General features: G+C 37.9%; 1 protein-coding gene across 1 annotated transcript; it reads right to left on the bottom strand.

The window, feature by feature from the left end:
* Positions 1-17,194: 17,194 nt before the first annotated feature.
* wmd (serine-threonine kinase receptor-associated protein wmd) lies at positions 17,195-76,173 on the bottom strand. Its single transcript, XM_067149142.2, has 6 exons — positions 75,972-76,173; positions 75,315-75,454; positions 64,576-64,851; positions 37,904-38,016; positions 22,041-22,177; positions 17,195-19,016 (listed from the first exon to the last, which is right to left on the bottom strand). The coding sequence occupies exons 1-6, from the start codon at positions 76,084-76,086 to the stop codon at positions 18,814-18,816; spliced, it is 984 nt and encodes a 327-aa protein (XP_067005243.1). The 5' UTR covers positions 76,087-76,173; the 3' UTR covers positions 17,195-18,813.
* Between the last annotated feature and the right edge of the window lie 68,006 nt (positions 76,174-144,179).

Below are 144,179 nucleotides of genomic sequence, written 5' to 3' on the forward strand. Positions count from 1 at the left end.
CAAAACCAATTACTTCTTTTCGAATCGACTAGGATACCATATAATCCTGAATACCACCAGCCACCGAATAAGACCTGTACCCTAAATTTTGAGATGGCAAAATACGAAAGAAAAAAAAGTTCGAAAACTTACTTACCTATTCCATTTTCTTCAAATATACCACTAATATAAATTCAGACAGCTTACAATTAAAATCATCACAAAAATCGTAAATAAAATCCGTCCAATACTCGGATCATTCACAATTCACCGTCGTCATCTGAGGTTTCACCACAGAAACTTTCGTTGCTGGCATCTTTCCATGAATAGTCGTCCTCACTACCATCCACTGAATAAAATTCAACATTTCTTAAAGCTTTTGGACACTAGATTGTTGGGAATGCGCGCCCAAGCGTTCTTGATCCAGCTGCATATTAGTCCTACTTCAGGCCACTTCATTCGTCTGGTTGGTGTGAATGCGTGATCACCATCAGACATCCATTCGGTGTAGAAGTGTTTCATTGCAGTTTTGAAAAGCCAGTTAACGCACACATCCAACGGCTGTAGAATAGAAGTGAATCATCCGGGAATTATCGCAAGATCAGTTTTTCCTTTCCTCATCATATCTTTTGCGGCATCAGTTGTATGTCCTCGGTAACTTTCCAACACAAACATGTTTCATTTTTGTAACAAAGCTCCCGAGCGACACTCCTAAACGCACTTCACCCAGTCCTCAACTAACGTACTGTCCATCCAGCCGGACTCGCGTGTTCTAACAATAACACCGGACGGCAAGTTTCCTTTTCAGAACCACATATAGTTGTGCCCATCCGCTAATACGCACAACATTATACCGTGCATCGTTGCTTTCCGTTACCGCCTGTTCTGATGGTTACACTTTTAGAACCCTTCATATCCACTGTATTTTCCAACGGCATTTCACAATTGACAGGTGTCTGGTCAGTATTCCCAATTTGCGACAGCAAATAAGAATTTTGCTTCCTCAAATGAATAATATGACGCTGAAAGGCCGTTAATGTTTCTTCATACGCCCCAGGGAGACAAGAAATAGACGTACCTCTCCAAATGCACAATCCCTTTTTCCGATAAAAGTCTTGGATCCATCCGCCGCTTGCAGTATAACCCTGTGTTTTGAGTTCTTTTGAGATCTCCAGTGTTTTCAATTGACCTATTTCACTCGAAACCCAATATCCTAACTCACGTTTCTCTATCACAAATTTGTGGAGTCGTTCAATTTCCGGAAACACTGCACTCCGCCCGTGGAGTGCAGAAGTTTTCCTCCTTCCACCAATCACGAATACACGATTCATCAATATTGAACTTTCTGCCAACGGCACGATTTCCGTGTTTTTCAGCTTCGCGTACAACTATACGTTTCTCACGCACAGTAAATGACCGCAGACGCCGTTTTGAATCCATCGCTTACTACTGAGACAGAACTTTCGCGGGACAGATACAGAACTCAAATGTGAGCGAGGTAGACTTCCGTAACCAACAGTCTCGACTCTCTCAAAATATGATATCCCACGAGATCATATTCGCGCACCCAGCATGCCAGCAACACTTGTGAAACAAATGACGATTGAGCATCTGCAGCAGTGGCTTTAATATTTACGGCATATTTGCCCATATTCTTTGATTTACCGTATTTCATTACCTTACATTTCATGCTTACATGCCACTGTAACCGTATTGAGAAAAAATCTATCTTGTTTTATAGAACGCAACTAAAACGCAATAAGACCTGAATGCCCGTTTACATGTGGTATATGGAGTACGGTAACCGTATTCAAATCTATTTCAATACTCCATGTAAATGTAGTAAAATATTTACGAGAATGAACAGTTTGAATAAGACTCACACCCAAGATTTAGAACCAATATTTTGGGGAAAAAAGTGCAGGTGGTATTCGGGATTATACGGTAATTAGAACTGAAACGCGCTAAATATACCAGATGCTTACTTCACATTCAATATAAATGCCTACCCACCCCCATGGCACTACTGCCCTTGAAGGGCCTTGGCCTACCAAGCGACTGCTGCCCAGCCCGAAGGCCTGCAGATTGCGAGGTGTCGTGTGTTGAACACGACGAATCCTCTCTGTCGTTATTCTCGGCTTCCTAGTCTGGGGCCGCTATCTCACCGTCAGATAGCTCCTCAATTCTAATCACGTAGGCTGAGTGGACCTCGAACCAGCCCTCAGGTCCAGGTAAAAATCCCTGAACTGGCCGGGAATTGAACCCAGGGCCTCCGGGTAAGAGGCAGGCATGCTACCTCTAAACCACCGGGCCGGCATAAATGCCAACAGTATTGCTAATGTCTTCAAAAAACACAACACCATGATTTCTTTTTGAACTAATAATAGAAACCTTTTATTATTATCTAACTCCCAACTCCTTAAATAAAACCAGTGTCTTTTCTAAGTCAGGTGTATACCATTTTAAATGCAACAACTGCAACTCTTCTGACAAAGATCAAACTGGTCGTAACTTCAAAATTAGATACTGTACTTTGAACACGTTAATGCAACAAAATAAAACAGATTTTCGGCAGTGGAGCAACATATACATGACACAAAAAATATTTTCACTACAATAGACCAGGAAATCTAAATTCTCAGCACTCTAAATAAAGGCCCTCTCATAGACATCACTGAAAACTGTTTTACACACCTTGACCAGTTTTTCAATCCAAACCTTAACCTGAATGTTATTTCTGAGAAGCGTAACGCCCTTTTCAATTTTCTCATCTCCATTTTAAATAACCTCAAGTCAATAAGTAACCGAACAATCTTTCACAATTTACACAATACTCTCTCATACTACTTGCCCCTTCTGCAATGCCTGAAAGATTCTCCTTTGATATTCCCTGGCCCCCCCACTTTTCCTGCCCCTAATAAATGCTCATTATTCCCAACCTTCATTTTTCGTCTCCCATACACTTATCAATCACCATGGCAAGCTGATCAAGTTGAGCCTCACATTGTTATTCATTTAAATTTTCTTCCCATTTTTAAATATTTTAATTTGGTTCTATTAATTTTTAATGATTTAAATCTTGTTATATATCCACTTTGAATTATTGAAATTAAATCTTACACTGTATTCTTAAGACTTCAATTACATCGCTTTCCACTCTTCGGCCAATAATACAAATGCCTACAAGTCCTTGCCTAGCAACAACTATACATAACTGCATATCACAATTTCAATTTTATAACGAGCTATCCTTCAACTTTTCATCTTAGAACAAGTCCTTTACCTCGTTAATGACCTTAATACATCATCTACATACGTCTTCATATGTAAATGCAGCACAAGACCTGCTTATGAACTTCAACTGGAATTGTTTCGGCACGAAATAGTGTTGATCTTTTTACTCTTGACTGTGATCATTGTGTTATGAACATCAACTGGAATTGCTTCAACACAACGTAGTGTTAATTATTCTACGTACTCTTTCTGACCGTGATCATTGTGTTATGAGTTTTTAGAACTTCATGATTTAATTTTTGTACTGCTTTGCTAATTGGCTGATGATGACACTTCAAATGTGTTGAAACCGGCCCCAAATAAACAGGTTGTAACTTCTATTTGGTTCAACTCAATAACTGAGTATTGAAAAGGTGGATCCTTCCTTCAATTTAATATTGTATACTTCTCTATTCAATATGGAACAATCATGAAATTTTTAACTTTAAATTTTTAACTCTAAATATACCTCTCACATCTATGCACATAACAAAGAGAGAGCCGAACGCATGCACTGGAGAACAGCAGAGCAAGGAGTAGAGCCTACTTCACGGCCGACTTGATGAGTCGTTCTAAGAGAGGAGAGTATATCTATGCAGCTGGCCGTGATTTCACAATGCTCGCGGGAAACAAAAGGAAGTGACGACCAAATAACCGCCAAATATGTTTACTTGCCAAATTACATTGAAACGAGGAGGGTTGAGGGATTGAACATATTTTACTTCCTTATTTTTCATAAAAATTAATTTTTATCGTAATGATGTTGCTTCGTAATCTATAATTTTCATTTCCGTATTGACAATTGCACAATTAAAAATAGGAGAGGATTTCCACCAATCAATACTTATTTATTGTATATATTAAATTACAGGACCGGTTTCGACCTCATATTCAAGGTCATCTTCAGCTGAACCATACATACATATTTATATAATGAAGCTTTGATTAAGATTGTGGTGTTGAAGGAATGCCATATGATGATGATGTACATTTAGTTACATACAAATGGGGCACGTCTTAGCGTGAACTGGCGTATATGTCATTCTGTACAATATGTATGTCTAAAATGTTGAAGGTCTTAAAACTAGTGTATAAAACACGTCTTTTCCTAAACTAACTATATATACGTACAAGATAAAAACAATATATAAAAACACTTCATGCATATGAACATTCGTTCTTGCTTGGTGGTCAATACATCGACTAACTTCCGTATTTAAGTCTTATTCACAGTTGTGCACTTCAGCTGCTATTCTTAGAGTTTGTAAAATTGCATGGATAAAAGTTTTGTCTTCCTGTGCGTATGTGAGATAAAACACTTTCAATTTAAAATAGGTGCCAAATGTATGGATGAAATTCAAGTAAAATATGTTCAGCTCTGCTGTGTGTGTTGCCCTTTTATTAGAACCAATTCATGTTGTCTTTTTGGCATCCGTAAATTTGGATGACATTGGTTTCAAAGTAGTGGCTCCTTTCCCATTTGTAGCTGTGCAATGATGTTATGTTTATCTGTGGAAGATAAGATTAAGTTATAAGTGATATTGTGTGGAGGAATGTCTAAGGGTTATGTGTGTGAATTGGAATATGTACTTACTGTTGTTGGTGTAGCTGAGTTGTGTTTGACGTGCGAGCTTGTAATGTACTACTTCGTGTTCTTCTTGGGCTTATACTAGCTGCTGTGAGGGGAAGGGAAGGAGGGGTAGGGAGAGTTGTTGTTGTGGGGGTAGGGATGGAGCTGGGTGTGTTGTTTGGTGTTTTTCTGTTGCTTGTTGCGTTCTGTTTATCGATTAACTTAAGGTAAGGGTTTTTTAGGGCGGGGATAACTGTATTGAAGATGATGTTAGTTTTTTCTGTGATTTCATTTATGTTGTAATTTGGATTGGTATACTGATCTAAAGTGATGTAAAATTCTTCTGTTATGTTGAGCAGGGGGCCTTTGGGGTTTATGTTTAGGATTTGCATATCGTTATCGATGTTTGTGAAACTGTGTTTATAGTCTGCGACATGTTGTCCTATTGAGGAAAAATGATTGTGTTTCACTGCGTTTATGTGTTCGTTATATCGGGTTAGGAAGTTTCTACCGGTACGTCCGATATAGCTGGTCTCGCAGTTATTACATTTGATGCGGTATACCCCTGAGTGGTTGTATTTGTTGTTGCTGTTGATTGTCCTGACATTGTGTATGATGTTGGTACTATTGTGTGTAGTTCTGAATGCTATTCTTAGGTTATGTTTTTTAAAAATATTAGTTATGGGGTATATGTGTACATTATTGAAAGTGAATAGTGCATAGTCTTTCTTGGGTTCGTTTGCTTTTGTTAGTTTGGTTTTGGGTTGGGATTTTATTTTATGAATGATTTTGTTAACCATGTCTTTCTTGAATCCATTGTTTTTAGCTATGTCATGAATTAATTGTAATTCTTTGTTTAGATCTTCTTTTGTTAACGGTATATTGAATGCTCTGTGTATCATGCTATAGTAGGCTGCTCTTTTGTGTATGTTGGGGTGAACGGAATCTATTTTAATTGTATTTGAGGTATGCGTGGGTTTTCTGTATATTCTGTAAGAAAGGTGGTCATCATGTCTAGTTGTCGTTATGTCCAGGTAGTTCAGTTTGTGATTGTTTTCGGATTCCATGGTAAATTTTATATGGGAATCTATTGTATTGAGTTTATCTAATATATCAGTTTCATTTGTGGACCTATTGTCGAGGATAATAAAGATATCATCAACAAATCTACACCAAAAAAATATATGGTCTATTTTGTTGATGAATGTGTGCTCTAAATAGTCTATGTAAATTTCGGCAATTATACCAGAAGCGGGAGATCCCATTGGTAAACCCTGTTGCTGATAGATAGTATCATGGAATTTAAAGTAGTTGTTACTAATGGCAAAATTAAGTAATTTAATGAACTCTTCTATTTCCAAAGTGCTTAGATTGCTATGACTTTTTAGGTTAGATTCAATGATTTCTATTGTTCGTTTTGTGGGAATGTTTGGGTACATGTTTATTATGTCAAATGATGCGAGTTTGTGATATGGTTCAATCTTTAATCCTTTTGTCCTATTACAAAATTCTATTGAGTTCCGTACTGTTTTATTAGCTAAGAATACGTAGTGCTTTTTGAGAAATCGTTGAATAAATTGCGAAAGTTTATAGGTTGGGCTTGCTCTGTAGTTAATAATAGGTCTCATTGGAATATGGTCTTTGTGTATTTTGGGATAAGCTTTAGCAGTAGGTATTTGAGGATTCATTGCTATAAGTTTAGAGGATTCTACTTCTGTTAAAAGAAAGTGTGTATTTTTTAATAAGGTTTTGAGGTTCCTTTGTATGTTATTGGTCGGGTCTTTACGTTTGATGAGGAAAGTATTATCTTGAAAACATTCTTTGGTTTTCAATATGTATTGGTCTTTGTCGATAATAACTGTGGTATTGCCCTTATCGGCTTTCGTTATTAGTAGATTATTCTGTTTTATCTTGTCTTTGAGTTTGTTTATGTGTACTTTATTGGTTGATTTATTATTTTGGGAGTTACTGTGAATTTTGTCAATATATTGTGGGAGCCTTTTTTTAATATCATATCTGACTTCGTCTCGTAGCTCATGTGGGATTTTCTGTATGGCGTTTTCTATTTCGGTGATAGTAGTTGTAATGTTCTGGAAAGTTGATGTGTTACCCCAATTGTGCTTGGGTCCCTTGCTCAAGATAACAGTTTCCATTTCGTTAAAAGACGTATTTGTGAGATTTTTTACGGGTGGGTGGAATTTGTGTTCAGTGATTTCATTGGGAAAGGTAGGAGAGTTCGTGTTCGGAGTTTCGGTTTTTGGGTTTGGTTTGGATGGTTGTTTAAGTGCTTCTAACTTCTTATTTAGTGTATTCTGTTTTTTGGTGGCTAAGTTCCTGATTTTTTCTGTCGTGATCTGCTGAAAATTATCCCAATAGCTATGTGGTAACTCGTTAGATGCCTTTAAATGTATTCGGTATAGTTCGTTGTTAAGATGTTGTTTTTTACGGTATAAAAACTTTATTTCTTCTTTCAGCCAGATTTTGTTTGTTCTTTTTTGCGTATTATGAGTTTGTTTGGTGTGCCTGTGTTTATTGTTATATTTTCTCAGGAATTTAGGTGTTAGGTCATTTTTTAGACATTCCTTCAGAAAAACAATGCTCTTAATCGCATTCGTTAGTTTGATCTTTAAGTTTCGAAATCTATATGCGCTCCATTTTGCCTGGTTGGCTACGATATCGTAATCTATAATTTTCATTTCCGTATTGACAATTGCACAATTAAAAATAGGAGAGGATTTCCACCAATCAATACTTATTTATTGTATATATTAAATTACAGGACCGGTTTCGACCTCATATTCAAGGTCATCTTCAGCTGAACCATACATACATATTTATATAATGAAGCTTTGATTAAGATTGTGGTGTTGAAGGAATGCCATATGATGATGATGTACATTTAGTTACATACAAATGGGGCACGTCTTAGCGTGAACTGGCGTATATGTCATTCTGTACAATATTGCAACTGTATGTCTAAAATGTTGAAGGTCTTAAAACTAGTGTATAAAACACGTCTTTTCCTAAACTAACTATATATACGTACAAGATAAAAACAATATATAAAAACACTTCATGCATATGAACATTCGTTCTTGCTTGGTGGTCAATACATCGACTAACTTCCGTATTTAAGTCTTATTCACAGTTGTGCACTTCAGCTGCTATTCTTAGAGTTTGTAAAATTGCATGGATAAAAGTTTTGTCTTCCTGTGCGTATGTGAGATAAAACACTTTCAATTTAAAATAGGTGCCAAATGTATGGATGAAATTCAAGTAAAATATGTTCAGCTCTGCTGTGTGTGTTGCCCTTTTATTAGAACCAATTCATGTTGTCTTTTTGGCATCCGTAAATTTGGATGACATTGGTTTCAAAGTAGTGGCTCCTTTCCCATTTGTAGCTGTGCAATGATGTTATGTTTATCTGTGGAAGATAAGATTAAGTTATAAGTGATATTGTGTGGAGGAATGTCTAAGGGTTATGTGTGTGAATTGGAATATGTACTTACTGTTGTTGGTGTAGCTGAGTTGTGTTTGACGTGCGAGCTTGTAATGTACTACTTCGTGTTCTTCTTGGGCTTATACTAGCTGCTGTGAGGGGAAGGGAAGGAGGGGTAGGGAGAGTTGTTGTTGTGGGGGTAGGGATGGAGCTGGGTGTGTTGTTTGGTGTTTTTCTGTTGCTTGTTGCGTTCTGTTTATCGATTAACTTAAGGTAAGGGTTTTTTAGGGCGGGGATAACTGTATTGAAGATGATGTTAGTTTTTTCTGTGATTTCATTTATGTTGTAATTTGGATTGGTATACTGATCTAAAGTGATGTAAAATTCTTCTGTTATGTTGAGCAGGGGGCCTTTGGGGTTTATGTTTAGGATTTGCATATCGTTATCGATGTTTGTGAAACTGTGTTTATAGTCTGCGACATGTTGTCCTATTGAGGAAAAATGATTGTGTTTCACTGCGTTTATGTGTTCGTTATATCGGGTTAGGAAGTTTCTACCGGTACGTCCGATATAGCTGGTCTCGCAGTTATTACATTTGATGCGGTATACCCCTGAGTGGTTGTATTTGTTGTTGCTGTTGATTGTCCTGACATTGTGTATGATGTTGGTACTATTGTGTGTAGTTCTGAATGCTATTCTTAGGTTATGTTTTTTAAAAATATTAGTTATGGGGTATATGTGTACATTATTGAAAGTGAATAGTGCATAGTCTTTCTTGGGTTCGTTTGCTTTTGTTAGTTTGGTTTTGGGTTGGGATTTTATTTTATGAATGATTTTGTTAACCATGTCTTTCTTGAATCCATTGTTTTTAGCTATGTCATGAATTAATTGTAATTCTTTGTTTAGATCTTCTTTTGTTAACGGTATATTGAATGCTCTGTGTATCATGCTATAGTAGGCTGCTCTTTTGTGTATGTTGGGGTGAACGGAATCTATTTTAATTGTATTTGAGGTATGCGTGGGTTTTCTGTATATTCTGTAAGAAAGGTGGTCATCATGTCTAGTTGTCGTTATGTCCAGGTAGTTCAGTTTGTGATTGTTTTCGGATTCCATGGTAAATTTTATATGGGAATCTATTGTATTGAGTTTATCTAATATATCAGTTTCATTTGTGGACCTATTGTCGAGGATAATAAAGATATCATCAACAAATCTACACCAAAAAAATATATGGTCTATTTTGTTGATGAATGTGTGCTCTAAATAGTCTATGTAAATTTCGGCAATTATACCAGAAGCGGGAGATCCCATTGGTAAACCCTGTTGCTGATAGATAGTATCATGGAATTTAAAGTAGTTGTTACTAATGGCAAAATTAAGTAATTTAATGAACTCTTCTATTTCCAAAGTGCTTAGATTGCTATGACTTTTTAGGTTAGATTCAATGATTTCTATTGTTCGTTTTGTGGGAATGTTTGGGTACATGTTTATTATGTCAAATGATGCGAGTTTGTGATATGGTTCAATCTTTAATCCTTTTGTCCTATTACAAAATTCTATTGAGTTCCGTACTGTTTTATTAGCTAAGAATACGTAGTGCTTTTTGAGAAATCGTTGAATAAATTGCGAAAGTTTATAGGTTGGGCTTGCTCTGTAGTTAATAATAGGTCTCATTGGAATATGGTCTTTGTGTATTTTGGGATAAGCTTTAGCAGTAGGTATTTGAGGATTCATTGCTATAAGTTTAGAGGATTCTACTTCTGTTAAAAGAAAGTGTGTATTTTTTAATAAGGTTTTGAGGTTCCTTTGTATGTTATTGGTCGGGTCTTTACGTTTGATGAGGAAAGTATTATCTTGAAAACATTCTTTGGTTTTCAATATGTATTGGTCTTTGTCGATAATAACTGTGGTATTGCCCTTATCGGCTTTCGTTATTAGTAGATTATTCTGTTTTATCTTGTCTTTGAGTTTGTTTATGTGTACTTTATTGGTTGATTTATTATTTTGGGAGTTACTGTGAATTTTGTCAATATATTGTGGGAGCCTTTTTTAATATCATATCTGACTTCGTCTCGTAGCTCATGTGGGATTTTCTGTATGGCGTTTTCTATTTCGGTGATAGTAGTTGTAATGTTCTGGAAAGTTGATGTGTTACCCCAATTGTGCTTGGGTCCCTTGCTCAAGATAACAGTTTCCATTTCGTTAAAAGACGTATTTGTGAGATTTTTTTACGGGTGGGTGGAATTTGTGTTCAGTGATTTCATTGGGAAAGGTAGGAGAGTTCGTGTTCGGAGTTTCGGTTTTTGGGTTTGGTTTGGATGGTTGTTTAAGTGCTTCTAACTTCTTATTTAGTGTATTCTGTTTTTTGGTGGCTAAGTTCCTGATTTTTTCTGTCGTGATCTGCTGAAAATTATCCCAATAGCTATGTGGTAACTCGTTAGATGCCTTTAAATGTATTCGGTATAGTTCGTTGTTAAGATGTTGTTTTTTACGGTATAAAAACTTTATTTCTTCTTTCAGCCAGATTTTGTTTGTTCTTTTTTGCGTATTATGAGTTTGTTTGGTGTGCCTGTGTTTATTGTTATATTTTCTCAGGAATTTAGGTGTTAGGTCATTTTTTAGACATTCCTTCAGAAAAACAATGCTCTTAATCGCATTCGTTAGTTTGATCTTTAAGTTTCGAAATCTATATGCGCTCCATTTTGCCTGGTTGGCTACGATATCGTAATCTATAATTTTCATTTCCGTATTGACAATTGCACAATTAAAAATAGGAGAGGATTTCCACCAATCAATACTTATTTATTGTATATATTAAATTACAGGACCGGTTTCGACCTCATATTCAAGGTCATCTTCAGCTGAACCATACATACATATTTATATAATGAAGCTTTGATTAAGATTGTGGTGTTGAAGGAATGCCATATGATGATGATGTACATTTAGTTACATACAAATGGGGCACGTCTTAGCGTGAACTGGCGTATATGTCATTCTGTACAATATTGCAACTGTATGTCTAAAATGTTGAAGGTCTTAAACACGAACTCTCCTACCTTTCCCAATGAAATCACTGAACACAAATTCCACCCACCCGTAAAAAATCTCACAAATACGTCTTTTAACGAAATGGAAACTGTTATCTTGAGCAAGGGACCCAAGCACAATTGGGGTAACACATCAACTTTCCAGAACATTACAACTACTATCACCGAAATAGAAAACGCCATACAGAAAATCCCACATGAGCTACGAGACGAAGTCAGATATGATATTAAAAAAAGGCTCCCACAATATATTGACAAAATTCACAGTAACTCCCAAAATAATAAATCAACCAATAAAGTACACATAAACAAACTCAAAGACAAGATAAAACAGAATAATCTACTAATAACGAAAGCCGATAAGGGCAATACCACAGTTATTATCGACAAAGACCAATACATATTGAAAACCAAAGAATGTTTTCAAGATAATACTTTCCTCATCAAACGTAAAGACCCGACCAATAACATACAAAGGAACCTCAAAACCTTATTAAAAAATACACACTTTCTTTTAACAGAAGTAGAATCCTCTAAACTTATAGCAATGAATCCTCAAATACCTACTGCTAAAGCTTATCCCAAAATACACAAAGACCATATTCCAATGAGACCTATTATTAACTACAGAGCAAGCCCAACCTATAAACTTTCGCAATTTATTCAACGATTTCTCAAAAAGCACTACGTATTCTTAGCTAATAAAACAGTACGGAACTCAATAGAATTTTGTAATAGGACAAAAGGATTAAAGATTGAACCATATCACAAACTCGCATCATTTGACATAATAAACATGTACCCAAACATTCCCACAAAACGAACAATAGAAATCATTGAATCTAACCTAAAAAGTCATAGCAATCTAAGCACTTTGGAAATAGAAGAGTTCATTAAATTACTTAATTTTGCCATTAGTAACAACTACTTTAAATTCCATGATACTATCTATCAGCAACAGGGTTTACCAATGGGATCTCCCGCTTCTGGTATAATTGCCGAAATTTACATAGACTATTTAGAGCACACATTCATCAACAAAATAGACCATATATTTTTTTGGTGTAGATTTGTTGATGATATCTTTATTATCCTCGACAATAGGTCCACAAATGAAACTGATATATTAGATAAACTCAATACAATAGATTCCCATATAAAATTTACCATGGAATCCGAAAACAATCACAAACTGAACTACCTGGACATAACGACAACTAGACATGATGACCACCTTTCTTACAGAATATACAGAAAACCCACGCATACCTCAAATACAATTAAAATAGATTCCGTTCACCCCAACATACACAAAAGAGCAGCCTACTATAGCATGATACACAGAGCATTCAATATACCGTTAACAAAAGAAGATCTAAACAAAGAATTACAATTAATTCATGACATAGCTAAAAACAATGGATTCAAGAAAGACATGGTTAACAAAATCATTCATAAAATAAAATCCCAACCCAAAACCAAACTAACAAAAGCAAACGAACCCAAGAAAGACTATGCACTATTCACTTTCAATAATGTACACATATACCCCATAACTAATATTTTTAAAAAACATAACCTAAGAATAGCATTCAGAACTACACACAATAGTACCAACATCATACACAATGTCAGGACAATCAACAGCAACAACAAATACAACCACTCAGGGGTATACCGCATCAAATGTAATAACTGCGAGACCAGCTATATCGGACGTACCGGTAGAAACTTCCTAACCCGATATAACGAACACATAAACGCAGTGAAACACAATCATTTTTCCTCAATAGGACAACATGTCGCAGACTATAAACACAGTTTCACAAACATCGATAACGATATGCAAATCCTAAACATAAACCCCAAAGGCCCCCTGCTCAACATAACAGAAGAATTTTACATCACTTTAGATCAGTATACCAATCCAAATTACAACATAAATGAAATCACAGAAAAAACTAACATCATCTTCAATACAGTTATCCCCGCCCTAAAAAACCCTTACCTTAAGTTAATCGATAAACAGAACGCAACAAGCAACAGAAAAACACCAAACAACACACCCAGCTCCATCCCTACCCCCACAACAACAACTCTCCCTACCCCTCCTTCCCTTCCCCTCACAGCAGCTAGTATAAGCCCAAGAAGAACACGAAGTAGTACATTACAAGCTCGCACGTCAAACACAACTCAGCTACACCAACAACAGTAAGTACATATTCCAATTCACACACATAACCCTTAGACATTCCTCCACACAATATCACTTATAACTTAATCTTATCTTCCACAGATAAACATAACATCATTGCACAGCTACAAATGGGAAAGGAGCCACTACTTTGAAACCAATGTCATCCAAATTTACGGATGCCAAAAAGACAACATGAATTGGTTCTAATAAAAGGGCAACACACACAGCAGAGCTGAACATATTTTACTTGAATTTCATCCATACATTTGGCACCTATTTTAAATTGAAAGTGTTTTATCTCACATACGCACAGGAAGACAAAACTTTTATCCATGCAATTTTACAAACTCTAAGAATAGCAGCTGAAGTGCACAACTGTGAATAAGACTTAAATACGGAAGTTAGTCGATGTATTGACCACCAAGCAAGAACGAATGTTCATATGCATGAAGTGTTTTTATATATTGTTTTTATCTTGTACGTATATATAGTTAGTTTAGGAAAAGACGTGTTTTATACACTAGTTTTAAGACCTTCAACATTTTAGACATACATATTGTACAGAATGACATATACGCCAGTTCACGCTAAGACGTGCCCCATTTGTATGTAACTAAATGTACATCATCATCATATGGCATTCCTTCAACACCACAATCTTAATCAAAGCTTCATTATATAAATATGTATGTATGGTTCAGCTGAAGATGACCTTGAATATGAGGTCGAAACCGGTCCTGTAATTTAATATATACAATAAATAAGTATTGATTGGTGGAAATCCTCTCCTATTTTTAAATGATGTTGCTTTTCCGTAATAATTTCCCCTTTGACAGTAATGCCGTAATCGCAAAGTAAAATCGGTGATCATTACGGACAATCCGTAATAGTTGGCACCTCGGATATGTCAATTTTTTGTCAACTTCTGCAATACCTTTGGGCTGATTAGAAATTTCATCTATAACATCACAATTACTACTTTCAAGAAGCCCATTATGAACTTCAAGAACCATGCTTGCGAACCTTAGATAAATGTCTGACGTGCGTCACTCATTTGCCTACGTGTAACCTCATACTATTTCATGTAACTACTGTATCTGTATCTATTATTGTTGTTAAGGAACTCTTTGTCCTTGGGCAACCTGCAGCTGTTGCAGGAAGATTGTATAATAAAAAACAAGCCAAGAAACAATCAACCACAAGTAGTTTTTAATTCCCTTAATACAGTAGAACCTCAATCATTGGAAATCGGTTAATTCAAAATCGCGCCTTATTCGAAGAAGCTCTCATTCCCGGAAACATGAGGTATGGTTAAATTGTTTAATTCGAAATACGGATGATTCGTAATTCAAAGAACAATGTTGGTCCCATTACCGAAATTCAGACTTTTAATTTAAAACTGCCTTTAAGTTTTTTTTTTTAAAGTAGTATTTTACAGAGTAATTTAAATTCAATATTCATCCGCGTCGTGATAGAACGCGTCTTCCAAAATGTACAGGGTTAGCTAACCACACTTTCACTCACTCTGGTGTGTCTACAGTGTGTTTCATATTTGCTAAGTTCAAGTGAAATTTTCAGTCTTTTGTATTCAGCGTTTTAAGGAACGCCATATCATCACGTAGCAGTGTGCGAAGAAGCAGAATCCACAAACATTGGCAACGCCATATAATCAATTCGTACGCACCGAACAATATTGTCAATGTTGATGAAACTGCATATATATATTTTTTTTAGATGCCATGCCCAAACAGACTTAAGGTTTTCAACAAGATAAGCACCAGCCGGGAAATCCTACAAGGGTGGGGGACATTGTAACTGTGTTGAATAGTAATGCACACAGAAGCAAGAGACTTCCTCCCCTTGTCATAGGAAAGTTCGATGTTTTAAGGGCGTCTGGCACTTTCTGTGCAAGTACAAGGCATCTAAAAAAGCATTTGCACAGGGGACCCAGCAACATTTGTCTTAGTCATTGAATCGCGTGGATTTTTTTTAAGTTGCGTGAGGTTATGTTTGCCAATGATTTATCCAAGTGCATAATATATGAATAGGACTAATGTCAATGCACTTTGGATACTTTTCGGAAATAGTTTTATCCATGGCCACGATGTTTTAAGGGCATCGGGTACTTTCCGTGCAAGTACAGGGCATCTAAAATGCATACAGTACAGTAGTCCCATGAATACAGCACGTGCACAGGGGAGCCAGCATAGATTTATCCTCATATTTGAAACATGTTTATTTTTTTCTTTCTTTCGTTGTGTGAGGTTATATTTGTCAGTAAGTTATCAAAGTGCATTATTTGAATACTGTAAATGCACCTTGTTGGATATATTTTGGAAATAGATTTTTGCCATGGCATTTGAAAGATCTGAACTGTGAATCAAGGTCAATTGCATTCAGTAATGGGTCTTAGAATATTTTGTGATGCACCAAGGGTTAGCATTTCTGAATTAGGAGTTGGCGGTTAATTCAAAATCACGTAATTCGAAGTCCGTATTTTGCGCCACAGTGGCTTCGAATTAACAAGGTTTTACTGTATAATAAAATCAAGCCAGATACGTAAGCACCGAACATGATGGCAAAATTTCTTTTTTTATCTTCCATTGAAATTTGGTCACTGGTATACTGTTTGTAGTCAGTTTCTGGAAATCTTGTACAGCGTAAATTGGGCCTCCATCGACTTTTAAAAGTTATGTTGAACTCAAGAATAAGGTTTCAAATGTATCGATTCTCAATAGTTCTCAAATGCATTATATTCAATTCTCCCATCACTAATCATAATCAAATTGGAAAGAGGAAAAATATCATCAAAACTCCAGAACTTTTGGTTATTTGTGTTTTTGAGCTCAGCACGCTCATTGCACAAGTCATTACAAGTGGGAAATGATACAAACTTTTAAAATGTAATGTTGTGCAAATAAAACAACTCCAGTTTTAATAAGATTTTAACACCCAAACGTGAACGTAAAATTCCCTGTCTTATATTAGTACCAAAACAGTAATAGGCAATACCAAGACCCCCTCATGACTATGTATGAAAGTGCAACATATGTTCTGGTCTCTATAACATAACCATATACGTTAATATTAAAATACAAAATTTGTGTTAAGGAACAATTTCAATTTCAGCTCGAAAGCCGAGTGATTATACAGTGCCCTAAGAGCAAAACCTTTATTCGGCGATACAACGGGAAAAGGAAAAAAAACATCTAACACTAGACATAATGTAGATGTTTTACAAGTGCAAACATTTGACAAAACACACAAAAGAAGAGCTGTCAAAATGCACTTTGTCTTCTTCCAATTGTTGTGGCCACTCTCTGCTTTATGATTTCCAAGGATTTCCTAAACAATACCACTCAAATGCGATGCTAAGATGGTCCCTTATGCAGGTTCACCACTGATAGCTTTTCCAGTAGAGTACTGACTTTAATTATCGCAATGACGGGACGTTGACTCCAACATCCATAGATATATATACCATAGCCATCGTTTCGTGAGATACGGTTTCTGAAATACGCTTGATCATGGATTTAGCATTGATGGACTGAAATTTCTGGAGGGTTAAACCACAAAATCCTTTCAAGGAACAGTCCAATTAGGTCTAGTGGGAGTAAGGAGAATGGTACTAATACCTGAAAAGGAATCATTAAATATTTTGTAACATGATACACAGAAACAAATAGTTTTCTTCTGGAATATATATATTTTATAAGTAAAAACATTAAATAGCTGTAGAATTAGTAACAAATATTGTAATAAATATAGAGCCATACAGCTAACAATAAATAAGAAGTCTTATAGCTACACATTTTGGATTTGCAATGCTAAAATAAGTCAGCTTACAATAATTAAGCTGAACAAAATTGAGATTATAAACAATATTACTGAAAAGAAAATTGTGTCAAGTAACAAAAATTAAAATTAGTCAAATCAGATGAGTATCTCCAGACAAAAGTCCAGTAAAGATTGAGAAGTTTCATGTAAAAACAGAAAAAAAAAAAAACAAGTACAACAGTTGTTTCATTTTAATGCTCCAGTTCTTAAAAAATTTCAGAACTGAACACCTCCACATATTCAAAGATGAGCTTACAAAAGGTAACCATTTCAAGTTAGTAATGCTTAAAAAGACAATAAAAACCTGTAAGACGAATAAAGAAGAAAGCTTTAGTGGAATATCCAAAGAAATTGATAAAACTAACAATGTCATGGCTATAACTGTTGTAGGTTAAAAAACAGAGTTAATGGTAATTGAACATCAAACATTTTAATACAAATTTAAAAAAAAGTCATTATAACTTAATTTAAGCATATCAATGTAGAAGGATTTAATTAAACTGTTATATTATATGGTGACAGACAAAAGTGTAGCCTAAAACTGTGTCCCATTTTATAACAAACAGGTTATTTGAAGTTACTACTAACAAAAGAAAGCCATTTTTACATGTACCACTGTGGTTTCAAGCATCACCAGCTAAGCAGTTGTTTGATGCCACAGTGCACATAATATTGAAATGTTAGCAGTTTCCCTAAAAACAATATTCTTTATCAAATTTCACACACACAATACATATTCAATAGTTTTATCACAGTTCGCAAAGAAAGTGCCTAATTCAAAGATTTGCTACTGCAAGTCAAAGAGGCTACATGAATTGAACAACCGTTACTGAATACTACAAGTCATTTTCTATTACAAAAATTGTCATACCAATGGACCGTACAACAAAATTATTCAGAAACAACTACCAAACTCAATTTGCTACTGAAACTCCCCTACATCAATGGAAATCAAATGGTATTTAAGTGCCTGTTCCATAACCTTGATATGCACTTCATAAGTAAAACAACATACATTAAAGCAGGGTGTATAATACAGAGACAATTTCATATCACAAATGGGGGTAGTTTCAATTCTCTAGGCCATTAATCCAGTTTAACTTGAGCAAAGGCATGTTATAAAAAGCCTCAATGTTTGGCAAGAGCTGTATTTAAGGTGATACAGCTGTTTGAAGTATTCGTAAAATAAAATATAGAAAATACTGAACTATATGAGCATTCTTGGATAAACCTGAAAGTAAATTTTCAAGAACAGGAAATCAGAAATCTCCTTAAGACTATGTTACCACTTAAACTGGAGACAGAATTCCAAGTTTACCCCCAAACATGTTTTGACAAACTAAGTAGACAGAAAAGCCTCCATATAAAAGGAATGGTATCTTGAACTAAGCACCCACCAAGAAATCTGAAAGGTCTGATCCCTTCCCCCTTAATATTGCAAAACCACTGAACACTACGACACCAGATTTTAGCTTGCTGGAACTTCTTGCTTTGGCGGAGACAAAGGGTCTGCTAATGGAGCTCCTTCAACGCATTTCCAAAGCCCATAGGTCTTTCCCACAGTAGTTTGCCATAAGCGCAAAGTACCATCTTCTGAGCCCGAAGCGTACAGTTCACCATCAGGAGAAAACCGAACACAATGAACTGGACCAAAGTGGCCTTTAAAGGATTCTGTAAGGAAAAAAAAAAAAAAAAAAAGACATATTAAAATTTGATACATAAAAAAAAAAAAAAAAGAACTGGTGAAGAGCTTTTCTTCCAAATTTCTAGGATTCCTCCAGGATTTGAAAACCAGTAGGGCCTATATTGTTTTCTACAATTCCGATTAAATCCTGTAATGAATTTTGTGATAGGTGTGTCATCAAGAAAGAACAGCAGAATTGCATTTCTGTCATCAAGAAAGGACAATAGGATTTCATTTTTGTTTGTAATATTTTGTATTCTGAGAAATGAAGAAATAAGAACTCTGGACTCTGCTGGAATATTTTTTATGTTTGTAATAAATTTTTTTTAGGGAGACATCAAGATATATGAAATTGTAAATGAACATTGCAAGATGCGAGAATTGTTTTGAAGTGGGTTTTTTTGTATGTAAATTTTATGTAATTGATCATTTAAATTTATGTCAGCAAGCATGAAGAAAAGAGACTTGGGACATTTTAACTTGAAAAATTTTTTGAAGAATTATTTGAAAATAATTTTTTGTAATTCTGTATGTCAAAATTGTATATCAAGATGTAATTTGGTAACATTTGAGAATGTAAAGGTGCTTTAGTTGTGAAACATCCTATACCGCAGGTGAGGTTATTGCTGTTGAAATAGAAATCTCGAGAAGTTGCTAACTATTTTATGTGACCATATATGGTCATGCAATTTCATTCGCTATAATAACGAGATTTCCTATTGGCGAAAAGATAGGGAATTTAGTGGAATTTGTTTCCCATTGGTGGATTGCGATTTGTCAATTTCGAGCCTTAGGCCGTTCCGCGTGCGGGAGGCGATTAGGCGGCATCTATTCCATCTGACAGTCCTCGAAAGCGGTTGTGCTCGAGGAGTTTCCCTCGGGAACTCCAGTTTTCTGCGGTAAGTGCCATTTTCATGTTATTTTCAATGTTTTCTGATTTCTTTTGACTAAATTTAATTCCTTTGCATTTCGGTATTTTCTTGAGTAATGTCATTTTCACTTTAAATTTAATGTGTCTGAGTTTACCCCAGATTCCCATCATTTGTAATTTCAAGTCTCACCTGTGTTTTTTAAAAATCAATAATCCATTCATTTGTGTTTTTGGATTTGTAATTGTATCCGTTTGTCAAATGTGTTAAGTAACAACTGCTCTATCATTTAACTTTGTTTCTTGTAATTTTTCATTTGTTATTTTTAATACAGTTGTGCTAGACTGTGATTCTTGTGAACCATTTTCTCCCACATAATGTCATACCTTCCCCATGGACCTCATAGGGTACCTGCTGCATCCACATCCTTTCTTAGTTGTCATTATTTGGCCTATGAGTTCCCAGCGAACGATTTGATTTTGCGTATTGATAGCTACCGTCTCGTTTCCAAGCTTTGATATGAAATCACTGCAACTTTGTCATTTTACTATTTCCTTTTTCGTATTATTTTTATTATTATTACTATTTTTGAATTATTATTATTATTATTATTATTATTATTATTAATAATATTACCTCATGTAGGCATAATTATCTCGATTGCGGTTACAAATTTAACAAGTGCAGCATTAGCTCACTTTTACTTTCCCACATTTTTTATTTCCTGTCTTTTACAATCTTTTTTTTGTTTTTGTTTTTTGTTGGTCCCTCAGATTCCCTATGCTCGCAATGTATTAATATCCTCAAATTTATGTTTGCAACATTTTATGTTTCCCACCATTTACATCATGTTAGGCGGTTAGAGACGGGGCAAAATGGCGTCGCAACTAACCTATAATGCTTTGAGTAACCACGGCATGACAATGAAACCGGACAGTTCATCATAGCATTCCAGCTATTCAATCCCTACTCCAAGGTACTGATTGGAACGAGCAGAGTGTACATTTAATGGAATAATGGCAGAGGAGTGTTCGCGGCTGTCTGCGACCTGGTCATTCTAACTCTGGAAGTTTGTACTGTTAGATAGGCAGTGTAGTACCATTTGTTAAAAGTAAGAAAATGTGCGGTTTTTCATTTGATCGAGTATTTCATATGATAACATTGTTTTTAATCACGACATTCCTACTGACGTTATTCTAATGGCTTATGTTGACTTCAGTTGGAAAAACCACAAAGACAGTCTTTCTGAGAATTCCATAGCGAAGCACGGGTACATCAACTAGTACAATATAAAATTAGTACTTCAATTTTATATTGTATCGATTAGGTGGATTATCTAATTATCTACAATTTATACTGTAATCAATACAGAACATGAAAATTATAAACTTTGAAGAGAGGACTAATGCAATAATGATATCATGCAATACATCAGCAGTGAGAACGGTACCAGGGCGTTCGCAGCCTACGATTAAATGTCACCACCCAGGACAGGATGTGATGAACCTGAGACCCTGGACCATGTGTTGGGTTAATGCTTCAAGGGAGATTTACAGAGAAACATGCACCATCAGAAGGTCTCTTCTTTCATTACGACGGCTCTGGAGAAGGCAAAGTGGGAGGTTCACGAGGAAGTGCAATGCCTTTCAGGAGATGGATCAATCAGGCGAATGGATATTATTGCCATCAACCATAAGGAAAAGAAATGACTCCAATTGGATCTTGCCATACGCTCTGAAGTCAACTCGGAGCAGGAATTGATGGTGAATGAGGAAAAGAGAGCCATCTACAGCCCATGTGTCCCTCACTTAAGTGAGAGCTTTAACAGAACTGTTAAGCATGGGAAGTAGGGGGACTTCTCTTCAGAACCAAGGGAACTTCGTTTAAGGACAAGAGTTCTTATCTCAAGAAGCTGGGCCTCTCATTGATAGATATATATAACACCTTTCGTTAAATATTCTGAAGGATTCGTTGACAAAATCAAATCATCGTTTATATTCTTCTTATCAGATAATAATAACTCATTATATTACATTTCTGCTGTATATTTAAAAAAATTGTATTCTGCCTTTTGTTGAGAATGAATTTAAAAAATCTGCTTCAAAACAAAGAGTGGCATATATTGCACAGGTATTTCCTTACCTATTTCAGTTCCAGTTGTGTAATCAAACTTGTACATTTTCAGATCTTCTCCACCACAAACAAAAATAGTTTTATCAGGATGAAGGGAGGCAGAATTCACCTGAGTTGGTACAGTAAATTCCCGTATTTTTTCCAGGCTAGAACAAAAAGCCACATAAAAATTAGGAATGTTGATGTAATTTCAAAATTATATTGCACTATATATCTGATAAGACAAATTACAAGGCAGCACACCAGATTCAGCCAGCATGCAAGCAATAGGACTTTTACATTAAGCTACCACTGCCAGCTAACTCTACTGTGGTGGATGCTATTCAATTCACCAAGAACGTTTTTCCTTGCTGATCTATGCCCTTTAAAAGCATAGGAGCACGAAACAAAAAATCCGACTTATGTAGCATTCACAGTGATATAGCAAACCAGTAGCAACTACAAATTATGTTCATCACAAAAGAGTCTATGATCGATTAATAATAATAAATGTTATTTACTTAACGTCCCACTAACTACTTTAACAGCTTTCGGAGACACCGAGATGCTGGAATTTTGTCCCGCAGGAGTTCTTTTACGTGCCAGTCTACCGACACGAGGCTGATGTATTTGAGCACCTTCAAATACCACCGGACTGAGCCAGGAACGAACCTGCCAAGTTAGGGTCAGAAGGCCAGCGCCTCAACCATCTTGAGCCACTCAGTCCGGCGATCATTTAATAGCCAGCATCAGCAGTTTTCTCACATTATGAAACAGCATACAGCACATCTAACTTAAATGGAAATAAAGTACAGCATATTTACTGATAAAACAAAACATTACCAACATTTCATCGCTACTATTATGGTAAAATATGCTGCATAACTTCAATTTTTCAATTTCTATCCACTGAAAAAAAAAATCAACACAACCAGCTACTGCAGGTGTTCCAACAACTGGGATTTTAGTCGTAGAGTGTATTGTGTGCACATTAGAAAGGACCAATTTAATAAGAATTTTCACACAATATTTAAAAAACACGAGTTTCAACATTACGCCGTTCATTTTTCATTATAACCACTAAATACTACACACATTTTAAAAACACTGTACTCTGTCATCCCCTTTAAACAAAATTATGCCATGGAAATACCTTATTTATACAAATATTCCCTGCATATTTTAAAAATATTTGTGGTAAGAAACTGGGGTGTGGGTTTTATTTTTATCAAGGTTGGCAACCCACTCCTGGCTCACCTACATTTCGATGATGGCATTAGTTTGCCGCTAGAAAGGAGATAAATGCTTGGTAACTGATAGGAAGTAAATGTAGGAACTATTATTAATATATATGAATCTGAATGGGGTTGCTATGATGGGAAACTTGTGGAGTTGTACGTGGGCCGAGTGTAGCCAATTCAGTGGTTTCCCCGCTAAACCTGGAGGCTTTTAATGTTAAGTTAGCGAGTGAAAATCAACAACAGTGGTTGGAGGATTCTAACTTATGAATAGCTGGAATCTAGCTGGAAACATCATTGCTTTTAAATATGATTATATTTATCAGTATAATAATGACAACTGTAAGTATGTATTACTAAGAGAGACACTATATTTTAATGCTAATGAAAATAAAAGATCTGCATAATGATGCAACATGGATTTATTATTTTGCTGGTGTAATCGTCTGTCTCACTATTTGCGGCTCTACTTCATATGACAGGGGAGCCGCTGTGTCTCAGTCAGAAACTTACTACAGTGAAAACTAATTCAAAACCGGTTAATTTGAAATACACATATTTCAAAGTGAATGCCAGTCCCCGAATTCAAATATAGGCCTTCATGTATTATTTCGATCAGTTAATTTGAAATACAGTTAATATGTGTTGATATATCTTCATTTCAGCTCACTTACACTGGTTTAGGACATCAGATTATACCATAAACACTAGCTTCCTCACACACATCCATTTATTATGAGCTGTTGACTACAACTAACTTTCACACACACAAAGCAGTTCAAACGTTCAAAGAACAAAAGCAAACAAAGATAAACCACTCCACTCAATTATCTGAGTTACTGACACATAACCTCAATGTTGTTTTCCTTAAGATATATACAAGATATGGTACACTACATTTTATTTTTATGGGAAAACCACAACATTCCAATAATATGTAATTTGAAGTTCTCATCAGGCCCCTAAACTATGTAATTCGAAATCAGTACTGTAATCTGGCTGCTGTAGAGCAGCTGATTGTAGACAACAATTAAGGACAATGAGCGACTGTCTTGTGTCCCTCTTTGTCGCGTACACACCAAAATAGTAGGTTGGTCCTACTTCAGTTTTTGAGGAATTAAAGCTTTTATTGCAGCTTCTTTGTTACTTTTTTAATTGCACTGTCAACAAGCCTTATTACTGTCATGAGGTACACGTATGGTACAGCCGTGGAGTTACTTTTGTTCAAGTTTCATGGTCTAAATTTATTTATATAGAAATCGCAAGCAGATGAAACATCGGAAACCGAGTCTTCTCACGCACCCGCTGGTTAAAAAAAAACGCAAAATATCAGCCTTATTTATTCTGGACAGTCGTCTCTACCAGCAATGCCCCAGAAAATGTTGTAATACAACATTTATTTCGACAACTTACAGAAATGTACTTACGCAGCGCACCATTGACTCGTATTTCAGAAAAGAATTACTGTTTTTCAGCGTTTGCCTAACGAGGAAGATGATATGCGTTATTGTTGGAACTGAATTTATATGTTGGCTACCATGTTAGAATAATTTTATAGTGGCCATCCTGTGATACATAGTTTTTATGAGTTTTCATTTGTTTTCGTGTGTTTTGAACATTGAGGTATCGATGGTTTCAAACCAAGTCAAATAGAATACTGTGTGTGCATTATATCAGGATGTAAATATGATTGCATCCTGGATTATAATCAACTTACAATAGTTATGAGAGTACTTTATACCATAGATAAAAGCAGGATTTATTTTTCTTCATAAATATCTGATATAAAGCACCACAGACCGGGAACAATTTGGTGGCGCACTTAACCCAATTTCTGGCCTATCAGCTGCGCATAACTCATTTTCAAAGCTCTTGCTGCGTTCCCTTTATTACTGTATTCTTTTTGTCACCGTAGACAATGCCTGTGAATTGTTTCCAGCTGTCTAATGGAATTCGCTACAATCGCACATCCTTTCTGCCGATAGCAACCAATCGACAATGGTTTTGTTGCTTTAGTTTATCTTTTCATATTTACGAAAAAGTAATCAAAATAATGGATACGTGTGTTTTAAACATTCAGGAAGAGCGGGCCAGACTATTTAGGTATGTAAATTTTAAGACTGATGAACGTTGGACTTCCTTATTATTACGCAAGTCTCTGTACCATTTACCCAAATTTTGCAGCTTCCTTTTATTCTTGTATTCTAGACTGAGAAACAAAATGGGAATTATTATCTTTCTTACAATTTCTGCTCTATTCATCTTGAGGATCACAGGTATCTGGGTTCGAGTAGCAAATATAACACTAACGTATTTTCAATTTCTTTTGCAGAAATTTGTTTAATTCGAAGGTACATAATTCAAAGTCTGATATTTTTTGGTCCTGATCACTTCAAATTATCGAGGTTTTACTGTACAGGGTCATGGTCACAGTGACCTATCGACAGGTGATGACAGCATTTACCATCTGGTATGCCACCAGCTGGCCCCTATCCTCCAGGTCACACTGTCTACAATGTCAGAGCGTCTGGAAATGGTGGAATGAGCCTATTTTGCATGTTGTATAATATGGAAATTAATGTAAACTCTGATATATTGGTCGTCATGTCATTCAATATGTGATCATGTATGTTCAACCATGTCCCTTTTTCAATAAATATAGAAGTTTGAAATTCTAGTAGGATGTGGAGAAAAACTGCAGATTTATAAGATCCATCTAACGGGACTGTGCCAAACACAGTTGGCAACTATGCGTGAGCCATGGTGTCATTCTTCTGTGCACGCCAGTTGAAATGAATCACGTGTTTGAGATGGCAAATAAAGGTACACGCTATAGGTCTTTCATGGCCAAAGAAAACCTGCAGACTATAGAAGACTCAGAAGAAATTGGAAATCGTGCAGCAGGAAGAAAACACGGCGTGGATGAGAGCTGTATTCGTGACTGGCATAAAAATAAATTATGGCTTCAGCAGACTAGTAGTAATGGCCAGGCATTTCGTGGACAGAAAGCTAAGTTTCCTGAGATTAAAGCAAGATTATGTGCATATATCGAAGAAAAGAGACAATTTGGATGTACCGTTATAAGTTAAATGTGCCAACTTAAAACCTTACAGATTGCAAACAAACTAGGTGTTACGGGATTCAAAGATAATTGCAGATGGCTTTCGCGACTATGTTTGTTATGGCTATAAGTTTCAAAGAAAAACTACCATCGTGCATAGTCATCCAATAGATTATGAAGACAAAATTGACATGGACCAGATACGAATTTTCTTCGAAATGACACCTGATTATAGTGTAAACAAAAAAGGTGTGGACAACAGCATGGTTAGAACTGTCGGAAATGAGAGGCAAAGGTGCACAGTTATGCTTTGTGTAGCTGCAGATGGAAGAAAACTGCCCCATATTTCATATTTAAACAGAAAACAATTCCAAAAATAAACGTGACAAGAAGTTTTTGTAAAAGTGCAACCAAAAGGGTGGGTAGATAATAGCCTAGTAGCAGACTGGATGAAGCAAGTTTGGCAATGGTGCCCTGGAGCGTCACTAAATCTCAGATATAAGCTTGTTTTTAGACAGTTTTTGGAGGCACACTACTCAAGAAGTTCACACTGTTTTGACAAGGGGTAGAACAGACTTATTAATAATTCCAGGAAGTCTAACATCCGTTCTCCAAGTACTTGATGTGTGCATTCACTAACCGGCCTTTTAAGGCAGCAGTGAAACCACTGTACACACGTTGGATGACAGACAGAGAGCACAAATTTATGCCTACTGGTAAAAACAAGCACCCAGAAGCGAGGCAGATTTGCAAACGGGTAAAACTTGCTTGGGATTCCATTCCTCTGCTAATGGTGGAGAAGAGTTTCAAGACGTGGGATCCCTAATTCACTGAATAGAAATGAGGACAATGTGCTGTGGGAGGGGGACCATGGTGACGAGGAGGAGGATTGTGATTCTGCCAGTGATGATGAACGCTAAGAATATTACAGGTAAGGGAGCATCAATGTACAGTATATTTTACACTGTGTATTTCCGCACAATTTTAAGATACACAGGTACAGTACAGTTTTTATATTGCAGGATGCCAAACGCTGTTGCTACACTCATAGTATAATGTTGTGTTTACGTTTTTTGTTGTGTGTGACTCCTGCACTTTGCTCATTCATGTACTGCTTATACTTTTTATTTGCTAATTTATATACTGTTTATATTTTTTATTTAAGCCTTTATAACTTATTCCAATAAAGTTAAAAAAAAATCACTTTCCAACCAGAGATTAAAGTAGGAGTACACAAAATCACGCGATTTTGACCACTTCACACTTCTTTTGTCCGCTCAGTAAATAGTCCATTTCTAAATTTCGTATAATTGTAACAAGTTGTTTACGACAGTTTGAAGTATGAAAGATTGTGTGCAAAAATAATATTCGGCTACTATTCTAAGTTTCTAGTGAAATCTTTAACATTCAATACCTGCTTGCGGAAATTCCCGTTTATCTGCTAGCTATACCAATTGCGATCATGAACGCACAACCTTGATTCTGTTTGCTGAAATGGTTATGCACAGAGTGGTTCCTACACATTAAAGACAAAGAGAGGGAAACCTCTGAAAAGGAGAGAAGACTGTTGTGTTAAATGTATTTAATAAGTTTATGGAAACATGACGGTATAATTAATAACTCAAAACTAATATCCAAGTTTGCCGGTGTGTGTGTTTTAAGCGTTTACATTGCACGAAAAGAATTATCTACCACCGGTCGAGTAATACTTGAGTAAATAGAGACCGCGCATTAGGTGAGTTTTAGACGTAGTGTGTGATGAATTTATAAGTAATTTAGGAGAGGATTCTAGTGATGCAACAGACAACAAATCTTCCAATCTAACGGGAATCAAGCCTATTGCAAGTTCACATTAATGTAATAGTCACATAAATAAGCCTCAGCCTACTTGTTAATTTTAATTGCAAATATATTTTATAGCAGTGATAATGTATTTTTATCATCTGAAATATGTTCAGGCAAATTTATACATTCATATTTGCGTAAAGACCATGTGGACATTGCGGAGTGATATGAACTGTTTGTTTATGCCTACATTACTATTTTGATGGAAGGAATTTTAGTTCATTTAATTTTTTTCAAAACGATCCCTTCCTAAACTTAGAGTGCGGGGATTATTAGCGTAAAAATGGTAATTGTTATCCTTCGTGGAAAGTGAACTGCCTGGTCAATACAACTGTCTGCAGCCATTAAACTTTTTGTTTTCTGTCTTTATTGCATACTGAAATCCATTCAATTATTTAGGACAATTTTTTTGTTAAAACAAAATTACAATTTTAAGGAAAAAATTTAGGGTATGTCCATTATGTAAATAAATGCAGTATTATGTAGAAGCTCCTTATTTGCTTTATAATTCAAGCACTACACATAAAATTGTCAAATAAGAGATTTGTAATAATACTGTTCATTTCAACCTAACCCTACTTTTTTTTTCAATGATCTTCATATTTCTGAAAATATTTAACTTCTGATTTCACTTATGTCATTATTATTATTATTGTTTCTGATGAGGCCTGCTAAGGACCAACCACATGCCAATTTCAATTAAGTTCTTCATACTTTGTTGTTTTCTCTTTCGTTCCTTCCAATATTCATTAGGCCTATTATTATTATTATTATTATTATTATTATTATTATTACAAAGACAATTGGTATTTTGAACACAGCAAGTACAATTTTAGCATTTATGAACTTGACAAAAACATCAAAAGCACATGAATGGTTTGTTAAGGCATTCCTCACAGCAAGTTGTCACCTGCTTTGTATTCATGTCAGCATCTTCCTATATGCTACTTTCTAGCCAAGCTTTAGAGCAACATATGCATAGTTTGGTTCTTCCATCTATGATGACCAGAGAGTGTGTGCACGTCTCTTCCTAGACTGACTACAGGTTCCAACTTTGGTCCAGACTTCTCTTGTCCTCTTGAAACTACAGTAAGTGGCTTTTTTTTTTTTTTTTTTTTTTTTGCAATGTCATGGCATGGAGTATTCAAGGATTAACCACGGCTGTTCCAATGATAACTTCTAGGTCAACTTTACCATTTTAATTTTTTCCACAGACCTTAATGATAGAAGACATTTGGTCACCAAAATCGACTTCCCATTTTAGCCCCGTTATAATCAGACAGAGAGAGGCTTCCCGAGAGGTTCACTTTCTTTTTCTTTCCAGAGCCAACTAGAGAGTCACTATGGTTTGGCAGTGTTAAAAGCATAAGAACAGGTCGCTTCTCATATGAAATTAGTGCCATTTTTCCCCATACTGATGAATCCTCAATTCATAAAATATAAGATGTTTCCACCTAATCAACACTACAATATAAAAAATATACTTTTATATTTCAAGTGACAGTACTACTTTCAGCATTATATATATGCCATCTTCAACTGAATATGATTGTAATCTTAAATTTTTAAATAATACTCTTCACTTGATGAAGATCACAATCATCTTAAAATGTGCTCTTCATGATATTTTCTTTTTTAGACTTGCTGTGCATCAATTATTTTTGTATACGATATGTTATCTTGGATAATACTTCTTATCTGATTACCCTCCAGGGTCGGTTTTTCCCTCAGACTCAGTGAGGGATCCCACCTCTACCGCCTCAAGGGCAGTGTCCTGGAGCTTCAGACTCTGGGTCGGGGGATACAACTGAGGAGGATGACCAGTACCTCGCCTGGGCGGCCTCACTTGCTATGCTGAACAGGGGCCTAGCGGGGGGATGGGAAGATTGGAAGGGATAGACAAGGTAGAGAAGGAAGCGGCCGTGGCCTTACGTTAGGTACCATCCCGGCATTTGCCTGGAGAAGTGGGAAACCACGGAAAACCACTTTGAGGACGGCTGAGGTGGGAATCCCACCTCTACTCAGTTGACCTTCTGAGGCTGAGTGGACCCCGTTCCAGCCTTCGTACCACTTTTCAAATTTCGTGACAGAGCTGGGAATCAAACCCGGGCCTCCAGGGGTGGCAGCTAATCACACTAACCACTACACCCCAGAGCGGACATCTTGGCTAATACATAGGATAGTAATCTGATAAACTGACTCGCTAGTTGTGTTATAGTATCATAAAGTCTGATTACGAGGGAACATCCTTGTTCACTATGGTAGATGTTGATTTGTAGAACTGTGAATTAGAGGATTGTTAATACTATATCAACTGCAAGTTATGCTTTCAGTTGAAAGCAGTGATACCTGAAAAAGGAGAAGACTGATGTTGAAGAATGCTGTGTAAAATCTAAATTTAAAATAAAGATTGTGCGGTGAACATTAAGTTTTTAATTTACTCCCTCGATTCCTTGTAGGCCTGCTTTCAGTGGCTTAGTTAGAGGTGCACTAAGTGCTGTCAGTCGTTTGGAACGAGCTTTTGCTTGGAGTGCAGGAGGCACAGGGAGGTGGGGAAAGAAGGAGGGGCTGCAGGCCAAAGAAACTGGAAAGCGTGTCTGTGGTGTTGATTAGCAAACTTATTAGAATAAAAATTTGCAGCATTATATAACATGTTTGTTTTATCTGTTACTTCATACTGCAATTAGGATTGGTATATTGATCTAAATGTATGAAATATTCCTCAATGATACTGAACATGGTACCTATCTTTTGGTCTAATTTTTAGAATTTTTAGATCTTGTGCAACTGGGAGTGCAATTTCTAGATCCTAATGGGTGGGTAGGAGATAGGGATCTGCGCTCAGATGGCCTTCACTTAAACCACAGTGGTACATATGAGTTAGGAAAGTTGTTTAGAAGGGTTATAGGGAGGTATATTCAGGGAAACAGGATGTGCTAGGGAGCAGTGTTAAGGGAACAGGGAACTGGAAATCAAGTAGGGATGACATAAAACTGTTAGTGCTCAACTGTAGAAGTATTGTAAAGAAAGAAATAGAATTAAGTAATTTAATAGATATATACTTACCAGATATTGTAATAGGAGTTGAATCATGGCTAAGAAATGATATAATGGATGCAGAAATTTTCTCACGGAACTGGAGGGTGTATCGTAGAGATAGGATAGGAATGGTAGGAGGGGGAGTATTCATTCTCGTGAAAGACGAATTCGTAAGCTGCGAAAAAGTTAAAGACGACAAGCAAGAAATTCTAGGGATAAGGCTCATTTCTAAAGATAATAGGCAACTAGATGTCTTTGGAGTGTACAGACCGGGAAAGGGTAGCGCAGATGCAGATTCAGAATTATTTGATAAGAAAATCAGTTATGTGGGAAACAATAAGGAACGGAACATGATCGAAGCGGGTGATCTCAATTTACCAAATGTCAATTGGGAATGTAATGCGAACGACAGGAAGCATGACCAACAAATGGCAAATAAGTTAATATGGGAAGGGCACCTGATTCAGAAAGTGATGGAACCAACTAGAGGGAAGAATATTCTGGATGTGGTGCTGGTAAAACGTGATGAGCTCTATAAAGAAACCGAAGTAATAGATGGTATTAGTGATCACGAAGCTGTTTTTGTGGTAATTAAAAATAAATGTGAAAGGAAGAGATTAAAATTAGGACTGTTAGGCAGTACCATATGGCTGATAAAACAGGCATGAGGGAGTTTTGAATAAGTAACTATGATCGGTGGAAAACGGTAAATAAAAATGTAAACAGACTCTGGGATGGGTTTAAAGAAATTGTTGAGGAATGTGAAAATAGGTTTGTACCTACAAAGGTGGTAAGGAATGGTAAAGATCTACTATAATATAACAGGGAAATAAAGAGACTAAGAAGGAGGTGCAGGTTGGAAAGAAATAGTTAGAAATGGCTGTGGAAGTAAGGAGAAATTGAAGGAACTTACTAGGAAATTGAATCTAGCAAAGAAGTCAGCTAAGGACAACATGATGGTAAGCATAATTGGTGGCCACACTAATTTTAGTGAAAAATGGAAGGGTATGTATAGGTACTTTAAGGCAGAAACAGGTTCCAAGAAGCACATTCCAGGAATAATTAATGAACAAGGGGAGTGTGTATGCGAGGATCTTCCAAAGGCAGAAGTATTCAGTCAGCAGTATGTAAAGATTGTTGGTTACAAGGATAATGTCCAGATAGAGGAGGTGACTAATACTAAAGAAATATTAAATTTTACCTATGACAGCAATGACATTTACAGTAAGATATAAAAGTTGAAAACTAGAAAAGCAGCTGGAATTGATTAGGTTTCAGGGGATATACTAAAGACAATGGGTAGGGATATAGTACCATATCTGAAGTACTTGTTTGATTTTTGTTTGCATGAAGGAACTTTACCAAATGAATGGAGAGTTGCAATAGTAGCCCCTGTATATAAAGGAAAGGGTGATAGACATAAAGCTGAAAATTACAGGCCAGTCAGTTTGACATGCGTTGTATGTAAGCTTTGGGAAAGCATTCTTTCTGATTATATAAGATATGTTTGCAAAATTAATAAATGGTTTGATAGAAGGCAGTTTGGGTTTAGGAAAGGTTATTCCACTGAAGCCCAACTTGTAGGATTCCAGCAAGATATAGCAGATATCCTGGATTCAAGAGGTCAATTGGACTGTATCGTGATTGACCTGTCTAAGGCTCACTAATTTACTTTAAACAGACAAGTAATATGTGAAAGAGCTTCAGTGCAGCTCAAAAAAAAATCAAGTGATTTTCATGGGCAGGCAGTAATAATTAATGTAACAATGGAAATAATCTAAATACTAATAATAATTGCTGTACGTCCCACTAACTACTTTCATGGTTTTCGTAGACGTCGCAGTGCCGGAATGTAGTCCCGCAGGAGTTCTGTTATGTGCCAGTAAATCTACAGACATGAGGCTGACATACGTAAACACCTTCAAATATACCACCGGACTGAGCCAGGATAGAATCTCCCAAGTTGGGGTCAAAAGGCCAACGCCTCAATTGTCTGGGCCACCCAAGCCTGGCAGGAAATAACCTAATGTTTGTCTTTTCTTTTTTGACAAGTTGCTTTACGTTGCAGCAACCGACAGGTAAGGAAGGAGCTAGGAGTGGGAAGGAAGCAGCTGTGGCCTTAATGAAGGTACAGCACCAGCATTTGCCTCGTGTAAAAATGGGAAACCTCGGAAAATCATCTTCAGGGCTGCCGACAGTGGAGTTTGAACCCACTATCTCCCAAATACTGGGTGGTATGAATAAACATGAGTAGTTAGTATATACTCAACATTTCTGAGTATATACTACACTTCTGAGTATATACTACACTTCTGAGTATATACTACACTTCATAAGAATAAAGTTCATGAGAATGTACTCACCAGCTGAGTATATACTCATGTCATGGAGATGGTGTAGTATAAACTCACAACTATAACAGCCTGAGAGTAGATTCTCGTTTGTGGTATGAATAAAACAGTGCATTCTCAGATTGATGAGTATAATCTCAGTCTGTTTTGAGTAGGGCTGCCGTGTGTCTCAAGTATGAGGATTTACTGATTTATTGCTCTTAAAAAGTATTATGTAAATGGCTAAGTTTATTAATAATGTGGGACCTGTTTCCAGGAGGGACATGGGCATGTGAATTCTAAGAATCTTGAGTCTGCACCATTTTTCAAAACTGAATTTATTTGGACAAGGAAAACAAGAGGTGCTATTTAGAATATAGTTAGGCCTACATTAAATGCATTTTTAAGACTGTTAGGTCACCCTGGATTTTAATGTGGCATAAAGGACTTCGTATCCAACAAAAACTGAGTTAAACTTATTGTTGAGGTTATGTCCCTATTTTGTGACCTAAGCTGCAGTGTGAATTGCATTTCCTCAAAATAATATAAAAATTGCTGTTACCAAACCAGAGCGGCAGAAAGTATAAGTTAATTATCCAGCAGCAACGGCTGTTCTTGACTGCCTGCACTCATGTTAGGCCTACATATTATGGTGGCGAGTCCATAAACAAGAAAGGTAATAAATATATTTTCGTTCGGGATCTTTATGATCACCGAGAATGCCAGGCATATGATTCATTTGGAACACTCAGTACACAGACCTATACATAAGATACAAATTTCTTTTTTACTCTCATTTTCATATTAGGCCTATTTATCTACCGAGCGAGTTCGTTACACGGTTTGTGTCACATATAGTTAAATCCTGAATTCAGGATATAGGGGTTCGATCCCAACTGTCGGCATCTCGGCATCTCTGTGGCTTATTTTCTCACTTGGCAAATCCTGGGGCTGTACCTTACGGCCACTTTCCTATCCCAAGTTCGCCGTAAGACCTTTTGTGATGGTGCGACATAAAACAAATAACAATAAATATAATTAATTTATTCTTTTGTTCCTCCTGCACATTACTTGTAGTTTGGTTTGAGTTAGGCCTAATCCCAAAGCCTCAAACATATCCTTCCAAGATTTATTAAAATTATGATGAGTATAGCCCACAAAGAAGGAAGATACCGGTAATGAAAGTATTAACATGCATGTGTGGTTAAATCCACACATTTGTTTCACTCTAATTTTCGTGTTGTTCATCATTTGAGTAATCGTAAACGTTTCTACATTCTGCCCACGTATGGCTTGTATTTTGGTTTAAATTATTTCAAAGCTTGGGATATTATGCTAATGAGGAAAAACTATGAAACTGTTAACGTACCGTAGGCTTCATGCTTTAAAATTACATATTTTATCACACACTCATTTTCGTATTATTTATCTTTCACGTTATCGCACCCGTTTCTACCTTCTACAGTAGCAGTGCATTGCTTATAATTCGTTTTAAACGGACTCTGGAACGTCGGACCTTAAGAACAGAAGATAATATTCCCGCAAAATGTTATTGGCAGAATATTTGCTATTGGTATGAGTAAAATACAGCTTGCTGTGCATGCAGACGGTATGGAAATTGAATCTCAGTAGTTGAGGTTATGTAAGATGACAATCTTACGCAGCATGAGTACCTACTCAATTTCAAATGATCCACATGGCGGTGCGCTTGAGTACCTACTACATCGAAGGAGAACCTTCTTATTCTTACCAAATGGAGTACATACTACTTGGGCTGAGAATATACTCCTACCAAGTGCTACTCATGAGTGTATACTTTGAGTAAGAACTCTCAAGTTTTATTCATACCACCCACTGGATACTGGCCGCACTTAAGCAACTGCAGCTATTAAGCTCATTGAACTTAATGCTGAGTATAATAATTTTCAGACCTTCTGTGACTGGAAGTAAACCTTTCTTGTATAGCTACAAGAACAGTTTTGGGAAGAAAATATGAAGTCTAGCTACTGCAATTACAAACTTCAGTATGATGTACTATAATTAGAGTTCGTTGTTTATAGCATTTAAAAATCAGAGATTTAGTGTTTTGATTTTCAAATTTAGCATTTTGTAGCATCTAAATTTCTCAAATTTAGCGTTTTGTAGCAAAATGGTTAAAAATAGGCATAATTTGCTAATTGAAACCGACTTTCAACCTATTAGGTCGTGTTGCGTACATTTAGTACGTGTTGAAGAGATGTTAAGTACAGAACAAAAATTGCTAACCGAACACCAGTGGGATCCGAGCCCACAACCTTTGAATTCACTATAGAAAATAAGACAAACATCAACATAAGACTGCAAGAAGTATAATAATAATGTTATTTGTTTTATGTCCCACTAACTACTTTTTAAGGTCTTCGGAGACGCCGAGGTGCCGGAATTTAGTCCCGCAGGAGTTCTTTTACGTGCCAGTAAATCTACCGACACGGGGCTGTTGTATTTGAGCACCTTCAAATACCACCGGACTGAGCCAGGATCGAACCTGCCAAGTTGGGGTTAGAAGGCCAGCGCCTTAACCGTCTAAGCTACTCAGCCCGGCTGCAAGAAGTATTAACACACACACACGAATATGCCTATTTACAAATTTACAAACAATTTCAAAGTGAAAAATACTATTCTGAACGTATTTATTTATCACAATACAACACACTTACAAGGAACAGGAATTTCAATGATGATTGAAGTACAACATGCCAATTGTTTAAATGGTGTTCTCCTTCATTCGAGACTGCCTATCAGTTACAATTATTTTGTACTTGCTAAAATAATTCTACATCAACACCGTTCGTGGAGGCCCAAATGCACACCAGTGCTGCCGAGGCAAGGGAAGGACTGCAAAACATTTCTTTTTTTCCTTCAACTCTTTGATTGCAAAGTCAGTACATCAATACAGGCCTATCTGTATCGCTTACATAAAAATGTCCCGATATGTGACTCGGCATTCTGTTTGATCGCCACTTCGCTTCTACCCATGGCTACCAGACATTAAAATAAATCGCCACCGTACTTTAAAACAGGAACTACTGCTCAACACCAATGTCAAGAATAACCGACTATGATCAAGCGTCAACACAAAGAGAATGAATGTGTGCACTTGAAAGTGCATTTGCTGTTTGATTGATTGTTCTTTGCAGTGCTCTTTGGCCAGTGAAAGATATTCCACACATTGAATGATTTAATCCTTTGGCCCATCATTACTTGTGAAAAGAAATACTCCCTTGCATACCATTTATGTATTTTTGTCACTTGAACATAAATTTGACTAATCACATACATAAGAATACACAGAGCAAAGTGAGCTTTTAAATCATCTATAGTTACAGGAAACTAATGTTTTTGTTCGTAAGTATTACTGGTTTCAAGGGAAGCAGATAAATGAGCAAGAAATATAGAGGCATAGGCATTGGTTTCCTTAGTAACGTGATCCCAGAGCTGTGGGGTTAGAAATTCATTCCCTACTTCCATTTCTTTCGGATTATTTCCCAACCCTCTCCTCACTATAGAGTGAATTTCAGAAACTGGTTTGAATGTTACAGAAACAGGCTTATTGTCAACAATATCGTAATTCCAAGTATAATTTTACTAGACTTTTCACCTGCTCTTGTTGCATTCTGGTTTTGTCACGTAGTTTCAATTGGCACTATCATCTCGGAACTGAAATCAGAATCACTTTCATCACTGTCAGTTGAAGAATAAGAAGTATTTTCGCTCTCCAGAGAATCATTTCTACTTTCAACATCACTATTTTCAAGCCAATTACGAATAACCTCATCTATGCCGCACTTGGATGCCGCCATGATTGTTTACAACGAGCAGCAAACTGAGGTGCTTTTTATTTTCCATACTTCAGCTTAGAGTTACTATGTACAAAGAGAAAATAGCATCAGGTATCATCTGACATCAATCAGGTAGGCTGCAAAACAAACAGAATAAATCTCTCTGATCAGCTAACCGTGATAATGAATTTATAAATGTTCCATGCACTGTCCGTCAAAGTATGTTACCGCCTTACGATCGCAATGGGCGCCGTAATAATTCTTTCTCCTGAAATAACAACATATCTTATTTTTAAGAAAAAATGAAAAAAAAATATTTAGGTTTATTTCGTATAAAACCGAGAGTTTTGCATCTATTTCGCATAAATTGCATAATTTCGCATTTTATCGCTAATTCAAAATCGCTAAAAACCACTTGTACGGGTCATATAAGATGAAGGCACATACACTGACAAAGTTGCGACGTATTTCGCATTTATCCCAAATGCTAAAAATCACAAACTCTAACTATAATAAACAACAATTTATCCTTCTTAAAATATATCACAGTTACAATCTTTACCTTTGTGCATCCCAGAAGCTCACTATGTTACCATGAGTTACTGTCAAGGTTGTACCATCCCGTGACACTTCCAAACTGCTTGGTATTGCATTAAATTCCAACTTTTGGACTTCCTGCAATCAGAAAAGAATGAAAATTTCATTTTTCTTAATCCAAACAGCTAAAACACAACTAAAAGGTGTATAATAATTTTGATGACTTAAGTTATCACTTTTAAAAAAATATTTCCCATTGGAACTAAGCATATATATACTATTAGGATAATGTACATAGATTTTAATTATAGGCTCATATGCGTTTCAGCATTCCGTCTGTAAGCATTTGCGAATAAACCAAACAGTTCCAAAATTCTGTATCAGGAATCAGTATTTCGGTCCCATCCGCTTCCATGCCTCGTACCTAAAACTCAATAACCAACGACTTCAATCACCATCTAGAACTTCCTCTTATCTTACTAGACAAACTATCCTCCATTACATGACTCTTCCATTGATGCCAATTTACACACAATTTCATACATGTTCACGCCTTAGTTAACCTTCGTCTTATTATTACAGATACCCTTCTGCCACTACTCTCAGCTAACTGTGTTAGCAATCATTCTCTCTACATTCACATATGTTACCTCTAGCCAAACATAACACACTCACAGTCCACCCAGCTTTCAGTTCTGAAGTACAAAGTTGGCATAGAGGAGTGTAGAAACAGGTATGTACCTTTAAAGGTAGAGGATAAGGACCCAGGTATATTATAACAGGGAAATAAAAAGATTAAGGAGGAGGTGCAAGTTAGAAAAAAAAGACTTGGGAATCATTATGGGAGTAAGGAGATATTGAAGAATTTCCTAGGAAATTGAATTTAGCAAAAGAAAATCAGCTAAGTATAACATGATGGCAAATATAATCAGCAGCCAGAGGAATTTTAGGGAACAATGGAAGGGTACATATAGATACCTTAAGACAGAAACAGGTTCTAGGAAGGACATTCCAGGGATCATTAAACAAGAAGTGTATAAGGTATGTGAGGACTTATAGAAAGAAGTATGCAGTCAGAAGTATGTAAAGGTAGTTGGATATAAGGTTAATGTCCAGGTAGAGGTGGTGACTAACACTGGTGAATTACTGAAATTTACCTATGATAAGGTGAAAGCTAGAAAAGCAGCTGGGGTTGATAATATTTCTGGGGATATACTTAAGGCAAATGGTTGGGATATAGTGCCCTATCTGAAATATTTGATTCCTGTTTGAATGAAGGAGCAATACCAGATGAATGGAGAGTTGCAATAGCAGCCCCACTGTACAATGGAAAGGGGGGAAAAACAAAGCGTTACAGACCACTCAGCTTAACGTGTTTTGTAAGCCATAGAAAAGCATTCTTCCTGATTATATTAGATATGTTTGTGAAATTGAGGCAATGGGGTGCAATAAGCACTTAAATTTGACTTAAGTTGTTTTTCTGGCTAATGCACTTCTATAATCTGCAATGTGTTCAACTATCCTCCAAATATTATTTCATTATGTCAATGCTAAATGGCAGAAGCTAGCTAGCATTATATACAGCTGTGTAACAAGTTGCTGTTCTGGTGAATGGCTGGATCGACTTAAGCGCTTCGATGTGGTGGTATTGCACGTGAACGGCAAGTGTTTTCTTATGACTGTTGTGTGGTTTTTTGGTATTGTTATTCTGTAAAAATGTATGATCAGGAGGCAGATGATGGTAAAGTGAGAATTTAAATGAAGGAACAGACTTGCAAATGCAGAATAAAGGAAAGAAGAGATTACTACAGCAAGACACTTGGAAACGTATACAGAACAAAGCCAAGAGGAATTTGGCAATAGCTTATGAGTTCCAGGGGGAAAAAATGTTTCCAAGAAAGTATTTACTGTAGTCGTGTTGAAAATTCTTGCAAGAGAAACAGCCATATACTTTTCCCAAAGAGGGGCAGAAAGATATTTTTTAATTTAATCGGTTTTTAGAACTGGAAGATAAGGTCGTGCGGAACACTTTCGTTTGTAGCCTCAATGATAAGAAAATTGTCTCAAAAAGCTCCACCCCACTGGCAAGAACAGAGGATATACAGGGGCACAGTACTTGCATAATGATGAAAGGAAAGAGGTCTGCAAGGGGTTGTTCTTGAAAAGTCTTCAAGTCATTGCAAATGAAGACTGTTTTTAATTCTTTTCCTCAAATCAGGAGTTGCAACTCAAATCTTAAGAACCAAACTTCAGCGCCAACGTATATAGGCCAAACAAAATGTAATTTCCATATCAGATATAAAGAACACAAAAATATAACATACAATCAGCATTCAGCCTTCGGAGAGACTCACACCATTTCACAGACATCAGCACAGATCAAAAAATTTTACACACTGAATCCCACAGGAGGATATTCTGATGCAAAACATCTGAAATGTGAGTTAGGATATTCTTATCTGTACTAAACTCATTTTATCACTAAAAATAATGTCTTACAAGATAATCCTTAATTCAATTCCGCACTTTTATTTCATCAAAATCATTACTAATTCCCCCACCCCCTCCCTTTCCTACGTAGCAACCACGAATACAGCAGGGGACTGACTTCAGTCCAAACGTAGTCACTGGCGGTAATGGACGATTTAGCAGTTTAGGTTGAGTAAAGAAAACTTTCTCAAAGTTACTAAGGTGACAGTGGAGACTACCGGTACTACAATCACAATTTTTCTCTCTTATTCATAAGATCACCAATTTACAATCACTGACAAGTTTACTCAATGTAAACAATATTCTACGCATATTTGCACGATTTAAAATGAATTGTTTAACAATAAGAAGTGATACATTTACAGATTTATATTTCTGTGTTAGGTTACTTGCAAGTTATTTATAATTGTTGCGAGTGACCTGTGTTTAGTTGAGAACTGAGTTACTTCTTTATTGTCTCCTAACTCGCGTAGTGCTGATAATATTTTGGTTAGGAACTAGAGATGGGAATTACATATTGTAACATGATACTGTATCCTACTCCATCAGTGTAAGTTGTTCCAGAAATATTGTGATCCACCGGATACTCTGTGCAGATGCAAGCGAATATTTTTTAACAGTTACAGATATTCCTTAGTTACTCAAAGTATTGTATTAGGCTTACAGGTGGTGATACATACAGAAGCGTAGTTCCTCTAAACTGTTACGCGTAGTCTTTCCACTTTCATGCTGTATTGTGGACAGCGAGCTAAAGACCCAATAAAATTTATGTGGACAAAAACTCGATTACAGGAAAACCGCTTCCTAGACACACGTTTTAAGAATGCACAAAATAATAAATATTAATAATAAAAATAATTTTTAAAATTCAACTGGTTAATGCAGTCCTCATTAATGTACATGGTACTCAAGTATCAGATCCTGAAAAACCATCGTGACATCACGTGTATCTGTCTCTCTTGAAACTTTGTCATTGCAACCGGCCAGGCAGTGCAGCAACAGCTGTTATCATAATTTTTACCAGTACAAAAGAAAAGGAGTGGTTATAGAGAAAAAGACACTGGACAAGCCACTTACACAGTTGTTTACTGCATATTTCCAACTTTTTTCCCCATGGCGAAAGACAACGGTTTTGGAAAACGTATTTCCAGAGCTAGTTGATACACAGTTTGGGTCATGTAGCTGTTGGCTTGTATTCAGGAAATGGTGAGTTATAACCCTACTGTCGGCAACCCTAAGATGGTTTTCGGTGGTTTCCAATGTACGCAACAAGCTGTTCGTCAGTTGAGGGCACCGTCGCTTCCGTCCTAATCCTGTCCTATCCCACTGTCACCATAAGATCAGTCTGTGTCGGTGTGACATAAAAACACAAAAGAAAGAGTTCTGGATTAAACTCTGCTTACGTCTTGTCTGATAGAAGAACTGTTTCCTCATCTCTTATTCCGGTAGCATCTGAAGTGTATATGACACTCGTTCATCAACATATTTTATAATTTCGGATCCGAGTGTGTTTAACTACAGATTCTTGGATGTCTAGGAATACATAGATACCCCTAGCTATCACAGTGATTTTCATAAACGAAGGTTTCGAAGTATTAGTTCTCAGAGTGTGCATGGGTCATTGCAAACATTTGCTAGGAATAGTCAAGAATGTGTGTAACGAGCTGACAAAAGGGAGAGTGGGAGAGAAGAAAGCGAGATGAAGATATAGTATTGCTATTTGTAAGTACTTACTAAGGTGCGGTTAGGGGCTGCAAGAGGTAGCAGGTATAGTGGATGTTCCACCCAAAAGTTGAAGAGCAACCTGTATTATGTTACTTTTATATCCTAATACTCCAACCTAATACTACATTGTAACGGATACACAGGAACAAGATACTGGAAAGTAACCGTTTGTCCCATCCCTATTAGGAACCCATCGGATCACATCACAATCTATGGTTGGGTTTAGGTCACAAAGTGAAGAGTATGTTCTGAATTCATTCAAATTTGAACTTTGAACTTACTGATGGAAATTTTTGGGAGATTTGATATTGCATTTATTTGGTAATGTCAGTTTAAACTGATACACTCTATTCAATTTATTACGCTATTGATAAAAATTTATCCGTATTATGAGAGGCCATAACGATAATCATACTTGTTTATGTGTAGCCATCTGTATAAAGTACAGCAACCATGAATCAATCATCCACAATGAGGAGAGGGGTGACATAGATAAATTAGATTTTTTTAAATCTTACTACTTTATTTTTATTCTCTTTGCGCCAAATTTGTTACTTGTCTTACTGGATACCCCCTGAATACGAGAGTCATACGGGTTGAGTATACAGAAGATCTGGCAACACTCAGTGCTGACAATTTAGCAGAATTCAACTACCTGTAACATATTGAATCTAGGGTTGAATGAGTTTTGTTTGTTGCTTAATTTCAAAAATTATAGTAATTTCTAAAATCTACATCATCATCATCATCATCATCATCATCATCATCAGTGTTCTCCCTAGGACCTTTTTAATGGCCCGCCACTTTTAGAGACCACCCGGCTAATATAACCTAGATATGTGCTAATTTCATAATATTAATAGGTACGTATTTGAGTCATTGTGTGTTCCAAATTAACATGTAAATACTGTAAAATGGTTAATTTAAATTATAAATCATTATTATTAGCATAACTGCATAAATTGCATCGGAGATCAAATGTTTAGCTTGACCACTACGTACGTAGTCGCGAACAGGGCTCTGGATTAGTGTGGATTCGCATGCGAACCCTCTATTCCCCATAACATCACAAACCCACATGGCAGTCCACATGTCCACAGCAACCAAGTGGTACGCCTAAGTCCGCTGTTACATGATTTGGAAGGAGCAATAGAACATTAGAAGTTCAAAATACTCTTATGTCTTGTTCGTGATAACACTAAAATAGTTCAATTTTGCGGTTAATGTTTACCTGCCTGATATTTTTGTTAACGCCCTGAGGGAAATGAATCAAAATTCTTTTCATACTGAAGTTTTACGTAGTATTCCCTGCCCGGCCACTCATTCTTGCCACCCGGCTGATAAAAATTTCTGAGGAGAACACTGAACATCATAAGTTGTTCTGCCATCCGGCAGGTCCAATCATGGCTGTGACCTCCATGTCTCTCGATCTTGTGCCCTTTTCTTCACTTCTGCATAATCTTCTTTTCTTATTCGAATGCTATCTAACTGATATCGTCTCCTTTCCCTTCCTCGTTTTCTTTTTATCATCCCTTCAGCTGCTACTTGTAGTAAAGTGTTGTGTCTTAGATTATGCCCTATCCAATTTTTCTTCCTATTTTTGATTACGGTCAGCATGCTCCTCACTTCTCCCACTCCCTTCAGAACTTCCTTATCTGATATTTTATCTTCCCACTTTACTCCTTCAATTCTTCGCCAAATCGACATCTCAAATGCCTCTATTCTTCTCTCCTTAATGTCTATGTTTCCATGCCATTTAGAGCTATACTCCATATGTAGCACCTTGCAAGTCTCTAAAATAAAATTTCAAAATTTGCAGCCTTTTCTTCTTGGTTTGCTTGAAATTAAATTGAATATTTTTGAAGTAGAATACACTTTTTAAGCACTGATAACTTAGATTAATTTTCTTCATAGAAATGGAGGGAGAAAGGTATTTCTCTCAATAGATATTTTTATAAACAAAGAAGGAAGCATCTTAAGTCACAGCGTAATTTATTACATGTAAGGTTAAGATTCATAACTTATACAGTGTAATTGTTCTATGACCTTCCCAGTAACTGTGAAATAAGTAAGTTTGGTGTGTGTGTGTTTACTACATTTCACTGCATAATGGTTTCATCTTTATTTTCAATAATAAAATCAGATGTAATAACAGTCGCAAGTTAAAAATTTAGTTCACCAAGCTGCTTAAAAATAAATCTGTATTTCCAATGTGTAAAAATATTTTTTTTAAATGAGTCATAGCCATGCGCATGAAATTGCCGACCTTAATTAAGAATTATTTACATGCATTTGTATGGTTGATTGTTTTCTTGGTATCAATTTTAAAATTCTACTGTCCATCCTGTTTAATAAAGTCATTACTTCGTCATCAACTTCAAAACTACACACATCGCTTCACTATGTCCACTGTCTCCATCACATTCGAAACCGTGGGAACTGGTTCAGGATCTGGCTCGTCATCTCTTTCATCCTGCACTGACGCTTTTTCCATCTTCTGTTCTTCAAGTATTTCATCTATCGTCATAGTTTCACACAACGGGCATATGTTTTGAAAGTGACCTCTCCTGCTATTCAACGCCATTCTTCACTCTCTGAGAATTCCTCTAGCGTGACATCAGCATGAACACGACAACAAAAGCCGGCTGCATTGAAGCAGTTCCGAATAGCGTTTTGCTCCACAGAATCCTAGGCAGTCATTGAAATGCAGGCATCTAAGATCGCTTTTTCTCGTTGTCGATTCCACTGCAGCCAAACTTCTCTGTACCAGCCGCTTATGATCCTTCTGCTTCATGCCTTGGTCTAATGGCTATAGTTTACTCATGCAGTTTGCTAGAAGGAATCTTATTTTTCTCAAATTAGAAAGGTCCGATGACCTAGATGTTAGGTCCCTTTAAACAACAAGCATCAAATTAGAAATATTTGTAGGATGAGTGGGGCACTGATCGATGAAGAGTGCAATTTTCCTGTTCTTATGCCAAGCCTTGCATCCCATGCGTGTAAGATATTTTCAAATACTGCAGAAGTTATCCACGCTTTCATGTTAGAAGTGTACTTGCATGGAAAAGATCGCACATTCTTGAAACATCGCAGATTGCGTGCTTTTCCAATAACAAGTGGTATCAACTTCTTGGTTCCACTTTTATTACAGCACAGGAGAACTGTAAGCACTTCCTTGTTAAGTTTTCCACCTTGACACTTCGCACCCTTAAAATCCAGGGTTTTATCTGGAAGATTAAAAACAGTCCCATTCCACCTGCATAAAAGATATATGGCAAGCTATCTTCACTGAATGAATATATGACACTACAGGGAGCACACCTGCTAAAATGAGCTGAGCTGTCAACTGCTACTGTGCCAAGCTTAGGCAATCACAGGAAGCACTGTACAGTAGTTTTCCAGGTTTCAATAGTTTCGCACAGTGTAGTGTCATTATCCAGGGCAGCAGCTTTGCCTCGCACACATCTATCAACTAAGTCATGTCAATTCTTGAATCTGTCAATCCAACCATTAGATACTTTAAAAGAATGAGGTCACACTTTTTCAGCAGTAAGTGTTGCCTGAGCTCTACCACAGTACCGTCTACCGGCACGGTAGGAGCTCGCGCTTTCACAAACCATTTTAGAACACCTTCTTCCAATTCTGGAAACTAACCCTAGTGATTAAGTTCCTTTGAGCACTTTTCCCTTCTTCAAAAGCAGTTTCAATCAGTTTACGTTTGCTAACAATTTTATTTAAAACTGACGGTGGAATGTTTAACTTCCGCGTTGCATTTACATACTTCACATTTGGATTCCGATCCACTTCTTGAAGGATTTGTAGTTTTTCATTGTTTGTTATTTGTTTGACTTTCTTCCTCTCCATTGCAAACATGTAAATAATGCCCAGATAAAAATAGCCAAGAACACTATATCACTATACGGCAAGCTATAGTCACTGAATGAATGACACTACAGGGAGCACACCTGCTAAACTGAGCTGAGCTCTCGACTGCTACTATGACAAGCTTAGGCAATCGCTTAACCTTAGCCGAAGTGACACGATCTGAACCGAAGCTGCTTGAATTAGGTCGTTGGTGGTTATAGGAAGATTTATACTGTTGGAAGTGTAACAGAAATCAAACTCATAGTACTTAATGAGCAATACCAGTGTCTGTATGATATTAGAAATGAAGATTACCAAAACAGAATTCGAGACGATGCTTTAAACAGCAACTGAATGCCAATCGCTCTACTGCTGTAATATACAAAACGATATGAAGGTAGATCGCGGCCTTTCTCTAGACTTGTTTCCTAATGCTAGCAGAGAAAACCAAATGTGTGAAGTCATGAAACGAGTCTGTCAATGCTCTAGGGCATATTACAACGTTTACAACATAAAATCATGGCGCCAGCTGTCTGTAAGAGTAATTAAGCATTCTCTCTCACCCTAACACACATCCCATCACTAAGATGCACGCATGTCAGTGGCTGCATGTCCAAATGCACTAACAAATGCGCAAGGACTGGCTAAAATACTGAATGAAGAATGTCAAAATTTGAACGTAGTAAGCGGGAGTGCAAAAACGTTCTAAAGCAATACTTTACATAAACTTTAGTGCTTTGGGACCGGGACTTTTGACGTGATTGACGGGAAAAAGTGTTAATGAGGAATGTACAAATGGGATTCCACCGTAAATAAATAATACCAGTACATGCACAATGTATGGCTTATCAGTAGTTTGACAACTTGGTCACAAGACAATGTACAATTTATTCACCATTTGAAATACTTAAGGCTGCAGGTAATCACTTGTTGGCAACGTTGCCAGGAAATACCAGCATCGCACACACTTTTTTCTTCCAGCACAGCTTTCAAAGCATTGCAACCAGGGGTGCACTATTATCAGAACATGCAGGCAAACAGTGATAAAAATGAGTCACGAAAAAAAGTTAATATTTGTTCTTATCAATGGTAACATCGAAATGAATATGTTCTTTTTTCATAACATTGTCATATAACCAGGCACCTGCGGCCATATTCTTATCATCATCATCAGTTAATTGTCTCCAGTTTCCCAGGTGCGGTGTACGACCGCTCGCCACTTCAGTGGATTCAGGTACCAATCTTCTTCGTGTACTTTGTTTCAATCCACTCCCCTGTTCTACGAAGGGTGCACTATATTGTTTTACACTATTATTTTCTACCCAAATGAAGTACATTACACATCAGTTGTTAAGTCCACCTGCTCAACATAATCTCATTGTAACTGTATGCACTTTTACCATCGATGTGTCAGTCTCTCCAAACCTTCCTGAAACCACTCTCTCGGAGTGCTACGTACGCATGCCTTGACAGCTGTGTCCAGTTCTGCAAAATCCGCAGAGGTTTCTTCATGTTCCTGAACAGGTGATAATCATTTGGCGCCAAGTCGGGAGAGTATGATGGGTGAAGCAGCACTGTGAATCCCATTTGTGGTTCATGGTAATTGGAGCCATGTCTCATCACCATCCACAAGCCTAACCATGAAGTCTGCTGGATTTTGATCATGGCGTTGCAAAAGTTTTCTGCACACGTCCACACACCTCTGCTTTTCGTCTGCAGACAAGAGTCTAGGCACCCACGTGGATGACACCTTTCCCAACTGTAAGTGGCCGTGCACGATCCTCTGCAGGGTGTTTCAGCTACAACCCGTGGCTGCCTCCATTTCCATAAATGTGATGCATTTGTTTCTTTGGACCCGGGCAATGTTGGCTGGTGTTGACACGGTCACATTCCTTCCAGAACTGATTCCCTTGTCCACCAAGGTGTGCCCTGTTTTCCAACCTTCTACCCACTTGTAAACTGTTTTCCGTGACGGCACATGTTCTCCACAGACTGCCACTAAGCGCTGATGAATTTCTGCGATGGTCACGTCTTCTTTCCATAGGAACTAACTCGTAAAGCGCTGTCCCTGATGGTTGCTTTACATGTTGTCTGCTCCTACGTTGACAGTACTGTTATGAAACGGCGATGGCGAGTACATTCATTGGCCCCTGTGCGTATGCTGCTACCAAATGGTGGAACAAGATACTTGTTACACGTCACTACCTTCAAAGGTGAAATGTGAACCATACCCAGATGTACAAAAAATAAAGTGTAAAACAATATAATACTCCCCTCTTAGATTTTGTTTGACTTGTTCGATCCAACTCCTTCGAGGTCTTTTGCTTTCCAAGGTTTTCTCCAACCATTCCTTCGCTACTGAGCAAGAATCCATTCTCATTCTATGGTTTTACCATTTCAATCTTGATCTGATTATGGTATCACATACCGATTCTCTTATTTGAATCTCTTAGTGAATCCTCTCGTTGCGGACCTTATCTCTCCTGGTTTTTTGTAGCAATGTCTGGAGGAATTTCGTTTCTGCAACTTGGAGTCTACTTTTATCTCTGCCTGTGATGATACAAGTTTCAAGGTCATAGGTTGTTATGGGCAAGAAGCAAGCTTGATAAATTGATCGTTTGGCTAGTATTAGAATCTTGCTGTCCCAGAAAAGGCTTCTAACCTGATAGTAAAGGACAGCTTCTCTTTGAACTCTGTTTGTGATTTCAGCATATGATCGGTTATCCTCAGTTAGGACACTACCGCGGTATTGGAAGTGGTTAACTTCTTGCAATTTCCTCGTCTGTGATATTTGCTCCTAACTTGTCTGTTGACTGGAGTGCTGTAATGCATTGTCAAGCACTGAAGAAAATATGGGTGATTTAGTAAATGTACATATTTTATTGAAACAATAAGATTATGCAAATTTGGTTTACCCTACTGTGATGGCATTATGGCAAGTATTGCTTATAGAGAAAGTCTGAATGTTTTTGAGGCTAAATTTATAGATTTTCTTTCTGTTAGTAGGCTTCAAGTTAAAAGGAAAATTGTCCAGCTCTTAAATGTAAATTCATTGAATCATGTGTGTAAGGAATGTGCCGATATTTTTGTTGACAAGTCTTTTCATATGATGATACAATGCTTGCAAATGAGAAAAAAGAAAATTCTAGGCATGAATGTTCAGGCAGGAATTCTCAAGCTAAAAAAGTAATGCATAAATGAGAGATCAAGCCCTTTCACAACAGTCCATTTCACATCTTTATTATAAATTTCAGTCTTTAAAAAATAACCTGTTAAATAATTCTTCATTTATCCAGAATTGCTTTAGCAACTTTGAAGTTAATATCATAGTAACTAACACCTTCTTTCTAGACGTAACTTATTTATCCATTTCCGTATATGCATTTCCATTTATATTTGAACAAGGCTAACAAGGCTAAATCCGGAAGTGTTGCACATTGTCTCTACTGTATTTGCTCATACTGTTCAGAGCATTTTCAATCTCAAACCAAGTCAATGGGGATTCACCTTTTCCAACCTTGTTTCCAGTATCCAATTTCAAATCTTTTTCAGTGATTTCTGCTGGGCCTGTTCCACTACACAAGGAAGAAAAATACCTTATCTCTTCCCAGATGTCTTCCTCTCTCCACGTTATAATTCCATCATCTCTTTCCAATGATTTAATTGGTACATGAATAGTTCTTTGGTTTTTCACAATTCTGTACAAAAGTTTCTTATTTCCTTTACTGTCTTCTACTAATTTGTCAGTACATTCAAGCCAGTTTCTCGTTTTCTCAGACCTAATTAGTCTCTTTGTTCTGAGTTTTAGGTCTCTATACATCTGTTCTAGTTCTCTCAGTTCCACATAATCCTTATCTGTGCCTTTTAGGTTCTCTTTATCTCTTTCTCCATATTCCTATCTTTGTATGGCTTGCTGAACAGAATCATTCCACCAAGAAGTTTCCTTTTCTTTTGGTATACAACTTTTTTTCCTACAATATCAACAGCCGAGCTCACAAGTATTTTCTTGAATCGTGCCCATTCCTCTTCTCCCGTTTCTATCTCATCTGTCAGGAGCTGGTCACGGATCCTTCTTTAGTTCTTTTTTTTTTTCTTTTTTTTTTTTTTTTTTTTCAGGTTCATCCAATTTCCAACCCTTATTTTGGGTTTTCGCCTGGTCTTCACGTTTTCCACTGGGATGTTTCTAAAGGTTGCCATCAGTAATCTGGTCACTGTCCAAGCTTTCTCCTGACAATACTTTCACATTGGTGATAAACCGGCTTCCTTATCAAGAGATAATATAATCGATTAAAGATTTCTGCTGTCCATCCCAGCTGTATCTTGTTACTTTATGACTGGGTGCTTTTTGGAAAAATGTGTTGTGAATTAATAGGTTATTTCTTAAACAGAAGCCCAGCAGATCTACACCTTCTTGGTTCCTGTTTCCAAAACCATTAGGACCAACCACATTTTCGTACCCTGTTCTATCAACACCAATTTGGGCATTCAAATCTCCCATCACAATTACATTATTCTTTTCATTATGCTCTTCCAGTTCATCCAGGAATGTGTTTCTCCTCTCGAGTACACCCAGGCTGAGGGGCATAAACTTGGCTTATGATCAGGACCTCTTTCCCTATTTTCCACCTTAGCTTAATTATTCTATCATTGACGTGTTCTGCATCCGACACTGTCAATGTTCTTACTGATGACAAATGCTACATCATTACGGGGTTCCTTTTTGTGCCCATGCCAACAGATCTTATAACCCTTCCTCAATGATTTTACACCTTTCCCTTTTGTCTCACTCAATCCTAGAATATCAAACTTTCTCCTTTCCATGAGGTCCACTAGTTCTTCACATTTTCCTGCCAGGGCTATAATATTTAATGTTCCAATTTTTGTTTTTTTCTTTCTCATGTAGATTTTCCTCTTAGCACATCTTCGCTGATTATCATCGGGCTGCCAGCCGTCATACCTAGCAGAAGTACAGGGTCTTTTTTATGGCCTGCTCCGTGTGTCAGGAGAATGTGCACGGAAGGCGATAGCGCGGCCGGGCGACTCATTTGCCGTGAGATATATTGCTTCATGACAGGCTAAGATGATCTAATGCAGTACGGTAGCGATAACCATTGCTTCAAACACAGCAATAGTTCAGTTCATCTGCGGCATTGGTAAGGTGTTCAATGTGTTTGCTTTAAAATAGCATAGTTTCTGTAGGAATACTAATCGTGTGTTTAACGAATGATGTATACAGTAGAACAGCGTGTATTCATTGTGTTGTTCTTATTATACAGAATGCCGCTTTCGATTCATTCGCAAATTTCCTGGAATCCTCCCTCCCCATAGGAGTACGGTACGCAGATTAGTAAAGAAGTTCCACACCACCGGATCCATTCTTAACAAGAAATCGAACAGGAGACGAACCGTTTCAACTGAGGAAGAGCTTGACGAAATAGTAGCTGTCTTGGAAAGAACTCCAACAAAATCCCTGTCGCGTCTCGCCGTACAAGCTAATGTGTCATTATCTTCTGCCCACAAAGCAACAAAACTGTTAAAAGCAAAACCGTACAAACCCAACCCTGCCCAATATTTAAGAGGACCTGACAGTTTCGCTAGGGTTCGGTATTGTAGCTGGTTGCTTCAGTCAGTTCACGATGGCTATGTTGACCCAGAACTTTTATTTTATAGTGATGAAGCATGGCTACACTTAAGTGGCTATGTAAATAGTCAAAACAATCGCTACTGGTGTGCAGAAAATCCCCACCAGCTGCATGTCCGTCCACGTCACGATGTAAAAATAGGAGTTTGGTGCGCAATAAGTGCTTGCAGATTTATAAGGCCTATATTTTTCCGTGAAACAATAAATGCTGATCAATATATAGACCTCATTCTCAGACCATTCTTTCACGAGCTGATGGAAGAAGAAAGGAGTAATGGTTGCTTTATGCAAGATAATGCGACGGCACACACTGCTAATTAGTCTATGGAGGTAATATGGGAAGTTTTCAAAGATCAAGTGGTTAATTATCCCCCTAGATCTCCTGATTTAAATCCCTGTGATTATTACCTGTGGGGGATGCTGAAGGGAAAAGCGTATGTGAACAATCCTCATACAAGAGAAAAACTACAGGAGAACATTACACAAGTTATTTCGAACATCACACGAGCTGAGATTCGTCGAGTGTCTGCAAACCTATTTACGAGGTGTCAGGCGTGTTACAGCTGAGGGACAACATTTTGAACATCAAATGTAATGTCAGGTAGGTTTTAGACTAATAGTTTCACTAGAAATGGATTTCTATAAATGTGAATTGCCGTGAGTAGTGGGGAGGAAAAGCGCGCATTATACCGGCTAGCGACCGAGTGTCATTGCGTCAGCCGTGCCATGCTCTGAGTGGTGCTGCCGAGCATGCTAAAGAAAGGACCCTGTATGTGAGGATGTTGTCATATTCGGGACTTGAATTCCATTGCATCCAAAGCTCTTTTTAGTTTTGAAAGCGGACACCAATTATTCTCCTGTTGGCTTGCTGGGCCTAACACAAAAGAGGATTTTTTCCTGTCAGGGCAATCTCCCTTAGCCTTTAGCAGTCCCCTGCCAGATCTACAAGGCAGCAGCATTTTAGTGAATTTATGCGGCATTTCCTCCACAAAGGAGGAGAACTCCTCCACCCATAGTCGTTGGTTCATCCTTAGTTTGCCAGGTTTGGCATTAGCCGCCTGACCCTCAGTCAGACAGTCGCAGGTTGTACCATCTACTGTCCAATACGGTAGCAGGATTGCTCCTGACCTGACAGTCTGCTATTATATGTAATCGTATGTTCAGGTATCGGGAAATTTACAAAATTTACAAATAGGCACACCCCTGCTTGCAACCCTTGTAGTACACCTCAAGTGGGCCTTTCCATGTCCTGGGGGTACGTAGATTTTTGCCGTTTCATGTTTAATAGGTACTCTTGCAGAAATATAGACTGCCCTGCAATGTATAAATGCATGTGCCTGAGTGAAATGATAACTGCAGACATGTAAGTGTGAGAATTTAAGTTTTAGTTTGTTTTTAGCGTGTTTGTAGAAAAATTTTCTTCTTGAATACAACACTACGGACAGTAATATACTATAAGTTACATAGCTATACATGAATGTGTGAAGCATTAATTTGGGGTTATGCTTAATTATAGAAACTATTCTGCGGGCTTCAAGCTAAATGTAATTGTCTTCACTGAACAGTGCGGAAACAGAACTGCGGAAAGAAAATTTTCAGTGAGTGAAAAGTTAGTGTGTGAGTGGCAGAAATTAAAAGACAAGCTATAAAACAGTAACTATTCCAGAGGTCTTAAAACATGGAAGTTTCGGGAAATTGATGAAGTGTTTTTATAAGTCAATGAAATACGTAACAATGTCTGCAGTGTATCATATGAAATATTACAAATGAAAGCATGGGAGGTAGTGTGCAAACACAACATTCCCAAAACTCAGCTTTTTTTGTTTTTTTTGCTAATTGCTTTACGTAACACCGACACAGATAGGTCTTATGGCGACGATGGGACAGGAAAGGCCTAGGAATGGGAAGAAAGCGGCTGTGGCCTTAAGGTACAGGCCCAGCATTTGCCTGGTGTGAAAATGGGAAACCTCGGAAAAACCATCTTCAGGACTGCCGACAGTGGGTTCAAACCCACTATCTCCCAGATGTGAGCTCACAGCGGCACGCCCCTAACCGCACAGCCAACTCGTCAGGTAAAACTCGGTTTAAGGCAAGTCGGGGGTGGATTATGAGGTTCATGCAAAAGCACAATCTGTCGCTGCGAAGGGGAACAACACAATGTCAAAAGTTGCCTCCTGATTACATGGACAAGACTGTACATTTTCAGATTTCTTATGTATGCGCCAGGAAACTTCATATTTTTTCAAATCGGTAATGCTGATCAGGTTTCAGTCTTTTTCAATATGCCTCACAACAGCACTATTGCACTAAAAGGATTGTGGAGTGTATGTGTGAAAACCAGCAGTAGCGAGAAGTTACAATGCATGGTAATGCTTTGCCATTACAGCAGAGGGAAGAAAGTTGCCACCTTGCATAATTTTCAAGAGAAAGACTATGCACAAGCAAATACAATTTCTCAGTGGAATTGATGTACGAGTGAAACCCCCAAAAAAGTTGGATGGACGTAGAACTCGTGCTGGACTGGGTTAAAACTGTGTGGGATAGAAGACCTGGTGCACTACTGCTCTGCCTGTTTCAGATGGTTTCCAATGTCACCTCGTGAACGAAGTGAAGCAACTTTTCAATGAAAATAAGACACGACACAAAGGTAATTCCCAGTGGCGTAGTATCACTGGACGTATGTATTAACAAACCATTAAGACCACTTGCATCGATTTTACAATAAGTGGATGACGAACAGCGATCAGCAACCGACACCCGCTCAAAATGTTAGTTTCCAAGAGCTTCAAAAGCACTGGGATTTCAAATGCACTAGATGGATCCGAAGATGATGCATTGGTATGAGCAGTGACAGTGACATAGAAGATTTGGGGTAAATTGTTTATTGTTAAGTCCACATATGAATGTCTCTGTTAAGATTTCCTAGGCTGATAATGGCAATCATTTTGCCAAAACCGGTACAATAAGTTTGAATAAATGAATATGTGATGATAACGATCTATCACATAATTTAGTATTGAACAGGTGGATCCTAATACCTTGCTTTTTTATTTATGTGAATCTCGGATTCAATACGGACCCTAAAATGAAGTTTTTGACATTAAATAAAATGAAGTTCTTGACGTTAAATTTCACAACAGTGCATTAATTTTTTGCAAATGTATATTTTAACTTTATTGCTCAAATCAATGACCTTTAACTTAATTTGTTAATAAGTTCATTTTAATTTTCAGATTGGAGAAACATTTGCTGAACTGTTGCAAATAAATGACAAATTTTGATTCAGACTATTTTAACTATTCTGACATATATACATGACTATTATGTGCACCTTAAACTTGTATCAAATACAATTTAGTTATAATTTTTTGAGTGATACAAAAACTGGTATTAAAAAATTCTTCATGTAATGGTCGCACCCTATTATTTTTTCAAAAGTTTAGCTATAAAAATAGATGATTAGGCTGTTGAATACTGTATTTCTTTTGAAAAATGTGAATTTTCCTTACAGTATGTGATAGCCCACCTTGTGGCCATGATCATTAAGGCATCAAATCTGAAATCTGATATCACTATGAGCTGGTTCAAGTATCTTAGGTGGTGGTATACAATTTCTAATCAGACTGTGCACCAAAAGCCTGGGTTAAATTCCAAACCTCTCCACAGTGTTCTTATGGACAGAAAGTATACGACACTGCTGATGCTGATTCGTCTGCAGGATGGGAATGTTAAACCATGAACAAACCCTGTAGTGTTGTTCTCTACGAGTAGGCTATGCGTCGACACTGATTTTCACCCTCTCCCTACATGACCATCACCACTACCACCACACACCCAGATGTGCAGGTCATGTTGGCATCAACTAAAAAGACCTGCACCAAGCCACATCACCTGATGTAATCATGTATTCTGGGAATAATTTGTAGTTCAACAGCAAGACCAAAATATAGAAAAGATGTTACGAACAGTGTCGACATCTTCACATAAGTAATACAATTTTCCTTGTTCTTACGATTTGCTTTACGTCACACTGACACAGGTCTTATGGTGACGATGGAATAGGAAAGGCCTAGGAATGGGAAGGAAGTGGTCGTGGCCTTAATTAAGGTACAGCCCCAGCATTTGCGTGGTGTGAAAATGGGAAACCATGAAAAACCACCCTCAGGGCTGTCGACAGTTGGATTCAAACCCACTATTTGCTGGATGCAAGCTCTCAGCTGCGCGCCCCTAACTGCAGGGCCAACTCGCCCGGTTTTCCTCGTTCTAAAAGAGAAAAAACTTCATAAAAACTGTACTTAGTTTGTGTCTTCAGAACCTCTGAGAAGTTTTATGTTTCTCATTTGACAGCAATAATTCTAGAAAAACCCCATGGTGCAACAGTCCCGAAGGGCCTTGGCCTACCAAGCGACTGCTGCTTCAGCCCTAAGGCCTGCAGATTACGAGGTGTCGTATGGTCAGCGCCACGAATCCTCTTGGCCATTATTCTTCGCTTTTTAGACCGGAATAGTATTCTAGATACCTCTTTTCAAATATGAGGGCAGCAGCTCTGCATAAGAATGACAAATTTTCTACTTCCACTTAAATACTATCCAAGCTAAGTAAAACTTCAAAGACAAGTAACACCTTCAAAGTATTAGAGGTGTAACCCTGGACCAAATGATGTTCAAAATGTTTCTTTCTAAATTTGCAGAAAACCTTGCAAACAGAAATAGCACATTATGAAAATTATGTAGAACGCAGGGATATTAAACTACAACTCTAAGTGCAGCATTTAGACTAATTCACGTATGTGCTAAGTACTGTATACCAGTATGGCTGACAATACACATAACTAAACACCTCACTTCAAGGTACAATCCAACTCCAACGCACATGCTCCCTCTTCTTGACGGAATGGTCCCACCTATCCTAGTAACATTCCTACTCCCTAATTTGCAACTTCGGAATGAGGTAGTCTACAAACATCTAGACAGTATTTTGAAATACCCCTGAATAATTTATCAGTTTAATACCAATTGAAATGCATCCACACAAACTGAGAATGAAGAAATGGGGCTATAACAACATTACTACAAAATTTACTACCCCCCAAAGAAGTCTGTAAAAAGAAAAGATCTATAATTAAAGAATTACAGCGTACTATAGTAAAACTTGCTCAAAGCAGAATCGCAAGGGTCCAAGTTTCTTTTTCAAACTAGACAAGTTTCCGGATTGAACAAAATTATACAAAAAGATTCACTAATTACATACCCCTGATCCATTAGTCTAGTTTTGGTGATGCGAATCTCAGTAACAAAATATTGATGTACAGTAGGGTTTTATGACTCCTGCATAGGCCTGCACTATAGCACACTCAGCATATTATGTACAGTATGTACCGCACTCAATGAAAACCGGACAATTTCTGCCTTATTCCACATGTTTAACAAACAAACTACAGTATACATATAACTTGTGTAAATAATGTATATATAGTGATTTTCATGTAATACTTCCTTTCTCCTTTTTTAATTTTTTTACAATTAATTTGTTCATATGTCTTTCATTTTGAGTGATTAACATACTTCATATTTTTATTAATTAATTTTTTTGAATTCTATTTGAATTGATTTCTTATATAATGGTACCTCTGACACGAATAAATAAATATAATATACACATTAATCACAATACTGTATTTGTCAAATTATTCCTTCTTCCACATGTCTAACAAGGAAACCTGTTCCACCTTCCTCAATGTCATGTCTTTCTCAATGCAGTCTTTAGCGCTGTTTCAGTAGCTGAAGAAGTCACTGTGAATTTGACTTGACAGCAAATTTTATAATGTCCCTGACACACTCAATAGCTTGTTCATGAGTGCGTATTTTTTCCCCGACTTTCTTCTTCCTCCTCCTCTTCCTGGTCTTCGTCCCTCGGATTATCATCTTCATTCTCTGTACAGCGGATCTTCAGAAGCTCTACAGCAGACTGGAAACTGTAGTGAGTAGCAAGCTGGTCGTCGCTGCGAATGTATTCGTCTTCATTACATGTGAAATTCTGTTGTTGGCTCAGCGTAGATATCAGTGCAGCATTTTCAGTCACTTCCTCAGGTGTGTTGACGTCATAATTTTCAGAAAATCCCACTTTTGCAAAACACTTTACGACTGAGGTTTGATCTGCTTCATAGCCAAACAGATCCAGTTGACAGCATCCAGTACGGAAACTGAGCGTGCAAGCGAGTAGGTGTTGTCAGCTATATCAACATTCTTGAGCAGTGACTGCATCAATAAACGTCTGTAGTGAGATTTAAAGGTGTAAATCACTCCTTGGTCCGTAGGTTGAACAACAGTGGTTGTGTTAGGTGGAAACCAGACTAGCTTGACACTGGAAAGCAACACATGTGGGTGACAAGTGGCATATTTGAGAAAAAGAATAACTTTGCGATTTTCCTTCTTCATTCTACAGTTAAATTCGTTCAGCCATTCTTCCATTAGAGCACTGGTCATCCAGGTTTTCCCATTGCTCCTCCAAGTTACCGGAAGCTTGCTCAAGTCCAAGTTTTGAAAACACCTTGGTTTTGCTGATATCCCCGATTACAAGAGACTTTTCCATTTCCCCCTCCATGTTACCGCACAACACTAATGTAATTCTTTCTGTCGACATTTTACCCCCACCACACCACTTTTCCCCACGAAGCGCAAGTGACTTTGAAGGCAAGGCTTGAAAAAACAATCCTGTTTCGTCAGCATTGAAAATGGCTTTAGGTTCATAACCAGAAATTAAATTTTGCAGCTTCGATTTACACTCTGCTACTATTTCCATCCACGTCTTTGGACTCGCCATAGACTTCATTCCATACCACACTGTGTCTTGTTTTGAAACTCTCCAGCCACCCAGTTGATGATTTAAAGGCAGTGTTGCCAAGTGATTTAGCAACGGCAAGAGCCTCATTCTGTAGCATAGGTCCACTAATCGGAAGGTTTCTCAAACGGGCACTGGCGAACAATTCCAACACTAAAACATTGATTTCTTCATTGCCTGTTACCTTAGATTTCCTCTTCATTTGTCCATTCCCCTCCATCCACTGCTTAGTAATGTCGTCCTTATGTTTTAAAGTCTCATAAACTTGAGTTTTTCCACATCTGAAATGAGACAATTTCACGCACAGACAACTTTTCCTTTTCACTCGCTTCAATAACTTTCACTTTCTCATTCAGTGTCAGTGACATATTTCTTAGCCACCATGCTGTCTTCAAAACTGACACAGATTTACTGACAGGACACAAAGGGAACTGCTTACCTTAGAATTGGGCTCAAGTTGTACATCAAAATAAAGATCTCTACGAATCCTGGCAAGAGTCAGGCAATTAGTGGAGATTTAAATCCCATTCTACCAGGAATTTGGGAAACCCCAACCTCATTAGAGCAGTGTGTTACGGTCTGTAAACACCTGACTCTTCCCCTGACAAAATATTAGTTACCTGCAGTACCAGGTAAGCCTAAATAAATTTCACAGCTAAAGCATACTTTCCGCATTATACAGTAATTATTTTCATAATTTCTTTCCGTTTCCACATTGAACAGATTCCACTTTATACACAATAAATAACATGCAAAGCCACATACAGTGCACCAGGACCATAACTTTCGTACACATTGGACAAGTTTCCACTTTATAAATGTTCCGCTTTGAGCAAATTTTACTGTATAATAAATGCAACTGTTGTAGGTTCCATAACTACAAAAACTGCTCTCATACCCAGAATATTACTTGCTCAGTCTGACGAATATCTTTTGAAATGAAGAGAGTTCCTGTAAAGTTAGCTTTCACAATAAGTATCACAATCAAACGTTTGAGAATCAGTCTATTTTCCAAGACAGTCTTCTGCCAAATACCACCTTATGTTGGTATTTCACGAATGAGATCATTTAACTCGTTATCTGTTGTATTACCAAATTAGGGAGTAAGAAAATGTATATTTGGAGAATTTCCGACGGTGGCGGCAATATAATAATTCAGCAGCAAAACATTGTCATGATGGTGATAAGTTAAGCTTCAAAAGTATTTTACATCTTCAAACGGAAGACTGAAAAAGTACCTATTTACGCAAATAATCCCCGCATAATTTTTAAAAACAATATGAGACATGAAATTGGGGTTTGGGCTTTATTTGCGTCAATGTTGGCAACACGCTCCTGGCTCATCTAGTTTTTAATATTGGGTGTAGCCTACATTATGCTTTGTGTAACCGCAGATGGAAGAAAACTGTCCATATGTCAAATTTAAACTGAAAACAATTCAGACTTAAAACTGCCTTTACATTTAAAAAAAAAAAAAAAAAAGAAGGTATTTTACACAGTACCGTATTTCACGGCATAATCGTCGCACTTTTTATACCAAAATTTTCGAAAAAAATTGTAGGGTGCGACCGTTATACGATGAATATTTAATACCAGCATTTGTATTACTCAAAAAATGTATTTATAACTAAATTGTATTTGATACAAATTTAAGATGCACGTAATACTCGCGTTTATACATCAAAATAATTAAAATAGTCTAAAACAAAATTCATAATTTTTCGCAACAATTCGGCGAACGTTTTTCCAACCTGAAAATAAAAATGAACGTATTAAGTTAATTTGTCATTAATTTGAGTATTAAAGTTAAAATATTACACTTGCAAAAAATTATCGCTTTGTTGTGAAATGCGGACTTACCGGTACGCAATTTACCGTATTCCAAATCTTCGGTGTCGCTATCGCAGGTTTCGCTATCTGATGCGCCGTCCTCGCCTCTGTTAATACCAGTATCAGATTCTTCGTCTCCCTGCCACACTGCGTCATCTTCGGAACCGTCTAGTGCATTCGAAATCCCAGTCCTTTTGAAGCTCTTGGAGACTAGTTCAGGTGGTATAAGATCCCAACTCTTCTTCACCCACGAGCATAAGAAGTCCAAGGGTGGACGCCTGATATTTCCGGCGGGCGTCAATTGCTGATCGCCGCTCATCATCCACCCGTTGTAAAATCGACGTAAGTGGTCTTTAAAGGGTTTATTAACACATACGTCTAGTGGCTGCAAAGCAGATGTTAGGCCACCGGGAATGACTATCTGTCGTGTCTTATTTGTAGTGAGAATTTGCTTCACTTCGTTCACGAGGTGACCTCGGAAACTATCTAAAACAAGCAGAGCTGGTTGTTTTAGTAGTGCACCAGGTCTTCTATTCCACACAGTTTTAACCCAGTCCAGCATGAGTTCTACGTCCATCCAACCCTTTGGTTGCACTCCTACACGAATTCCACGGAGAAACTGTATATTCTTAGGCATCGTTTTCCTCTTGAAAATGATGTAAGGCGGCAACTTTCTCCCGTCAGCTGTAATGGCTAGCATTGCCGTGCATCGCAATTTCTCACTACCGCTGGTTTTCATTAATACACTCCGTGATCCTTTTAGCGCAATAGTGCTGTTGCGAGGCATATCAAAAAAGATTGGAGTCTGATCGGCATTACCGATTTGAGAAAGCAAGTACGAAGTTTCCTTGCGCAAACGTATGACAAATCGGTGAAAATTTACAATCTTGTCTGTGTAATCAGCAGGCAACTTTTGGCTTAGTGTTGTTCTCCTTCGCACTGACAGATTGTGTCGTCGCATGAACCCCTTAATCCACCCACGAATCGCCTTAAACTGAGTTACCGGTATGTTGTGTTTGCGCGCTACCTCCTGTCCCTTAATTTGTAACATTTCATATGATACACTGCAGCCATTGTTACGTATTTCACTGACGTACCTAAACACTTCTTCGTCAATTATAGGAAACTTCCCAGTTTTAGGACCTCTAAACGCGCGTCTAGAAGGGTTTGTGCTTTTTAGCTTGTTTTTTTACTTTCCGCCAGTCACGCACCAACTTTTCACTCACAGAAAATTTTCTTTCTGCAGCTCTGTTCCCGTGCTGTTCAGCGAAGGCAATTACACTTAGCTTGAAGCCCGCAGAATAGTTTCTATATTTACCCATAATCGCTTATAAATGCTTCACACGTTAATGTTTTGCGATATAAATGACTTTCCGTAATTGTTCACTATTAAAACAAATTATTTCTGCAAACACCCAAAACACAAATTAAAAACTTAAATTCTCACGCACACATGTCTACAGTAATCACGTAAATCTGAAACAAATAAAAGCATCTGTGATCTGTCCATTCCAGAGCAGCCAATACTGTTAGGCAGCAAGGAAGCATGCAACAATTGTATCAGTTTAGCTCGTTGGTTGTGACACACTACTGCGCTTGCGCAAAGCTCGCAAACCGGAGCTCTAGCTAGCGCGGTGTAGATCTACTGTATAGTTGACTGTATTCCGAAACGTCAGTAACATTCATTTTTTTTCAATTTCTTTTAAACATACGGTAATTAGGTTAATATTTCTTCCCAGTTATTGATGATTTTACATTACATTACTGACGAGTTTATAAAATAAAACTTTAATAGCATTGGATAATAATTATCTTGACTGCTTGGATAAAAGTTTTCATCCCATGCCCGGACACTTATGACGTAGTAGTAAGATAAGAGTCTAGCGATGACAACTGAGACATCGTAAATAATTCGGCTGAATAATTCCGTGGAAATATGCGTTATCGTCTTGGATTTCACTTCGTGCGCAATAACACAGCAGCCGGCCCCATGGTGTAGGGGTAGCGTGCTTGCCTCTTACACGGAGGCCTCGGGTTCAATTCACGGCCGGGTCAGGGAATTTTACCTGTATCTGAGGGCTGGTTCGAGGTCCATTCAACCTACCTAGCCGGTATTTCCCGGCGACGTTGCCGATAAGGGATAACTTACAGCCTTACGTATTTCAAATGGGAACTCATAATATGTAGGTGGTGAATAAATAGTACAGTCTCGCGACCACGTTGTCAATCTGCCGATAGTCTACCGGTAAGCCATGCGTCGTACATATACCGGTATTATTTATTTATACGTTGTGCAACATGTCGCAAACGTGACTGTGTTGCCAAATTGCCCATAAACCATACACGTATTTAAATTGCGCATTCATGTGCAACTTACGTTGCAGTTCCATTTACCTTTTAACCAGATTAGTGAACAAAATTTGGACGTGCGACGATTATGTAATTAAAGGTTTAAAGTCCGATTTTTGTATTGAAAATAAAGGATGCGATGATTACGCGGTGGCGACGATTATGCCGTGAAATACGGTAATTTAAATTCAAAATTTCTCCATGTTATGATAGAATGAATCTTCCGGAATGTGCAGGGATAGCTTTCCGCACCTTCACTCACTTTGGTGTGGTAACAGTTTGTTTCATGGCTGCTAAGTTTGAGTATAATTCTTTTGTATTCAGCGTTTTAAGGAGCCGCAGTATCACATAACAGGCAGTGTGTGAAGAAGCAGAAACCGCGAATACTGGCGATTCTCTTTGGCCATTCCGACAGTTGGCGAAAAAGCGTGGCTCATAATTATAATCAATTTGTATGCAACGAACAATAGCCTATTGTCTATGCCAATGAAACTGCATTGGTTTTTTTTAATGCCTAGTCCAAAGAGACTTTTTAAACGGATATGGCATCACTGTACTGTGTTGCAATGCAGACGGAGCGAAAGACTTTCTCTCCTCGTCATAGGAAAGTTTGATAAGCCACGATGTTTTAAGGGCATCGGGTACTTTCCGTGCAAATACAAGGCATCTAAAAATGCATACAGAACAGTAATCCAATGAAAAGTATTTGCACAGGGGAGCCAGCATAGACTTCTCATCTTTAATTTTAAAAATTATTTCGTTGAGAGAGGTTGCGTTTGTCAGTGAGTTATCCAAGTGCATTATTTGAATACTGTAAATGCACCTTGTTGGATACATTTCAGAAATAGTTCTTTTCCATTGCATTTGAAAGGTTTAAACTGTGAATCAATGTTAATTGTATGCAGTAACGGATCTTAGAATATTTTTTGATGCGCCAAGGATTGGCATTTCTGAAGTACGAATAGGCGGTTAATTTGAAATCACGTAATTCGAAATCCGATTTTTGCGTCCCAACGCTTTGAATTAACGAGGTTTTACCATATTGCAAAATTAACATCAAAGTTCGCCAGTTAGTCTGTTTCAACTGTTTACATTGCACGAAAAAGAATTATCCACCACCAGTCGTGTTAATATCCACGTAAAAGAAGACTGCATGTGGAAAGTGGTTTGAACGTGGTGTGCAACGAATTTGTAATTTAGGAGAGGATACTAGTGATGCAGGAGACAACGAATCTTTCGATCTACAGGCAATCAAGCCTACTGGAAGTTCAGATTAATGAAATACCTCAGCATACTTGATCATTTTCATGGCAAATATATTTTATAGCAGTGGTAATATATTTCTCAAATATGTTCAGGCAAAGCAGCTATATCCATAAATTTACATGTTCATATTTGCGTAAAGACCACATGGACTTGGCGGAGTGATATGAAATGTTTGTTTATGCCTATGTTACTCTTTCAATGGAAGAAATTTTAGTTCATTTAATTTTTTTCAAAACGAGCCTTCCTAAAATTAGGGTGCGGGGATTATTCACATAAATACGATAAGACTCTTCTAGAAAAATTTACTACCTACAGTATCCAGGAACATTTCTGTACTTCCTTTACAACTTCAGTTCTAAATCACGCAATACCTATCGCGTAGATATTCTGTGCAGGATATGCTAGTTTACCGTATTACAAGTGAACGCGAACTGCATGCCTAGAATGAAAGCTACAATGATTTCTTGATACCAACAATGACAATTTTTGATACTCCATTTTAATGTATTTGTCAATGTAGAATATCAGGACTCCACGCATGTGCTATATGCAAAATATTAATTTGACATCAAGAACAAGACCTGCACTGAATACATATTGCACAACATCCTACAGTAGAGTAATGAACAATAATAATGCAATAACATGCTGAATGAAAACCTAAATTAGAGACAGAGAAAGAAAAAACTTACCTGACCAGAATTCTTGTCCCATACTCGAAGAGTACGGTCGTCAGCACAAGTCACCAAATGGGTGTCATTACGGAAAAATATAACATGTCTAATACCCGACGTATGTCCTGAGAATACAACTGGACTCGCTTCGGGCTTATTGAGATCAAATATCCGAACTAATTTCTCATTGCTACCAGTAGCAAAGAGGACACTATCCGAAGAAAAGTTAACGCTTTTAACTATATGATTATGTTGAAAGGAATGAACCTCTTCTCCTGTCACAGCATCCCAGACCTGAAACATAACCATATATGCAGTTAATGATGTGTGTAATAAATATACCAATCACAATACTATACACTGACAATTATTTGTTGAGTTATCTTTTATCAATGGTGTGCTTAACTCCACTAATTTTCATGCAATATTGATATTACATAAGACACGTCTGTATTGATGCATAATGTAATATGTAATGGGTTCACTACTCCAGAAAAGTATCAAGCAGAAAATTGCTGTTAAGGAATTAACTATCCAACACATTCCACCCAAGTCTCCTGTCCAAAAATATTTCGAACATTGCAGTGCTGTTGAAAAAATTATGTCAAATCTTGACAACCATTTATTGCTCATTGTTGGTGACTACAATCTACCACATCTTAATTGGATAGTAAATGAAGAAACATCTTCTGGCCTTCTGTCAGTAGGTAACCACACTATGCAGTCCAGTTTAGTTATAGACACTTTTCTTATCTCTGTTTAAATCAGTTTAATGCTATCCCAAATTTTCTGAATCACTTTCTTTATTTGGTTTTCAGTAACTCCAGTTCCATTGAAGTAAAATGTAGTAATGAAAGTATTGTCCCCCTCAATAGACACCACCCAGCATTAGATATTTCTTTACCTATAAATAAACTATACAATTCCTTGCCTGCTGATAGTTTTTATTTTGACTTTTTAAATGGTGACTATAATGGACTAAATTATTATCTGTCACAGTTCATCTGGAAGGTGATGTTTCAAAATGTATCAATTGATAAAGCAGTAGAAACCTTCTATTCAGTACTATATTATGGCATGGAACTTTACATCCCTATATGGAATTTTAAGACTCCCAAATTCCCAAAGTGGTTTAATCATAAATTGAAGTCCCTGATTATTGAAAAGAAGAAAGCACACAAGCGATACAAAATATCAGGTCTCAATAGTGATTATCAGCATTTCTCAAAATTAAGAAATGAATGCAAGTCTGAATCTAAATCATGCTATACAATGTATGTCTCCAACTGTGAACGAAGTATTACTTCCAATCCACAGAAATTCTGGCAATATCTAAGTTCTAAAAGGTCATGTAATAATATTCCTTCAACAAAGCATCTTAATGAAGTTACAGCCGATACTGGAGAAAATATTGTCAGTCTTTTTGCTAACCACTTTCCATCCTTTTATTCTTATCAGAATAGTAGTAGTATGTCATATGATTACCCTTTCTCTGTCAATCTATCAGTTATAAACATTAGTAAGGCAGAAATTTACAACAAACTGATATCTCTGGAATTAAAGAAAACTGTTGGACCTGATGGTGTTTCAATGTACCTGCTCAAGTACTGCTCATTTATATTATGTGAAGCACTCTTATCTGTTCAACTTATCATTAAACCAAGGAGTTTTTCCAGTGGAATGTAGTTTTAAAAAATGGTGATAAAACTGACATAAAACAATATAGACCAGTTATAATTTCTTCTCATATTTCCAAAATTTTTGACTCAATAATTCTTGACAAAATCACACCTCTCTTTAGAAACATCATCATTGATGAGCAACATGATTGATTCTTTTCAGGACAGTCAACCTGTAGCAATCTTCTTTTATTCTATCAGTTCCTTTTGGATGCAATAGAGAACCACTCCCAAGTGGACTGCATTTATACAGACTTCTCAAAAGCTTTTGACACTGTCGACCACGATATCTTGCTGCAAAAACAGGCTATGGAATTAATGGGCCTCACCTCTCATGGTTTGAATCGTATCTTAAAAATCGCCAGCAGATTGTTAAAATAAGGAATCATTTTTCTGCACCTATTATTGTTACCAGTGGAGTTCCTCAAGGGACTCACCTTGCACCCTTACTTTTTACTCTCTACATAAATGACATTAAAAATATACTTAAGAATTCTGAACTGCTTTTGTTTGCTGACGATGCAAAAATTTTTATGCGAATTAATTGTCCACTTGATTGTTTAAAACTTCAAGAAGATTTACATCATCTGGAAAAGTATTGCATTCAAAATGGAATGGAATGGAAGAAAGGATTTGTTAGTCCAGTTTTCAAAAATGGTGATAAAACTGACATAAAACAATATAGACCAGTTATAATCATAAGAATAATAATCATGAGAAATGTAAAATATCTTTTTTAAACACAAGAAGAAAATATCATTTCAGTACAAATTTAGTAGTAACATTCTAACTCCTGTTTCACAAGTTAATGACCTTGGTGTTTTATTCAGTTATAACCTATTGTTTAATGAACATATTAAAAATATTTGTAAGAAAGCATTTCAAAGATTGGGTTGCATTACTAGATATTCTAGAGAAATTTCAAACTTAGCTACCTATCGATTGCTGTATGTGTCTATGGTATGCCCTATACTAGAATACTGTACACCTGTTTGGAACCCTTCTCATCAGACCTCTATCCATAGATTAGATTCAGTACAACATAAATTTCTTCATTTATATTCATTTAGAGCAGGATTCTCATATGATAATGTTGATTATACATCCTTACAACAGTCCTTAAATATGCATAGCCTGTCACAACGCCATGAATTATTGGATACACTCTTCATTTTTAAATTGCTTCATTCCTTGGTGAATTGTCCACAACTCCTTGCAAAAATTAACGTACATGTACCAGACAGACGCACAAGGTTCAAGAATACATTGTCTACAAATTGGCATAGAACTAACTATGCATTTAATGGGCCAATTGAACGAATGTCAAGATCTCTAAACAAACTGGATATTGATATATTTAACTGCTCATTGTCAAAATTGAGAAATCACTTACATAATCTCCAAATTTGACTATTACTTTCCTGTGATTACTCGTAATATAACCTGTGTATATATCTGTATATATTTTTCTACTTATACTCCATTGAACTTTCTTTTTAGTGTGTTTTGTTTTGTTTATTCTTCTCCACTGTTATGTAAAATGGTATTACCGTTAATAAAGTATTAATTAATTAATTAATTAATTAATTAATTAATTAACCAACAAAATTTCTTAAAGAATTAATTAAGAGTTTTGCCATTGATGTTTTCATGGCCCGTACTTATAGACATGATACTGTATAGGCTTTTGGGCTTATGCTGTGTCAAGAAAATAATTTGGGCTTATGCCGTGTCAAGAAAATAAGGTGAAATTATCTTCTTGACACAGCATAAGCCCAAAAGCCTATACAGTATCATGTCTATAATTAAGAGTTTTGTTTCTGAGTACCTGAACAATTACTGCATTTCTAAAATCTACCTCTACATCCTGCTCAAAATTTTCAGGCAAATTCTTCAATGTTACATACAGTTTTCTGTATCTTTAAAGCCTTCATTGGCAGGAAGGGGAATGCTGTAGATAAGTTCTCATGCTCATATAAAAAAATGTTAGTATGCTTCTCTAATTCACAGTAAAAGTGACATGGTGGTGCTTGTTTTAAGACAAAGTACAACTGGGCAACCATCCTCTCTCGGCACTAATCAGAATGAAAATGGGAACTTCAAAGAATGCCTCTCTTAACACTAATTAGAACGAAAATGAAGGTATCAGCAAAAGAAAGAGAAGATTACCTCAGCCTTGCAAACCTAATACCAAGAGATGCCCGGCCCCAGTAAGTAGATGCAATGCCAGATTCAACTAGGTGAACGATAGTTGCCAAACCACGCTCCCAAGACAGAGACCCTGGTATCTCTTTTAGTCGCCTTTTACGACAGGCAAGAAGGTATCAAGGATGTATTCATCTACTACCAGGGAATGTATTCAACCACTACCAGGGAAATGCAGATCTATTACTGCAATACAGAACAAAACAAATAAAGACAGCATCCTATACTTTGGAAAACAGATTTCACACAGCTTATTGAAAAAGGAATCCTTTCACAACTCTATAATCAGGTCAAGTCCTCAACTTAGCTTCTAGGGCTTCAGCTGCTCCTTGTCAACTTTCCATAAATGTAGCTAGCAATTAAATGATCATATTTTTTTAAGCACAGTCAAGTAGAGTGGCCAAGCATCCTACTTTAGAAAGGACATACTCTGTATTTTCTGCCCTTCTTCACTGCCGTTACAGCTGTAATGTCAAATGTGTACATATTTTTATTATACAGTACACATTAATTTTGTTGTAAATCCAAGGTAGGGATCATTAGAGGACTTCTGTCCTTGTTTTCAACTAATGCAAGTGTTGAATTTGGATTTTCCCCTTGGGAATATCCATTAGACTGTTGAGTAATGAAAGAAACAGACTTGAGAAAACTCTTTCCTCCTCACTGAAAGTTCTAGTCAATTACATCTGTAAATCCTGTTAAACTGTGTTCAATACACTTAGGGCCATTTTCTTCAAATTGAGTTAAACCTGGTATAAATTAAACCCTTTTACTTCAGTACCTAGTTTAAGGGGGCACATACAGCTTAAGTGGTCAAAAAAATTGATTTTTCTATTTTGTTATGCGATTTCAGATTATAGTCTTCTGTGTAATTCCATGAAAGAATCACATTAATATCTGCAACAGTTCTTGAGTTATGGCCTAAAACGTAATTTAAATCTCTGCAGGCACCACGCCCCATTCTGCTGTCACATAGATCGGAACGCGTTCATGCCTTGTTTCCGAGTTATTACTACAGGCAAATTCATATTTGCCGCGGGGACCGATTGTCATATGACTTGCTCACTTTCTCACACTTCCATGGCACTGGTAGCGACATCTATTTCCTTTTATTATTGTTTGTTACCATGCCTACAAAAGATCAGCCGTTTACAGATATGCATATGTGTCTTCTGTTTTTATTACGTAAATCTATTGTCTAAGAGTTGTGTTTTAAAGTGAAACATGGGAAAGAGGAGATCTTCCTGTTTACTATGGGAATGCTATCAGGGAAAACTGTAATTCTGTAAATGACATGAGGAAGGCTATTTGGCCCACATGGTACAACAAAGCATCCTCAGATGGCAAGCCATACCATTATTTCTGCCCAAAGGGCCTAATTCTTGGTGCTCTTACCAAAATGCCGTAGTGGAAGGGCAAGTTCAGGCTTAAACACACACAAAAATAACATATCCCTTTCTATAATGGAGGTTGCCAAGTGTTTAAAGATTTAGTTAAAAGAGATCTCCTGAAGATGTGTGTAGGAGGCCACACCCAGAACAATGATGAATCCCTAAACTCCAAAATTTGGAGAATTTGCCCAAAATGGCTTTGCAGCGCATAAAGTGGTAGGTGTAGCACTAAATGATGCTGCTATGACTTTCAATGATGGTATGCAGAGTAGATTGAAAGTTCTTGAAGAGCTACAACTTGTTCCTGGAGAGTACTGCCTCCAGGCCTTCAGCCATATCAATGCTCAACGAGTCACTTACAGCCTTAAAAGAGCTAAACAATCGACAAAGGAGGCAAGGAAAATAAGGAGAAGACTAAGGATGGAAAAAGCATCCCAGAGAAACTCACAAGAGGGAATCATGTATGTACCAGGGATGTTCTAGAGTTCATTCATTTCAGTTGTAACTTTAATGCTCATTTACCGCAACTTGAGTTTTTCAAAACGGTTTCCCTTGTAACATGAACAGTTTTCAAGATATGAGAATGAAAATTTGTACTTTACATCACTTTCTAGTGTTCTAAAAAGTGAATTAATTTCGTAGTAACATCATAGCCAGATCTTTTTTAAAAGAATATTTTTTGAAATAAAATGACATAAAAAATGAATGAGAGGAAGTATTGTTTTAAAAATAAATTGTTTTAGAAAAAACTTAACTCAGTTTGTTCCTCAATTATTTGCGAGTATATAAAATCAAAAAATATTAGAATCAATCCAAAATTATGGATGATACGAGGGAAACGCTACTCTTGTGTAAAAAAAACTGCAAAATTTGAAATGCCTAAAAACATCTTTAAAAATTTTAATTTTCTAAATATTGATAAATATATAGGTTTACCTATTTTAGATAGGTTTGAGCTGTATGTGCCCCCTTAAACCTGTGTCTATTTTCTCCACCAATTTCTGACACTCGTTTAGTTTAAACGACTGCTTGCCCATTTAAACCAATGATGTCACGTCTGCACTAGCGTTGGCTGCACTGAAAGAATAGTCAAAGGCATGGTCGATAGGAATTGGCCAATCACAGCCAAAAAATTCAATGACTGACATTTTTGTATTAATATCAGCTGTTTGTGGTGAATTAATACTATTATACGTAGTGAATAAAGAAGAAATTTAGTGGGATATTAGCTTTACTGATAAATTATTCACATTTGTGCAAAGTGTTGTGTGGTATAATTTTACCCATTGTTTTCTACAATTTCTTGGAAAGCACTTTTATTTCTTATTTTTCACTAACATGCTTTACGATAAACAAGTTCCGTAGGGGCCTAGTATGTGTTTTTTGATTATGTTTTCGTACGGAACACACAGGAACGCGTTGACACATAAAAATCCAGGTCTTTTAGCAATATTCCTTTCCTCAGAAAACCAACATTTATGTGAATTTCAAGTACACAAGAACCTCACTTTTCTGGATTAAGTGGGACTGGAACTGATCTGGATTATCGAAAATCCAGATAAACTAAAAAACAAATACAGTCTATGTTATATAATCTATTAAATTATACAGTAATACCTTTTTCAATTGTACGAAAGAATAGCAGAACCCTTTTTGTAAACTTATGACTCTGTATTATGCACTAATATAATGTGAATTTTTCTGTTTTACATTTGTATAGAATATGCGTGCAGCACGATCACAAAGATGTTTTACTAACAACAGTTCTGCTGGTGTGGTTTCAGTCAAGGATTCTAAATAGGCCATCAGTTTGTCCAGCTGCATTGTTGCCTCTCCACGAGTCATTGTTTCTTCTGATGGAGCGCTGGTTTCATTTCAGAATTCACCATTAGTGAATTAATAGTGTGTTGCATTCAGAAGAGTGTGGGTTCGAATCCCACCTCGGCCGTCCTGGGAATGGCTTTCCATTCTCAATTCCAGGCGAACGCCGGGACGGTACCTTTGATAGACCGTGGTCAAATTACTGGCAATTCCTGTCCTAACTATCCTTGGCAGAAAAGACATTGAAGAAGAGTCAATGCCATAAAAGAAGTACTGTACAAGTAAAATTTTTTAAAAATATTTTTGATCCGGATAAACCAGAGATCCAGATTAATGAGGGCCGGATAAACAAGGTTCTTGTGTAAACTAATTCCAGGCATGCTTGGGATCTATCTCCTAATAAAAAACCATCGCCCTCGGCCGGGATCAATCTCACAAACCTCGGATCGTGGTGGTGGTGGTGATTACTGTTTTAAGAAGAACTACAACTAGGCAACCATCCTCTATACAACACTAATCAGAGATAATAAATGGAAGAGATCTGACACTACAAAAAATGAAGATATTGGCCAAATAAAGACAAGGGCCACGAAGGGCGTGAAAATGAAAGACTCCCTAGGCCTTGAGTGCTCTAATACCGTCAGGGTCGGAAAAGAACAAGAATTGACCAAGAGAGGCCAGATAGGATAGATGAAAGTGAGGAGCCCGGCACAAGTGGAAGCAATGCCAGGACTCAGCTAAGAGCCCCGTGGTCGCCAACCCACTCTCCAAAGTGCAGAGTCCCTGGGGCCCCTGTTCGTCGCCCCTTACGTCAGGCAGGTGATATCGTGGGTGTTATTAAACCGCCCCCACCCACAGGGGATCCAGCAGACAGACCAATGAGGATGTATTATTTGGAGATACATTACTTGATTCTAAACTCTTTTATAACATAACCTAGTTCGCGGTATGTAGTCCTGTATGCATAATACTCTTCTCTCTATAGCATTAATGTTTCTATTGCTGGTATGCTAGCAATAGTTATGATGAAACATTCGTAACTATAATTTATTTTATTACTGGTTTACTAGCAAGCATGATACTACACATTATTTTTTCTGATCCCATAAATATGTATAGAGTATAGTTTATATTTTCTTAAGAGCAGTTACCTTAAATATGACAAAACAAACACATTATGTAAGTCGTGTAATATTTCATCAGATTCCAAAAATCCTGATCACTCGAAAATAAAGCTGTGGGACTGTACTTAACCTTCAGCAATGTCGTTTTCATAATTTCAGTATTTCTCAGCTAAGTAGAACTCCCTTTAGTCTACAGCAACAGTTATTCGACTTTTTCCTAATGTAGCCTGTCAAGAATGGATTGCAAGAACTTTGAAAGTATCAGAATAGCTATCCGAGTGTGATCAGAGTTGGGACATTTAAATATTTAGTTAAACTTCGGTGCTGCAATTGACAAGAATGTTTCTGCAATATTTTCTCTGCACAGCTTTTTTTTTTTTTTCTGCTTCGTCTCTTTATTAGGCCATCAGCCCAGACGCTGGTTGTATTCTCAAATAGCACTACCAAAGGCTATGTGGTTACAGGAAAACCGCAACAACCAATGGCGACCCCAAAATGAGGTCTACTAGGCAAGATGAGGTGTAAGGTAGTAAATGTATTGTAAATGTAAGGAATTTACTCAAGGGAAAGGCAAATTTTCTTGAGAAATACTGTAAAGCTCCCTGATCTTGATGCTTACTCAAACAATGTAAAGCGCTGTCGCTAGCACAAGAAAAGCAGGATATACATTTGATCTGGATTTCAATAGTTTTGCTAATGGATTTGTTCTTGAAGCTGGACTCTTTAAGACTTACGTCCTTCCTGGGGAGACGAGATAAAATGAATGACGTGATATAGGATGGTATGAATGGGGTGCCGTGCTGAGTGGTTCAGACTGTTGAGGTGCTGACCGTCAGAACTGAACTTGGTAGGTTCGATCCTGGCTCAGACCGGTGGTATTTGAAGGTGCTCAAATACATCAGCCTCGTGTCTGTAGATTTATTGGCACATAGAACTCATGTGGGACAAAATTCCGGCACCTCGGTGTCTCCGAAAACTGTCAAAAGTGGTTAGTAGGACGTAGAAACAATAACATTATTATTATTATTATTATTATTAGGTGTCAACATAGCCTACTGCTATCCAAATAGCGCTAAGGGGACTACTCAGGGTTTTGAGTCGCCATCCGACAGACGAATCACCAACTGCGTCAATGCCCCCAATCCATATAAACACGGCAGAGAGGTTCGGGATTGAATCCAGGCTTTTGGCATGCAATCCAGTGATTAGAAATTGTATACCACCACCTCTCCTATTGTGCCGGGCAACATTCTGGTGGTAAAAATATTTTTGACCAACTGGATTCGAACCAACTAATCACTGTCTTGAACGATGCAGACCTGACGTTTTAATAATCACAGCCATCAGACCATGCACAAACACAGGACATATTACATCATTTATGTAGGAATATTTTTATGATTCACATTACAGTATTCATGCCACCAACAGCATTTTATATAACAATATAAGGAGACTGCAATTTAAGGTCTGTGGTCCCCAATGTTAATGAGAAAAATGCGTGCTGCATAATATCTTAAAGCAACCAAAATCATTGCTTCTGGAAAAATAGCATTATTTTGTACAGTTTTAAATGAGTCCTTCTTTGATACAAGACAATCCTTGCTGTTCACTTACGGATTATAAATCCATCAAAAATCTCCCTTACATCTGATTTTCCAAGATTGAAAAATTTTGTTGGAATGAGTCTTCTTAACCTCACTTGCACATCAAGATTATTTCCTATTTAACCAAAGACTTAAATAAATTATTCTGTTTTTCTAATGCTAATACTATATTCTAATTTTAGTACATTTTCTATTTAAGTATTGCAGTACTGGTAGTCAAAACTAACCCCTCTACTAGGCAAATCACAGATACGTTAATAAGATGTCAAGAAGGTTGAATATAAATAGCAGTTTAAACCTATAATATAGAAGGTTTAACTTACATAGTTCAAACTTGATACAAATTTTAAACCAAATTAAAATAATAAGCGAGTTATTCCACCGGTACCGGTACATGTAAAACACTTTGTGTGTTCTTGTTGAATGCAGGTTCACCATTGTGCCTAACAGCCGCCTTGCAGCCTAACCTAAGTCCGAGACCCCCCTTTGCTTGTCAGTTTTTGTAACCTAACTGCTTAGAAGTTTATTACCTGTAACGCTCTAGCAGTAATTGTCAGTTTTCAAAACCCAGCTGCCCTAGCAGTAATTGTGTGGGATTATTCCCCAAGAGGTTTAGGAGTACGATAAACCTAACATTTTGGTAAACAGAAGAGAAACTGGTACCTGTGAACGGAGAGGAAGCGGCATGAATTCTACAGGACATAGGGGGAAACAGCGAGAGAGCCATGCGTTCCCTAACCTTGCAACTGGTGATCTCCAAATAAAGAATTACCCTGGAAATGCATCCTACAGAAATCATAACATTATAAAGGCCACCATATTACACCATTTATGTGATATATTGAACAGCAATCCTGTTCTTCTATAACAATCTCCAGAATAGTGCAAGTGTAAGAATCAGAATTATATTTTTAAAAATCAATGACCTACCTTAGCATTAAAGTCTGCAGCACCAGTTGCAGCTTTTGTTGCTTGTGGATTTAACGCTACCCCCCAAACTGCCCCCTTGTGACCTTCAAAGGTGCCAATCCAGTCACCGGTATCACCTTGGCGTAGCATAGGCTTTCCATCTACATTAATAGGGAGAAAAAGTACATTGACTAGATAAAATTCCGGAACAAATAAATTTAATTAATGGCACACATTTAAAAACACAAAGAAGCAGGAAAATTCCTGAGTTGCATGTCAAGCACCAGACTTCAATCACTCAAGATAATATTAGCTTAGGCATGTCATAATGAACTGATCCTTTCTGCATTTTATGAAGAGATTCCTTAACGAATAGATACTAATAAATAAAATTAGATCATTTTCGTTTCATTAAATTCAGTCAGTCCAGCACAACACAACACAGAAGTCATGCTTCTTCTTCAAACAACCCTTAACCTACTTATAACTTCAACAGAATAAACATCAGTACGCAGTGAAGACCTGCTAATTAAATAAAAAGGTTAACATGAAAAACATATTGTTATATAAAATAATTCAAGCCCCGTGCATACTACGTCACCAATATTATGGCTCCAACGAAAACGTAAATGGGCCAAGGAAAACAGGGCGACCATAGCAGTTAACATATTACTATACCTTTACACGCAGATATGAGAAAATAACCACTTTCAGTAACATCACTAAACGCTAAATGCACAACTGGTCTCGTATGGCCACTGCATGTCAACGGAGTTTGCCTCAAATTTGACATTTTTTAAAAAATCTGAATTGGAGAAGATCCTACTCGTTTCGTTCGTATTCGAAGCAATCGTAAATTGCAATGGTGATGATTGGTGTCTTGGTGATACTAGCTCGATATACCAATGTCGCGAGTTCACATATCGCAACATCGCGAGTTTATTCAAGACCACTTGGTTTATTGGTAACCATTCGATATACATCGACCTTATAACTTCCGACTTCCGACCGAGCAGCAACCACTCGAGACTCGACCAAGTCCGACTGCAATATTAGTCGGATCCCTCTTATTTCGTTCCCGGCCGGGCTTGAAAGTACCTACCGGAGATTTTAACTAATTTTTCTGTAGTGCGTAAAGCAAATTAACCCCTTAAACGGGGAGCTCGGTACACACTAGCTCACTCTCAGGTGGGGAGCGATTTCCCTGATTGATGAAAATATTTAATTACTTGATTAAAAACAATCTTAGACTAAAATGAACTATTGAAGGACCAAAAGAGAAATATTTACTTGAATATAATGTATTTAATTGATTGTTGAAAAATTTTATCACGATAAAGACAAACTAAACATGAAAATGATGATCCTGGCATCGAGAGAAATCAAGGAAGGATGGTTGCCTAGTTATACTTCCTCTTAAAACAATAATCACCACCACCATCACCAAGGAAGGAAAATTAAATGAAGCATTAAAAATCGAAGAACAGTTAATGCATGCAGTAGTAAAGAAAGATAGAAAACAAAGGGGGGGAAAAACTTTGGTTCAACCAAGAGTGCTACAAGGCAAGAAAAGACGCGTTAAAGGCACTTCATACAGCAAGAACCTCACAAACACAAAAGGACTTACAGGAATATAATAAGACCAGAAGATGCTACAAACAAACACTAAACAAGCATAAAAACAACTACCAGGCAGAAGAAAAGAAAAGAAATTCATCCAACAAGCTGAACAAAAATGGTACAAGGCCTTAATGCCGAAGCAACTTTATTTCCCTAGGGACCTCCCACTCAAAACTTGAGAAGAACACTTCAGGAAAGTCCTTCAAGACAAAGAAACACATCCAGCAAAAGAAGACAAGAAGAAGAAGTAGAGTCAGTGGTTCCATTTTCAATAGACGAAGTACGGGAAACAAATCACTGACTCAAACCATGTGGACCAGATGATATTTTTTACGAGCATCTAAAAGAAACAGTACCTGAACTCACGAAAACATGGACAGAGCTCTTCAATGAATGTCTGCAACAAGGAAAAATCCCGGATAAATGGAGGATATCTACATTGAACATATTATACAAAGGAAAAGGGGATTCCAGGGACCCAAACTTCTACTGAGGGATAGCTCTGGAATGCTCTCCACTGAAAATTCTGACAGATCTCCTGGCCAAAAGAGTTAGCAAAATGACATCTCACGCAATCCCTGAACAACAATTTGGTTTCACCAAACAGAAATCCACAATCCAAGCAGTAAGTTGCTTGCAGAAAGACATAGAAACAGCGTTGGAACTTCCAAGAGGGAAACTTCATGCAATATTTATAGACTTCACAAAAGCCTTTGACTTGGTAAATAGAAAACTTGTCATGGAGAAATTAGACAGAATAGTTGGAAAGAACCAAATAACAAGACTGATACAAAATATCCTGTCAAACAATCAAATAGTTATAGACAATAGAGTATCCACAACAAACCCTATGAATCAAATAAATGGAGTTCTACAAGGCGATCCCTTGAGTCCTCTACTTTTCATAATAGCCACCGCAGAAGTACCTAGAGAAATAGACACAGAAAATGTGAAAATCTATGCTTACGCAGACGACATGGTCATTGTATCACAAAACTTGGAAAACATATGAACAGCCTTCAGCAAACTTACAACATGGGCAGAAAAGAACGAGCTTACTATAAATAGTAGCAAAATGGTAAAAATGACATTCAGAAGAGGAGGCAGACTATCAGCAAATGACGTCCTCATGTATATGAATATTCCGATGAAGAATGTACCGCATTTCAAATACTTAGGAATCACACTTCAGATGAGTGGAGATGTCTATGACCTTCACATAAAAGAACGAACCATCGCAGCAAAGACGGCAATTAACAGCATAAAGAACCTAAGACAACTATCCTTGCCCACAGCTACCACACTGTTTCGCTTAAAAATTGCTCCCATCATAACATATGGACTGGAAACCACCTGGACACACCTAAAGAAGAAAAATTTTGAAGACATAGAAAAAGTCAAAGCCAACTTCCTCAAAAGAGCACTATGTGTGTCAAAGTACACATTATCCCGACTTACATATGTACTGGCAAGAGAGCAATTTTTCATCGAAGACCTCTCCCTCAACCTGCTTCTACAAGCTACCAAAGCCTACATGGATGTACTGCAGGAACTCAATAAGAAGAGACAAGAGATATGGCCAGTGTTTTATACAACGGTTGCAATGATATATAGGGAATGGACACAAGCCAGATATGATCTACGTCATGTATTGACAAGATATGCCATACACGGTTTCCATCATCAGATATGCCTAACAGATAAATTCCATGACCCAGATGATAACTGCAAGTGTAAATTATGCGGAGCCTACTGTGACCGTTATCATCTGATATTGTGCAACAAAAGACAAAACTCTTTGACAAGTTTCTGTAAGAACTGCACATTGTGCGAAATTTATATTATTAAAATTCTATTATTTTAATTTTTCTATACTTTGTGCAAAATCGTACTAAGTGCTTTCACACTGTGATATTGAGATTGCTTTTTCCTAACAGCAAAGCTCTGGGTTTTTTTAATACCTGAATATTTTAGGCAGTTTACTATGAATCTCTGCCTGGAAATAAATATTTCTCTATATGTAAATTGTAGATTTACAAAGTTTACAAGTACTTAAAAGATGTAAAATGGAATAAATTATAATACTCACGAAATTTTCTGTTATGTTGGTTAGCGCTTTCGAGAGATTAAGTTTATAGCCTCGCTACAATTCATAAGTGACACAAACGGACTATATTACACTACAATACAGGTAATATTTACAGTATTTAGAGTCTTCACAGTGTTATGTCTTTTACTGCTGTTCATTATGATACACACGGAAGGAGATCATGTTATATAACCTGTCTTGCCTTCGCATAATTTATATAATTCCATTCCGAAATGCGATCGTTTTCTTGTTACATAAACTTTCCACCCTAGCCACCCTTTCCATAGCAAGAGGTTCTCATCAATTGACATTTTGCCATCAGGGGTATAAGCTTCCGAAAATTTTGCGAACAGGTGGTCAAATACTGGATTTATCTTGTATACTTTGGGAGGAAGTTGTGCATTATTCACCTCATTGTCAGAGATACTGGTATGTAAAAAAACTGTGGAGGAAAATCTATTAATAATAATAATAATAATAATTTCTTTTTTTTTTTTTGTTTACGAGGGAAGTGTGGGAAATCTTTCATTAGACACTTGTGAAGGTCCGCACTCCACAAGCGTGTGAGATTCCTACTCACTAAAACCCACACACCCTTTTTCCACGACGTATATCTCCGCCCCGGAACCGCTCTCGCATTACTTCAGGGCGGTGTCGTGCTAATTTCTCAGGTTTCTTCTTCTTTATTTCTCCTTATTGTCGTTCATGAGCATTCATATCTCTCTTTTTCTGATGCAGGATGCCTTCTACATATACAGTACTGCTATCTGATCCCAAGATTCTTGGTTTCGTAGCATCGCCTGCACAATAGTTTCTGGCGTCAACTCTCCTTGCTCAGTATATAAACATCTTCTCTGAGTTGACCAATGATAGCATACGAAAAATGTGTGAAATACATCATCTATATCATTGCAATAAATACACTCCGAGTCGCTCGCTCTACCTACTCTATGTAGAAATTTCTGGAAGTATCCGTGACCCGTCAATAGTTGCGTGATGTAAAAGTTAACCTCGCCATGAGCTCGGGCAACCCAGTCAGCTAGGCGTGGGTATCAGCCGCTTAGTCCATTTTCCTCGAGGATCTTCCTCCCATCTTTGCTGCCACCGCTCCGTTCCTTGCCTATAAGCTAGCTCCTTAGTGCGCTTCTTTCCGAGCTCTCCTTGAGTTCGCCAGACTTCCTGCCTCTCTAAGGCAAGTAAATCAATTGGTGCTACCGCTGCTATCGTAAGGACCGCAGGTTCGGATACTGTGCGATATGCGCTTGTAATACGCAAGGCTGATCTCCGCTGTACCACAGCTATCCTTCGCCGGTATTTTTCAAACTTCAGAGATTCAGCCCAGACTTCGGCACCATATAGAAGTGTCGAGTGAACTATCGACATCAGAAGTCGTCGTTTGCTAGACTTTGTACCTTTAATGTTGCTCATTAATCTGCTCAGTGCAATCGTTGTATTTACCGCCTTATCTGTCACCCATTTGACATGATCCCAAAAAGTAAGTTTGCTATCAAGTGTCACTCCGAGATACTTTATACTTTTAGATGTTTCGATTTCTGTTTGTCCAATATACATTGGAATGACAGTCGTGATCCTTTTTCTTGTCAAGAGAACAATCTCTGTTTTATGACCTGCAAGCTGTAATCTGTGATTCACCATCCAATCTTTCACCTATCACATTACTTGATTTAGCTTAAATTGAGCCAACTCCAAATTTCGAGCAACTATCAAAACAGCTATATCATCAGCATAGCCCACTAGCGTTGTGTCTTCTGGCACCTCTAACCTCAACAATCCATCATATACTATGTTCCACAGATTTGGGCCAAGGATGGACCCTTGTGCTGCACCAGCTGTGGGCCGTTTCACTCTCTGCCCATCTTCTGTGTGATATACTAGAGTACGATCTTTCAAATAATTTCTCATTATGCGCATGAGATACTCCGGTAGTTTGAAAGTATTTTGAAGTGCTTCCAATAGAATAATAATAATAATAATAATAATAATAATAATAATAATAATAATAATAATAATAATAATAATAATAATAATAATAATAATAATTCTACAGCCGACAATTCAGCTAGGAGAACTCAACAACTACCTACTCCTCCTGCCGAAGATGTTTCAGAAGTTCAGCTGACCACCAAGGCAGGTAAACCGAGGCAGCGCTTGAAATGGACAGATGATATGAATAAATTCATAATGCGCTCCTACTTTATAACTACGAACTTAGAGAAAGACCTTACAACGTACAGGAAAGTTATGCACAGGTTGTTTGTGGACAAATTCCCCCAGTACTCTTTTGTCACAGAACAAAGAGTTGCAGACCAAAGACGTGCAATAGTAACCAACAACAGACTTCCTGCCACAATAATTCAAAACCTTAACCCTCTTGGAGCCAGGAGCCGATCTGATCGGCCGCTCACTAGCAGCTGGAAGAGGCCAGAGCTCCGCCTGCACTCTACTACTGTAAAGTGCCAGGCCGTTTTTAGTAGAATTACGTGCATTTTAACATTCGCGTATATCTACCGGTGTATTTCAAATACCGGCAAGAAATTTTCTACACGTCGACTACATAAAATAAACAACTGATTTAGAGTGATATAAATAATTAAAAAGTATTATTGTTGATATTATGGTTGTCGATAACGTTTACTTTTAGGAAGAGAAAAACATTTTTGCACTTTCTCTCTCAATATCTACTTTGAAAATATCATCTACGATACAAAAGAATATACGACTAAATGCAGAATTTATTTCCAAATATAATTCTATAAAATAATTATTTTGAACGCGAAAAATAAAAATATAAAAAATTAAAATTCAAACGTATGTCCCTAATGAAAATAAGACAATTTTACTCACCGATAACATTCATGTATATATCGATGTATGGCAAACACTTAAGATAAATTTTATATATGTGGTGTAGATTGTATAAAAATAGTTCTGAGTTATTAAAAAGTAAAAAATAATAGTTGAGATTATAGTTTTTATTTTATCGGAAATCCCCTTTTCTAGTTTTCTGTTTCAGTATCTATTTTTAAAAACATCTTACAATACAGTACAATACAATTTGCGTAATTAAAACATCTATGGCACTAAAGCCCTGATGAGCCTTGGTCTACTAAGAGACCGCTGCTCAGTCCGAAGACCTGCAGTTTACGAGGTGACGCATGGTCAGTGAGACGAATTCTCTCGTTCATTATTCATGGTTTTCTAGACCAAGGTAGCTCTCTTAGCCTAAGATCTCTCCTCGATTGTCATCACTTAGTTTGAGTGGACCTCGAACCAACACTCAGACCCAGGTAAAAACCGTTCACCTGTCCGGGAATCGAACCCATGACCTCCGAGTGAGAGGCAGGCACACTACACTTGACCCGTGGGGACCGGCATTTACGTAATGATAGAAAATTCATTTATGAACAGAATAATTGCTCTGAACGAGAAAAAGAAAAACAAAAAATGCAAACACAAATTTACTATGTCACTAGTAAAAAAGAAGGAAAATGACAAAATAAATTTACTCACCGAAAATTTTTGATAAGAAGACTCGTCACCGCTATATAATGCTGTTCAAAGTTTGAGACCACTGTTGAAGCACTTAAGGTTATTTACACTAACACTAATCACTTATCACTAACACTAATCACTTATCACTAACACTAATAGGAACAATAGAAAGCGTAACGCAACGTCATATAAAATCTCTGTTTTTTGTTCAAGTAGAAGTTTAAATATATTTTGTTTATTTAGGGCATTTATGAAGAGCTGCACATTTAGTATGCAGGCCTTTATCGCACTTGATGCACACAGTACGCGACCTCTTTCTCTGTTGCGGAGAGCTACATACAACGCACCGTCTTTCTAATGTACCTGACAAAAGTTTTACGGCCACACACGGGAATATTCGTGATAATCTTTTGTCTATTCTCAAACCATTCAGTACTCAGAGATTCAATTATACTGGAGTAGAACTGGAGCCTAGTCATTTTCTTTCCGTTACAGTTTTCTAAATACATCAAATAAGCATTTAAGACCATTCTCGAAATTATATTGAATGCAACTTTTTTCCAGAATTTCAAAGTTCTACGTTCATCTAAATAAAAATACACCATCATGTCATTTGTATCAATGCCACCCATATAACGATTATAGTCTAAGATCACGTTAGGTTTCTTCTTGGGTTGATTAATGTTTCTAGCAGTTGCAGGCACTTCTGTTTCTATTGCAGCTCCGCGTGTACTTATAAGCACCACCTGATTTTTCTGAGATTTTTTTCTGTTTGGATCCCACTAGTAAAATTGGCCCCTGTCTGAAATATTTATTACAAACTAATTTAAATGGCTTTTTCACAGCATCTGGTAGTCCCTTCCTGTTTCTTCGTATAGTGCCGGTAATAAATGTTCCAAGTGAGTATAAATGTTTTGCAAGGGGGATTGACGTAAAATAATTATCTGCGTAAACGTGAAAACCTTTCATAAAATAATTCCCTAGGGACATGAGTTTGGTCACTACAGTGTAGGCCAGTCCATTAATTCTGATTTCGTTTCGGTCTTCAGTGGATCTTGCTCCTCGGTAGGTATAAAAACCAACACAATACTTACTAACTGCATCACACAACATCCAAAATTTTATCCCCCACTTGTGATGGTGCTTATTCGGCATGTATTGGAGTAGTTGTGTATGGCATTTAGTTCCAACTAAACTTTCGTCTATGGAAAGTTGCTGATGAGGAGTATAATGATGTCTAAATAGCCTATTAGCATGATCTACAAGAGGCTGGAATCGAGCACAGGGATCGTAGTTTGGAGAGCCAGGAGGAGAAAGCTTATTGTTGTCAACTAAATGAAAAAAATTCAAAATAAGCTGAAACCTATTCCTTGAGAACATTTCACCAAACCAAGGGGTAATGAAATGGTCTACAGTACTCCAGTACGAAACAATGGTAGGTTTTCTTATTAGTCCCATATTCATGATGACAGCTATGAACGCCCTTATTTCGTCAATTGTAGTGCGTCTCCAACATCGAGAGCGGGAATTAGGTGACAGTTCATTACAAGTAAGGAGTTGGTCAGCATAGCGATTGGTCTCGGTGACTATAAGGTTTAGCAGAGAAAAAGTGAAAAATAAATTGAAGTATGATATGGGCGGAGAATCAGGCGCAGGGGCATGTTTAGGTCCAGGAAGTTCCATGAACGAAACAGGAGACTGAGGGACGTTGTCAGGTTCATTGGGAGAAATTTCCACAAAATGTTCTCCAGAGACATCATCATCATCATCATCTTCGTCATCACTAGTTTCATCAACAACAGTATTCACAGTAGCCTTACTGCCATTAGAAACAAATAAACGCCTCTTCTTTAGCTGTGGTGATCCCGGGGGCGTGTCTGGTATAATTTCATCACTACTCTCTGAACTAAATTCACTATCGCTATCCGATAAATCATCCGCGTTCACTTCGCATTGTTCCAAATATTCCATTAATTTATCGTCATCAATACCTGCTGAAAATATATCACGTGAACTACTTGCCATTCTGCTGTCAAGAATCCACTCACTGCAAGGAGCAATCTTGTACTGACCGGTTAGCGGTATTTCTAAACACAGGAAACAACTCTTGTGAAAGCTAGAACACCCTCTTAGAAATTCCAAAGCAAGGTCAGGCACACAATATCTTGTAGCCCATTTACTACAGGTTGTCACAAAAGTATGCACGTCACTATAGACTGCCAAAAAGGTATGTATATCACAGAATTTTCAGCCGGCCGATGTAATCGGCTCTGGCAACTTCCGCACGGATATTTAAAGGCCGATCTCATCGGCTCTGGCAATTTAAAGGGCGGACGCTCGCAGTACCGCCTGGCTCCAAGAGAGTTAAGGAAGAAGCTGCTAAAATTCTAGCTACGAGGCCGAGCAGTGAAGGCAACTCTATCTCAATGCCTCAAATTCGTCAGGATGATTCTGGAAGAAAAGAACCACAGGAAGACAAATCTGTGGAAATAAGAGAAACTGGTGATTTCTCAGGTGCTGATGAAGCACGTCGTGCTGAAGACATGTTTAAAGAGGCGATGGCGGAGTTCGTGGGTCTCAAAGTGAACTATAGACCAAAACTGCCCAAAATTCGAGAAACACCACTGAGCAAAAACCTTGTAAGTACTGTAAATAACATCCTACAGCAGTATATAGAAGAATCCAGTAGCATAGAGGAAACAAACACCCTCGTTTATTGCGCAGCAGTAACTGTGGTTAGGATGAACAACCAAAATCTAATACCCATCTCCAGAAGCTCTTGTAAGAATGCAGATTCAGAATACATTCCACCATGGCAACGTCGATTACAAATTGATATCCAAGAGCTAAGAAAAACCATTGGTCAACTTTCCGCATACCTCTGTAACAAAACTAAAACAAAAACTAACAGAAACTTGAGGAATGTGTTCAGGAAAATCAACACCCACACAAATGAACCCGAGCACAGAGAAAAGGTCAAAGAATACATTGACACCCAAAAACAAAAGTTGTGTGCAAAAGCAGCAAGGCTCAGGAGGTACAAAGAGTCTCGAGCTAGGAAAATGCAAAACAAACTTTTCTCCAAGAATGAGGGCCAATTCTACAGAACGCTCAAGAAAAATCGGCAAACTAAGGCAGAAGAACCTCCAAGTATGCAGGACACGGAGGACTTTTGGAAACGTATTTGGTGTACCAACACAGTCCACAATACAAACAAAACATGGATTAAGGAAGAGAAAAACAACAATGGTTATGCAGAAATGAGTTTTGATACCATAAAAGAAAGCCATGTGAGTAATGCTGTCAGGAGAACTCAAAGTTGGAAAGCACCAGGTACAGACAAAATACAAAATTTTTGGTATAAACATTTCACTTGCGTCCACAAGAAAATAGCCCAACAATTCACTTATCTAATGCATCATCCTGAAGAGTGTCCTGAATTTCTTACATCAGGAATTACATACCTCCTACCTAAGGAAGGTGGAAATGCTAAAGATCCATCATCTTACAGACCAATAACTTGTCTACAAACGATCTACAAACTTTTTACATCCATACTCACAGAAGAAATGTATAAACATATCAGCAACCATAACATTCTCACTGAGGAGCAGAAAGGATGCAAAAAGTCATCACTAGGGTGCAAAGAACAGATAATCATAGACTCCGTTGTAACACAACAGGCAATACACTCACAAAGAAACCTGTACACAGCGTATATAGATTATCAGAAAGCATTTGACTCAGTTCCCCACTCATGGTTAAAAGAGGTACTTCATGTGTACAAGATCAGTCCTGCCATAATTCATTTTCTTGAAGTTACTATGAACAATTGGAAGACAATGCTCTGCACTAAGACAGAAAATAAATGTATCATGTCCGACACAATTAAAATTGAACGTGGTATATTTCAAGGAGATTCATTAAGTCCTCTGTGGTTTTGCCTTGCAATGAATCCACTATCCAATCTTCTAAAAGCTACTGGTTTTGGATTTGATATTAAATATAACAATGGGAAACACAGAATATCTCATTTGTTTTATATGGATGATCTGAAAGTGTATGCCCACAATGAAACACAAATGAACGCCCTACTGAATTTAAAAGACTCTTACTCATCTGATGTGGGAATGACGTTGGGAGTAAAGAAATGTAAGCTGCTAACAATTGAACGTGGTCGGTACACAAACTCCCAACCATATGAGCTCCATACCGGATCTTTAATTGAGGGAATGACACAAACAGAGACATACAAGTACCTTGGATTTGCTCAGAATACAACTCTGGAGCACAAGAAAATCAAACAGGAACTCACTGATAAATATACATCGAGGTTGCATCAGATTTTGCGCAGCTACCTAAATGCCAAGAACAAAATTAAAGCAATAAACACGTACGCTATTCCAACACTTGTTTATTCATTCGGAATTCTGAAATGGTCTGCTACAGAAATAGACAGCATAGAAAGAAAAACGAGAACTTTGCTCACCACCTATAGATTACATCATCCCAATTCATGCATGGAAAGGGTCACTCTCCCACGAAAATTGGGAGGCCGAGGAGTACTGAATCTTCAAGTCATGCTCCTGAATCAGATAAAGAACCTACGGAGATACTTCCATAAAAAGCAAGAAAACAGCCTTCTCCATAAAGCTGTAGTACTTGCTGACAAGTACACTGTTCTGTATCCATACAATGCCTCTGACCCACATGCAAATCACCAAGTATCCCTGCGGGAGAAAGAAAGGACATGGCGAGAGAAGACCCTCCACAGAAAATACTACAGCAATCTAAACCAACAGAGCATAGACAAGAATGCGTCGTGTATGTGGTTACAAAGTGGGCGCTTATTTGGGGAGACAGAGGGATTTGCAGTTGCTATACAAGACCAAGTAATAGCTACAAACAATTACAAAAAGTACATCATCAAAGACACCAGCGTACTCTCCGACAAATGCAGACGATGCTCCGTTCATCTCGAGACCATCGACCATATCACTGCGGGCTGCCCAATACTTGCCCCCGTAGAATACACGAGACGACACAATCTTGTCTTGGGAATCATACACCAGGCACTTGCTCAGGAAAACCAATTAATTCAGGAGCGTATCCCTTATTACAAGTACCATCCAACACCATTCCTGGAGAACGAGTCGATTAAGCTTTATTGGGACACTGCTGTAGTGACAGATAAAACAGTCAACCATAACAGGCCAGACATAATACTGGTAAACAAGAAAACTGGGACGACTTTCATTATTGACATCGCTATCCCCAATGACACCAATATTGACAGGAAGTACAGTGAAAAAATCTCCAAGTACAAAGAACTTGCAGAAGAGATAAAGAGGATCTGGAAGATGAAACTGGTTCGAATAGTTCCTGTGATTCTGTCAGTCAACGGCCTCATTCCACATACACTTCACAAGAGTCTGCGAGAACTGGGTCTTCCACCGAACATCTACAGAATTATGCAACATTCTGTCCTCCTGTCAACATGCAACATTGTGCGATCGTTCCTCTCGCAAGAATGAAGATCCCGTGATCTACAGTTTTGTATATACCTGTACATCAACGTTTGTATTATAATGTGTAAATACTTTAATTATGTAAGGCACTTGGTGCATCCCGTGCCCCATTACTACCCATATTTCCTTGTGGAGAAGTGTATGAATAATAATAATAATAATAATAATAATAATAATAATAATAATAATAATAATAATAATAATAATAATAATAATAATAATAATAATAATAATAATAATAATAATAATAATAGTATTGGCTTCACATCCCATTAACTAGTTTTATGGTTTTCGGAGACACTGAGGTGCCGGAATTTAGTCCCGCAGGAGTTCTTTTGCATGCCAGTAAATCTACTGACAAGAGGCTGACGTATTTGAGCATCTTGAAATACCACAGGTATGAGCCAGAATCGAACCTGCCAAGTTGAGGTCAGGAGGCCGGCCAGGCCACTCAGTCCAGCGAGAAAAAATCTCTTCTGTGTCATCAGCTCATAGAAAATAGGCATAGTGAGCAAGCAATTGCGAGAAATAGTGTCCTAATTTAGGGTTCTGTACAGTCCCCTGCCGCAACAGTATGGCCATAAGAAACTTAATTTCGTCCTTATTTGTTTAGACACGGTCTTGATCTCGATTCCTTCCTTTTATCTTACTAAACTGGGTTTTATGTTCGATTTCCTGCTCGGCATCTTTTGTCTGTTCAGCTATGTCCTGAAATATCTCGTCATAAAAAGTTAATTAAAATATTTCGTCAGTTTTGTTTTCCCTAAAAACTCTCCCTTTACATCACGATGGAATATTGGATCAAAGCGGGAATTTCTTTGTTCATTTTCAGCATAAGTTGATGAAGAACTTGCAATGGTTGGACTGTAATCAGTATTATCGTCACAACTGTCACTGTCATGATCGCTACTTGAACTGGTATCGAACACGTGTTGTCTCTTTCGCGACTGCTGAACATTCGCATCAGCTACGCCCAAACCCTGTATATTCGAGCCTGCAGTACTTATTCCAGGTAATTTCCTGTCACTTACGAATTCCCCTTCGGCAGAACTTAGCTTCACTAATATCACAATTCTCCCCACTAAATTCCAACATTTCGTTTATCATGACACGTAAATGATCTTCCTCTAACAGTGGTGGGCCGGTAATTCGTTATAGATATTTTAGCGGAAAAAATGTAAGAAAAAAGGATCGAATAGAACCCTGGTCTCAGCAGTTTGGAAGGAAATCATGAAATAAGCCTGTATTACGGATGCGTACGATAATAAAATGTTGTGTAACTCGCGATAAACACACACTCCAGTCGTGAAGAAAGAACTCAAGACTGGGGATAATAAATCAGGTCACAGTTCTAAAATGTCATCAGAGAGGTCTGTTCAGTGTTATAATCTATAGAAATCTCTTCTACAGCAATATTTTTACATCCAAGGGACGATTAGGCGATGAGCTAAAGCTTCAGCGCGAAGCTATTAGGCCTTAGGTCGTTCTTGCCTGGACGTCATCTGCGTTCTTTATGTTGCAACTCATAGATGACACATTGGTACTGGGAGAACATAGTTGAAAAAATTCACATCAGAAGGCAGACTCATCGATAATACGCTGCTGAAAAGGAAGTAAACCTCTGCAGGCAGGCAACTGAGAAAAAAATATAATTTGAATCCGCGTTCCCCACCCAGGAAGCGACTTGTAGCCGCGGATCTCGCCGCATCGCCCTCCGAACGGGTTAACTGAAATAACCAATTTGGCTTCAGAAAAGGAAAATCGATGCTTCATGCGGCAAAAGTTTTATTAGACGACATAGGATAGCATGCAATCTCATAGATTATATCGGTACTAAAGCCTTTGATTACATAGACCGCAGAATACTCAGTGGCGTATATTGAGGGCTACCAAGCCCAAACTTCAATTGAGAATGATGGAGGTCTAAAGCTCATTATAATGTAAGCATGTGACACATTGCTCCATTTACAAACTTGAAAGCAGTGAGAAAAAACGCAGTGAAAGCTATGCATCGGAAACTGATATTGCAGCCCAGACTCTCGTCTCTCTCCCCTCGACCCACCTCACGCGGCTTCCTGTTGTATATCGGATGGGACCGGGGACCGGGGGGGATAAGTATGCTAGGCTTCGGTCCATCAGATCACCACTGCTGACTAACAACCGTGCGATCCTCATCGTATATACTTCCTCACCTCATACTTCTGAATTAATCATACAGATAACAGAGTGATGGTATTTCACATCCGTTTACTTCTACATCCTTGTAGGAAGACACCTTTTCTTTTTATAGGTAGATCTGCTAAAATGGAATGCAATCTTTCAGGTTCTTTTTTTGTTGGTTGGAATCGAACCCATGATCATGGGTCGGCCACCAATACAGATCTCTCGAGGAAGCTAATAAACCAGTGAACGATGGGTACGGCCACTGTAAAATTCAGCATTTTTATTTAATAATAATGTGTGGACTTGGTGGTGACTTAATGAGAATAAAATGAACGGTGAAGACGTCATAAACACCCAGTCCCCAAGTCAGGGGAATTAACAGTATAAAACCATACTCTAGTTGGGGTCTTACCAGAGACTTATATGACCTCTCCTTTACATCCTTACTCATCATCATCATCATCATCCTAAACCATCTCCAGTTTCCCGGGTGTGGTATATGAGCCTCTTCCATCTCATCCTGTCCTTGTACCATTCTTCCTCCACCAACTTGTCCCAATCATGACCTCTCAGCATTACATCGCTCTTAACTAAATCTATCCATTTCCTTCGTGGCCTTCCCACGGGTCGTCTTCCTTCTACCTTTCTGTCAAATTCCTTCCTTGCAGTTCTGTTTACTGGCATCCTCTTCATGTGACCAAACCACTTCAGTCTTGATACCTGAATCTTATTTAGGAGAGAATTGTCTATTCCTACTTCTTCTCTAATTTTCTCATTCCTAATCTTGTCTTTCCTGGTTTTCAAGATCATAGTGCGTAGGAATTTCATTTCAGCTGCCTGAAGTTTGGAATTATCTCTATTGGTCAGTGTTGTGGTTTCGAGACTGTATGTAAGAATTGGTGTATAATAGGACTTGTACAATGTCATTTTTGTTTTCATGGGTATTTGCTCATCCCACAGCAGGTGTCTTACCTGGTGGTAGAATTGTGTTGCCTTATTGATTCGATTGTTCACCTCATGTTTTGCTAGGTTGTCATTTGATATAACGCTACCCAAGTATTTGAAAACTGGAACGCTGTCCAGTTGAGCTTCATTTAACATGACTATTGGTTCTGCTCCTTCCCCATACACTTTCATCACCACCGTTTTGGTCTTGCTGATGTTTAAACCATATTTCTTAAACTCCTCATTCCAGCTTTGTATTCTCTCTCCCAATTCATCTTCTGAGTCACTCCAGATCACAACATCATCTGCAAATGTGAAGGCTTTGATATCTCCATGTTCTTTCCTTTTAATAGATTTCATTACTACATCCATTACAATAATAAATAGAAGTGGTGACAATGAGCTGCCCTGCTGCACTCCTCTCTTTGTTTCAAACCAGTCCGACAAACCACATCCTACTTGAATACAGCTTCTGTTCCCACTATACAACATTTTCACTTTGTCTATGAGGCTATCTCGCACTTGAAGTTCTTTCATGCATTGCCAAATTCTTTCCCTTGGTACACTATCGTATGCTTTCTCAATGTCCAAAAATATTAGGAACAAAGGCTTGTTCTTCTCCCAGTATTTTTCCATTAGCATCCTAATTGCAAATATAAGGTCTGTAGTTGACCTTCCTGGTCTGAAACCATACTGCTCTTCTTCCAAAATTGGTTCAACAATATCTCTGATTCTGGTCTCTATTATTTTTTCCAATATTTTCAGGACATGAGACAGTAGTGTGATACCACGGTAATTAGTACATTTTCGTCGGCTTCCTTTCTTGAACAGAGGCACAATGATGCCCATCTTCCAGTCCTCAGGAATAGTATTTTCCTCCCATATCTTGTTGAGCAGTCTATAGAGCCATTGGATTCCTGGAACTCCCGCTGCTTTCAGCATATCTGCACTTAGTTCATCTACGCCCACTGCCTTTCCTTTCTTCATGTTCTTGAGCACATTTTCAACCTCAAGCCATGTAATTGGTGGTTCAGTTGTGGTTCCTCGACTTGGCTCTCCTCTATCCATTGTTATGTTTTCTGTATCTCCATTCAGCAGCTTTTCGAAATAGATCTTGAGTTCTTGTTTAATTTCTCCCTCTTCTTGTGCCAGAGTTCCATCATCACGTTCTATTGCTTTTATGGTCTCTTGATCCCTTCGCTTGTTTTTCACTACTCTGTATAGCAATTTCATATTTCCTCTACTGTCCTCTTCCAGTTTGTCTGCAAACTCATTCCATTTCTTCTCTTTTTCTTCCCTTACAATGTTCTTTACAGCAAGTTTCTTGTTCCTGTATACTTCTTGAAGTCTTTGTATTTCTTGTTCATTTCGTTCTTGTCCCTGTTTTTGTTTCTCCTTGTCCAGTGCCTTCTTTATTTGGTTTCTTTCTTTCACCGCTGTTTTCACTCTATCATTCCACCATGGTGTCTCCTTTTTTCTTTTGATAGAACTTGTAACTCCACATAGGTTTTTGGCTTCTCCCACAAAGGTGTCTTTGAAGGCCTTCCATTCTTCATTAACGCTGGTTACTTCACACTTCGGCAAACTCTGTTGAATCCTTAGTTTGTATTCTTCCTTTATTTGGACTTCTTGCAACTTCCAAGTTTTAATCCTTGGTTTTTTCGTAATAAGTTTCTGCGTTTCATTTGTCTTATGTTTGAAGTCTACTACCAACAATCTGTGGTCACTGTCCATGCTTTCACTAGGGATGACCTTTACATCTGTGATGTACCTGCCACCATCTTTATTTGTGATTACGTAGTCAATCAATGTTCTATACTGGCCATCCCAACTGTACCTTGTTATTCTGTAACTGTCTCTTTTTTTGAAGAATGTATTTTTGATCATAAGATCATTTCTTCTGCACAGATCTAATAGTTGTTCTCCTTCTGGGTTCCTTTTCCAAATGGAAAGGGAGACATCCTTACTACAACCACTAAATACCCTCATAACCATGTGCAGAGATCTGTACCTTTTATTAACAATCATATTTATGTGATCACCCCAATGAAAATCTTTCCTTATATTAATGCCTAGGTACTTACAATGATCCCCAAAAGGAACTTTCACCCTATCAAGGCAGTAATTAAAACTGAGAGGACTTTTCCTATTTGTAGAACACACAATATGACTTTCAACCACAGTTATCATCATACCATTGCCTACTGTCCATCTCACAACATTATCGACGTCATTTTGCAGTTGTTCACAATCTTGTAACTTCGGTATTTATTACTCTGTACAGAACAACATCATCTGAAAAAACCTTATCTCTGATTCCACCTTTTTACACTAATCATTGATATATATATAAGAAAACATAAAGGTCCAATAATACTGCCTTGAGGAATTCCCCTCTTAATTATTACAGGGACAGATAAAGCTTCGCCTACTCTAATTCTCTGAGTTCTATTTCCTAGAAATATAGACACCTATTCAGTCACTCTTTTGTCTAGTCCAATTTCACTCATTTTTTCCAGTAGTCTCCCATGATCTATCCTATCAAATGCCCTAGATAGGTTGATCGCGATACAGTCCATTTGACCTACTGAATCCAGGATATCTGCTATACCTTGCTGGAATCCTACAAATTGAGCTTCAGTGGAATACGGTAACCTTTCCTAAACCCAAACTGTCTTCTATCAAACCAGTTATTAATTTCACAAACATGTCTAATATAATCAGACAGAATGCTTTTGCAAGTCTTACATGCAACGCATGTCAAAATGACTGGCCTGTACTTTTTAGCTTTATGTCTATCACCCTTTCCTTTATACAGAGGGGCTACTATAGCAACTCTCCATTCATTTGGTGTAGCTTCTCCATGCAAACAATAGTCAAATAAGTACTTCACATATGGTACTATATCCTTCCCATATGGTATTATATCCCACCCATTGTCTTTAGTATATCCCCCAAAACCTTATTAATTCTAGCTGCTCTTCTAGTTTTCAATTTTTGTATCTTACTGTAAATGCCATTGTTATCATAGGTAAATTTTAATACTTCTTTAGTATTAGTCACCTCCTCTATCTGGACATTATCCTTGTAACCAACAATCTTTACATACTGCTGACTGAATACTTCTGCCTTTTGAAGATCGTTGCATACACACTCCCATTGTTCATTAATGATTCCTGGAAAGTCCTTCTTGGAACCTGTTTCTGTCTTAAAGTACTTATACATACCATTCCATTTTTCACTAAAATTTGTATGACCGTCAATTATCCTTGCCATCATGTTATCCTTAGCTGACGTCTTTGCTAGATTCAATTTCCTAGTAAGTTCCTTCATTTTCTTCTTACTTCCACAGCCATTTCTAACTCTATTTCTTTCCAATCTGCACCTCCTTCTTAGTCTCTTTACTTCACTGTTAAAATATAGTAGGTCTTTACCATTCCTTACCACCTTTCCTGCATGGCCCGGGTGGCAGCACACTGGCCTGTCGCCGCTGGGTTCTGTGGTTCAAATCCTAGTTACTTCATGCGAGATTTGTGCTGGACAAAGCGGAGACGGGATAGGGTTTCCTCCAGGTACTCCGGTTTTCACTGTCATCTTCCATTCCAGCAACACTCTCTAATATTACTTCATTCCATCTGTCAGTCATTAATCACTGCTCCAGAGGAATGTGACAGGCTTCGGCAGCCAGCACAATTTTTATCCTCGCCGCTAGATGGGGGTCTCATTCATCCATTCCTGACATGGTCAAATGACTGGAAACAGGCTGTGGATTTTCACTCCATCATTCATACATGCCATCTGTTTTCTTGCTATATTCTGAACCTGCTGACATTCTATTCTTTGGAACTTTTCACTAATCATATCCATGCACTTCTAATTCCTTCATCTTGGGAGATTTTCTTCTCTATTCATCTGCATACAGACATTTTATGTTCTAGGCCTAGGGAAACTAAGTTCACTGCTGATCAGACCTGATCTGTACCATAGAAAAATACCTGAATACCCTTACATTCCTAACTGATTTCCTGAATTCAAAGATGGCTTTGATAAATTCTGCTGTGGATCTGGTGCCCCTACTCTCCCATGTGTAGCATAACAGCCTGTTGTTGCTTTGCTGTTATATATCTTTCTGCTTGCAGCACATGACTAAATTATTTTAGTCGACTTTCGGGCTTTTAATATTCTATTTTGTAAACATGTGTGAGTGTGTTCTAATGGCCTTACTCTTGCATACAAGTCCATTAACCATGGTGATAGGCAGTTTGCAATCTTCATTTATTTGTGTGTGCCATCTTTGGTCAAGAAGTTATGCATAGTTAAACCTTCTCTCAGAGGCAAATGTTCAAAACACATTTTAAACATAATTTCCTATTCAGTTACTTGAATATACTTTTTATTTATTGCTAGTATTGCACTAAGGTACATGAGAAAGATGTTATCTATGAACCTCCAACAGAACAGGGGCTGAAGAGGCATGGATGTAAGGATTAGGACTAATAAAACCAGGTGCCAAAACTGAAGACGTCCTTTCAAGTTGTGATCCTGTGTCAGAGAAGGACAATTATGTGGTGATTGTGAGTGGTACAAATGACATTGCTGCAAATGAAGGTGAGGAACTAATTACGACTCTCAGAGGTAAGATTTCCAAACTACCTGACTCAAAAGTAATTGTAGTAAATGTGCCACCCAGGTATGACCTTTTAGAGGACTCATGTGTGAACAAAGCTGTACATGATGTAAATATAAAAATCAAGAGATTATGTAAGAGTTTTAGAAATGTCTATGTAGTAGATACTCTAGGTCTTGGCAGGCAAATGTTCACTAGACATGGGTTACATCTAAATGGTAATGGAAAAGCAACTCTCTGTAGACAAATTGCTACAATTATCAACAGAGATTTGCAAACTAATCGGTACTTAAGAAAACCCATACCACTAAACTGGCACATACAGGGAAACTTGCCAGAAAACCCAGACCCTTAAATCAACATCTATGTACAAGGATCTGGGTTCCAGGGAAGTTCTCAACTCATGAGTCAAACGTTACCCAATTGCAACAGTCAAGTTTTAGGGAGGAAGGAGGTCTGAGATTGCTCTTGGTAAACTGTCAGAGTGTAGTAAATAAACAATTAAAATTCGGTACATTGATGGAAACTTATGAGACGGATGTGGTGATAGGAGTGGAATCGTGGTTGAGAGAAGGGGTGGGTAATACAGAAGTATTTCCAGAAGGGTATACAGTCTATCGTAGAGACCAAGGAGATAAAAAAGGAGGAGGGGTATTTATTCTGGTGAAGGAAACTTATTGTTCGCATGAATGGTTTACTGATGAAAGGGATGAAATATTAGGGATAAAATTAGTTTGTGATAATATGAAGGAGGTGGGAATTATAGGAACATATAGGTCTGGAAGAGAGGAAAGAGATATGGAAATATTTGAGAAAATAATAGATTATACTCATAAAAACAATAATGATACGGTAATAATTGGGGGAGATCTAAACTTGCCTGAAGTTGAATGGAATGGAGCTGCAAGTGAAGCCCATGAACAGAAACTGGCAAATAAGTTAATTTGGGAGGGAGGATTTACACAGGTAGTACAAGAACCAACTCGTCTCAATAACTTGCTAGATGTATTCTTGGTTAAACCATGGGAAATTGTTGATAAAACTGAGGTAATTGAAGGAATAGGTGACCATAAGGCTGTAATAATGGATGTAGGACTCGTACCAAAAATGCTTAATAAGAGGGTCACAAAAGACAAGAAATTATACAGAAAAACTAAAGTTGATGAATTTGGGACTTACCTTAAATCACAATTCAGTTGTTGGATAAGTGAAGGGAATAATGTGGATACACTTTGGGCTAAATTTAAAGGAATAATTTGGGAAGGAGAGAAGAGATTTGTACCTGTTAAGAAGGGTAAAATGACCTCAGACCCTGTTTATTATAGAAGGGAAATAAGAAAATTAAAAAGAAAATGTAGAATAGTAAACAGGAAAATCAAAGAAGGTAGGGAGAATAGAGAAACTAGAAAACAACTAATGAGGGAACTGAATAGAGTGAAAAAGGAAGCAAAAGAGAATTATATGAATGGCATTCTTCAAGAGGGTAATGACCACAAAGGGAAATGGAAAAAGCTGTATTCATATATTAGGAATCAGAAAGGAAAAGGAATCCAAATTCCTACAATGGTGGGAGAAGGGGGTGAACACTATTTAACAGATACTGAGAAAGCAAACCTCTTTAGTAGGGAATTCCGAGATTCAGTAGAAGATTGTCAGGACTTGGAAACCGTAACAGAAGATAGAGAGGAAGAGACACAGAGGGAAACAAGAAGCTTCTCATTCACAAATGAAGATATTTTCAGAGAAATCCAACTGCTTCAGCAAGGAAAAGCAGCAGGAAGTGATCAAATTACTGGGGAGGTATTAAAGACAATGGGGTGGTATATAGTGCCTTATTTAAAATTTCTCTTTGACTATGTCATAAATAATAGTGTGATACCAAAGGAATGGAAGGAATCTATAATAATACCAATTTATAAAGGAAAGGGTGATAAAAGGAAACCAGAGAACTACAGACCAATCAGCCTGACCAGTATAGTTTGTAAAATACTGGAGAGTTTAATAGCAAAGTACATCAGAGGGATATGTGATGATAAAAATTGGTTCATGAGGAGCCAGTATGGATTTAGAAAGAAATTTTCTTGCGAGGCACAACTGGTGGGATTTCAGCAGGACATATCAGATCAGTTAGATTCAGGAGGCCAGTTAGATTGCATAGCCATTGATCTTCCCAAAGCCTTTGATAGAGTGGAACATGGAATATTATTAAAGAAATTGGAGGGAATAGGATTGGACGTAAGGGTTATACGTTGGATAAGAACATTTCTAAATTCAAGGGTTCAGAAAGTCAAAGTAGGAAATAATATATCACAGGAAGAGAAAGTCTGGAAGGGAATTGCACAGGGTAGTATAATCGGTCCGTTACTTTTCTTAATATACGCAAATGACTTAGGGAACAATATAACATCGAAAATAAGATTGTATGCAGATGACATAATTGTTTATAGGGAAATAAATAACATTGAGGATTGTTCAGAATTACAAAGGGACCTTGACAGTATCCAGGAATGGGTTGAAGAAAATAATATGAAGATTAATGGAGCCAAATCAACTGTTACAACTTTTACAAACAGGAGCTTTAAAACTGAATTTGAATATACTTTGGATGAGGTAGTTATCCCAAAAGATGGCAAGTGCAAATACTTAGGTGTGAGATTTGAAAGTAATTTGCACTGGAAGGGTCATGTTGATGACGTTGTTGGGAAAGCATACAGATCGTTACATGTCATAATGAGGCTACTTAAAGGATGCAACAAAGAATTAAAAGAAAAATGTTACTTAAGTATGGTTCGTCCATTATTGGAATATGCAAACAGTGTTTGGGATCCTCACCAAGAAAACCTAATAAAAGAACTAGATGGTGTGCAGAGGAAAGCAGCAAGGTTTGTAACAGGGGATTTCAGGAGAAAGAGTAGTGTATCGGAAATGTTAAAGGAACTTGGGTGGGAAACTTTAAGTAAGAGAAGGGAGAAAAGTAGACTTATAGGATTATATAGAGCCTATACAGGAGAAGAAGCATGGGGAGATATCCGTGAGAGGCTTCGGTTGGAAAATAATTATATTGGTAGAACTGACCACAAGTACAAAATTAGAAGAAATTTTAGCAGAAGCGATTGGGGTAAATTTTCTTTCATTGGGAAGGGCGTGAAGGAGTGGAACAGTTTACCAGGGGTAGTGTTTGATCCTTTTCCAAAATCTGTACAGATATTCAAGAAGAGAATAAACAACAACAGAGATAATAAATTAAATGTTAGAGGGCATTTGACCAGTGCAGGATATTGTAAATAATAAATATGTGTGATTAAGTTAATTCCATCCCCTGGTCTAAGGAGTTTGGACAGCCCAAGTAGGGGACTGCCTGTAGGGGTGAAGTACAGTGGGGACTTCGAGGGCCCTGGGACCGCTACGGTAGCTGTGAAGGCCCTTCAGGAACTCTGAAAAGTGGTGGCAAAAGGGGCTCTGGTTAAGACGCAGCAGGTCGTTATGCTACTTAGGTTCCAAAATGGGTAAAATATAAATATGTAAATAAATTCAATGTTAATTTTAATCTTATACCAGTTGTATAGTATTATTAGAAGTAATTTCACATACCGTACTGTATATGAGTTGACTATGTTTGTAAGATATTATAAGTAGAATTTTGTAAACAATATAAATTTATTAAGGATGATGTGTGTGTTTAATAGAAAAAATTATTAGCGTAAATTGTATAATATTGTATTCTAGGAAAATTTTATTCGTCTCCTGTTAATTTAAAATTTAGTGCTTGACAATAATGTATTTTAGTGTACCATTTGCCACCGAGGTAGACACCTCATTTGCAAATAAAGAGATTTTGATTTGATTTGATTATCTCAAAAAATTTTCTTTGGAAAAGGTGGAGTGGAGTCATTCTATAGTAGCAAGTAAGCCCAGCCAAACCTGATAAATTTTTCTGATGATTACACTTAAGGACAGGAAACTGCTGATATTATCCATTCTAGAAATCATTTTGGATGTAGGATAAAAGAATCAACTTGAGGTCTACCGGTAGTTTCAAGTGGAACCTACATACCTAGATATGATTATATTTGTTGTTTATTCACACAGAATTTAAGGTGAAGAACACATAAATGCAGAAAAGGACTGTTGTGATTATAAGTAGATAATGCTATTTTGTATATACATCTTCTGTGTAGTATTATCCATGATATGTTGCTGTTTTTTCTTCTTTCTGTTATTGTGTTATGAAGAAAATGTGCCATATACTTCTTTTTGTCAAAACACAGCTATTTGGTGATGAAGACGAGATAAAAAGGAGCAATATGTAATCATTCCAAGGAACCACCAAACTTCTTCCACATTTGTGGAGTATGGCATCTCTGAGGCAGATCATATCTTTTCCTTATATTTCATAACCTCATTTTGTTCTATGATATGGTCGAGGTATTCAATCTGTGTTCCAAAAAATGAACATTCTTTGTAGATCATTCTCAGAGAGTCTTTGTAACCATAATCTAAGGTTTCTTTCACATTCTTCTAGGGTGGCATCATGTCCAATAAGGTCATCAAATATGTTTTTCATTATGGTAGACTTGGTAGAATTTGCAGCATTATTCTATTAAACTCTGAAGGGGCTGTCTTAATTCTGAAACTCAAGAATGTTCATTTGGTACATGCCTCTGTGTGTAGAAATTGTCTGAATGATGCTACTTTGTTCATCAACAGTAAAATGTAAATAACCCTTGAAAAGGTCCAATTTAAAAGAAAGAAAATTAGTTCCACAGAATATTCAAGACGTCTTGAGTGCATCGAATCGGAAAGTTTATGGACTCCAACCTTTCCTTCACACAACATTTGTAATACACACAGAGTCTAACACCTCCATCAGGCTTAGGTACGATCACCAGGCGTGAACACTAATGGCTTGTGGCTACAGGAGAAATTATGCCAGCGTGCTCCAATGCATCTAGTTCTTCCTCGACACATTCTCCAAGTGCATATGGTTAATCTCGTTCTCTTGTAAGAACTGGATTTTCATCCTTCTGAAGTATCAGAGATATTTGAAAATTAGGTACATATCCAATCTGTTCTTCATGCAGGACAACATCTATTCTATGCACAGAATCAGAGTCTGATTCAGATACTTTCAGTGAATTTTTTAAAACATATCTATGTCTATCTCTTTCAATTTGAAACCAAGTCCTCTGATCTAATCAGGTTCACGTACAGATGTACCATGAAATGGGGCGATTCCAATAAGGTGGTGGTGAATCCGATCATTTACCTATTTTTCAACAACAGGAAATGTTGGCGGATACCGTAGCTAGTCCTGTAGCTAATCACTAATTTGAGTTCTAGATGAACTAGTAAATGGTAAATTGTAGTGCACAGTACCAACAACTGCCATAGGCTTGCAAATTGGGAGTAGGGGCACGTTACCTCAAAAATTCGTTGAGTTCTGCAAGACTTTCCATCTGCCAAAATCTTTGGTTACTGACATTGCACTTGCTGCCTCGAAACCATATTCAGTGATTTTCTATAAAATTCAGTAGACTTTTATTTATTTTCCCATTACACTATATTTGTTGGCATTCACGCCCACCATCTGAGTGGACTATTTAAATGGCTGGCCCCGCTATTCCAACTGTTAGTGGCAGAGCAAACTACAGCTAATTGTTTCACAATAAGTTCTAAACTAAACAAGATACGGAAACAAAATTTTGCACATACCTGAAAGAAGTTCTTTAGTATCTCTGGAGGGTGTGGTGGCTAATGTCACCTTTTCCTGGGTGAACCGGAACACTGCACTTTCCACAAAAATAGCGTGTTTCACTAATAATTTTATTTTCAAAACACACTTTGCACCTTCTTGAGAGGAACTGTACTTTATTTGATGGTGGAAACTTCAAGAGAATATGCTCTGTTCTCTTCCCATCTAACCTAAATGGTGGATCGTTGGCCAGTGCCCTTTTTGGCGGCAAAATTGCAGGACGTATACTTGGAGCTGATGAAGTGGAGGGTGCTGATATGTCAGAGAGAGGTAACTGTACTTGCATGTTGGGTTTACATTTTTCCTGGAGCAAGTTCCTAACTACTGTCTGCAAGAAATTTAGAAATGTATTGTTTTTTGAGGATTTGAATTCTGAAAGAGCCAAAATGCGTTAAAAAGTAAGTAGTACAGTAAATAAAAGAAAAACTTTTTTTGGTCACTTTACTGTTTTCCTCATGAAAGGATAGAGTGCCAAAGTACTGCTCTGCAGTATCAACACCATGCATGTGTTGATTATAGTCAGTCACGAGTCTGGTTTCAGTTGTTTTTTTCCAGATTTGTTTGTTTCAACTATTTCTGCCGAGTGGATGGTAGTTACCACAGTAATCACCTTTTTGTCTCTCCAAGAAACAAGCAATACATACTCGTTCCTCTTGAAAATCATTTCGCCCTGTTTGAGAACTGCCTGGTGTTCCTTTAGATCTTTCGGTTCACCCCTATTTGACTGTATTGTTCCACATACGGCAGTGTTCTGTTCCCATAATTGTTTTGCGAGTCCAACGCTGTTGTAATGATTATCCATATATACTGTATACCACCGACCAAGATCATTTTCAAGCAGTGAAAAACTGTGCTTTGTAAATTCGCACCACTTGTATTATATATCATGAGTTTATAGATAATAGACAAACCATCCTCACTAAAATTCCACATTTTATTATTTTACCAGGGTTGTATACGTGGAATCTTAGGCGCCCTCTCCAGGCTAGCATTCCCTCATCCAGGGCAATTTTCTGTTTGGGAGTGTAAAGCTCTGTAAATCTGTCACATAGTTTCTGTAAAATGGGTCTAATTTTATCTAATCTATCAGTGCTGTGCTTGTATTCACTGCTTTAACTAAAGTGGAGAAATGACAGGATACTTTCAAAACAATTTTGTGACATGGTTTTTGAGAAAATAGGATTGGAGGAAATTGGATCTTCAGTCCAGTACACTCCGAGAGATGGTTTACTAATGATGCTGGTAGTGAGCATCAAACCCAGGAATTAGACCTGGTTTAGCCATAAATGGGATAGCAGGGGGGTGAAATAAAGGCAAAACTTCAGGTACTGTCTTTCTGTCACATGTCCAGGAGAATCTTTTTCACTGTCATCATTATCACTTTCACTCAGTTCAGGAATTAGTTCATCACCTGAGTCTTCATTGAATATGATGTCGGCAATTTCGTCCATACTTATATTGCCCCTAAACACCATGTTTACACTTCAGAACGTGACTATAGACACACTTGTGCAATCACAAACCAACTATGCAGCTAGCTTGGCCAGGACTAGCTTTCATTCAGAAAAAAAGAATTTTAAAAATGCGAGACCCTGTGGTTTCTGGTGAGTAGAAGCAGATAGAAGCATTCATAAGGGTATTACCCTCATCTCTGTTGTACATATTTGTAACAAAAATAAACCACAGCTGCATAGTAACAGCTCCAATTCAAGGTTGGGCTTATCTGAGCTAACTCAGATGCAGTCCAGAGCATGGACACACGCTATAGGCAATAACTCAGATACGGGCGTGAATGTGTTAAGTATACTTTGTCTTTCTAGGCAACCTCTAAATTGAGGAAGTGTTAATATGTAATATATACATATATAGCAGATGTTTCTCATGTGTGCCACACATGTGATGTAAAGATGTCAGTCAGATAACTTCTGTTGCCGGCAAGTATCTCAGTTGCAGAATTGTTATGTTATGATATTTTTACTCTGATACAAACACCTTAAATACTACTCTTTATTTTTGTGTCCATACTTAACACTGTATCTAATTATAATATTACCAAGCTCGATAGCTGCAGTCGCTTAAGTGTGGCCAGTATGGTTGGATTCACATTTTATATTGGAAATACAAAACAGGTATTAGCTCTGATTCTGCCTCAGTGGTGTAGTGGTTAGCACGATTAGCTGCCACCCCCAGAAGCCCGGGTTCAATTCCCAGCTCTACCACAAAATTTGAAAAGTAGTACGAGGTCTGGAATGGGGTCCAGTCAGACTTGGGAGGTCAACTGAGTAGAGGTGGGTTCGATTCTCACCTCAGCCCTCCTCGAAGTGGTTTTCTGTGGTTTCCCACTTCTCCTTAAGGCAAATGCTGGGATGGTACCTAACTTAAGGCCATGGCCGCTTCCTTCCCTCTTCCTTGCCTGTCCCTTCCAACTTCCCATCCCTCCACAAGGCTCCTGTTCAGCATAGCAGGTGAGGTCGCCTGGGAAAGGTGCTGGTCCTACTCCCCAGTTGTATCCCTGACCCAAAGTCTCACGCTCCAGGACACTGCCCTTGAGGTGGTAGAAGTAGGATCCCTCATTGAGTCCAAGGGAAAAACCAACCCTGGAGGGTAAACAGATTAGTAATAATAATAATAAGAAGAATTAGCTGTGAGGTCTATTTCTTTTCTAGCTTGATCATAGTTCACAGATGTGTTACTTTGAACGGTTATGTGTCGTAACAGAATTAAAGAAAAGAGAGTTCTTATTTATTTTCTAGTGTGATTATAGTTCACAAATTTGTTACCTTGGATGGTTATGTGTCTTAACAAAATTAAAGAAAAGACAGATTTTAAAAACATTTTATTAGAACAAGTAAAAATAATCATTAAAGAAATATCACCCTGTAGTCACACAGAGAACATGCAGTTAAACAGAACTGATGCTCGTTAACTCTCAGAGTTTCTTGTATCCCAGCATTTCTTCTCCAGGGGTGAATGTATTTCAATGGTTTCCTTTTTTATTTTTTCTGTAAAAGAAATATGACAGTTATAATGTAAAAAATAAACTAATGTAAACATTTTAGATACTGAGTCATTGTAAACAAAAAGTACTTAACAAACTACAGTATATACTGCCTGCAAGTATACTGACATAAAATTTATTTGTATAGGATATACAAAGAAGCTTACTTATAGTTTTCCCTCTACATGTGGGGAAATACAGTATATACTGTATTGATTTACAGTATTCATAATGAATAAACATCTTCCAAATAATTAAGCCTTGTCATAGAACATTCTATTTATATTAAAACCATTCAATAAGTACTGAAAATGCTCCAGTAAGAAAGCTAGCAGGAGCAATATTATATATACACATACACGCGCGCGTGCACGCACACGTCAAGGAAACAGATGGAGAGCAGCGACTTACTGTGCAAGAATGCTTCAATAGACTACACACATCATAGATTATGAATTTCATTATGGTCCGTAATGACATTTGATCACTATCAAAGGGTAAAGAAAATTCCACCTATTGAATACTATTAGCACTGTATATTAATGTATAATATTAATTATATCATTGTATATCAATCTCGATCTTCTAGCTCCCCTTCTTTTCTCAATAATTTACTTCAAATATTTTCTTTTCAGACATTCAATTTAACAATAGACTACACACAAAAAGAAAGGCATGGGTCTGTAAATTTTAGGTGCAGTCTTCATTACTGGAAAACAGAATAATAATGGTAGTAGTTATTGTTGACAAATAGATGCTGTTGTGAGGTAAAGGGAGTGGGGAGACAGACAGACAGGAGAATGGAATAAAAGAGTGGTTCTCTAATGTTAAGACTGGGTGCTTCCCTCGATTTGAACACCAGATGATGTCCACCTTCAGAATCACTAAGGGTGAGAAGATCGGGAGGTAAATGTTTAAGGATTTTAACTGTGAAACAATCATCAAATGTGGTTTGATTGTACCGATGTGAATGGGGACAGGAAGTTCCATGTTAGGGGTTTTGCAGGAAACTGAGGTGGCTGAATATTCATTTGGATAGTGTTGGTAGTTAAGCCAATGTGAAAAGCTGGGCAGAGTCTGCATTCAATCTAGCAGATGATGCTGGATGAAGCACAGTCATGATGACCTTGTATGGAGTAAAACTTCTTGGTGATTCTGTTGGTGAAAGTGGAGTTTGATATATGTAAGTGGCAGATCTTACAGCAGCTGTATTCCCAGGGGAAAGAGTCAGAAGTTGGTGAGGGTTGTCAGCTTGGTTTCATTCACAACAAGCGGGAATGTTTTTTCAGGTTAGGTGGGTGCCTGAATATGACAGTGGGGCTTTTTGGAAGATCATAGGTGTAGCGTGCTGAGAGAAGATTGAATGCTTGTTCTAGAACATGACTGATTTTGTGTAGACCAGGATGATAAGTGGTTATGAAGAGTATGGGAATCTGGCAGTCAACCAATTAGATAGGATGACCCTTAGCAGTATAAGCCTTTCTCAGGTTGTTATTGTAGGAGGCAAAGGGTTTAGGGGTTGAACAAATCCCTTTGTCCCAGATGACAAGGCTGAATAATAGAGATTGTTTCGTGTGATGTGGATAAAGACTGTTGTAGTTGAGATACTGCTCATGGTTGATGGATCTGACATGTACAGAGTTGTCAATTCTGCAATCCTGGAGTTTGAATGTGAGAATGTGAGAAATGCAGAGGAGATCTGCCAAGTGAAATGGACACTGTAATTAGTAGGGAAAGGATTTTAGGTGGAAAGTATGGTCAGAAAAGTGGAGTAGGGGGGGGGGGGGGGAGGAGGAGGAGGAGGTTCTGAAAATACATACAAAATGGTGCAAAAAAAAGTTTTCACAAAATCACCTTATTAAGGCTTAAACCAGTTACATGAACTTTCTTTATCCTATTTACTAGGTTCTAATAATTAACTTGTTATATAAGATTACACACAATATTTCAATGTTTTTGATAGCAAGTTGCTAATATCTTGTCAGCACTCATAATGGGAGTTCAGTCAAAGTTGCAAAGTTATCCAAATCTGGATTTTTCTTGAAATTTAATTTGAATTTGTCTTTAGCAAATCCACTCATCAACTTCTTCCACTGTTCCTCCTTCTACATACCTTCTTTTTCTTCCAAACTCTGAATCACATCAGGCAAATACTTGCAGCTGTGCCCTAAAAAATCTTCTTTGTTGTTAAGTAATTAATGAGCCTACTTGATGGCTGCTGTATCCATTGAGTCTAGGGCATATATGAAGCATTTGATTTTATCAAAGTTCCCGCACAAGAAAACTGTGCATCTTATCCAAGTACCCCCACCTTGTGGCGACAGGAAACTGTGGAAGGTGGACCCCGGCTCTTCCTGGTACAAAAGATGACTGGGAGCCTTTACGAGGATCTTCATTCAGAGCAGCAATGCAGTCATTTACCCTGTTGTAATTCTTTCTGATACTTTCACAAAGACAGTGTAGTCCATGTTCAATACATGTTAGATGGCTGAGTTTGGGGTACATGCCCTTCAGTTCTTTGAAAGGCGAAAGCATGTAGCATGCTTGATTAGTCACCACAAGCCTGACTTTTTCATACTATATACCCCCTGACCACAGGTTCATACATGAGTCATTGAATGATTGCATTATTTTGCTGGTATTTGTCTTCTCATGTTGGTACATTTAAAAAAGTATAGGTTTCACCCGTTCACCAGATAATGCCAACATATTCAAAATATACCTTTTCAGCTCATCAGTAGTTTCATTTAAAATAAATCTCACTTCATGTTTTTTAACTGCCTCTTTTATTTTCTTAATGACATTCTCATAAATTAGCTGTATGTAATTCTTTTCTCAGAGTGCCATTGGTTGTGGCATCTTACATAACCATTAACCCAGCTCAAGGTAGATAGAGTCACCTTCCCTATCCTTCAGTTGAGTAATTCTTGTCTGGCACATCCACATTGCGGGGGTTGGTATCCTGTACATCAGTAGGCCGGTGTAAAGGAAAGCTAAGTTCAGGCAGGGGCCCAACCTCATGGGGTATAATGTGGAACCCATGCCAGGGTTACGGGTGAAGACCTCAACAGCATCTTAAGCATAGAAGGAGATCTTCGGAATGGCAAAGATGGTGGATGAGGCAACCCATTCTCTCTGGGAAAAATTAGAAGAGGAAACCACTACCTTGTAGAGAAGAGGGATCTTCAAAGGCTAAGGGAGTAAATCCCGAAAGAAAATCCTCAGATGTGTTAGGCTTAGCAGGTCAGCACATGAGTAAATTTGTACTTGCCTTCAACTATAATACAAGCCTCAGATGGAAGTTTAAAAATGGAAATGGAACTGACAAGTCTCTGGCCACAATTGCACAGTATGATGGTAATGCTGATTGTTGTGTGTTTCCTCCGCCGCCTGCAAGCTCCGCAGCCCGCCCAGCATCGACGCTTCGAGATATGTAAACTCTTTCAAGATTAAAATTATTGTGTCCACCTTTTCAATACAAATATATATTTTTAGTGATTAAATTCTACATGAATTAAACACACCAGTTAGGGACATGTTTCGCCCTAGTTATGGGCATCTTCAGTCTATATTAATCTTAAGGTCAAGAATTAAAACTATAAACATTGGAACTTGTAGTGAACTAAATACTAAATACAATTGTCTTATGCTATTTACATAGTTTACAATATGTACAGTATGTACAATATAGTTTACAATATATACAGTATGTACAATATGTGCATTAACTTTGCCAGAATTTATGAACAATGAATTAACTTATTTTATAATGACTAGACTTCCAATTGTGGATTGGATTGATCACAGTGTGAATTGGGGTTTCTCAAATTGTATTGACTAAAATTTATCACTGCTGAGTTGGGGTTTCTTCAGCTGTTATGGTCGCCTGAGTCATAAGAATTTTTACAAAACCGGAATCTTGGTTAAAAGTCATTAATATTCAATTTATAGTCCACATGTAGCATTAATCGGAGACAACATTTGGGACAAAAATAAATGAACCTTATATAATTGTAAATTTAAGAGGGCTTTCTTTTTGTACGTCAATTTAATTTCATTTCTTATCCAAATCTCGCTGTGTTCTGAATTCTATTCGTACTGGTTATACCCTTCCTCTGCATGGGTTTTAGAAATTTTGGTACATATTTTTGTTCTGCCAGAATTTATGAACAATGAATTAACTTATTTTATAATGACTAGACTTCCAATTGAGGGTTGGATTGATCACAGCGTGAATTGAGGTTTCTCAAATTGTATTGACTAGAATTTATATCTGCGTGAATTGGGGTTTCTTCAGCTGATATGGTCGCCTGAGTCGTAAGAATTTTAACAAAACCGGAATCTTGGTTAAAGTCGTTCATGTTAGGGTTTGAAACAGTTTGAATATTCCTTTAGAAAGAAGCATGGTTATGTTTTAAGGTCGAAGCGTGTAAGTAGGATACATATTGTTGATTTCATTCATTGCTTATCGGATAAAAATATTTGGAAAATTCCTTCATTCTTGTTGATCAATTTCCCATTGGTGCATATTCAATCTGGGATGAATATGAGTTGTCTGTAACTGGATAAGAGAAAAAATGGGGAATTAGAATGATGAATGTGGAACCCAATACGGTAATAAATGTAGAGTGAGTGTTTATCGTATGAACTTACTTGTCTTGTCGACGTTAGCTGGGACCAATTGTTCCAGTTGTGTCTGAACGGCTAAGCTTGCTACTTCTAGTGTAGTATTGATGCTGTAGTGGAGGGGTGGAGCGTGGTGGGGAAGGGGGCGTGAGTTTCAAATCGTGCGTCCGTATTGTTGCTTGAGAGGCATTACTTGAATTGGATTGGGCGGGCCTGGTATTAGGTATGGCTATTGGAGCACTTGCGTTCTGTGATTTAAACATACTGGGAACTTTATTCCGATTTATGGCCTGGATTAAACTCGGAGTTGTTTCATATAACGGATTTTTGTTATCGATGACATCGTTAAGATTATTATTTTTGTTATAAGTTTGATCCAAATAAATGTACAAGTTTTCCGTTTCGTTCAATAATTTCCCCTTGCTTAGGCTTTTAATGACCGTCAAATAATTTTCTATTGAGGTGAACTTATGGCCTGTTTCAGTCATATGCTGGCTCATGGCCGAATACTTATTATGCTTGGAAGCATTATAATGTTCCATATACCTCGTGTAAAAGCTCCTCCCGGTTTGTCCAAAATATGTGAACTCACATTGGGCACATTTTAACCTATAAACACCTGACCCTGAGTAAATGTTGTTGTTATTATTGACTTTACTGTGGTTGAGGAATATGTTCTGATTATTATTTATTGTCTTGAAGGCTATGTTGACGCTGTGTTTTTTAAAAATATTAGTGGTATGATGGATAGCCGGGCTATTATACGTAAGGGTAGTGTAGCTGTTTGTCTTTGATTTCTCTGGGACTAGGTTGGACAATAGCCTAATTTTGATCTTATTAATTAACCGATTGATTACATTTACTTCAAAGCCATTGTACCGAGCTAACTGTCTTATGTAATTTAGTTCTGTTTCCAAACTTTTTGGTGAAAGAGGAATTTTTAGTGCCCTATATATTAGACTATGATAGGCAGCTAGTTTTTGGGTCTTAGGAAGTAAGGACGAATCTTTAATAGTTATGGGTGAATGAGTAGGTTTCCTAAAAATTTGAAATTCAAAAGTGTTATTCAAGCGTGTAATTGTTAAATTTAAAAAATTTAAAGAATTGTTGACCTCATTTTCTTTGGTGAATCTGACGTTAGGATCTATTTCGTTCAGTGAGACTAATATATCGTGACTGTTAGTAATGTCCTTATTGATGATCACGAAAGTGTCGTCAACAAACCTTTGCCACAAACTAATGCCCTTTATTTGTGAAATTTTTGTATGTTCTATATAGTCCATGTAAATACCTGCTAGAATGCCAGATAGAGGGTCGCCCATAGCTAGGCCTTTCTGCCGATAATATTTACCATTAAAGGAGAAGTAATTATTTAGAACGAAATTCAATATCTTCATGAATCCTTCAATTTCCATTTGTAGCTTCAAGATACCACGAGGTGGACTGCAGAGCACTGACGTAATCGTCTGTGACGTCTTGACTTACTTGACTTATTTCCTGTATCTCCTAAGTGGAGCATAGGGCATCAATGAACTTTCGCCACCGGACTCTGTTCTGCGCCATCGTCCTGATCTCTGTCCAGGTCTTCCCTCCTTTCTCCATCCCTTCTGCTATTACACTCCTCCTCCATGTGTTTCTTGGTCTGTCTCTTCTGCTACCTTGTGGGTTCCATTCCAGGGCTTGTCTTGCTATGTTGTCTTTATCTCACCGTAATGTATGCCCGATCCACTTCCATTTCCTACGACGCATCTCAATATCAATGGGTGTTTGATGGGTTTTTTCCACAGTTCTTCATTGGAGATTACTTGTGGCCACCATAACCTCAGGATATTCCTCAAACTGTCTGTCTGTGACGTCAGCCAGCGCTATATATTGGGCGACGATTTCTCCTCTCCACGCACTCACACAGTGTCCAGCGATCAGACTACACCGTATGTCAGACACGGAAGTACCCTCTTAAATAAGTGTTCTGAACAGGTTGGCTAACTCTGGTCGGGAGGTGTCACCTCAGGACATCGCCTCAAATACCCTGCCTCCCGCGTCACTGACGTGCATCCCGTCCTAGCATTCTGCTATTCATGAATTTTAACACAAGTTCCCTGCAAGTTCTCTGACTTCAATCCTAGCATTCTGCTATTCATGAACTTTACCGCAAGTTCCTTGCAAGTTCCTCAACTTCTACCTAGCATTCTGCTACTACAGACTTTACTACAAGTCCCACTTGTAATTCTACGTACTACAGATAGTCATCAGCTATCACGGACAATCATTCATTCGAGCAGCCTATCCGATCAAGATAGAACTCAATGTACATACAAATATGAGTGTATATAATTGTAAATAATTCCCAGACCATCAGTCTGCTAATTTATATTATTAATTAACGTGTGCAGCACTGTCCGACTCGTTGGCTGAACGGTCAGCATACTGGCCTTCGGTTCAGAGGGTCCCGGGTTCGATTCCCGGCCGGGTCGGGGATTTTAATCGTCTCTGATTAATTCTTCTAGCCAGGGAACTGGGTGTTTGTGTTTGTCCCAACACTTTCCTCTTCATATTCACACAACACACTACACTACCAACCACCACAGCAACACGCAATAGTGATTACATCCCTTCATATAGGGTTGGCGTCAGGAAGGGCATCCGGCCGTAAAACAAGGCCAAATCCACATGTGCGACACAGTTCGCACCCGCGACCCCATAGGTGTGGGATAAGCGGTACAAAAAGAAGAAGAAGAAGAAGAGAATTAACGTGTGCAGCACTACAAACATCAAGACAAATTTCGTTTCTTTTATGTACATACTGTATGAATATTTTCAAATAATAAACTTTTATGTTGTGCTTGTTATATCAAGTTCCTTGTATACAACAGTGATGTTCGTGCAAGTGTTAGATCGGAGAACAAAACCCGATTTGGAACAATAAATATTTTAACAATGAAAGGGAAGGAAAATGAATTGATTGACTTAATGTAGAGATGAAAATTCGACCTCCTGGGATTAAGTGAAGTAAAATGGAAAGGGAAAGGAATGAAGAAACTAAGAAAGGGGTACAATTTATACTGGATGGGTAACAGTAAAGAGAAAAGAAATGGAGTGGGATTTATAGTGAATCAGACAGAATGTTGAACCAACAGCTTAAGTTGAGTATGTAAATGAAAGAATTATAATAATGCACACACATGTAAACTAGGAACTACTGAAGATAGTACAGGTGTATTCTCCACAGACAGGATGTAGCATGGAAGAAAAAGTTTTCTTCAATGAACTGGAAACACATATTGTTGGAGATAGGATCATGATAATGGGAGATCTGAATGCCCATGTGGAAACTGACAGAATGGGATATGAGAAGGTTCTGGGCCCACATGGGTATGGTGATAGAAATGAAGATAAAAAATGTTGGATTTTTGTATCAGAAATAACCTGATAATAAAGAACACATGGTTTATGAAGAGGAATAGCCATAAGATCAGCCAATATAATTGGGATGGACAGTATGGAACACTCATTGTTTTTATAATAACATACTGAGAATGGGGAAGATATGTCATGAATACAAAGATAATTCCCAACGAAAGTATGGAAGGTGATCATAGATTATTAATTGTTGAATTAAAAGAAGTAAAAATCTGTAAAATTGTACTGAAGAAGAAACCAAAGATCAGGATTTGGGAATTAGAGGAGGAGGATAAAAGAATGGCATTCCAAGATTGGATAACAAGAAAGTTGCCTAACACGGAAATCCAAAGTGGGGAAGAAGAGTGGGACAATTTAAGACAGACATTTGTGTAAGCAGCAGTTGAGGTATGCAGGAAAACAAAAGTAAATGTTAAGGGAAAGGAGACATGATGGTGGACAGACAAAATATAAAAAAGAAATAAAAGGTGAAGAAAGAAATGGATAAGGAAAAGAAAAAAACATAGTAGAGGAATCAAGGAAGAAAAGGAGAAATGTTGGGAAGAGTTTATGAACAAAAGTGAGCAAGATAGTTGAGGAAATCAGAAACTATTATATAGAGTAATAAAATAGAAAAGAATTAAGAAAAATTCAAGGCATTAGAGAGAGAAGATGGATCCATAGCATATGACAAAAAGGGTCTTCAGAAGGTGATGGCAAAATATTTTGAAAAACTTTATAATGAGTATGACTGCTCGGAGGAAGAAGGAGATAAGAAAATGGAAATAATAGATGGAGAAAAAGAAGAGAACCCGATAACATGGTTGGAACTTGAAAGGACAGTGAAAGCAATGACCAAAGGTAAAGCAAGTGGAAGAGACAAATTCAATGCTGATATGATTAAGGCAGCAGGAAGCAGTGGACTACAGTGACTATACCAAGTCCTCAATGCCATATGGAAGGATGAAAGGATACCTGAAGATTAGCAACAACAGCAACTGTGCCATTGTTCAAAAAAGGAAATAGGAAGAAATGTGAAAATTATATAGGTAGGTATAACCCATTTATCACATGAAAAAAACCAAACCAAACCCCATGGCACTACAGCCCTTGAAGGGCCTTGGCCTACCAAGCGACCGCTTCTCAGCCTGAAGGCCTGCAGATAACGAGGTGCCATGTGGTCAGCACGATGAATCCTCTTGGCTGTTAATTCTTGGCTTTCGAAACCGGGGCCACTACCTCACCGTCAGATAGCTCCTCAATTCTAATCACGTAGGCTAAGTGGACCTCGAACCAGCCCTCGGGTCCAGGTAAAAATCCCTGACCTGGCTGGGAATCGAACCTGGGGGCCTCCGGGTAAGAGGCAGGCATGCTACCCCTACACCACAGATTATCACATGGGCTAAAAATAATGGAGAAAGTAATAGACAAAAGACTGAGGGATATAATAGAAACACAGTTAGAGGAAGAACAATATGGCTTTAGACCAAAGAGATCAACAACAGACTTGATATCTACAGTGCGAACAATAATGGAAAATCGGCTGGAAAGCAACAAGGAAATCATCTTCGTATTTTTGGATTTGGAAAAATCTTATGATACAGTTAAGAGAACACAGGTATAGGAATGCCTACGGAAAGGGAATGTAATAAAATTATTAGTTAACAAGACAAAAATGTTGTATCATGTGAGTATAAGCAGTGTACAAGTGGGGAGTGGTGACTCTGAAACATTTTATACAAAAAAAGGGGCTCAAGCAAGGAAATGCACTGTCGCCATTATTGTTTGTTATATTGATGGATGAAATCATAAAATGTGTAAAACAGAGTATCAGTAGTGATGAAGTGAATGATTTGGTATTTGCAAATGATGTGGCTATTTGGGGAAAGGGAGAAAAGGAAGTACAAAGGAGACTGGACATTTGGAATGAAAATCTGAAGGAGTCCGGAATGGCAATTAGTAAAACGAAAAGTATCCAAGAAAATGAAATTAACATTAAAACAGTATTTCATACAAATTGTAACATATGGACTAGAAATGCTGGTAACTAATTAGAGACAAGATAGTAAGATCCAAGTAGTAGAAATGAAATTTTTAAGAACATCGGTTAAAAAGACAAGAAGAGAGAGAACCCAAAATATTAAAATCAGAAAAGAGCTAAATAGAGAACCGTTACTACAGAACATACAGAAAGTAAGACTGAGATGGTTCAGACATGTAAAAAGAATGGGAAAGGAACTGGTAGCAAGTAGGGAATTGGAAAGAGAAGTTAAGAGAAAGGGACCAGTTGGAAGACTGAGAAGAAGGTGGATGGATCAGATTTGGAAAGACATTAGAGCAGCTGGATTGGATGTGGCAGAAGTAATGGAGCAGGAAAAGTGGAAGGACAGAAAGCAGTGACTGGAGTGGGACAATGATGATGATGATGATGATGATGATGATGATGATGATGATGATGATGATGATGAGGGTGCTCGCATTCAGTATTGACCTTTGTGTGTACTTCTCAAGGAACAATTTGAATGCAGGATTCGTGGACTGGAATTTTTTAATAGATGGCAATATGTACACTGAAATTTTTAGTGACCACTTCTTTTCAGATCCTGAAACGAAGGTATTTATTTATTTATTTATTTATTTATTTATTTATTTATTTATTTATTTATTTATTTATTAGATACAGCATATGGAGGACCATTTTACACTAATAATAATAATAAATATAAATAAGTATAAAAGATAACAAAGGTATAAACAACAATATTAAGTATCAACAATAAATTAACAATTATTAACAATAACAATGTAACAACAAAGGCAACAATAACTGACAAGTGTCTGTTACAGAAGGAAGGAGAAAGGTCAAGGGTTGGATGGACAGAAGAAAGTGGAAATCTGGAGAGGACTTCAAAGGAATCTTTTAATTTTTTGTTTGAAGGATGCAAAAGGTTTGAATATGTCGATATCGGGTGGTGAGTTACCAAGAGTACGGAGACAGTGGAAGATAAGAGCATTGTTGTAAGGTTAGGCATGAAAGAGACACATGATAAGTGCACCGCTTGCGTGTTGGGCGGGGAGGAACATGTATAGGGAAGTATGCCAGAAGAGTATTACATTTGGTGTAGCCATTGATTATTTTATGGAGGTAATATAGATCGGAGAATTGTAAACGGATTCTCAGGTCAAGTATACCCAGATAGTTCAAAATGTCAGATTTAGTTTTGTTCTTAAAAATGGGATTGCGAGTCTTAACAATGAAAGTGAAAAGGTTAAAAATACTATTTAGGTGAGATATGTTTGTGATAGCACATGAGGACCAAATAGGGGAACAAAAGTCAATAATGGGGAGAACATACAAGACAAAGTAAAATTTTAAAGCATTAATATAATTAATTTCAGTGAACCTATGACAAATGCCTAGGGTACGCATAGCACGGGATTTTATAGACTGAATATGAGCAGAGAGGGTTAGTTTACAGTCTCTTATAACAGGTCTCTTACCTGAGAAGCCGATTGCAATGTATTTCCCTGGATGGTATAGGCCTTGCTCATTCCTGGCTTTAGCAATGAAAAGGAGATTGTATTGCACTTCTTAACATTGGGAGAAAGATTCCATTTCTTAAACCAGTCACCACATGAATTGAATACAGTCTGTAATTCATTACAATCATCAGGCGTAGACACTTCTCTTAGAATTTTCAGGTCATCGGCGTACAGGAGGAGGGAACACTGACTATTTTGGGTGTAGAGAATTATGTCATTGATATAGAGAACAAAGATTAGGGGTTTCAGAATACTGCCCTGAGATACATCTGATAACACAGATAACCATGATGAGGCAGATTCAGGTAGTACCACTCTTTGTTTTCTGTCGGAGAGGATATTAAATCTGGTAGCGAGCTTATGAAGACGTGTGTGATCCACTGAGTCAAATGCTTTGGCCAGATCTATATAGATCATATCTAACTGAGATTTATTTTCTATTGCTGAAATGAGCCACTGAGAGCCAAAGTGGACTAAGTAAAGAAATGTCAGTTTTTGAGTTATACCACTCAGTGCACATATAACGCATGAAAATTTGTTGTGAAGAAGTGGTATAACTATAACTCCCATGGGAGATGCTTGAGAGTGCTAAATGCATTCTTCCCATCATGCCAGAGTGAGGCGCTTTTACAGGAACAGTGGTTATAAGTCAAGCGTGTGTTGTTCTGTGTTCATTAATATTGTTATTTACATTCTACACTAAAAAAGTCCTTGTAACTGTGCTAGTAAGTATCGGTATTGTTTTCTTTATTTAGATTTTTAATATTCAGGTGTTATCAAATTAAAAATAGTCTTTATAAGGGAAATTTGCTCTGCATGTTGAAATTCTACAGCCTACACGTGTCATGCAGTGTTATCACACAGAAAGTACATGAACAATACATTATACTTTGTTTAATCCATGCATAAAAATGTTTAGAACTGAATTTTCGCATGCCAATTAAGCAATTTTAATTTATCAATATTAAGTATACGGGGTTGATTTTTTCATTTTTTTTTTTACATGTAATGAGTGTCTACTGAAAGATTATAAACATAATTCTTGATGTCATTAAATCTCAGTCCCAGGTTGCATTCTATTGTACCGTCAGCCGGGGTGACTACGGTCCCAGGGGTGACTATGGTCAAAACTGAGGAAAAATGTTATTGTGGCTTATTCATATATTATATATTTTTAAAATCTCAATTTTCAAATTTCCCTCCAATCTAGGCACATTTTTCTTTCCAGAAAGGGAAAACTTGTGATTCTAACCTGAAATGCGTTTTTCTGACTATCATTTGTTTCAGCACTTGTTTTTATGACAGAAACAACAGTTGGCTAAACTATTCATTGTTGCTTCTAGGTAATCACTTCTAAATGTCATCTGAAAGTGTTGTTTACCTTTGTTTATTCCTTGTGAAGGTATGTATGTAATTTTATCTTTATAAGAAATTATTTTGTACCTTAAAAGTGCAAATTTATAAACAATAGTACAATTGTCTTATTTTTTGGGGTTACTATGGTCATGAGTATCAACTCATTGCAATTGTCTTATGGGTTACGTTAGATTACTCTTGTTAAAAATTATATACAATTAATGTATTTATATTTTATTATTCACTTGTTTGTTTCATACTTCATGCTTGTGTCCTTTTTATTTCAGTGTTAGTGGAAAAATGGTAGGTCTGTCCTAGAAACTGACAATAATTCTTCAGTTGCTAGTGACATTGCTGTGTCTGTTTTAAGTTTCTTGAAAGAAATGCGCTATTCAAATTAAAGAAATGGCCCCACAAGAAAGAAGAGATGGTTTGTCGAGCCAGGAAAAAATGTCTCTCTGGAGGATATTGAACTTTGTCCACCTCTTCAAGATCAGTTTCAAGCAAGAACAAGTGGTGAAACATCAGTTCTACCAATCTTCAGAAAGAAGCAGAAAAGGCGTACAAGAGAAAATTCATCAGACTCTGAAAGTGATGTTGAAATTCATTTAAATGGAAGTGATGAAGAAACTTGGAAAGAGATGAAAGTAGGACTGATGGCAGAAGAAGAAGAAGATAATGATGAAAGCTGTAGGAAACCAACAGCAGAAGGCTATGTTCTGGTTGAGTTTAGTACCAAGAAAAAAAACTGTATTACATAGGTAAAGTGATAGATGATGATGGTACTTGTCAAGAAGATGAAGTGAAAGTTATATTTCTTAGACCATGTCATGAATATTTTGGGTGGCCAAAGGAAGCAGACATTTATGTTATCAATGTGAATGAAATTCTTAAAATACTACCACCTCCAGTTGAGCAAAGGTGGGGGTAAGCTAAGCTTCTATATAAAGTTTACTGGCTACAACTTGAAATGAGACAATTATAAATGAAAAGAACAAATTAACCACATTTTGCAAATTTTTCTTTAATGTTTGACATAATTGTAATTTTTTAGCTTCAGAATATAGTTAAATATAAGATTTCTTACATCAGTATGCTCAGAAAATCACGTTCTGTTTGACCATAGTCACCCCTTACTAATTCCTGCATATTTAGTAACAATTCTGGAGTGATTTTAATATGTGACCATAGTGTCCCCACCCCATGGGGTTACTATGGTCACTATATTTTCAGATGTGAGACAATTACCGGATGTTCAAAAAATTTATTTTAGTAAGTAGATGATAACCAACACTCTATACTAAATCATATTTCATTTTTACATGGATATCTCATAAAATGTGCAAGATATTCACAAAAAACTTAAAAAAGTGACCATAGTATGGTATGTCAAGTAAATAACAAAAATAACTGTGACACAAGGAAACTAATTCCACAGTGGGTTAAACAGAGTGAAATCACAACAGTTATAATTGTTTTAAGCCAAAACATGTATAAATGTAGAAATGAACACGTAGCATTTATTTGCAGGACTAACATGAATGATCCCAACTATGAGTTTTCCAGTGGTGGAGGAGGTTCCAACAATCATGATTCCGATAGTGGCACAGCAGACTATTTAGAACAGTGTTTGTTGTCGGATCAAACAACTGCAAAGCACTACAGAATTGCGGCTACTGGTACCAATCCCGAGCTCCCTCCATTTCAAGAATGAACATCACCACAGATCACTCTCCTAGAAAATTGACCTCAACTTCCTTAAAGGGCCACAGGACATGCCCGACCAATCACCGATCTAGGAAGTCAAAGAGACGTTCCTGAAACTTCAACATTGTGCAACAGAACCCAAGATCCAGTGCATGGAAACGGAACTGAGAAATCAGTAGAACCCGGAAAAAAAACGTAGACATCAACCTCAAAATCACCAAAAAGAAGTTGGCACCAAATAGGAGAAATCTACGAGAATCTTATGTATCAACCAAAGGGAAATATGTCGAAGAAAAATTCAGTGGAAAAGACTGTGGTTGTAGTAAGGGATGTGTGACTTTGTTAAATACAGATGAGAGGAGTGCTTTGTTCAAAACATTTTGGGGTCTGGGAAACTTCAGTAAACAGAACACTTACCTCTGCGGACTGGTGAAACGTGTTCAGGTTCAACAGCGACGACTAAGTGAGGATGAAGGCAAACACAAGGGACCAAAATCAGTTATGTACAAGTACTTCTTGACTGTAAAAACAGAAAGCATTCTTGTTTGCAAACAGTTTTTCTTGGATACCTTTTCCATTTCCATTGGCCAGTTAATCCGTGCACTAAAGAAAGAAGAACTAGGGCGTACACCAGGGGAAGATTTGAGAGGGAAGAGCATACCCAAAAGGAAAAAATTCCCAAGGATGTTGTCAGCACTGTAATCGACCACATTAAATGGTTCCCATCTTATGAAAGTCACTACACTCCAGCACACAACCCTAACAGGAAATATCTTAGCCCTGATCTCAGTGTTAAGATCATGTAAGATCTTCACAAAGAAGACTGCATTGAAATACAGGTTCCAGAAAGAAGTGTAGTGAAAGAGAGTTTTTACAGGCATATTTTTGATGAGAGATTCAATTTGTCATTCCACACTCCAGTGAAAGATTCATGTCCTACATGTGACTCTTTAAACCTGAAAATTTTGTCTGCAGAAGAACCACTTAAATCTGAATTGGTACAGAAACAAAATGAGCATTGGAGGAAAGCAGAAATGGCATGGCAGTCTTTGGCTGAAGACATAAAACTCAGTCAAGGAAATGGAAATATCGTAGCCATAACTTTCGATCTTCAGAAAGCACTGGCTTTCCCAAAGCCATCAACTTGTATGTGTATAACTGTGGCATTCATGATCTAATAATAGACAATGGCTTTATGTACACTTGGGATGAGGCTTTGGCATCAAAATTCTCCCAAGAAGTAGGTTCCTGCCTTCTAAAGAATGTTGAACTCCATGCCCATGATGTTCATCATGTGATAGCATACAGTGACGCAGCAGCTGGTCAAAATCGGAATTCCAAACTTGCACTAATTTGGATAGAGATTGTAAAGAACTTGAGAAATGAAATCCAAGTGCTCAAATTTTCACTCCAGATGATTGGTGTAATACCATTCAAAAGGCAAGGAGAAAACAACCCTTTGCCATTTATAGAATGGCTCTGAATGACTTTCTCAACAGAAGACGTAGGGAAAAGTGTAACATTTAGAAAGACGAACACGCAAAATGAATAGTTCAGTTGGCTTCCTGTTCGATGGCTTCATTTTCAGAAAGACTTTCCTCATCTCATTTTCTACAAGGAATCTCTCAATGAAGGAATCCCTTTCAAAACTCTGGACATTACTCCTTCACATCATGTTTGTGGCGGTCTTCGTTTGTCAGGTGTTCAACTCACCCCTCTCAACAACGCTGTGCGACTTGTCACCGAGGCTAACAAGAGAGACATGATGACGCTTCTTCCATACATCCCTCCGATACACTACACTTTCTTCAATCGACTGACAACTGTGAATTCGGCTGTGGAGTATGGACCTGATTATGTCGACCCATTACAAGAGGAAGATGATGTAGATTGTGAAATTGAGTAAACTGGCATCTTCCATTATAAAGTCTGTTTAAATTTCAGCATGAAAATTTAATTTTTAGAAATTTTGACATGTGGGCAAAACAATGTATTTATAATTCATGAGTGTCCATACTGCTGAACTATTAGATCAGACTGCATAGCTAGCATTTAAGAACAGAGCAATTATTTTAACTCAATCTGTGAGAGAAAAAGGTGTAATGGAAGACGTACATGCAGTTTCACATCTACTATACAACATTATGTTTTGTTAACAATTATTTTATAAATACATTGCCATATTAGAGGTTAAAACACAACCTATACATTTTCCTTTTACTCAACTTCGCCAAAAAATTTATCAGAAGAGTGGTACAACTCTTGATTTGCACCACTTTACCTTTCGCTATGAGTAAACTGCTGACAGGAGAAGTGGTACTCCAAATTTTAGGAACGATAAAAAGCAATTTAAGGAACAAATAACTAAAATGTCTTTATTAAATATAATTTTAATATATCGTCTGCATATTTCATCAAATGAATCATGAATTCTTGTAAAGCCTAAATTTACATGAAACGAAATGCAAAACCTTTAATTTTTCAAAATGGGAAAAATTTGACTTAGACCACTTTGGCTCTCAGCGGCTCAAATGATGTGGTGATTGAGAACTGTGAGGTTAGTGAGGCATGATTTTCTGGGAGTGAATCCGTGTTGTTCTTCAGATAGGTATGGCTGTGTGAAAAAGAGGAGTTGGTGGTGGATTATTCTTTCAAGGACAAAGGATAGTATTGGGACAATAGATATTGGGCGGTATGATGACTTATCATGTTTGTTGCCAGATTTAAAAATAAGTGTGATATCAGCTTGTTTCCAGCTGTCAGGGAATGTACCAGTAGCCATACACAGATTTAAAATTGTAGATAACAGTGCACAGAGAGATGCAGAAGTAATTTTGTGGAATATAGGGGTAATATCATTGGGCCTGGTGGAGCGTTTGTTGGGAGACTGTTGAGAATGTTTTGAACTTCGTTAGGGATCGTTGATATTTGTGACAGTGAGCAACTGCAAACACTATTGATCTGTGGTAGTTCTGTGATATGTGCAGGAGGGGTAAAGGTAAAGTGAAAGTACTCATTGTATTTTTGAGACCTTAATTCAGTTGGGATGTCCTCACTATGTAGTTTAAGATTCAGTGGAATCCAGGGTGACTTGCTACATGATGAAATGAGGGTCCAAATTTTTTTAGGGTTGTTTTTAAAGTTTCCAGTTATAGAAGTGATGTGCCGGTTATAGCCATTCTTAAGATATGATTTTGAAATTTTCCTGAGGTGTTTAAAAGTATTATATGTGTGTGAATTGGGGATATACTTCCAGAGTGACTGTGCACAGGTTTTGTTCTTTAGTAGCAGTTTAGTTTTGGCATTCAGCCAGAGGGGAGATGTTTGTGTGTTCTGGGTTTGGAGAAAGGTACATGCTGTTTAATAGTCATCATCATCATCATCATCATCATCATCATCATCATCATCATCATCATCATCATCATCATCATAATTCCTTCGCTCCAGCAAGCCGGGTGCGGTTGTGTACGAGCCTCCTCCAGTTTGCCCTATCCATCCACAAAAGCTGCTTATATATGCGATGCCAGTTCACACCTCTAATTTCAAGGTTCTTCAATATCTGTTTTTCCCAAACATCCCAAGGTCTTCCTCTCAGTCTCTTCCCAGGAACATTGTGGTCAAAGTATGTTCAAGGAGTCCTGTGAGGGTCCATTCTTTACATGAGACCATACCATTGCAATCTCTTCACTTCTAGAGTCTCCAGCAAGCTTCTTTCCATTCCAAGCTGTTGTTGGATATCCACATTCCTTATTTTATCCATTTTTGTTTTTTGTGGACAAGAACGGTAGAACTTCATTTCTGTTGTCTGAAGACAACTCTTTGTTGGTCCAGTAAGTGTTGCTGCTTCCAGGTCATACGTCAATATAGGCACTAGATATATTTTGTACAAGCTGATCTTGGAAACTAACGGAAATGTTTCATCCCAAAGTATTTGGCGTACAGTGTGATAGAATTTGGAAGCTTTCTGTATTCTGTTGCTAATCTCTTGATATATGGTATTGTATGATGACAGAACACTACCTGAATACTGAAGTTGCCTGCAATATCCATCTCCTCATCTCCAATTCTTAGATAAACAGTTGGAGAGTTTCTACTCATCACCAAGCCTACTGTCTTTGTTTTGCTGATTTTGAGACCTAAGGTTGTAAAAGCTTCATGCCAGAGATCTAGTCTACTTTGTACTTCTGCTTCTGTCTTACCCCATACCATTACATTATCAGCAAAAACCAGGGCATTAGTTGTTGGATCCTTTCTTATAACCACTTTTAAAACTTCATCCATTATGATCATGAAGAAAAGTGGTGAAAGACAACTCCCTTGCTGGACTCCACTTTCATTTTGAACTAACCTGACCTTCCATTCTCATACAGTATTCTGGAGGCAAAAATGAGGTCTATAGTTGATCTATGAGGTCTAAATCCATGTTGTTCCTCCCCAAGTGTAGGTTAAACATATTTTCTAATCCTGTTCTCACGGATGGATTCGTAGATGTGTAGTTGGTACATTTCTTTCTATCACCTTTTTTCAACAATGGGATGATGACTCCTTGCTTCTAGTCATTAGGTATTATTACATTCTCTTTCCAGATTCTATTTGGTACCCTGCACATCCACTATTGACCAACCTCTCCTAGTACTTTGATCATCTCAACACTTAATTCATCTGATCCAGTTGATGCATTGTTTTTCAGCTTAGATATTGCTGCCTCTACTTCCAGCCATGTCAGACTACTGGTATTTGTGCTGCCAAAATCATAAGGTTCGTCATCTAATGGAGTGACATTTTCATAACAGTTCAGCAAAGTTTCAAAGTGCCTTTGGAACTCCTGTAATATTTTGGTCTATTCCCTAGTCACCTCACCATTAGGATAGGGTGACCAGATGTCCTGCTTTTGGCAGGATACTTCTTTTTTTTTTTTTTAACATCCTATCCTGCGGTCTACAAAGAGGCTCGAAAATTGTATAAATATCCTGCTTTTTATAAAATATCCTGTGAAAATACTGCAAAATATTTTTGCATTATAAATGGTTTAGTTTCTTTTGCAGAATGTGGTATATGTAATTATTCATGTTTTAAAGGAATGAAAGGGAATGAGAAATAATGAATATTTAATTTAAGATGACTACAGCTTCAGATATAAACATTCCCGTTTCCGATTGTCATTGCAGTCGTTACTTTCATGACGGGAAGAGAAGTTTGGAGCAGTGTAGTTGTGTACTGGCATTGTGACAACAGCTCTTTCATGGCTTTGAGTATAACGTAGGTAACAGTACTGGTGATTATCCAGATGATCAGGTAGTGTGGTTTAAGCTAGCTGTGGTAATCATGCCAAAAGTTAAAGGTAAGTGTGTACTAAATGCTGAATTGCAGTTTCTCTACCCATTTATAGTACCAGTTAAATCAAAAAGCGATGTTTACTGCACCAAATGTTTAGCTTTGTTTACAATAGCAAACGGTGGGAAAAGAGAGATTGTACGACATTTGGATACTAAGTAGCACAAATACCAATATAAATGGTCCGTTATTGGACATTATAAATTTTCCAGCTAACTCATTCATGGTTGCCAGCATTTCACCCTCGTGTGCTAGGTTGGGCTCATCAGTTGGTACCTAGCACACCTACCAAGATGTTGGCTAGTGCATACCGTGGAGGCCACTGCGTAGGCTACCTGGAGCCAGCGGCAGTGCAAATGCACTATGAGAGACCGTCTCTTTACCAAAAATTGATGCCTGCTTGGCTATCAGATGATATAGATGTTGATTCCCATAGGGAATCTAAAATATTTGTCCCAAATGAGTAAATTTATAATACCAACATAAATGGTCCATTATTGGACCATTTAAATTTATAATACCAATATAAATGGTCCGTTATTGGACCATTTACTCATTCAGGACAAATATTTCAGATTCCCTATGGGAATCAACATCTATATCAAGTAGCACAAACTCGTTGCATCCAGCTCATTTCTCACTTTCTTTCGAGGAGATGAACTGGGGTCAGCTGAACAAAACTTGGCAGCTTCTGAAGGCAGTTTTACATTCCACACTGTTAAATGTAATTAAACATTTCGTTTGGTAGACTGCACGTCTAAACTGCTTCAGAAGTGTTTCAAACCAAAATATTTGTGTACTAAGACAAAGTGTGAAGCTATTGTCACTAATGTACTTAGTCCATTTGCTATATCTGCAGTGGAAAAGGACTTGGAAAATGTGAACTATGTCTTGGTCTATACAGACTCTTCAAATCATAAATCCATTAAACATTTCCCTCCTTCTTGTTTGCTATTTTATTTACAAGGGATACAGGTAAAATTGTTAGATATTGAAGAACAGGTAGGGGAAACTGCTGACATTATCTCATCATTTGTCCTGAAAACGCTAAATGATTTTCATCTTGAAATTGAAGTGGTGGGACTTTGTGCAGACAACACTAATACTAGCTTCAGTGTCTCATCTCGGAAAGGTTCTAAAAATGTTTATTCCATCGTGCAGAAGTCTCTTAAGAAATCAATTGTTGGTGTTGGTTGCCGTACTCACATTGTCAACAATGCAATACAAACTGATGTGGTCTGTCTTCCAGTTTGTGTTCAAAGTGTAGTGCAGAAAATCTACTCATATTTTCACATTTACACTGTACGTGAGGCCTCCTTGATTGAGTTTTGTGATTTTGTCAAAACTGAGTATTCCCAATTTTTTGGTTTCAGTAGAATAAGGTGGCTTTCCATGTTACCTTCCATTGAACGAGTACTGAAATTGTATCCAGCCCTGAAATCATATTTTGAATCACAAAGCAGGTGTCCAATTGTAATCAAACAGTTCTTTGATGATCCCTTGTCTGAGGTGTGGTTGAATTTTGTACATACTCAAGCAGCAATTTTTCAGTGTTATTCAGTTATTAGAGGGGCAATATGTTGTTATGTTGGATGCTTGTAAAGTATTTGAGGATCTCAGGAAAAAGCTCTCAATTAGGCTAGATGGTGTGTTTGTAACCTCAGTTGTCCAATCTAAACTAAAGAACCTTGAAAATGATGGCTTAGTTAATGTTTCACATTTCAAGAAAAATGTTGAAACATTTTACTCCACTTGCTTGGAATACTTAGACCAGTGAACTTTTCATTTTTCCGAAATCAGTGTGTTAATTTGGGCAGATCTTAATTCTGTTTTCAAATGGAGTGGTGTACAAAGGTCATTAGATTTTGTACTTAAGTACACTGGGAAAGACATTATGTGATACAACTCTTTTTTAATGAGATCTGTAATGTCAGGGAATATGTCACAGTTACTAAAGTAAAGGAATGGAATTCCGCTCCTACACCAACTCATTTGATGTAGGTGGAAATATTCACTAATTTTGAAGATAGGAATATTGTCTTCAGGAATATTGGTGATATTGTAGAATTTGTGTTAAGCTTGCCTGCTACAAAGCTCCTACAGAATGGGTATTTTCATTAATGAACAATCTTTGGACAAATGAAAAATCCAGGCTAAAGCCTGAAAATGTAAAACACATGCGGCAGCTCGCAAAAAATTTTTTCAGTGCCGAATGAAACCGCAACACACTCACGCAGAATGGATTGCGGAATTACGTGGTGTCACCAAGAGCTGTAAGTTCGTCTGTCATAAGCATGGTTATGACCCGCCATATACTGACTCACTCATTCGGAACATGGTTATTCTCTACACGCCACAAGACAAAATCTCTTTTGACGCTGTCAAAAGCAGTAACCCTTCATTAGAAGAAGTACAGCGTATTGCAACAGTCTATGAAATCCTTCTCGCTCTTCTCCGAAGACATGGGTCATTAAGCATCCTACGAACCTACTGCCTTCAAGCAGGGGATGTTTTAAGCATCACGACCAACGTGACTGCCGAAACTTCAAGGCAACCTGTGACCACTGCCATAAAACAGGCATATCAAGACTGTCTGTCAGAGTAAGTCCCACCCTGAACATCCTACTAGGAAGAAACCACAGGACATGGAAGTCGATCAAATCAACCAGGTTCTGCCTACAACCAATTCAAGCAAGATCGTCATTCTGATCACCTTCCATGATCACTCGGCAGATTTCCAATTGGACACTGGATCACCTGTCTCCATTATCAATCTTGCTACCTATCACAGCTTAGGATCACTGTAATTTTCTCCAGCTGATGTCCAGCTTGTTACTTTTAACAAGAAGAAAATTGACATTGAAGGCAAAATCACTAACCCTGAAAGTTATAAAGTAGTTACCTTACTGGCTGTAAACAACTACACAGCATCCAACATTCTAGGCATGGATCTCTTCAAACTATTTGGATTTCAAATACATGACAATGTCAATGTCGTCTCCGAATTGCAACCTAACGCAGATATCACTAAACTACTTGAGCAATTTCCGGAAGTTTTTGACTCCACCCTAAGCACAGCCAAAGGATACACAGCTCATATCCAGCTTAAACCAGGAGCCCAGACTCATTTTTACTGGGTGCATCCTGTCCCTCTCATGCTCCAGGATCAAGTTAAACAAGAACTACAGAGATGGCTAGCAGCTGATATTGTAGCACCAGTCAACTCCAGTAGATGGGCTACACCTCTCGTCATAGTCAAGAAGGCAAATGGTGGTATCCACATTTGCGGTGATTTTCGATCTACCATCAATTCTCAGATTGAAACAGAAGTTTTCCCGATTTCCCGTCCTGAAGATTTATTTTACCATTTATCCGGTGGGCAGTACTTTTCTAAAATTAACCTGAAGGAAGCTTATCTCCAGCTACTCTTAGATAATGAGTCTAAACAGTACCTCACACTGAATACACCTCTAGATCTTCTACAGCTACAGCCCTACCTTTTAGTGTCTCTTCCACCACTGCAATTTTCCAGCGATATTTGGAGAAGCTTACAGCCTCCATTCCCAGTTGTGCTAATTATCTTGATGACATGCTTGTCATGGGCAAAGATCATCAGGATCTTCTGCATAATCTGCAACTGCTACTCACAACACTGAAAGAAAATGGCCTGCATGCTAATCTTGCTAAATTCACCTTCTTTCAAACCACAATTTCAGTACCTAGGACATCATTTATAAACATGGCATCTGGTCCAGTGAACAGAACATCTCTGCCATTATCAACATGCCCGCACCACAGAATATCAAACAACTACAATCCTTCATCAGAAAAGCTAACTACTACAACAAGTTCATTCCACTCTCTGCTTCGGTAGTAGCTCCTCTGAATGCTCTACGCAAGAGAGGTACTAAATTTCATTGGTCTCAGCAATGTCATCACGCCTGGCAGACCATCAATGAGGCCCTAATGAAAGCCATCAATCTTACACATTTTCAGCCTGGTAAGCTAATCACCCTAGCCACTGATGCATCAGAAGGATAAACACGGACAAGAGCGACCCATTGCCTTTGCTTCAAAGAAACTCACCAACCACCAACGTTATTACTCTCAGATAGACAAAGAAGCATTAGCAATTATCTTTGGCATTTGCCGCTTCAATGAATATCTGTATGGTAACCATTTCCTTATCATCACGGATCACAAGCCTCTTGTTCACTTATTTCATCCTGGTAATAAGGTACCTGAACATTCTCTCAGGAAATGTCAGAGATGGTCATTATTTCTCTCTGACTACCCTATCAGATTGCATATCGTAGCACATCCCAGCAATGTAATGCTATGCTCTCTCTCGCCTACCTGCCGGTTCTGATACTACTTTTGATACTCAAGAAATTGAACGTCTTCAGTTAGACATCGAACTTGACGACACTGTCTCCAGTTTTCCTATTGACGCTACTTGCATCGCCAAAACAACAGATAAGGATAGTACGCAAGCTACCATTCATACTTATATTCTCAATGTTTGGCCACTACAACACAAACTCCCTACCAACCTTGCACCTTATCACCGTCTTCAACATCGTCTCATAGTACATGCAGGAGTTATCCTCTTAGAAACAGGAACACTATATAGAGTGGTCATCCCATTTAGCCTTAGGAAGCAACTTCTTAACTTGTTACATGAAGGTCATTGGGGAATATCACGCACCAGGCAACTCGCCCATCAACGCTGCTATTGGCCTGGTATTGATGCTGACATCAAGAAGCTCATCTGCCACTGTGAACCATGTCAAGCACACCAGAATGCGCCTACATCTGATCTTGCTCCATGGCCCCCAGCCAGTTCTCCATGGGAACGTGTACACATAGACTTTGCCGGACCTTTTCTCAACTCTATGTGGCTCGTCGTGATAGACTCACTATCCAATTTTCCTTATGTTGTAGAAATGCACTCTACCACTACAGAAGCTACTATTAGAGCACTCCAGAAGATTTTCACTACTGAAGGTTTACCCCAAACCTTAATTTTCGACAATGGACTGCTGCTAAATTCTAAGACTTTTGCAACATTAATGGCATTAGGCACATTTTGGCACTTCATTTTCATCCACAATCTAATGGTGAAGCCGAACGTTTTGTCCAAACTTTCAAGAAGAAAATGAAGAAAGCTGTATCCTCAAGTTTAAACAAGGACCAAGTCTTTGTTAGAATTGTTAGGAAGATACAGGACTATTCCTGGTACAGACAGCCTCACTACAGCACACAAACTACACAGACGCCCTCACTGAACATTACTTTCTTTGTTTCAGTCTCTTCCTGCTCAGCCGCATCGCTCGCAACCCAAGTTCCATGCAGCCGACAAAGTATATGTCCAGACTTTCAAGCCCAATCCTCCATGGATACCTGGTATCATCTGCTATACCTTGGGAAATCATCTCTACGACATCCAGACCGCAGAGAAATGCATCTGTTGCCACCAGGACCAGCTCTGCCTTCGCTATCGACCATCACCCGATGTTGATTCCCTTGTATCCCCTCAGAAATCCATCACAGAAAGAGTTCTGGACCATTTAATCATGATGGGTTATTTTCAGGATGTCCCTACGCTCCACCACCCGTACCAGGCTACGGACACCACAACCATCACAGCCAACTCTCCAGTCCAGCATCGCAGCCACCGCCATCACCATCGCGGTTTCACACCATACTGGCCAATTAGGAGGGGAGGTTGTTGTAGTGTCCTTCGCCTTGCAGCTACGTAATCCGATCCCGCTTCAAAGTTCTGAGAATGTGCGTGGTGTATACAGCTAGCGCTCTGACTCATGGCTGGTGACGTCAGCCAGCCCATATAAATAGGAGGTAGAATTCGACAGCAGCAGGCAGTCAGCTGTGTCCAGCGATCAGCTCTACGCCATAAGTCAGACACGGAGGTATCCTCTTAAAAATGTGGGCTGAATAGGCGGACTGAACTCTGATCGGGAGGTCTCACCTCTGGACTCATTACCGCCTCCCTATTTCTGCCTTCCTTTCAGCTTCACCCACACTTCTAGAATTCTTCTATGCAGAAAAGACTTGTATTACATTCCAGCAAGCATTTCAAGACAGATAGCCTTCAACTATCGGAGACATTTATATGCGCATGACACACTTCGTTGTCAGTGCAGACCATTGTGTACATAGTAGTGTGAACTTGTATAAATGTACATAAGTCTCAATTCCAGACCACGCCTACACATTATAATATTTAGCATGCTCTAAATAAGAAGCAAGTCAACCGACAATTTATTTATATGCATTTTGTGAAGGATGTCACTAAAATAAACATTTTAGTTGTGTTATATATTGTTTGCTTCTTGTATACAACACAACACTATTCACACTTACTTAGATGGTAATTTGCTGCTATTCTCCATTTCCTAGATATCTATAGAATCTGAAATTACTAGATATGCATGAGAAGATAGTTACGCTTAAAGCTGGTGTTCACTGGAAATGTGTTTGCGTTGACAAATCAAGTGCTAACTTAAAATAGTCTGTGGAGCATTCTGAGTAACTGTGAAGGTAACTGAAGATATGTCCAAGCAAACAAGGAAGCTAACTTGTAGTAACATGTGACTGTTGATAATGTGATCATAGCCATAGGACCTCTAGTTTTGTGAAGAATCTCAACCTCAAGGATGTGACTTTTTATTTCAATATTCTACATTAATTGGCTGGGATTTGAACTGTGGCGACTGTGGCAAGAACCTAGAAATGAATCCACTAAGCTGTCACCCCTCCACTATACATATGTCAGCATACACTGGCAGCCGACTAATTAGAAATACTTAAGAGGACAATTTCTATAAAGAAAGCACTTTTTATTGGAGGCAAATAGTTCAGTGTATAACTACCTTTGGGTTTCAAATCTGTATTCCCATTTCTGACATGTTGGGTCTATATTAGTCTATTTTTACTTTAAACAGAATGCTACCTAATATCCATAGCACCTATAATAAATCCCAAAGTGGTAAAAAAATATACAGATCAAGACTTTTTGTGTAAGACGCAAAATTAAAACAATGCAGTTTTATACATTTATGAGTGAGAAATTACTGCTTACTTTTTGTTAAACTGCATAATCATTACAAGACTTCCTTGGCTGTCTTATTTGGTCCAAACTTGTCTTCCAGATACTGGAACAGAATAAAATTAACAAAACAAATTAAACAAATTTTCACTGTGCACATTATCTGTATGACCATGGCTTGTTTCTGATAAATAGAATCATGCTTTCTTGATGACTAGGTATCATCATTGTGCCTATATAAACTGTTATGTGAAATATATCACCTTAGACCTTTGGCTGGTAAGGTTTTATCATTTAAGATTTAATATTGTGCAAGTAATTTCAAAGAATTCTTCTCCTCAGGTCAGTATTTTCTCCCACTACATTATCACATAGCCATTTTTGCAGGTGCAATGACAATATTAAATTATCACAGAGCATTATCTTTTAAACACAAAACACCCTTTTAAAGGAGATCTTAATAGAAAAGATAAACCCACTTTGAAATGGCAAAAGAATTCTCAACATTTCCCCTCTTCATAAACTTTGAAGAACATTTGACTTATGACCATTATGTACCTCAAGAAAATGAAACACATCTCTCCTTCAGATTAACACATATTATTTGGACATTTATTCTCGTAAACATATGAAGCAGATAGTGTGTGTTGTAGTATTTAAGCTCCTATTAATCCTTCACTGGTTCTCCATTCTTGTAGCTAGCAAGCATGCAAGCAACTCAAGTGATAAGAGATATTTATTTTCATGAAGATTTGGACAATAGAGGTCTATAGACAGAAACAATGGGTACAAAACAGGAGCTCTATTTTGTTATATGAATCACGTTTTTATGGTCTGTAGCCAGGATGGCCTCCCCTGCGAACCATGTGCCCTTGCCGCACTGGGGAGGCTTGTGTGTCCCAATGAAGCAGATAGCTGAGCCGCAGGCGCAACCATATCGGATGGGTATCTGTTGAGACAAGACTAAGGAATGGTTCATCGAAAGGGGGGTAGCAGCCTTTCGGAAGTTGCAAGGGCAGCAGTCTAGATGATTGACTGATATGGCCTTGTAATAATACTCAACATGGCTTAGCTGTGTTGATACTGCTACATGGCTGAAAGAAACAGGAAACTACAGCCATAACTAATTCCCGAGGACATGCAGCTCTCTCTGTATGAATGATGTACTGATGATGGCTTCCTCCCTGGTAAAATATTCCGGAGGTAAACTAGTCTCCTGTTCGGATCTCCGGGTGGGGAGTACACAAGAGGGGGCGATCATCAGGAAGATGGATACTAACATTCTGGTAGTTGGATAGACTACAGGTAGATGTTGTTGGTATAAGTGCAGTACGTTGGCAGGAAGAACAGGATTTTTGGTCAGACGACTACTGAATTATCAACACGAAATCACACAGGGGAAATGCAGGAGTTGGTTTAATAATGAATTAGAAAATAGGGCAGCAGGTAAGCTACTACTACCAGCATAGCGAAAGAATTATTATCATCAAGATAGACACCAAACCAATGCCCACCAGAATAGTGCAGGCCTATATGCCTACCAGTTCAGCGGATGATGAGGAAATCAAAAAATATATTGAAGAGATAGAAGATTTAATACAATATGTAAAAGGTGATGAGAATCTAATTGTGATGGGAGACTGGAATGCAGTAGGCCAAGGAAGAGAAGGTAATACAGTGGGAGAATTTGGATTGGGACAAAGGAACAAAAGAGGAAGTCGGCTGGTTGAATTCTGCTCTGATCATAATTTAGTCCTTGCCAATACTTGGTTCAAACACCACAAACAACGGCTGTATACGTGGACGAGACCTGAAGACACTGGAAGGTATCAAATAGACTTCATTATGATTAGGCAGAGATTTAGAAATGATGTGTTGGATTGCAAAACTTTCCCAGGAGCAGACGTGGACTCTGACCACAACTTGTTGGTCATGAAATGCCATCTGAAGTTGAAGAAACTGAAGAAAGGAAAAATGCAAAAAGATGGGATCTAGACAAGTTGAAAGAAAGGAGTGTGAGTGATTGTTTCAAGGAACATGTTGCACAAGGGCTAAATGAAAAGGCTGAAGGAAACACAACAGAGGAAGAGTGGATAGTCATGAAAAATGAAGTCAGTAGGGCTGCTAAAGAGATGTTAGGAAGGAAGAAAAGATCAACTAAGAATCAGTGGATAACTCAGGAGATACTAGACCTGACTGATGAATGACGAAAATACAAGAATGCTAGAAATGAAGAGGACAGAAAAGAAAACAGGCAATTAAAGAATCAAGTGGATAGAGAGTGCAAGGTAGCTAAGGAAGAATGGCTGAAGGAGAAGTGCAAGGATGTCGAAGGTTGTATGGTCCTGGGAAAGGTAGATGCTGCAAACAGGAAAATCAAGGAAACCTTTAGACAAAGGAAATCTAGGTGTATGAATATTAAAAGCTCAGATGGAAAGCCACTTCTAGGGAAAGAAGACAAAGCAGAAAGATGGCAAGAACATATCCAACAGTTGCATCAAGGTAAAGATGTAGATAATTTGGTTCTGGAACAAGAAGAGGCTGTTGATGCTGATGAAATGGGAGACCCAATTTTGAGATCAGAGTTTGACAGAGCTGTGAGAGACCTAAACAGGAACAAGGCACCTGGAATTGATGACATTCCCTCTGAATTACTGACTGCCTTAGGAGAAACCAGCATGGCAAGGTTATTCCATTTAGTGTGTAAGATGTAGGAGACAGGAGAAGTCCCATCCAATTTTCAGCAGAATGTTGTTATACCTATTCCCAAGAAAGCCGGTGCTGACAGGTGTGAAAACTACCGCACCATTAGTTTACTCATGCCATCAAAATTTTAACATGTACTATTTACAGAAGAATGGAAAAACAAGTTGAAGCTGAGTTGGGAGAAGATCAATTTGGCTTCAGAAGAAATGTAGGAACACGTGATGCAATCCTGACTTTACGTATGATCTTAGAGGATTGAATCAAGAAGGACAAGCCCATGTACATAGCATTCGTATCTAGAAAAGGCATTTGATAATGTCAATTGGACCAAGCTATTTATGATTCTGAAGATGACAGGGATCAGATACCGAGAACGAAGAATTATCTACAAAACATGGATGATAACTAGCTCGGAAAGAAAGAGAATAGAAGCTGTTGAAATGTGGTGTAACAGAAGAATGCTGAAGATGAGATGGATAGATTGAATCACGAATGAAGAGATACTGAATCGAATTGGTAAGAGGAGATTGATTTGGCTAAATTTGACAAGAAGAAGAGATAGAATGATAGGACACATCTTAAGACACCCAGGACTTATGCAGTTGGTTTCTGAAGGAAGTATAGGTGGTAAGAATGGTCGAGGTAGACCAAGGTCTGAATATGACAAGCAGATTAGAGTTAGACCAAGGTATGAATATGACAAGCAGATTAGAGCAGATGTAGGATGCAGTAGTTATGTAGAAATGAAAAGGTTAGCATATGATAGGGTGGTATGGAGAGCTGCATCAAACCAGTCTATGGACTGATGACTCAAACAACAACAACAACAACAACAACAACAACAACAACACAGCCAGGATGGAATACTAAATAATAATGTTATTGGTTTTTCATCCCACTAACTACTTTTGCAGTTTTCAGAGATGCCGAGCTGCCAGAATATTGTCCTGCTGAAGTCTTTTCATGTGCCATTAAATCTACCAACATGGGGCTGACGTATTTGAGCATGTTCAAATACCACCAGGCTGAGCCAGAATTCAACCACCAACTTGGGCTCAGAAAGACAGCACCTAAACCGTTTGAGCCACTTACTTAATGACTAATTGCCATCAGGAAAACTGGTGTGCATCGTGTCACACAGATATTCAGACATTATGACTATCCAGTTTGGTATTCAGCCAGCCCTGTGGTGTAGGGGTAGTTTGCCTGCCTCTCACCCGGAGGCCCTGGGTTTGATCCCAGCCAGGTCAGTGATTTTTACCTGGATTTGAGGGCTAGTTCGAGGTCCACTCAGCATGCGTGATTAGAATTGAGGAGCTATCTTGTGATGAGATGGCGGCCCCGGTCTAGAAAGCCAAAAATAATGACCAATAGGATTCGTCATGCTGACCATACGACACCTCATAATATGCAGGCCTTCGGGCTGAGCAACCATCGCTTGGTAGGCCAAGGCCCTTCAGGGTTGTAGTGCCATGGGGTTAGGTTACTTTGGTATACAGAAGTAAGCTCACTGGACAAAAAATTAGTCACCGTAGTGCGCACGCACAGATGGATCATTAAGCCTGTACATATGGCGCAGCGAATGAGTCCCGTGTTCAACCACACGTGCATTGTCTCTATGTGAGCATAAGGCAGTAGCGATCAGTGAGACATTGATGTTTCAAGCGGGCAGTGTACGTCAACATGGGTAGTGTAAGGATGTGACAGAGTGGCAAAACCGGACAATCGTGTTTGTTACAAGTAATGAAAATCATTTTTTCCGTATTGAAAGAATCTCAATAATAAATGTAAGAAATTTATTTTACTTCAACCTATTCGATACAATTTCTTACATCCATCGTGTCTGGCCGTGATGGACATATGGTGCATGAAGCAGCTGGATTTGTTGGTGTTTCAGAGTGGACTGTTCAACATGTCTACAAGCAGTGGTGTACTACACGTGGCCATGAAACACACTATCAGAATTGTAGTCGGGAAAAGATCCTGACTGAGAGGGAACAGAGATGCTTTTCATGGCTTGTGAATCAAAATCGTATCCAAACCTGACAAGAATTGCTGCAGTCAGCGAATAAAGGTCCATCCCAACCAGTTAGCAAGAAAACATGAGCTTCATGCAATGAACATTTGGAGTTGGTCACCTCGCAACAGGCCATTGCTCACACAGTCACGTAAAGCTGTGCGTCTTCAATGGAACATGGACGGCAACACTGGCAGAACATCATGTGGTCTGGCGAAACACGTTTTTGTCTGTATTCCAATGATGCATATTGTTGAGTGCACCAAAGACCAAATGAGTCATTTCATCCTGAATGTGTGCAAGGTCAGGTTCAAGCTGGAGGTGGGTCTGTGATGTTTTGAGGGTGTTTTTCGTATCATGGATTGGGCCTGCTCACTGAGGTGACTAACATGAACCAGCATGACCAAAAATATGGCTACCAATTGAGATGGCTAAATAAAATTTAGGAAACTCAGTCATCAAAAATGATCAGTGTTTTACCCCAGTACGGCATGGGCTCATCAGTTGGATACTGCACCTTCCCAAGACACTGGCCAGCTAGCAAACTGGTACTGCAAGCTATACATGTGATAAGCACAATGCAGTGCCGACGTATAGCTTGCAGTACCAGTGTGCTACCTGGCCAGTGTCTTGGGAAGGTGCGGTATCCAACTGATGAGCCCATACCATGCTAAGGTGAAACATTGGTAATTTTTTATGATTGAGGTTCCTGAATTTTATGAACCAGCATGTTTATTTAAACATTGTGGATAATCAATAATAATCATTCAACATCTGCATGATGAGTATGCTATTGATACCCCAATTTTTCAAGATAACAACAGCAAAGTTCATCGGGTTTGACACATATGCAACTGGTTTATGAACACTCCCACACCCTATTACATATCGAGTGGCCTGCAAAATCACCTGACTTGAACCTCATTGAAAATCTGTGGGACATGTTGGAACAGCAGGTAAAGCGCCGACATCAACATCCATGAAATTTGGTGGAATTGCGTGATCAAGTCCTCAACGACATGCTTAACCTGGATGCAACGTACCTGCACAACCTTGTGGACTTTCTTTCTAACCGAATCCAGATGGTTATCAAGTCCAGAGGTGGAGTTACACGGCATTAAATGATGCTTGTAATGATTTCCCCAGGAGTGATTAACTTTGTCTGATGAGCTAATTTACCCTGTTGACGGTGGTGGTGGGGGCGATTATTGTTTTAAGAGGAAGTACAACTGGGCAACCATCCTCTATATAACACTAATCAGAGAGAAAAAATGGAAGGGGTCCAATACTTCAAAAAATGAAGGTATCGGCCAAAGGAAGACAAGGGCCATGAAGGGTGTGAAAATGAAAGACTCCCTAGGACTCCATATATAATACCGTTGGGGTCAGAAAAGAATAAAAGTTGACCAAGGAAGGTCGGATAGGATAGATGAAAGTGAGGACCCCGGCACTAAGTGGAAGCAATGCCAGGACTCAGCTAAGGCCCCCGTGGTCGCCAACCTACCCCCCCACCCAGCCACAGGGGGACCCTGTTGACGTCTCCATCTCATGAAGATAGCATGATGAATTACTGTAGAGATATAAACTAATTTCTGCAGCTTATGATGAAACATAGACTGTGATATATATTGTATTTTAAAAAGGCATGGATATACTGCAGAATTATTTCTTTTTGCTAGTGGTTTAATGTTGCACTAACACATCAAAGGTTTTTGGCGATACAAGAATGGGAAAGGGCTAGGATTAGCAAGGTGACAAATGCGACCTTAATTAAGGTTCAGCCTCAGCATTTGCCAGGTGTAAAAATTGGAAACTATGGAAAACCATTCTCAGGGCTTCCGACGGTGGGATGTCACTGGAGTAAGCCAGAGTAATGTCTCCAGAATATGGAAACATTCAAAAAGACACAAACGGCTGCTCAATTACAACAGAAGTTGCCCCTACAAAATAACTTGCAGTGAGGATTGAAATATGTTGCTTTCAGCATGTGGCAGGCCCGCTGCTACTGCCACCTCATATTGCTTGGATCTCCAGAAGGCTGTTGGAGAGAATGTGTCAAGATCGGGCAGTATAAAATCGGCTGCATGATGGAGAAATTATATCAAGGAGGCATGTACCAAAAGCTTCTCTTAATCCATACCACAGGGCAGCTCATGTGAAGCGGGCAACAATGCTATTTACTGATAAAGTCACATCCATTCAACAGGAGTATTAGAGTTTGAAGAATAATATTGGTGAGACATGGAACAAGCACTTCATCCAGAAGCACTATCAGCAGCAAGGGACTTTAAGCATATCTTGGGGTGGGATCATGTTTGGTCCACGTACATCTCTAATTGCTATCCAGGGTAATGCAACTCGTATGATATACAGAGACAACATCATTCAATTGTAGTTACAGGATTTTACTGCCAGGGTGGGTGACAGCTTTACACTACTGGATGATAATGCTCATGCCCATAGAAACAGAATGACCACTCAAACTGCTGTCAAGAAGGGGGTAACCTGCCCCAAAACAATTTGTATTCTTTGGTGCCAAGTATGCCTTGTCATATTCAAGCATGCCTCAGGGCCTGATCAATACCCAGTATTGATCTGCCACACAATGAATTATAATTTTGTGTTCTAAATTCCACATTACCAACTTTGTGTTTTTGTTGCACGTCTGTTGTGTTTAAATAGCTGACTGCACATTGTTTTTCTTAGCATATGCCATTTGTAATGTATAATGTATGTACATATGCATAGAAAAATAAAAATTGCACTAAACAAGAATTTACAAAACTTTCTTTTGAGGACTATATGATTTCTTTGAAGCATGAACTTATTAAGCACAAATGAATTTTACCTCGACTTACAAAAGTGATGCAAAAGTTGCAATATGTAACAGAAATTAATTGTTTCTCTTATCTGCACCTGCAGACCCTTTTGTAAGCAACAAAGATGAAATAGGACACCAGAAATATGAATTCCAACAATGCGTATAGGACAGGTCAACCTTAAATGACATTTCCCCATCCCATTGCCCAATGAATACCATACGAGATTAACATCCCTAGCAGATATTTTTATCCTTGAAATTAAGCTTTAACAATATTTGTCTCCACTAAGCAAGTAGCAGGGTGCATGGATTTCGCATTTTTCAGGAAATGAGCATGTGAAAACTTGTCACAGAAAAACCTGACCCAGCCACCTGGTTCGGTTTCGTGAAAAGGGATGGTCGCTAAACAGGTGTAGGTTGAGCTAAGAAAGCTAGGCTTATATTTATATCTGTCTACATTCTACAATTCTCAACTTAGACCAGCTCACTTTCAAATATTGTTGTTACCCTAAAAGAGGAGCTATAAATTTATTATCGACCAACTCTTCTGATATACCGTACTGCTTTCTACATTTGAATGGGAAATGATGAAAAATTGATTCTCTAGTTTAAGCCATGCTTACGAGGTAGTTAATATGCAACAGCAAGTGTTGTACTGACAGCAGTAACACACATAAGACTGTCTTTAAATTCTTCTGATGTCGATCCTGGGTATGTAGCTCGATTTAAAAGGTCTTTTGAGGTAGATTTAATGGGGAGAGTAAATGAGTGGTATAATTTAGAAATGTATCAGGAAGCTACAGCCCTTGACTCTAGATTTAAATATCTGAAATACATTCAAAATCAATAACATAAATCTGTGTGGAAAAAAATTTCTGACGGAAGCGTGGGCAGCACACAAACTTCAAGTGAACTGTGCATCAAAAAAGGAAGCTGACATTGGATTTTGAGAGTGAGGGTGAAGAAGGCGGAACAGATTATGCTCAGTACAAAGAGGTCCGTCCGTCCGTCCGTCCGTCCGTCCGTCCGTCCGTCCGTCCGTCCGTCCGTCCGTCCGTCCATCCATCCATCCATCCATCCATCCATCCATCCATCCATCCATCCATCCATCACTACTGACCTGCATTTAGGACAGTTGCCCAGGTGGCAGATTCCCTATTTGTTGTTTTCCTAGCCTTTTCTTAAATGATTGCAAAGAAATTTGAAATTTATTGAACAAAGTTTATAAGTCTTTGCAGGATTTAGGGGATGACTGCTTACCCTCCTTGGTGGTAAAAAAGACATTTATTCCTTTAAATAATGTTGCATGAACACAGATCGGTCTGATATAGATACTGATTCCTACACGGAATCTGAAATATTTGTCCTGAATGAGTAAATTCATAATTCCAATATAAATAATCTGTTATTGGAGATTAAAAATTTTCCAGCTAACTCATTTTAGTTACCAGAGTTTCATTCCAATGTACCAATTTGGGCTCATCAGTTGGAAACTAGCACACCTGCTGACATTCGTGGCTAGTGCATATACTGGAGGCTATTTATCTATCTATCAATCAATGTTTTCATTCCCCACACTGAAGGGGTGGTGCAGGCCATCTAGAGGGTTATGCCTTCTCTCGGGCCAAAAGATGCGGGCGGGTTGGGGAGATGTGATGGAGGAAGGAGGTGGGTAAAGGATGTGAAGAAGGAGAAGATGAGAGGGGGTTTGGCCTCTTGGCTAATGGATTTTCAACTTTATTTTATTTCATTACCTTTTACAAGATTTTTTTTTTTTCTTTGCTGCTTTTGTTTTTCTTGGTCTGGAGAATGAGCATTGTTACTACAGATATGTATGTTCTGATCTGGGGAAAAATAAAGTAAAAAGAAAAAAATATATTACTAGATATGAAATAATTAAATAATACAAAGGAAAAAAGCAATAGATGATTCTTCAGGAAGTGGAAGTGCGATGGGAGGTTGCCGACAATGTGGTGCTGGAGCTTTCTTCCCCCATTACTGTTCTGTTTGCTGACTGGATGCTGCAGTGTTCACTGAAGAGAAGAGTTAGAGGTGGGGGCGGAATCAGGGACAGGAATCAGACAAGAGTTTCCAATAGAGTGAAATGGAAGTGAGTATTTAGGCTGGAATATGAAATTGAAAGTGGACACTGAGGGTTTGGTTTGAGGCAGCTTGTAGATGTGTTAGGACGAGAGGACGGTGGTACGGGTGAATACTGTAGAGGGCTACAGTGATGAATCAGATTAAATCCTCGACGGTAGGAGATGGGGAAAGAGAGCAGCTGGAAATGGTAGGTGAATCTACTATGCAGATAGGTGCAACAAGTTTGGGGTTATCAGGAGGAGGGGCGGGACGGGCTTTACAACTGTGAGTGTACGTCGGGTGTGCTTCTCCACAGGAGTTCCAGACAGGAGGTTGCTCAGTGTCTGGGCATTCAGAGTTTGGATGTTCTTGTAGACAATGCCCGCGCTTAGGGTTCATAGCTCGACACTTGTTGATAGTGTGTGAGTTATATATCAGACTTCTTTTGCAGTGAGTAGGTTGCGGCGGCAGGGCACGTGAAGATTCAACTTTGTTGTGGCGTCGGTAAAGGGACACACCTGAAGCCAGCACCCCGTTGAGATCTGCAGTGGTAGGCAGTAGAATTCTCACCATGTAAGTTGGGCCTGTTGCATTTCAGATTCGGTAGACTTTATGAGCTGGAATACCTTCGGAGTTTAATTTGGGGATGATTTCCTCCTCGGTGATAGTTGGAACTATACCACAAACCACACAGCTGAAAAAGCTATGTCTGGGTTGCAGAGGTGGAATCTTGAGTGCTGGTTGCGATATAAGCCTGAAGGGACCTGTTCCAATTGACAGAGTGAGTTTTTGGGGGGCGAGGTCTCCATTCAACTTGATAACGTCGTTGGTGGTTGGCCGTCGGTCTGCAATCTCTTCACAGCACATATTAAACTTAAGGAGGGTGAAAAGGATGTTGCATGGGGAGCAGAGTTGCTGAGTTAGATTTACAAGGAGAGATGTGGGTAACAGTTGGTGGGGTATGAAGAGAGCGTGAATTGTTGAGAGGACGGTAGGCTTCTGTGACTGGAACTGAGTCGCGGGTGGGAGGAAGAGGAGGTTTAGATGCAGTTTTTGTAGGGAGTGTTGGAGATTGATCCAGATTGACCTGACAAGTGTCTGTCTGTCTGTCTGTCTGTCTGTCTGTCTGTCCGACCAACCGCCAAGTGTCGGGTTGGTTGTGCATCTTCTGGAGGGGTGGTTGGGATGGACGGTTTATAGTGAACGCTCGTGATATCCCACGTAGGAGGTGGAACTTGTGGCAGAAATCTCACTTCGTAGTTGGGATCAGTGAAGGAGGACATGTTCGTGGTAGGCTATGGTGGTGGAGTTGAGGGCAGTTGACGCAACAAAAGTCGTCGATGTGGTGGTGGTGGTGCAGGATGGTGGTGACGGCGTAATGATACATGCCGATTGAGTTTGCTGCTCTATAATATTTGGTAGAGTTGGCAGAAACATCAACTGTCCTCTCAGCGAGCTTGGAGTGAGAAATAGAGCTTGCTGAAGTAGCAATACCAGTCCTGAGGTGAAACCTCAATTCGAGCACCACTCAGTCCACCTGTCCATGCACTTTATAAGCGACTATAAATCACCGTATTAGAGTTTGGTGTGTGGATGTCGACAGACATAAAGACATACGCAGTGGTATAAACTTTCTTTAGAGTTCACTGTAATTGACGAAGGATGTCTAAAGGCCAGTGCATAGGCTACTTGGAGCCACAAGCAGTGTCAATGGACTATGAGAGACTTGGTCTATTTTACAAAAATTGAAACCTGCTAGGCCATCAGATGATATAGATATTGATTTATATAGGGAATCTGAAATATTTGTCCAGATGAATAAATTCATAATTCCAATATAAATGGTCCACTATTGAAAGTTATATATTTTCCAACTAACTCATTCTTGGTTGCCAGCATTTTCACCCTAGTGCACCAATTTGGGCTCATCAGTTGGTAACTAGCAGTCCTACCAAGACACATGGCTAATGCATATAGTGGGAGCTCCTTTCTCTCCAAGTTTTCATTCCACATCCAGAAGGGGTGGGGTGGGCCACCTAGAGGGTGTCGCCCTCTCACTGGCCAGGGGATTGGACAGGGTTGTTAGGAATTGGAGGAAGAGGGAGATGGGGAAGAAAAGGATTATTGGTTTTGAGGACGTATTGAAGGACTGGGTGGTCATGAGGCTAGGGGACGATTACTCTTTATTAGATAGTGCAGACATAGGAGTGGTGGGTTATTGTGTTTATTTATTAATTTTTCCATTTTCTAATTTTTTAACATAGAATATAGGGCATCTGGTAGATATACTGTCTTTCTTTAAGCAGTTATTTTTACATAAAACATGGATATCTGCAACACGAACTTCATTAGTAACACAAATTGTTAACTCATATATAAGAAGAAATATATTTTACATATAGACATGATTCTGTTTAAGCTTTTGGGCTTATTCCATGTGAAGAAAATAAGGTGAAATTCTTTACGTTTTGCAGGAATTTCTAAAAGTCATTGTTTAAGAAGCCTTTCTCGTGGACAGTCATGATTTTCTTCTGATGATGCAGAGCACAGTTCTCTGCGAAACGTAAAGATTTTCACCTTATTTTCTTGACAAGGCATAAGCCCAAAAGTCTATACAGTATAATGTCTATAAGTATGGGCTGTGAAAGCATCAATGGCAATATTTTGCATAGTTTAAACAGAAGAAGAAATAAATAAATACATACAGAGATATTTATCTTTACTTATCAGAATTTGTGAACATAAACTGATTAATAGGACAACTAGTTAACTGATTACCTTGATATTTAATATAAAAAAATGCAGAATATAAGTGAAGTATAAATAATCTAACACATGCGCCCCAGGTTAAAATACATAATAATAATAATAATAATAATAATAATAATAATAATAATAATAATAATAATAATAATAATAATAATAATAATAATAATAATAATAATCGTATGGCCTCAGCTACCGTGTGCAGACATTTCAATTTGACGCCAT

Source organism: Anabrus simplex, chromosome 6 (assembly GCF_040414725.1).
Source record: "Anabrus simplex isolate iqAnaSimp1 chromosome 6, ASM4041472v1, whole genome shotgun sequence".
Classification (NCBI taxonomy): Eukaryota; Metazoa; Arthropoda; class Insecta; order Orthoptera; family Tettigoniidae; genus Anabrus; species Anabrus simplex.

Coding starts and splice junctions, on each gene's coding strand:
- wmd (XM_067149142.2), bottom strand. CDS start 76,086: ATGTCAAATTTGAGGCAAACTCCGTTGACATGCAGTGGCCATACGAGA. Junction 75,455..75,971: donor TCTCATATCTGCGTGTAAAG/GTATAGTAATAT, acceptor CTATTAATGTAG/ATGGAAAGCCTATGCTACGC. Junction 19,017..22,040: donor CACAACTGGAACTGAAATAG/GTAAGGAAATAC, acceptor TTTTCCTTACAG/AATCCTTTAAAGGCCACTTT.